Source organism: Biomphalaria glabrata, chromosome 3, assembly GCF_947242115.1.
Source record: "Biomphalaria glabrata chromosome 3, xgBioGlab47.1, whole genome shotgun sequence".
NCBI classification, from domain to species: domain Eukaryota; kingdom Metazoa; phylum Mollusca; class Gastropoda; family Planorbidae; genus Biomphalaria; species Biomphalaria glabrata.
In genome coordinates this window covers 8,245,703-8,347,500 of record NC_074713.1, presented here as the reverse complement: position 1 = coordinate 8,347,500, position 101,798 = coordinate 8,245,703, and the positions used below count along the sequence as shown (strand labels likewise).

The 101,798-nt window shown below is 34.8% G+C and overlaps 6 protein-coding genes across 7 annotated transcripts; 2 read left to right on the top strand and 4 right to left on the bottom strand.

Annotated features, from left to right (window-relative positions):
• Positions 1–8,787: 8,787 nt before the first annotated feature.
• LOC106059215 (multidrug resistance-associated protein 1-like) lies at positions 8,788–48,385 on the bottom strand. Its single transcript, XM_056023274.1, has 35 exons — positions 47,819–48,385; positions 46,445–46,708; positions 45,896–46,006; positions 44,789–44,917; positions 44,069–44,197; positions 42,802–42,863; positions 41,961–42,116; positions 41,041–41,173; positions 39,960–40,099; positions 39,658–39,838; positions 38,595–38,681; positions 36,494–36,575; positions 35,165–35,316; positions 34,085–34,222; positions 33,556–33,702; positions 33,132–33,216; positions 31,023–31,089; positions 29,686–29,812; positions 28,927–29,103; positions 27,968–28,135; positions 27,285–27,477; positions 26,210–26,324; positions 24,156–24,297; positions 23,696–23,783; positions 23,103–23,249; positions 22,029–22,173; positions 19,979–20,144; positions 18,729–18,928; positions 16,583–16,703; positions 14,862–14,963; positions 14,335–14,481; positions 12,043–12,201; positions 11,717–11,883; positions 10,684–10,878; positions 8,788–9,908 (listed from the first exon to the last, which is right to left on the bottom strand). Exons 1-35 carry the CDS (start codon positions 47,870–47,872, stop codon positions 9,800–9,802), a joined length of 4,785 nt encoding a protein of 1,594 aa, XP_055879249.1. The 5' UTR covers positions 47,873–48,385; the 3' UTR covers positions 8,788–9,799.
• A 6,166-nt stretch (positions 48,386–54,551) lies between these two features.
• On the bottom strand, positions 54,552–63,501 carry LOC106072416 (dr1-associated corepressor-like). The gene is made up of 8 exons (XM_056024127.1): positions 63,345–63,501; positions 62,623–62,695; positions 62,116–62,209; positions 61,164–61,304; positions 60,356–60,431; positions 59,736–59,871; positions 56,994–57,039; positions 54,552–55,829 (listed from the first exon to the last, which is right to left on the bottom strand). Exons 1-8 carry the CDS (start codon positions 63,402–63,404, stop codon positions 55,478–55,480), a joined length of 978 nt encoding a protein of 325 aa, XP_055880102.1. The 5' UTR covers positions 63,405–63,501; the 3' UTR covers positions 54,552–55,477.
• A 4,094-nt stretch (positions 63,502–67,595) lies between these two features.
• LOC106079197 (uncharacterized) lies at positions 67,596–75,132 on the top strand. The gene is made up of 7 exons (XM_056024120.1): positions 67,596–67,616; positions 69,536–69,612; positions 70,732–70,853; positions 72,148–72,278; positions 73,005–73,073; positions 74,374–74,548; positions 74,876–75,132. The coding sequence occupies exons 2-7, from the start codon at positions 69,553–69,555 to the stop codon at positions 75,093–75,095; spliced, it is 777 nt and encodes a 258-aa protein (XP_055880095.1). The 5' UTR covers positions 67,596–67,616; positions 69,536–69,552; the 3' UTR covers positions 75,096–75,132.
• Positions 75,133–75,492: 360 nt separating this feature from the next.
• On the bottom strand, positions 75,493–78,821 carry LOC106079204 (mediator of RNA polymerase II transcription subunit 29-like). The gene is made up of 4 exons (XM_013240344.2): positions 78,542–78,821; positions 77,996–78,054; positions 77,614–77,698; positions 75,493–76,302 (listed from the first exon to the last, which is right to left on the bottom strand). The coding sequence occupies exons 1-4, from the start codon at positions 78,782–78,784 to the stop codon at positions 76,090–76,092; spliced, it is 600 nt and encodes a 199-aa protein (XP_013095798.1). The 5' UTR covers positions 78,785–78,821; the 3' UTR covers positions 75,493–76,089.
• A 211-nt stretch (positions 78,822–79,032) lies between these two features.
• LOC106079202 (RNA polymerase II-associated factor 1 homolog) lies at positions 79,033–88,534 on the top strand. The gene is made up of 13 exons (XM_013240341.2): positions 79,033–79,246; positions 82,124–82,216; positions 82,496–82,617; positions 82,735–82,801; positions 82,953–83,054; positions 83,864–83,969; positions 84,114–84,182; positions 84,318–84,421; positions 84,870–84,986; positions 86,539–86,664; positions 86,945–87,047; positions 87,740–87,815; positions 88,037–88,534. The coding sequence occupies exons 1-13, from the start codon at positions 79,179–79,181 to the stop codon at positions 88,417–88,419; spliced, it is 1,536 nt and encodes a 511-aa protein (XP_013095795.2). The 5' UTR covers positions 79,033–79,178; the 3' UTR covers positions 88,420–88,534.
• A 1,035-nt stretch (positions 88,535–89,569) lies between these two features.
• LOC106079198 (transcriptional repressor protein YY1-like) lies at positions 89,570–99,164 on the bottom strand. 2 transcript variants are annotated; one of them, XM_056023181.1, is made up of 9 exons: positions 98,672–99,164; positions 95,457–95,600; positions 95,054–95,118; positions 94,778–94,936; positions 94,077–94,246; positions 93,923–93,988; positions 93,679–93,747; positions 92,875–92,970; positions 89,570–92,221 (listed from the first exon to the last, which is right to left on the bottom strand). In XM_056023181.1, the coding sequence occupies exons 1-8, from the start codon at positions 99,108–99,110 to the stop codon at positions 92,913–92,915; spliced, it is 1,170 nt and encodes a 389-aa protein (XP_055879156.1). In that variant the 5' UTR covers positions 99,111–99,164; the 3' UTR covers positions 89,570–92,221; positions 92,875–92,912. The 2 variants fall into 2 exon arrangements, with proteins under 2 accessions (XP_055879156.1, XP_055879155.1); XM_056023180.1 differs by having other exon boundaries at positions 95,054–95,121; positions 98,672–99,163.
• Positions 99,165–101,798: the final 2,634 nt, after the last annotated feature.

The window sequence follows — 101,798 nt, the reverse complement described above, 5'->3', positions numbered from 1 at the left end:
ATTGGAGCAATAATAGTTGAACACACAATTAGCAACAATGATAGTGAAGAAGTAATAGTTGAACACACAATTAGCGACAGTGATAGTGAAGCAATAATAGTTGAACACACAATTAGCAACAGTGATAGTGAAGAAGTAATAGTAGAACACACAATTAGCAACAGTGATATTGAATGAGTAATAGTTGAACGCACAATTAGCAACAGTGATAGTGAATGAGTAATAGTTGAACACACAATTAGCAACAGTGATAGTGAAGCAATAATAATTGAACACACAATTAGCAACAGTGATAGTGAAGCAATAATAGTTGAACACACAAATAGCGACAGTGATATTGGAACAATAATAGTTGAACACACAATTAGCAACAGTGATATTGGAGCAATAATAGTTGAACACACAATTAGCAACAGTGATATTGGAGCAATAATAGTTGAACACACAATTAGCAACAGTGATATTGGAGCAATAATAGTTGAACACACAATTAGCAACAGTGATATTGGAGCAATAATAGTTGAACACACAATTAGCAACAATGATAGTGAAGAAGTAATAGTTGAACACACAATTAGCGACAGTGATAGTGAAGCAATAATAGTTGAACACACAATTAGCAACAGTGATAGTGAAGGAGTAATAGTAGAACACACAATTAGCAACAGTGATATTGAATGAGTAATAGTTGAACGCACAATTAGCAACAGTGATAGTGAATGAGTAATAGTTGAACGCACAATTAGCAACAGTGATATTGGAGCAATAATAGTTGAACGCACAATTAGCAACAGTGATATTGGAGCGATAATAGTTGAACACACAATTAGCAACAGTGATATTGGAGCAATAATAGTTGAACACACAATTAGCAACAATGATAGTGAAGAAGTAATAGTTGAACACACAATTAGCGACAGTGATATTGGAGCAATAATAGTTGAACACACAATTAGCAACAGTGATAGTGAAGCAATAATAGTTGAACACACAATTAGCAACAGTGATATTGAATGAGTAATAGTTGAACGCACAATTAGCAACAGTGATATTGAATGAGTAATAGTTGAACGCACAATTAGCAACAGTGATATTGGAGCAATAATAGTTGAACGCACAATTAGCAACAGTGATAGTGAAGCAATAATAGTTGAACGCACAATTAGCAACAGTGATAGTGAATGAGTAATAGTTGAACGCACAATTAGCAACAGTGATGTTGGAGCAATAATAGTTGAATGCACAATTAGCAACAGTGATATTGGAGCGATAATAGTTGAACACACAATTAGCAACAGTGATATTGGAGCAATAATAGTTGAACGCACAATTAGCAACAGTGATATTGAAGCAATAATAGCTGAACGCACAATTAGCAACAGTGATATTGGAGCGATAATAGTTGAACACACAATTAGCAACAATGATATTGGAGCGATAATAGTTGAACACACAATTAGCAACAGTGATATTGAAGCAATAATAGTTGAACGCACAATTAGCAACAGTGATATTGGAGCAATAATAGTTGAACGCACAATTAGCAACAGTGATAATGAATGAGTAATAGTTGAACGCACAATTAGCAACAGTGATATTGGAGCGATAATAGTTGAACACACAATTAGCAACAATGATATTGGAGCGATAATAGTTGAACACACAATTAGCAACAGTGATATTGAAGCAATAATAGTTGAACGCACAATTAGCAACAGTGATATTGGAGCAATAATAGTTGAACGCACAATTAGCAACAGTGATATTGAATGAGTAATAGTTGAACGCACAATTAGCAACAGTGATATTGAATGAGTAATAGTTGAACACACAATTAGCAACAATGATAGTGAAGAAGTACTAGTTGAACACACAATTAGCAACAGTGATAGTGAAGCAATAATAGTTGAACACACAATTAGCAACAGTGATATTGGAGCGATAATAGTTGAACGCACAATTAGCAACAGTGATATTGGAGCGATAATAGTTGAACGCACAATTAGCAACAGTGATATTGAATGAGTAATAGTTGAACACAATTAGCAACAGTGATAGTGAAGGAGTAATAGTAGAACACACAATTAGCAACAGTGATATTGAATGAGTAATAGTTGAACACACAATTAGCAACAGTGATATTGGAGCGATAATAGTTGAACGCACAATTAGCAACAGTGATATTGAATGAGTAATAGTTGAACACAATTAGCAACAGTGATAGTGAAGGAGTAATAGTAGAACACACAATTAGCAACAGTGATATTGAATGAGTAATAGTAGAACACACAATTAGCAACAGTGATATTGAATGAGTAATAGTTGAACACACAATTAGCAACAGTGATATTGGAGCGATAATAGTTGAACACAATTAGCAACAGTGATATTGAATGAGTAATAGTTGAACACACAATTAGCAACAGTGATATTGAATGAGTAATAGTTGAACACACAATTAGCAACAGTGATATTGAATGAGTAATAGTTGAACACACAATTAGCAACAGTGATATTGAATGAGTAATAGTTGAACACAATTAGCAACAGTGATATTGAATGAGTAATAGTTGAACACAATTAGCAACAGTGATATTGAATGAGTAATAGTTGAACACAATTAGCAACAGTGATATTGGAGCGATAATAGTTGAACGCACAATTAGCAACAGTGATATTGGAGCGATAATAGTTGAACGCACAATTAGCAACAGTGATATTGGAGCGATAATAGTTGAACGCACAATTAGCAACAGTGATATTGAATGAGTAATAGTAGAACACACAATTAGCAACAGTGATATTGGAGCGATAATAGTTGAACGCACAATTAGCAACAGTGATAGTGAAGGAGTAATAGTAGAACACACAATTAGCAACAGTGATATTGAATGAGTAATAGTTGAACGCACAATTAGCAACAGTGATATTGAATGAGTAATAGTTGAACACAATTAGCAACAGTGATATTGAATGAGTAATAGTTGAACACAATTAGCAACAGTGATATTGAATGAGTAATAGTTGAACACAATTAGCAACAGTGATATTGAATGAGTAATAGTTGAACACACAATTAGCAACAGTGATATTGAATGAGTAATAGTTGAACACACAATTAGCAACAATGATAGTGAAGAAGTACTAGTTGAACACACAATTAGCAACAGTGATAGTGAAGGAGTATAGTTGAACACACATTTAATACGAATATACAGGCAACATGAACAATAGCACGTTCCATCTCCGGCCATCAGACATTTTAATATCAAGTGACAATCTTTACAATTCATACAACAAGATCTCTATATAATGTACATGTTTCTCTGTTGTTGTTGCTTTGAATACTTTTATACTTTCATGTTTATAGCATGTTCAGGGACACCCTCAAAGCTTCTCTGAAAGCTTTCAGCATTGACCAAGGAGACGTCAGCAAATGATAGAGCAGTGATGCCCAAAATACGGCCATATCCGGCCCGCGACATGGTTTCATCCGACCCGCTAAACGTTGGTACAAATTGCAAAATATCCCCCATCACATCCGAAAAAAAAAGGTTGAGAAATGTATCTTTACCTATGTTAGGGCCCTCACTTTTTTCTGTGATAGACTAGTATCGTGACATGTACGTTTATGAAATGGGAGAGCCGAAGAAACTACAAGTGGATATTAGCACTATAAAACAAATATGACGGCATTCTTGGTTTGAGCCGCGATTGTTAAACTATGTCTAGAGATTGGAGGATCGATGGGAATATTTACCAAAAAGAGACAAGAAAATGAGCCGTTGTTAAAGATAACTACAATATTTCTCACATTTTAAGTAGACAAATGAAGCCAGTTTTCTATTAATTAATGTAAATACTAGATACACAAGTTTCTAATGGAAGTGTTTCAGGGCAATGTCATTTCCTTTTTGTACATTTTTCATCATGTGGCCCGCGACACAAGTGTCGGAAATTAAAATGGCCCTCAGGTCAAATCAGGTTGGGCAACACTGTGATAGAGCATCATGGCGTCGCGCTGTGAAAACTGGCGCAAAAATTGCAGAGGACACGAGAACAGTGCTGGCAGAAGAAAAACATCAGAGAAACAAAAATTGCAGAGGACACGAGAACAGTGCTGGCAGAAGAAAAACGTCAGAGAAACAAAAAATCTTATCTTATCTTATATAATACAGACGTTACTTCAAAAAAGAAGATGATTACGTCCTACGCGTCATGCATTTAGTCATGCATATTAACCAATGACTTAAATTCTGCCAAGTCACTGGTTTTCCTGGCTAGCTCAGGCAACCCATTCCATGCTCTAATAGCACTCAAGGCCAATGACACAAGCTTCAGCTGGAATAACCTGCCCAGAGTGCAGATGAACATTCCGGGCTTACATAGGTCTCACCAGCCACACGAGGAGGCATAAAACTCCAGTGCAAGGCCCTCAGTCCCCTGGGTGACAAAAGGGGTCATCATCGAACCACGATGGACGAACTATATATATGGAAAAAAAAGTTTTTTTCGTTCCTCTATCAGTCAGGCTACTCCAGAGCCATTCTTTTTGCCTATAGTTATTGACTACATATACATAAAACATATACATAAAGCATATACATAAAAGTGTTGTCATTTTACAAAATGCTTATTTATGTTTGTATGATTGAGTAACATACAGCTGTATGGTCAACGATTGCATGCACCCTGCCGCTCGATGTGTTACTTTCATGTCACATTGGCATTGCTTGATTTCACACACAAAAACAACAACACAAGACATACAACGAATACAAAAAGTCTGCTAATGAGTCATTCTTTCATCGCAGCTTTCGGAAATATATTGTTGACTTAAGACGCTTCTTTAAAAAGATCTGATAAGGCTACCATCACCCCCCCACCACCACCACCAATCCTCCCCCCCCCCCCACCATCACCACCTCCCATATGAAACGACAAAATATATTATCAACTTCCTACACATGAGGCTTGAAGAGTTCCTTCCAAAACGTGGCATTAAGTGGTCACATTGAAGTTAGACTCCAGACTCCATTTAAGGAAGTAAGAACTAATCGATCACTTGAAAACAACACTTCTCGTGTGTTTTATCACTGACATAGATCAACTAAATGGTGTGAACTTTTTTGAGCAGAATGATTTTATAGACAACTCTTTGTCCCGGAAATACAATCCGGCTGTTTCTTTTTAAACTGTCGTTCATAAAAAGCGTTAGAAGTTTTCTACACGATGGAGAGGCATGGACAGTGAAAGCAGAGTTAAAACAAAATATAAAAAACTAGTCTACAGGCGGCATAGCATACGACGCTATTTTGCAGGGCCGGTCTTAGGCCACTGCAACCTATGTGACCGAAGGATCCGCACTTTCATGGAGCCCGCGCTAATTCAAGGTCTTTAAATTATTAAATTAAACCATTTTATAACTTATAACAGATTTCCCGCGCACTCCTGTCGATTTACCAGGAGCTCCTGGAAATCTCCCAAAATTGCAAAATATACGAAAAAGTCCTTAAAATATACGGAAATACATAGAAAAAAAAATTTCATTTTGGGGTGTCATTCAATATGGAAAACGTCAATCCTACGCGCTATTAATAAAACGGCATTATGCTTTAGCCGCAATTGTGTAATCAGGTGAAAGAAGCTTCTCGCGCCTCAAACTAATGAAGAATTACTTGAGGTCAACAATTCTCAAAGATAGATTGAAACATTTGGTAATTCTTGCTATTGAGCTGGATCCAAATGGGAAATAGAATTATTATGATATACTGTATGACTTTGCTACACGCAAGGCTCGTAAAGTAATTCTGTACGTAGTAAAGAATGAATAAATTGCATAGACGAATTTATTTTCTAATACAAACTCTTAAATTTCACTTAGTGTCCGCTTCATTAAACACACTTGGCCCCGCGAAATCCGTTTCGAATAGGGCCTCACAATGCTTTAGTCCGGCCCTGGTTTTTAGTGTTTGTAAAATGTTTTACATGTTTCGGATGTTCCTTCAGAGTTGACGATAGTTTACTTCCTAGTCCAAACCGCCCGAATGGGATGGGAGCGGGCAGGGTGTGACAGTCCATCGCGCAGCCATCCGTAGCGAGCTGTGAAAACGTGTTCTCCCCCCCCCCCCCCCTCTCTTGTTTTTTTTTCCGTGGGGTGACTATCCGCAGAAATAAGAGAGTGATCTTCCCATTTACTTGTGGTCTGACCTGATAAGGGAAGAAGAGAATTATATATAAAGATCCTTTTTAAAAAACAAAGCTTATTTACGGAAAAAACTCCGCACTTGCAACTATGTTTCCTTATTCGATATCAAACAAAAAGATTATTCCCATTAATTAATTGACTAATTGGAGACGCGGTGGCTGAGCGGTAAAGCGCTTGGCTTCTGAATCCTGGTGAAGACTGTGTTTTTTAATTTCGGGATATTTAGGGTGACTCTGAGTCCATCCAGCTCTAATGGGTACCTGACATGAGTTGTGGACAAGTAAAGGTGGTTGGTCGTTGTGCTAGCCAAACGATACCTTCGTAAACCTTGGGCCACATAAATAGCGTGTTCGACTATCTAAGGGGACAAAACCCTACATATTTAGCCATATATGGAACTCACTCCCCATTGATCTCAGACAAACAACATGCTACACCACTTTTAAGAATAACATTAAGACCTATCAGTTCAAAACTTTTTTAGATTGTCATTTTAGCTAAAATGCTAATGTCTGTAATGTTATTACAGCGCATTGAGCCTACATTTTGTTTGTTAATAGCGCGTTATAAATAAAATTATTATTATTATTATTATTATTATGGGAATACTGAAGGATCAATTTTCCTCGTTAGTATCAAAGGTAACAATTAATTACCAGTAATTAACTGAATAATTCTTGTTGGTTCTATTTTTTAATGTATTCATTTCATTTCTGTTCCAATAAAAAATTCTGTTTAGTTTCAACTTGATCCGAGAATGGGTGTGAGAGAACTAACATGTACAAACATTGTAACAAACAGACGGACCAAACATTGTAACAAACAGACGGACCAAACACTGAACGACATAAAGACAGAGGGAGTTAATATAAGCTGTAAGAAAAGGAAAGTTAAACCATGCTAAGCAAATGCTCCGGAAAGGTGTTCCTGTTTTTGTTTTGCCCCGGAAAAACAATTCTTTTTTTTTTTTTGCCCCGGAAATACAATCCTTTTTTTTTTCCCCGGAAATACAATCCTTTTTTTGCCCCGGAAATACAATCCTGTTTTTTTTTAAAACAAAGTTTATGAAAAGCGTTAGAAGTCTTTCATACTATGGAGAAATATTGACAGTGAAAGCAGATTTAATAACAAAAAGTTTAACCCTGTTAATCAAATTTTTGCTGAAAAGTGTTCCTTCTCAATGAAGTTTGTATATTGAAATAAACAAAAAGTTTATGACCTATTACCAAGATATCCTGAAAACATTTAAAATGATTTTTTTTCCCTGTTGTTACAAAATTCGAAATATATATCTGTCTAGTAATAATCTTGAACACTTTATTTCTCCCATTTCCCATAATAGGATCAAATTGAAATTTTGCACAACTAAAAAAACACGAATCAATGTTTTAAAAATTAATTAATTAGTATTAATTCATTTATTTTGTTTGATATAAAAAATTTAAATCTTACACTATGGAGATATACGACTGTGAATGTACAGTTGTTTCCTTAAAAAAAAAAGCTTTAATATTATTTTTTTTCTTTAGATTTTGTTTGTTTTAAATTGTCTTTGTGTAAAATGGCAAAAAGTTGTTTTTTTCTCTCCACGTGACCATCACAGTGTACAAAGCGGGAAGGGTCAAGGAGAACTGAATGAAGACATTCTAAGAGAGACGGGCAATGAGAACGTGGACAGAGGTGGTCAATCGAAATCTTTTAGGATCATCAACACAGAGGCGGCCTTAGAATGTGGCGAGTGGGGCAACCGCCCAGGCCCCGCGACTGATGGAAGCGCGTAAAAGGAGAAATTAATATCAAGTTTGTTGATTGTTCATGCAAAATGTTTCTGAATAATTCGTTACGTTGATTACAAGCTACTCAAATAATATTAGAGGATTGGGGAGAAGAAAACTTACAAGCAAAATCTTACCTGCAGAACAATGACAATGCACTGCGTAATGTAGTCTAACGGTTAATAGTACAGTACCCATATAAGGTATTCTGTTGTGAACAATAGGGCCCTACAGCATTAGAGGCGGGTGATACCTTAAGCGTACATTCCACGCTCACGGCTCACGGGCCTAAGTATGACATTCCCCCAGGCCCCGCGTGCTCTAGTGCCGCCTCTGATAAACATTATACAGACTAATGAATGGCAAAAAGAAAAAGAGAGAGAGAGAAAGGAGAAAGAAAAAGAGACAAAAAAGAGAGAGGGACACAGAAACACAGGGATAAAAGTGAGAGACAGAAAGAGATGGAGAGAAAGAGAAAGGAAGGAAAAATATAAAGAGATAGAGAGAGACAGACAAAAAGAGACAGTTGTGCATGACTTCATTGCAAATACAATAAACCCGCTGATATTGACATGATCCCTAAAGATTATTCTATTTTGTGAACTATTGGTTTCTATTAACATTGTATTGAATGCAGACATTGATCAACACTAGAATGGCTAGAACGAATAAAAAGAGTATTTGTTTCTAAGGGTCTACTAAATGTTCATGTGGCCCGCCATAAGGTTTTTAAAAATATTGTGTCCCGCCAAGTCAAAAAGGACTGACAACAACAAAAAAAAAAAAAAAAACTAAAACTAAAACTCAACGAAATTCAATTTATTGTAACGTATATTTCAGGACATTTATTTATTCTTTATGATCTGCACTTGTCGCATGAAAAATGAAAAAAAAAAGAAAGAGAGAGAGTGAGAGAGAGAGAGAGAGAGAGAGAGAGAGAGAGAGAGAAGGAAAGAGAGAAAGAGAGAGACTAATATAGAAGCAAGAGAAAGAATGATGCCGTTACATGGTTAAAGAAAAGAGAGAGAGAGAATGAGAGAATGAAAAAGAAGAAATACTAAAAGGAATGGAACGTGACAAAAGAAGAAAAAAGAGATAGAGAGACTGACAGTAAAAGAAAATTGAACAATAAGAAAGAAAGAGAAAAAGAGAAGAACACAAACAGAAAGAGAAAAAGAGTTTGATCATAAAAGATTTTATGAATTGAAGCAATAATTGACAACAACGTGACGAGACAACAACGTGACGAGACAACAACGTGACAAGACAACAACGTGTCAAGACAACAACGTGTCAAGACAACAACGTGACAAGACAACAACGTGACAAGACGACAACGTGACAAGACAACAACGTGACAAGACAACAACGTGACAAGACGACAACGTGACAAGACAACAACGTAACAAGACGGCAACGTGACAAGACAACAACGTGACAAGACGACAACGTGACAAGACAACAACGTGACAAGACAACAAAAAAGACATGAAGATTGCCAATGCTACAAATGGAGAAGAGAAGACTTTGATGAAACAATGAATCAATCTTTGACCAGACAACCCTTGTTAAACATCTACCAGGTTCCAGAAACCATAAAAGGAAGAACATACTTGACACAAAAGAGACCCATGAAGAAATTATTAGTTCTGGAAAAAAATATATTTGGGGTGAGACCAAATGGAAAAGCAGTGGGGCAATGTCGGAGTCCCTAATGTAGTCAGAGTAGATGAACAGCAGGCTGTTAGAAGAACGAAGAAGTATAATGAAGTCGCCTTCACTGGTCTGTAAGTTGGCAAAAGTTCTTGACTCTGATTCATACCAGGCCTGAATCTCTACACATGCTGTAGAAAATACCCCCAGCTTCTATGAGGTCTCTGGGAGATGCAAACTCTTTAATGACACCAGCATCAAGGACGATAACTCTAAGATAGTAAAAAATAAAATCTCAGAATTAGATGTAATGATGTAAAGAAGAAAAAAAAAAACATAAAAAGCGTGTTTTTAATTCTCAGACTTAAACTATATAAAAATAAATATTTAACCGTTAGATTGAAATTAGACTACTTAGAAAGTAATAGTATTTTGTTTATAGTCAAGTTAACTCCCTTTATTACAACTGCCTAAAAATAGCCCAAGAAACGTTGACAACAAGAATATCAGATATCGACAAGAGAAGGACACAAAAGAACTTACAAGTACAGAGGAGGACAAACAAGAACATACCAGTAGGCCTACAGAGGAGCAAAAAAAAAAAAACCGTACAAAGGAGGACAAAATCATACAGTAAAATTTTCAAAAAAGGTTTCCAATTTTCACAGTATTGTAAGCGAGCAAAAACCTGATAGAATCACTAATTAGGCCAGTGTCTGTTGGACCTAGGACTGGAAATTAAAAAAAGGAGAACAAGATATGACAGATTATTTTTTTCGGTTTTCCCAACATTTTCTTATCATGAACAAGAATTGTTAAGATTGTGAACTGTGAGGTTCAAGAGATCACGAAAGTCCCAAACTCTGCACGCTCTCCATGTCGTACTAGGAGGTAAAAAACTTTACTATTGAAGAAACGTCCGAAATGTGTAAAAAGAAACAAAATTCTCGTTCTATCCGTTCATTATATACAGGCCTACATAGTCCATGCACTAACCATTCATTGTTTCAGCGCTTAGCTTCACCTTTGTTTATGACCTTTCCTTACCTGTCATAGTCCATGATGGTGTTCAGCCTGTGAGCTATGGCGATGATTGTGCAGTCTTTGAAAGCGTCTCTTATTGTTGTCTGTATCAGGGCGTCTGTCTCCATATCAATGGCAGCAGTGGCTTCATCCAAGATGAGAATTTTAGTTTTACGGAGAAGTGACCTAGCCAGACAAACCAGCTGACGCTGTCCAATGCTGAAACGTAACGTACTTGTTTTATAGGCCATCTCACTTGAAACTAGTTGAAACATACAGAAGATAATCTTTAGAAGAATTCTTTGAGCTGTTATATTCTAGACAAGAAGTTTTGGCGTCAGAGGACATAGTCTGGGCCTTATGGCAGTTAGTGTAACACGAAAGTTACAAGTTTTACAATGTCATTTTCAAGAAATCAAATATTATGTACAAGTAATTAGTTTTTAAAAATTCGATATTAAGCTTGGGAATGACGAAAGAAATCAGAGCTTTTAGGTCAAGTCTATCACATAAAAATGTCAATCTCACAATGGCAATGTCACAATCGTCACTGTTAGATTGATAAATGAATATTCTCAGTTGGGGCACTTTGATTGTGAAAAAGCTTTCAGTGATAATGATTCATTCTACTCCAAATGGCACCCTAAAATACGCGTGTTTCAACTGCCCATCACACTCTACTATATCTCTGTTTCAACTCTCCATAACATTCTAAGACATGTGTGTTTCAACGTACACACTTGTTTGAACTCCTGACAACATAACACACTCGTGTTTCAACTCATCTAATTTGACTGACATTCTTACACACTTATTTGAACTCCTGACAATATAACACACTCGTGTTTCAACTCATCTAATTAGACTGACATTCTTACACACTTATTTGAACTCCTGACAACATAACACACTCGTGTTTCAACTCATCCAATTTGACTGACATCCTTACACACTTGCTTTAACTCCTGACAACATAACACACTCGTGTTTCAACCTTCCATTACATTCTAACCACCGTGTATTACACACAACTCGTAAATCGTTTGGCGACTCGTACCTCAAGTTAGACCCTTCCTCTCCACACTCGTACAGAAGCCCTTCAGGTTGGCTGGAGACAAAGTCTTTCAAGTGAGACCTGGCCAGAGCCGTCCACATCTGATCGTCACTGTACTGCTCGAACGGATCAACGTTCATACGTAAACTTCCGGAGAAGAGGACAGGGTCCTGTAAGAGAGAAGAGGACATGGTCCTGTTAGTAGGATGACGTAAATTCGTGATACATAAACATATTAAATGCCATAAAATTGCGTTCCAATAGTACGCTTAGTAACAATAACAAACAAGAGATAAACTAATGCTAATACGTTGTGCTGTTAGACCTACCTGGGGTAAGATGGTCAGTTTGCTCCGGAGATCATGAAGACCTATGTCCGCAATGTTCACTTCATCTACAAAGATAGACCCACTCACCGCTTCAATGATGCGGAATAAACACAGTGTCAAGGACGACTTTCCGGCGCCTGTTCGTCCAACTATTCCAATCTTAATGCAAATTGAAAGGAAACGAAACGAAATAATACGTAAAATACTTAAAACTTAAGACTACTACTGATTTTAAATTTGATTTTTTTAAGCTCTTTTAAGTATAAGTTTAGAAAATGGCGCATAAATGAGTAATAGATATGGGAAAATGAAAAGCGACGTGACCTAGTTAATAAAAGAGCGGAAATAGAATAGTGACAGGTTTGGCACGAGAAAGACGTTTTATTCTAGAAAGGGCCTTTCGGATGTCCTTTCAGTGACGTCGACATTGGGCAGATTCTCTGTTTCAATTAATTAAACCGTTGATTATATTTCATCCACACATTCATTGATTCATCCGGTTTCGCCGTGTGTGGTAGTTGGCTATGAAGTAATGCAAAGTTACAGAGGCGTAGTGAGCAAAAAGTGCGCCCGGGGCATGTACATTATTGCCCCCCCCCCCCACACCCATTTTCCATGAACATCACATAGAAATATAGGCTGCATGTGGCGCCCCCATGAGTGTGGCGCTTGGGGCATCATGCCCCCTTGCCCCCCTCACTACGCCTCTGCAAGGTTATAACAGATATTATAATAATAATTTATAATAATAAAACAATTCAATACGTCATAGGTAAATTTTTTTCGTCCGTAAATTCGTTTTCCAATTCAAAAAAAAAAAAAGAAATTCACAAATGTTGCTAGGCAAGTGTTACAACATACAGGACTCACTCCAGGCACAAACTATGTTGGTCTAATTAAAATTGCCAGTGACAAACCTGGCAAAAGAAAAACAACACACACACCAAAACTTTACCCACGACCCCATTAACTTTAAAAAAAAAAGTGAATTTGTAAGACAGAAACTTAAACCAGATGGAACTTCTTAGAAATGTGGCGGTGTGCTATACGTTATCTCACCCCTACCTATATATTAGACATGTGGTTAGAGAGTTTAATTAGGATGCACATGCCTAAATAAATTTAGGTGTTAGTGTGTTGTTAAGTAAACTTGCTCTGAGCACTCAAGATACTCTGGATGACTGACAGGAGTAGAAACAGGAAAAAAAATACTTTTTAAAAAACAAAGATTATATTAATGTGTATCAATTAGTTTGGATCAGAAATGTATTTAAATTTGTAATAGATCTAGACTAACAATAATAAATCTGTGTGATTAGAAATAGTTTTGTTACCAATTGTTTTTTGTTTAGCGCAATATCATGCTTTTATCGTTCTCAATACGCTATAATCATATCACTTGTCTGGGCCAATTGGAAAGGGGGAGAAAGAACGGGGTATCTGGGTGATCGCTTTTTAAATATATTTTTGTAAAAAAAAAAGGGAATTCGAACTTTTGGGCTAAAGTCTTCTCAGGCTACTCAAGCCAAACCACTCCGCTAGCGAAGAGTCTATGAACATGGAAGATTGTAAAGTTATCTATTGTCTCTATTTGATGTTTGTGTTCACTAAGCCTCAGACGGCAGCCTAATATAAACGAGACTAATGCAGCTTATACCACCACTTCAGTCAATTACTATTTCTTTCCCTTATTGGGATACCAAACAAATTAATTTATTACCAATAGTAAATTAACTAATCGGTTAAATTTTTCTATTGATTCTTGTGTTGTCAGGTAAAAGAAATAATTGTGCAAAACTTCAGCTTGATCCAAGATTGAGTGTGGGAGAAACAACGTGTAGAAACTTTTGGCCAGACAGACACACACGCACACACAGACAGACAGACAGAGTAAGTTGATATAAGCTTTGTAAAAAAAACAACATATGTGTTCAACTTAATTTAATCTAACTAAGCAGACGACCGCCAGTTGTTTCCCTTGCAGTCACAGAATGCAGGAGTAAGTAAATGATAATTTGATAATGGAACGGCTTATATGGAATATATATATATATATATATATATATATATATATATATATATATATATATATATATATATATATATATATATATGAAAGTATGCAGGCTACAAATTTCATAGAACAACAAAAATAGAAGTATGATTTCATGAAACATTTGGGCAGAACGTCTGCTCGTGTTACTCTCGTATGGTCTACATTACTTAACAGCATGAAACTGGCCATCTCTAAAAAGTTGTGAATAGCATCATTCCAACGCAGCAGTTGTTTACCTTCTCACCTCCTATGATCTGACAGTTAACACCCTTAAGTACCAGATCTAAACCAGGCCTGTATCTGGTCTGGTAGTTGACAAAAGTCACATTGCCCTTACTGGGCCATTCTGGGCTAGGTCGATTTTTGGGGTTGATAAGTGCGGCCTGAAAAAAAAACAAAAATACATAGAGGAATGTAGTTATAAATATATATTTATTTCTAAATAAATTGAATTATGTCCCTTTGATCGGCTTCATCAAAACAACATCCATGTTACATTTAGTGTATAAAATCACAATATATTAAGAGATGGGGAGAGAGGGAGTGTTGAAGCATGTTGTTTAAAAGTCGTTTAAACAGTTTAAAGTGTGGGGTATCTAATCACGTGACTTAAAGCTCACAGCAAAAAGTTGGTTTCGTTTTCTATGCACACTGGTAAATCTAATTCTCAAAACAAGATATTCTATAGGAAATATGCTTTTAGTTTCTTAGGTATAAGACTCTAGCGGGTCATAATCCAAGATTAATCGTATACTCCCCTGACCTCTTGCTCCACTTGAAAATATTCTTTCATTCTCTCCACTGACACAATGTTCGTTTCAAATTCTGAAATTTGTCTCACCATGTAGGGCAACGCACCAGCAACCTAGAGGAATACAAACAGATGTATATAAGTAAGAGAAGCAACCTAGAGGAATACAAACAGATGTCTTTAAGTATGAGAAACAACCTGGAGTAAAACAAACAGATGTCTTTAAGTATGAGAAACAACCTAGAAGAATACAAGCAGATGTCTTAAAGTATGAGAAACAACCTGGAGGAATACAAACAGATGTCTTTAAGTATGAGAAACAACCTGGAGGAATACAAACAGATGTCTTTAAGTATGAGAAACAACCTAGAAGAATACAAGCAGATGTCTTTAAGTATGAGAAACAGCCTGGAGGAATACAAGCAGATGTCTTTAAGTATGAGAAACAACCTGGAGGAATACAAACAGATGTCTTTAAGTATGAGAAACAACCTAGAGGAAAACAAACAGATGTCTTTAAGTATGAGAAACAACCTAGAAGAAAACAAACAAATGTCTTTAAGTATGAGAAACAACCTAGAGGAAAACAAACAGATGTCTTAAAGTATGAGAAACAACCTGGAGGAAATCAAACAGATGTCTTAAAGTATGAGAAACAACCTGGAGGAAATCAAACAGATGTCTTAAAGTATGAGAAACAACCTGGAGGAAATCAAACAGATGTCTTTAAGTATGAGAAACAACCTGGAGGAAATCAAACAGATGTCTTAAAGTATGAGAAGCAACCTCGAGGAAAAAACAAAAGATGTCTTTAAGTATGAGATGTTTGGTTTTAAATACTTATTTATATTAGAAATGAATTAATTCTCAGTCTCTAGCACTGTCAGGCTCGAGCTTCGTTAATGGGAAATAAAATTCATCGTGGTCTCTTGAACATTGTCTACTGAGAAATTTTCTAATCATGTGGCAGGTCTGCAGCTACACAGCCTTCTGACAGGTAAAGAGGATCTTCGACTGTGTCTGTGAGGTCAGTCGTCACTATCCCCTCGGTGGATATAAAAACAATGTATATTGTTATCTTAGATAACTTTCTCCATGTTCGTTTAATCTCTATCTAAACTTTCATAGTCTTTTTATAAGTCTAAGCTTAGGTATTTGTACTTAGTTCTTGTTTGGGCCTCTCGATAGAATATGTATCTTTGATGGATATGGTCGGCATTCGCTGGTAACACTCCACAAGGGCGAATTTCTCTAGTAACAATTTTCAACTTTCTGAAAATATGATGTCTCATTCTGTTATTCTGGAGGCGCGAAGGTTAGGCGGTAAAGCGCTTGGTTTCCGAACCGGAGTCCGTGGTTATAATCCTGGTGAAGACAAGGTTTTTGATTTCCGGATCTTCGAGATCCTCTGAGTCCAACCAGCTCTAATGGGTACCTGACATTAGTTGGGGAAACGTAAAGGTGGTTGGTCGTTGTGCTGGCTACATGACACCCACGTTAACCGTGGGCCACAGAAACAGATGACCTTCACATCATCTGCCCTATAGACCACAAGGTCTGAAAGGGGAACTTTACTCTTTACATTTTGTTATTCTAGAATATATGTTCTGAGCCAAAAAATTAAACATTGGTGACTGAGGTGAGTCTTGTCAGGATAGCTTGTAATGTGTATCGTCGTACCTGAAATTTGTGTGACAATTGAAGAATAGACTTTACAACAAAAAAAAACTTACTTGTAAGGCGTACGAGACTGAGAGACCCGCGTCACTCCCCTCACCGCCCGCAACAATCTGGAGGATGGCGGAAAAGAGGACCACTAAGTTGGCCAGTGTGTCCATGTTGAGCTGATTCCACCTGCAGAATACATTTCCATTTTAAAGAACAGAAACATCGGTATATGCTGAGCTAATAAGGGTACTCTTTAAACTCTTGCAAGTCTTATGGCCTCCTTCAGTCGTGAAGCGACTATGGATCATCTCTTAGGAGGGAGATACATTCTGGGAATTTGCTAGGGGCCAGAACAATGTTGCCCACACAGATGTTGACCCTCCTCTCTCTTTCCACGCAGCCGATGTGTCCTAAAGAACTGCAAGTGCCGATACAGTTTTGGGATCAGCGACGTCGCAAGCTCTGCCAAGGCGTTAAACTATTTGTAGCAAGCTGCCTCTGGGTAGCCGACTCTTGATATTTCCTTTATGTTCTCATTGCAGGAAGTGGTACTGGAAATAATAATTCCATTGCCATGCGTCTCAATTAGCTTCTGATAGCCAATCTAGCTCCTCCTGGCCTACATGTAGCTCCGAAATCAGGTCCGTCGAAACAGTTATCTTTGACAGGAGAGGGGCAATGGCGAGTTACTGGTACATGTTTCGTGTCTGTAAATAGACTGGTACATGTTTCGTGTCTGTAAATAGACTGGTACATGTTTCGTGTCTGTAAATAGACTGGTACATGTTTCGTGTCTGTAAATAGACTGGTACATGTTTCGTGTTTGTAAATAGACTGGTACATGTTTCGTGTCTGTAAATAGACTGGTACATGTTTCGTGTCTGTAAATAGCCCGGCAACGTCCCCTTGCACCCATTGACCAATAGAAAGACTGTAGTCCCAAGGCCAAGTATGGGGAAAGGCTTTCAACGATTTCCTCTGACATTTCTTCCTCCTACATTGAGGCCCTGTGAAGGCCCTTAAAATGTAAGCAACAAACATTTTCCTTCCAAACCTGTACCCAACTCCGAGGAGTGAAAAGCACCTTGAACTAAATTGCTTTGCATGAAAGCATTTGTTCTTCTTCTAGGTAACAGTAAACGTCATCGCATTGACATTGTTAACGCTTCCGCGCGGTGTTGATTCTTGGAAATAGATCTATATCTAGTGTAGATCTGACTGGAAGTAACGCTGAACTCAACTACTTCAATAACACCGGCGAAAGGCCGAAACAATCAAATATGTAGTCGACGCTGATGTTGTTCTATAAATATATTTAATAATCAAGAAAGGAATCGTCCGATGTCAGCTATGTCCGTAAATCCGCATATCTATTGTACTCAAGTCTACTGCTCTACAAGAAGCGTCTTCTTTTTAGCGTCGCTTAGAGCGTTCTTATTGTTTAACCCACTTTACGTCATCGTCGCTAAGTAAAACTTTACCCTATTCCCGAAACAAATAACTAATTCCTAATCATGTCATAACAACTCCTCCCCACTTTACGTCATCGTCGCTAAGTAAAACTTTACCCTATTCCCGAAACAAATAACTAATTCCTAATCATGTCATAACAACATGTATTAGTGCATAACAATTTAAAACATTATACATTGAACAAAAAATGATAAGTGCCATAACTCTAGTATTACCAATAGTAGATATCTGAACTTCGTAGATGCTCTTGAATTTATTCGTTAAGATTACTTTGTTTGTACGCAGCTGGTTGTACATTAAGGTTTTACAAATTTTGTTGATATTTTGTTATTAAAAAAATACATAAGATTCTCGGATGTAAAGAAAAATAATGAAGACGTGCTTTTTTCCGATGACAGTTCATGAATGTAAAACATTGGAAACGAAATGTATGTTTAGTACATTGTTATAGGCCTACTTGTCTTGACCGAAAAAAAAAGAAAAAAAAAACATTTAGAAACACTCAAAATAACATTCAACAAAATGTAACAGTACATTTCAAATATGAAACAGAAATTCATTTCCAACATGTTCAGACTTAAAAACACAAGTTGAGCAAAATTTCTAAATGGAAATGTCATTGATGTTTCTAAAGGTTTGACTTTTACGAATTCATGATCATTAAAAAGAAATACAGTTATACTATTAGAAGAAACTCAATGAATTTAAAAACCAAATCCAACTGTAGCAGCCACTGACCTGATGGCGGACCAGCTGGTGAAGTAAAAGACTTGATTTTTGTCCACCCTTCTCTCAGACTCGGCTTTAAACCTTTCCATGGCTCGGTACGCCCTGATGACAGGCGCCCCTGAGATGGTCTCGCTGAAGTAAGCGTAGATGGGTGACCTTGAAATGGACTCCATGCGCTTCAGCTGGCGTGAAGTCTGCACGTAATAGTTCTAGACGAAGAAGACAAGACAGCAGTAAAGTCAAGTATCACTTTCAGACCTCGCCATCTATAGGACAGATGATGTGGCCAACGGTTAACCAGGCTGCCCTGTAGCCAGCACAACCACCAACCAGCTTTACATTTCCCTTACTTGTGACTGGTACCCATTAGAGTTATGAGTACTCAGAGACGCCATAAAGATGCCGAAATTAAAAATCACAGTCTACAACAGAATTCGAACCCGGGATCTTTAGGTTCGGAAGCCAATGATTTTACCACTCAAACATTGCGCCTCCTAGATATGAAGCTAAATAAAACAAATTCAGTCACGTAATGCTGCGAAATAAATAATATCGATTCCTACTTTAGGAAGCTGGTGATCTTTATGAAATTTGAATAAAATGTGTTGTCACGCATTTTCAATTTAACTTCTCCTATAATTAAATCAAATAAAAAAAGTTTAATCGAAGGGAATCGAATCTATAGCAATCGTTATAGCAGGCCTGAACACTGAACACGTCACAACATGTGGGCAGTGGATACAAATATGTCGTCAGACCTGTGACATGGCAACGAGCTGTTGGCTTAAACTGCCTACAGGCTGCGACGTCGCGGGGCAGTGTCCAGGCCTTCTTTAACTAATGGTCTCAATCGAACCTTTTACATTCGAGCTATGAACGTGACGCTCTGACAATGGTCCTCATTCACCAATCGTAAACAAACAACATTTAGTCATGTGATAATATTGATAATAGAATGAAAAAAACTGTCACATAATAGCCATTGTGTATTAAAAATTAGATCGTAATTTGTATAGAAGAGATAGAGAATTACGTGGCTAAATGTTGTTTGTTTACGATTGGTGAATGGGGTCCATTTAACTAACCAGATCTACTTCTATATGTGAAATTTTAGACTAAAATAAATAAATGATTTATTGTTTTTTTTTATATTTATGACTCGAGGTTTAGACTATGAAAATAGTGTGAACCAATAGTAGGAATTGAGATGAACATCCAAAACAAATGTCATCCTTATGAGATGAGACTGTTGGGCTTACCTGGATGAGAAGAAAGAGAATGACTAGGGGCACTAGGACCGCAGCAAACAACGGAGTCTCGATCAGTATGACTATGATGGTGATGGCGATGATGGAGAACGTCATGAGAAAGTCACGAAGGATCAAAGGGAGTGTATTGTCCACTGTGTCCACGTCTTTAGAGAACCTGGAGGTAGAAGGAGGTGTGTAGCAAGTCCTGCATTCAATCAGCTGGATGTTAGAACTAACACCATTACTTTAACACTTAACGATCAATGTGTGTGTGTGGGGGGGTGTTCGTGTGTGTGTGTAAAGAGGAGGGGGTGATCTGATTAGAACTAACGAGAAGATACATTTAAGCTGGATGGGAAAAAAAAAGGTTTGAGCTACAATAGCTGCATCAGAAACAAAAAGCTATTGGGGATTTTCATACGTGTAGGTAAATCCATAAATAGAAAGTTTTATGGTGTATCCGGGGTACAAAGTAACGGGAGTGTTGATACGCTATGATTTTAAATATGCTCCTCCAAGGACGGACTGGCTATATGGGCATTCGGGCAAATGCCCGGTGGGCCTGTACCCAAATGGGCCGGTAGGACCACCTTAACGGCCTCATGAATGCCACTATAGAACTTATTAAATTGTTAAAGGTTTTATAATATTCTCTTGTAAACGGGGCCCTCTGAGCGTCGTGTTAAAAAAGTCTTTAACAGTCTCTACAGTGTAATGCTAATTTAAGCTTACACATTTTCCGAAATAATGTAATAGTCTACATCCGTAGACACTGCTACTAGTGACTTCATCCTTTTAGGGCCCACACTTTTAGCGCTTGAAAAGCAACATAAGACCTACTATATTTCTTAAAAAGATAAAAAGTTTATTGTATGCATGCGTTCAGTTATCGACACATTATCAAACTTAACAGAATGATTTTGAGGACAGGTAAATCTAGAATAGGATGTCCATCATATGATACACAATTTGTGGGCCAGATTGTATAGAAATGCCCGGGCCGATTTTGACACCCAGTCCGCCACTGTGCTCCTCTAAGCACTGCAGAATCGTTTATCCGTTTGTAGATTTTATTTCGATCTAGTTGGCATTACGCATACGACGTAATCATCTTCCACTTTCAAGTAACGTCTGTATTTTATAAGATTATTTTATTTTAGCGTCCTTAATCTTGTTTAATTTATAATGAATATAACCAACTGAGCGAAGAGGTGAATAAACTAGAACGAAATTAACAGGGGCGTACCTATGTATTTTCTACCGTTTTTTGGAGCCCTTGGGGGAGGGGGTGCTAGACCTCTTTGGGGGGCCCCTGCATTTTGAGTAATATTTAATTTTTAATGTAAAAAAATAATTTGTGGGCCCCACTCAAAATGAGGTCTGGGGGGAGGATCTTCAAATTCTCCCCCTTCCTCCCCCACCCTAGCTACGCCTCTGGAAATAAATACAAGCCCGAAACAGACGCTTCCGCCCAACAAGTTGACTAGACTAACGTCTTGCACAATTATCTTTTCCTTCTTAGTGCCCATCAGCCTGGAGTCCACACATTCAAACATACGACATCACACAATGGCAGTCAATGAATTAATTCCGTTTATTCTCCTCAGCCAAAAGTTCCAGATTTTACAATCTAACAACAACATAATTCCCAATATGCCCCAGACTTTGCACCAATCAGAAGGCGCTATAGATTCCTTGCCATCGTTCTATTTTTATCATAGGCAGACATGACGACATCTCCTCTTATTGTCTCATCTAATATTTGGTAATATTGAGAGGACAATGATGAAAGAGTGTGCAGCTCTCACGTCCATAGTCACGTGATGCAAATCAAAGAAAACAAAATCAAACTTGTGTGTAAGTTATTTATTTTCAACATTGTAAAAAGTCTAGATTTAGATATAGACGTCTAGTTCAAGCAGAGACTTAGCTCTAGTCTTAATTAAAATTATTTTTAGTTCAAGCAGAGACTTAGCTCTAGTTTTAAAATTATTTCTACCTGCCAGTTCTGCCAGCTACCATTTCAATGTATTCCTAGGTATCCAGAGAGTTTACCTACCTGTTCAGAATTCGACCCATGGGCGTCTGGTCAAAGAAAGACATTGGAGCATGGAATAGCCGGTCCAGTAGCAGATGGTGGAGTCGGTCAGCAGCTCGGACCAAACGGTACCAGAAGAGATAGTTGAATACATAAAAGGCAATAACTGAAATTAGAGAAAAAAAGACAACAATAGAATGAGCCGATAGAGCAAAGTTTGTTATCTCAGTTATATAGTAGACAATAGACGTGGTGATCGAACAGAAGGCATGAGAGCCGCTGGTCGACTACTTTTACGGTATACGGATGTATTCAAACGCGACTTGAAGCGCTTCAAAATCGACACTAACAGCTTTGAAAAAGTGGCACTGGATAGAACCACATGGAGAGCGAGTATAAAGGAAGGGTCCCTGATTGCAGATGCCATACACAACAGTTGTAGAAAGAAGGGTGAAAATGCAACGGCGCCTGGTGATTACAAATGACCAACCTGTGACTGCAGCTGTTTATCAAGGATTGGCTCTTTAATTACACATTGGGGATTGAATTGCTATAGAAAAATACATGGCCATTCTTATATATATATGAAATTATATATAATTAATGTTAAGTTTTAAGCACTATCACTAAAGAATAATAAATGAATAAAGAATACTCAATACTACTAATCGTTGCCTCAATTGTACCTAAGTATATCAATTCAATTGTATGATTGTTTTATATCTAGTTGAACTGTGCATAGAAAAGGTCATAGATTAGAAATCATGTTTGTTTATCGTGTATTATGCATTGTTTACGGGTCTTTAGGAACACGTCTAGTATTGAATATATGATAAAAGACAGATCATTAGATATTTGAATATTTCCAGTTCAAGTGATATTTTATCCAGTGTTGCCTTCTCAGGAAATGGCTCCGCCCATGGGCTCGTACACACAACTTACAAGGTTCTCAAATGGTTAAGAATTCTGTATTAAACCCCTGAATTTCTTATGTGGTTACCAATTTTTCTTTTTACACCACAGTTCTCTCCCTTGATTACTGCCACTATAAGTACGACTTTACATTGACGCAGGGTAAGCTAAGCTCCTCCTGACCTTGAGTTGATCCAAAGAATAGAGAATACACCAAGATGTAATAATCAGTGCGCTCCTTCCCTTCCTGCGTAATGCGTGTAGACTCGTTCAGCAGAAGTGCGTCTTGGGTCCAGCCCGTCAAAAAGAAACTTGACCAAACAAAAAATCCTAGAAGTTTCAAAAAAAAAATTGTCAAGAAATTATCAATTCCGTCATAGTACTAAGCTTGTTTTTACGTGAACACATAACGTAGTTTCCTATCACAAGATTCCCAGGACTCATCTTCCTGCAACGTACAACACCAGGAAGAAACAAAGGCGGGAGATTAGAAAGCAAAACCTTGAAAGAATGACTGGTTCTCAAACTGATAAGAAGGATCTCAAAGATAAAACAGAGGGAGGGGAGGCGATGACTAACACTTCTGGTGCCATAATGGTCCTACAGACTTTGAAATGACTTCACAGCATAAATATTAAGCAGACTAGATTTTTTTTTTAAATCTCATAATGTCTTGTTCATTATTGAATACCGAAATGCCAACTTGTAAAACTTAAACTATAGTATGCCGAAATTAATCAATAATAATATGTTTTTAAATGAAAATAAAAAGTCACCTTGATTGGCTGCATAGGCTAAGAATGCTCCAGCCATTGCCCAGAGTCCAGCCGCACGGCCGTAGTCCATATAGACTTCTCTTTTCACCTGTTCAAAATTGTCAATCAAATAGCATCAGCTAACTCAGGTCTATTTACAGTGGTCCCTTTCATTTACAGTTATTTTACTAAAGATAAGAAATTGCCAGTTTGAAGTGTATAGGTCAGTTGGTTTTCCAAAGCTAAATTTCTAAATTCACAATTTTTAAAGTAACTTTTAAGTAATATCTACTCAAGAACCAGCAAACATAACTTTCATGACTGTATCTGTTACACAGAGCTCTATCTCTCTTCAATTAATATGATACACATGATATGTATGATCTAGTCAGTTTCAAGTCTGATATCTATTCTTACAGTGAACACAGATGGCATATTTTTGAAAGGCATTAATCATTGCTATGTCATGTCATGTTTTAACCTTTCCGGTCTCCAGCTTTTCCTCCAGAATCAGTTTCCCGCCAACCGGATGTACACTCTTCTCAATGCCGGCCAAGGTCGAGGACAAATCAATGGATTCGTGAATGTGGATTGGTTGACTTATTGAAGTACTGGACCGTTGTCTGAAATTTAGTAATAATGATAATAACTGGGAAGGGGTTAAAAAATAAGTAAAGTATCCTTTTCCAGGTGATGTAAAGGGGTCATCTGTTACCGAGCGTGTCAAGTGGCCAGCATAACGACCAACTGTCTGAACTTCTCCCCAACTACCGTCAGGTACCCATTAGAGTTTGGTGGACTCAGGGGGGTTCTGAATATCTTGAAATGCAAAGGGGTACTCCAGAAATAAATACTTATTGTGGGGGGGGGGATATGCATATGAATACCATGGACCCAGGGGCGAACTTATCATATGGGTATTGACGCAAAAGCGGGGTGGACCGGCACATAATGGGCCGGTGACACAAAATTTGCAATGAAAGTAACGTTTAACAAGACGTTACGGGGCTCGTCATTAACCCTTGCCTTTCATGGACGATCTTTGACAGAAACTCTAAGTCAAAACATTTTCCGTAATACTGTAAAAGCCTAAACCCCTGGAGCGAGATTCTAGTGAACTTGAGTCTCTATCCACTAAGTGATGAATAAACAATAAAAAGCCTATATTTTTTTATAGTCTTATGGAATCCACGCTAGTGTGAGCATACTCGGATTTATTTAGAAAGAGACCCTGAACGTATAAATTTCCCTATTTTATGAAGCATAGAGTAATCTATAATTCTACAGTTACCGAAATGGACACAAGGATGACGTGTCCAGGCAAAAACTAAATGCAGAGGGTTCCATAAGCTCACGAGTTTGCTTTTGAAGCAGTATCAAAGTTGACATGTTATGAAGACAGGTAAATGGATGCCCTTCTTATGACACGTAGTTTGTCCTTCATATGACACGTAGATTGCCCTTTATATGACACGTAGTTTGTCCTTCATATGTCACGTAGTTTGTCATTCATATGACACGTAGTTTGTCCTTTATATGACACGTAGTTTGCCCTTCATATGACACGTAGTTTGACCTTCATATGACACGTAGTTTGACCTTCATATGACACGTAGATTGCCCTTCATAAGACACGTAGTTTGTCCTTTATATGACACGTAGTTTGTCCTTTATATGACACGTAGTTTGCCCTTCATATGACACGTAGTTTGACCTTCATATGACACGTAGTTTGACCTTCATATGACACGTAGATTGCCCTTCATAAGACACGTAGTTTGTCCTTTATATGACACGTAGTTTGTCCTTTATATGACACGTAGTTTGTCCTTTATATGACACCTAGTTTGTGGGGCAGGACGATTTTGACACTCAGTGCTCCCCCCTGTTTGTTAACGCTCGTTGACTTGTACCTCCAAACTGCTGGTAGACAACCGAACTGCTGTAGGCGTATTACATATTTTAACTTGTAAAACTTGAAATAAGTTGAGTAAATTCTTTGTGAACAAAACTAAATAAAACTTTAATAGTAATATAGACAAATTCAACTCGAGATGGAATTCGATAAATGTAGTAGACTTTAATAATAATATTAAATGGTATTTTAAATACAATCTAACTCACTACAAAAACACGTCTTTCACTCTGGCATTCTGGAGTCGTCTGCTCTACCCAAGACAGCTTACCACATTGCCGCTTATCTTGTATCACTCACATTGCATAGCCATCAACCAATCGCTAACGTCTTCTCGCCGACGCCGTAGAATCCCTCACCACACACACCTCCAAAAAAAAACAATCTGCAAATAGCTGATGGCTTTTTCTCTTTTCCCATGACCTAAGTTCCGTGCCCTTGACATTGACCCCCACGAGCAGCCGTGATTGGTGGGCTACTGGCATGAGCTGTAGAGATCTCTGCAACAGTTTCAGAAATTATCCCCATAATAACGAGAGACACGTGACTAGTTTTGACTTCCGCTAAGGCATTGTTGGTAACAACTATTAAGGTCTGGCCTGTCTCTTTCAATACTTTACCTGTTTAGACGCTTGTTGGGTCTATCATCGTCTGTAAAATAGTTCATTTCATCTCCTGATTTGTCTGACGTGATTCTGTCTACCACAGATTTCATGGCTTTCTTCACACCATTTACTGATGGTTGGGAAGTTTAAAAAAAAAATTATTTATATTTAGTGTCAAGTCATTATCGAGCCATTTAAATAAATGTATGTCTATACTAAATAACTGTACATAATGCTAGTTTGATAGATACGCAATTACATATAAAGAGATCTAGTCATAATAGCTTATTTGAGTTATGTAAAGTTGGTTAAGTCAATTGGTTTTCATATAATGCAAAGAAGTACATATGGATATTTCATATATCCGGTCTTAAGATAATAAGTATTTATATTTTTTAAAAAATATAGCCTTAATAGTATATTTGACGAAATGTCAAGTAAGTTAAGTCAATTGCATTTATGACGGGTATCTAGAAATTGCTAGTTAGTTGCTAAATGTGGAATACGGAAAGTTGAAAGTTTTGTTAAGCTTAGCCAGAGGCTTAAAATTATAATATAGAAGGTAATCGCTCAACATTTAGCACCGTCAATCTGACTTCTAATCTCTTTCCCTTGTAGAACTTATTCTTTAGTTGGCAGCAATATCTTCTAATATAGAATTCTGGACATTGGTTCGAATAAGAAAGCTGTCATGAAAATCCGCAATAAGGGAGCCAATAGTTCTTTACACTTGCAGTCTTAACTTGTTTCTCTCTTTTTTTTTGAAACAAAGCATATTTAAAACATTTCCTGATTACATACAAAAAGTTATTGAAGTTTAATCCTAAAAGAGAGTGAAACACAAATGAACGAAATGAATAATTCCATCGAAACATGGAAAATAATTACGGAGAGAAAGAGTTAATAGCCTATCTTCAGCACCCAGCTAAGTACAATTTAAAAAAAAAAAACCTCCCTAAAAAGTGTGAAATAAACCCAAAAGTGACCAGTTTAAAAAAAAAGAAACTTTTACACTCTTCTACATCTAGATTTATATATAAGCCTACTTAGTAAAAACTATGGAAGAAGTGTAATATATAGGTCAGTTTACGTTCAATATCATTGTCACTTTCATCCGGGCACTTCGTGTCAGCCAGATACATCTCCAGGAACTGAGCAAAAGCGCCGTTGTGGGACAGCAGCTGCTCGTAGGTGCCCTGTTCTGAGATGGTGCCTTTAGACATGACAACTATCTTGTTGACCTGGGGCAGCCAGTGGACACCATGGGTCACCAGGACACGTGTCTGTCGGGAAGAACAAGGACAATTATTTTATTGAGAGACATCAGCGAGGTGAAATAAATTGTTACGTCACGTAAGTTTTGTGAAGATCAAGACGTTGGCGAGTTTCATACATAGAGGCAAAGCCATAAATAGAAGTCTTATTGGTGTATCCGGTGTAAAGAATAAAGGAAGCTAGGATTATTTATTTTTTTTGCACTTTTTAGCCCTGCTGAATCTAAGCTCTAAGCTCTTCTGTTTGCAGCATCTATTTGGTTGACGACATTCAATTAAGCGTCCTTGACTTTGTTTAGTTTATCAATTTAAAAAAAAATCTCCTATAGGCCTAGTAATTAGTGACGAGGAACAGGAATTTAATTAATTAATTAACAATGATATTTTTATTATCCTGTGGGAAATTCGTTTAACAATATCTTTACATGAAATACAATAAAATACAATAAAAAGTCAATTTGAAAGGGCTAGAAATTGGAGCAAAAGAATGACCATTTACTTTTTTAGCTAGTAGTCCTTTCTGGCTCATGATATTTTTAAATATGGCTTTACCAACGTGAGCGTCCACTGCACTGAGTGGGTCGTCAAAGAGATAAAGGTCTGAGTCACTGTACACGGCTCTGGCCAAGTTGATCCTTTGTTTCTGACCACCACTCAAGTTTATGCCCTGCAAATACAAGCCATAGTCAGCATTTCATCGCATGCATTTCCTAAAATGCCTATCCTAGTGTGCCTATCACTGTTTGCATATCATTTTAGTCCTATCATTGCCTATCATAATATGCATTTCAGAGCAGGCATATCATAGTAATCATAGTATACCTATAATAGTGTGTCTATCAATGTATTCCTATCATAGTGTTCTTATCCTATCGGGCCTATCATCATAGAGTGTCTATTATAATATGCATTTCAGAGTAGGGCTATAATAGTATGCCTATCGTAGTATGCTTTTCATAGTATTCCTATAATTTAGTATGCTTATAACACTGTGTCGATCATAGCATGTCTATCATACTGTGCCTATCATGTTATGCTTATCGAAGTATGCATGTCGTAGCATACCTATCATAGTAAGCCTATCATAGCTCGCCTATCATTGAATGCCTAACATAGTCTGACTATCAAAGTGTCCCTCTGATTGTATGATTATCAAAGTATATCATTTATACATAGTATGCTTATCATATTGTGTCTATCATTGTATGCCTATCATACTCTGCCCATCATTGTGTTGAGAGATTGTAAGTTGTTAGCTAGTGATGTAGACAGAAAAACAAACGCAAAACTCATTTAAATCAAATATACAGACACACTCGGCTTATACACACACAGACACACTCGGCTTATACACACACAGACACACTCGGCTTATACACACACAGACACACTCGGCTTATACACACACAGACACATTCGGCTAAACGCAGACATGCACGCACGCCGACACACAGTTACCTTCTCACCAATCTCTGTTTGATCTCCAGCCTCCAGAATCTGAAAGTCTCGCTCTAACTCGCAGGCTTTCACCACCAGATCGTATCTCCGTTTGTTGTACTTCTTCCCAAACAGAATGTTGTCTCGGACTGTGGCGTTTTGGATCCAGGCCTGCTGGGAGACGTAGGCTGGGGACCCCTGGCAGGACACAGAATCACGTGATGTTGAGACTAAAACGAATCTGTCGTTCTTCCTCATCATTAGTTCATTTCACTTGCGCCGTGGAACAGTGGGAAAAAAATATGTAAGAGGGGGCGGGGGGGGGGGGAGGGCAGATCTTACGGTGCGTAGAATGTCATCCAGGGGCGTAGCTAGGAATTTTTTATCGTTTAGGGGCCCGAGGGGCTTGACCTCTTTGGGGGCCACTGCATTTTGCGTCATATTTAATTTTTAATGTAAAGCAAAGCACACTCATTTGGGCCCCACCTCAAGTGAGGGCCCGGGGGGATTTTCTGATTCCCCCCTCACCCCACCCTAGCTACGCCGCTGGTGTAACCTTCAATGTGTACATCTTTTACGTTTACAGTTTTTTTTTAAACTCCCGCCTTCCATTTTTTTTTTTTATTATTGACATACGAGGATCAACTAGTGAGTAGATACGGTCAATTAGTATGCATATGTTAAGAATAGATGTATTGTATTAAAAAAACTTGGCGTCCGAAATTTAATTAAAAAAAAAATAGCTACGTTAAATTCTCTTTGGGTTCAATCATTTCTTACCTTCACGATAACCTCTCCTTTGAGTTTTTCCATTTCGCCCAGAATCGCGAAGATAAGTGAAGATTTGCCAGCACCTACAGGGCCGACTATTGCGGTTAACTGACCAGGCGTGATCGTTAAGTTGATGCTGTTCGACATGAAAATGATGCCTCAAAGTACATAAATACGCCAATCAACAACAATAAAAAAAAAAAAAAGAGTATTGTAGTAAACTCTTTGCCAGTGGCGTAGCTAGGAATTTGCCATCATTTGGGGGCCCTGGTGAAGCTTGACCTCTTTCGGGGCCCATGCATTTTGCGTAATATTTAATAGTTAATGTAAAAAACACTCATTTTCCCCCCACCCTCAAGTGTTTAAATAAAAATAGATCATTGGTTCGAATTCAGACTCATCCACGTTTTTTAAAGCTGTTTAAAAGGCAGCATGGAAGCCTTCTCCCAGATACCCTCTTCTCCCAACTGATCCACAAAAGTGATTGGACCATAGACCACTGAGCATGCTATAAGCATAAAAGTTGCGCTAAACAAAAATAGAACAATATTTCCACTCGCACCAATTTATTATTGTTAGACTACAACTCTAGATCTATTAGTAATTAATTAAATGATTGATTCAAAATAATTGATCCATTTCACTCGTATACATTTTTTATTTATTTATTTATTTATTTTTTTAAAGCAATACATTGAGATAATGAGCACACATTAAATTTAAGTAGGACAAAGAAAGGTCAAGGGCATTGGACGAAGGGAAAGAAGAGCAGACGTGCATCTGGCGTCTCGTGCTGGGAGTGTAATCTGGGTTAATCTGGGTTTTCTAGATTTAATTTACTGTTCGTGTTTATGTCATTTGTATATATGTTTACAAGATGGTGTCCTTGATTTAAGCTTTGTTTGTTTAAGAAACAGTTAATTTGTTTTCTCAGCGAGAGTTTCTTTCGGAAGGTGAAAGTTTATGTTGACAACATCTGGTAATTGTTTACACTCAATCACTAAGTATCTGGAAGATTGTAGATAGAGATTTCTTAATGCGATGAACTGAATGACCTGAGACCTAGATCTGGCTTGCCTGGTGGAGATGCCCATCTATGGACTGTGGCAGATAGCTATTAATGCTCGGAGGATAAAATATATAGGAAGTGTTGATTTTTAAAGGGTATATGCAAATTTTTACAAAGCTTATAACAACTCACTCTGTCTATCTGTCTATCTGTTTGTCTGTCTGTCTGATAAAAATTGTGTACACGGTATGTCTCCAAAACCCACAGTAATACGTGTACAGCTTTGGATATTCATTTATAAGGAAAGTGACGCTGCATTCTGACTTGACCTACTTACTTTTTCAGAGTTATGCCGTACTCTCTGTCCCAAGTGAATCGTCCAGACCTGATCACAACAGCATTCACTAGAAAGATAGATCTGATTTTGGAATATCGCCAAGGTGATAATTATCAAATTATTAATTTAAAAAAAAACTCGATCAGAATGATTTACTCTTTCACCAGTTAATAATTTTCATTTTATTAGGAGTTTCCAAGATGGCTACCTTAAACTTGAAAACTTATGTATAATATATTTGTTTGGCTCACTATGTGCTTCTCAACGTGATTATAGATTGAAATTCCGGTAGAAATTAGTCAAAGAATGGCAAAAATACAATAGACCACAAGATTTATATGGGATTTGAGACAGAGTGACAGAAACTGTTCGACTACTTAATGGTTTACCAGACTTCTAGTATGACAGATGCCTTAACTTTTAGTATGACAGATGCCCTAACTTTTAGTATGACAGATGCCCTAACTTCTAATATGACAGACGCCCTAACTTCTAATATGACAGACGCCCAAACTTCTAATATGACAGACGCCCTAACTTCTAATATGACAGACGCCCTAACTTCTAATATGACAGACGCCCTAACTTCTAATATGACAGACGCCCTAACTTCTAATATGACAGACGCCCTAACTTCTAATATGACAGACGCCCTAACTTCTAATATGACAGACGACCTAACTTCTAATATGACAGACGCCCTAACTTCTAGTATGACAGACGACCTAACTTCTAATATGACAGACGACCTAACTTCTAATATGACAGACGCCCTAACTTCTAATATGACAGACGCCCTAACTTCTAGTATGACAGACACCCTAACTTATAATATGACAGACGCCCTAACTTCTAATATGACAGACGCCCTAACTTCTAGTATGACAGACGCCCTAACTTCTAATATGACAGACGCCCTAACTTCTAATATGACAGACGCCCTAACTTCTAATATGACAGACGCCCTAACTTCTAATATGACAGACGCCCTAACTTCTAATATGACAGACGCCCTAACTTCTAATATGACAGACGACCTAACTTCTAATATGACAGACGCCCTAACTTCTAGTATGACAGACGACCTAACTTCTAATATGACAGACGACCTAACTTCTAATATGACAGACGCCCTAACTTCTAATATGACAGACGCCCTAACTTCTAGTATGACAGACACCCTAACTTATAATATGACAAACGCCCTAACTTCTAATATGACAGACGCCCTAACTTCTAGTATGACAGACGCCCTAACTTCTAATATGACAGACGCCCTAACTTCTAATATGACAGACGCCCTAACTTCTAGTATGACAGACGCCCTAACTTCTAATATGACAGACGCCCTAACTTCTAATATGACAGACGCCCTAACTTCTAATATGACAGACGCCCTAACTTCTAATATGACAGACGCCCTAACTTCTAATATGACAGACGCCCTAACTTCTAATATGACAGACGCCCTAACTTCTAGTATGACAGACGCCCTGACTTCTAGTATGACAGACGCCCTAACTTCCAGTATGATAGACGCCCTAACCTTTAGTATATCTATTTTCAATAGTATAGCAGCTGAGGTGTCCGTTGGTTGAGCGCCTAAATGCAGCACGGAAAGATAATCACAGTTACCCCTTCCCTGCACATGTCCACAAAAGAGATATGACTCAGCCACATGAGCGCAGAGACTTGCTTCACAATAGTAATGATATTGATAATAATTTCTCAGTGGACACTGTAAAAGGGACTACAATGAATTTTGTGAGTGGTTAAAGGCTTCTTTTCCGAACCTGGGTTCCTGGGTTTGAATCTTGGTGAAGACTGGAGCTTTGAATTTCGGGATTTCTTAGGGCTCCTGAGTTCACCCAACTATAAAGAGTGCCTGACTTTAGTTGGGGAAAGTAAAGGTAATTGGTCATTAGGCTGGCCACATGACATCCTCCGTTAACAGATGACCTTAACATCATCTGCTCTATAGATGGCAAGGTCTAAAATGGGAACTTTTTGCGAAGCTCGACCATAGTAGTGTCAGAGGAATTAATATTAGTTCGTTTTTTAACATAATAATAATAATAATAATTTCGGTTTATTTATGACTAAACTTACATGCATTGGGATCCCATGTAGTGTTGGTTTCATCAAGGTCAGGTCTGGTTAAAAATTTATTAATACGTTTGATAGATACAAATATCTAGAATAAAAAAAAATAGTAGCAGTTATGACATCATCTTCTAAATTGGGAATGGCTATTTGCTCTAAGGTCATATAAGCTTCATGTAAAGTTTTAATGTTGTTACGTAAAGTTTAGTTAAATTTAGCTTGTCTAAAAATTCTTTTTTTTTTTTTTAAATTTTGTACAACATTAGAAACGAATGAGGCAGAGCCTTTGGCTTAAAATAAAATAATTATTAAAATGTGTTCAAATAAACTTTTTCAGCTGATCTAGACGACAACTTTTAAACCTGGTGTGAAGCTTTCAGTGTATCTAAATAAAGAAAGATGGTATGAACAAGTGCATTCAACGCTGTACCTGCACAGTATAAATGATGATGGTTGAGACATAATTTAAAGGTACTCTCAGCAAGTTGAAGAGTGCCAGTGACACGAATGCCTTCTGCGGGTCCAGAACATTGGTTCTGTCACTTAATACATACGTAGCAAACGTCAGCATACCAACCTGGCCAAGTAAACATATGGTGTGTGTGTGTTTTGACTCATATTTAAGTTAATTTAACAAATCAATATTTCCCACATGAATAATTAGTTCTAAGCCAGCTCAATACACATAAATAAGTCTCTTTACTATAACAAATCAATATCCCCAATATATTATAAAACAACTAATTACACATAAATAATTCTCTTTACTATAAAAAAAAATCAATATCCCCACATGAATAATTAGTTCTAAAACAACTCATTCCAGATAACTAATTCTCTTTACTATAACAAATCAAAATGCTCGTAAAAATTAATTAGGTCTTAAACAACTCAACATTCTGTGCCTCTAAAGCACATCTTTGGATATACATTGTTGTTCTAATATTATTGACATTTACCACGTAAGGGGCCACACCCCAGCACAGACCAGACAGGACATACAGCAAGGCAATTTTATACAACTGAACCACTTCTTTGTTCCGTATGGCCTCTACTTTGTTCTTAAACTGAGTCTCCCATGCATATAACTTGAGAACCTGTCGTTTAAAAAAAAGAAACATAAAAGGTATATACTTCTTTTAATACCGCAGTACGCTCTGCAGTAAAGGATGATTACTTCATTATGATATAGCAACCATTCAAAGTAAAAAAAATGGTTTGAGTATTGTTGACTAATTTCCCGAAAACCCGCGCTTAGGGTAAGCGAAGTTCTGTCTATAATTTATGGAACTATATTTTTTATAACAAACATTGTTTCTTTTTCATTTCTTTTTCATTATACTTTAATATAGTATTATAGAGTATACATTCTCCACCCCTCCCTCCCCCTCTACCAACCGAAAAAAATATTTTGACTATTTCATGTACTCATAACGCGCACTATGGATGGCTGCCTGGTCACGTGGTTTGTGCTCGGGACATGTCGCGATCGTTTTGTTCGTTTTTTACTTTCAGTTCTGCTATATTTTTTTTGTGAGATAGATTATTGTTATTGTTATTGTTATTATTATTATTTAATTCTAACAATAATAGTAGTCTAACTGGCAGTGAAACGACCACTGAAACAGGTAATTAACTAAAGTTTTGATTAAGTAAAGCAACTAACAAGCAGCTAGCAATCGCTAGTAAATATGAGTGGCAGAACTAAACTGAAACATGTGCCATAAAAACTTTGGCTTATACTTTTATTACTTCCATAAACCTAGGTCAGTGAAATATTTGTCATTTCACAAGATGTTGGTTGTGGGGCTGGGTGAGGCTGTACCCTTTCAAAGTGGATAACTGAGTGCAAGTGGATTGTATAATATAGACTAGATAACTTTAAATTCCATCAAATACGAAGATACTAAGTCCTACGGATCGATGTGTCTATCTACTCGTTAGAGACTCTACTAAGTCATTGGTTTTCCTGGTTGATTCAGGCAACCCGTTCTATGCTGGCACTAAGGGAAAAAATATATTTGTGTGTTTTTGTTTACCTTCATTCCGTTAAGGATTTCGTTGACTAGTTTTATTCGACTGTCTTTGATGGCCAACATCGATTCCTGGATCAACTTCTGTTTACTTCCAATCCAAGTGTTGACAGGTACTAGAAGTATCAGCAAGCCCACACCAACCAAGACTGAAGGACCTTTTGTCACATATTATTAGAGATTTATTAGAGAAATGAATCTTTCGTTGTAGATATTCAATAACTAATATATAACCAATCTATTGGTAAAACATTGAGAATGGGGAAAGTTTTTTTATTGGGGCATGTTGAAAAGTAGACTCAGATATTGTCAAACTAGAATGCAAATTGTTGGCTGTTAGTTTCCGGTCAAATTTGTATTTCTTACCTAGCTAATGAATTTTTAAACAAATAAAACAGATGAACTAACTTTAAATATGAGTCTACTGTAGACAAGTGTAACTTGAAACAGTGTGTACCTAAACACATAGAAGTTGATGGTCTTTTTATTATATAACAACTCCATCTGTCTGTCCGGTACGAATTGTGTACACGTTATTTCTCCTACTTCCTATCTCGGATCAAGTTGAAACTTTGCACAAGTATTCATTGTTTTTAACAAAATAGGAATCAATCAAAAGATTAACATTAACTAGTTAATTAATAAATTAGTGTTAATTATTTATTTAAGTTTGATGTTGGTAAACGGAAATGAATCTTACAGTTTTAGATACATAGATGTAGCTATAAATATACGTTATTGCCATTTAATAAGCTTTGATGAAATAAATAATTGAGAAATGATAGAATTAAAAATAAAAACTCACCTTATTTTTTTTTTAAATGAGACTAACAAGGTATGTTAAATAATCAAATATTATTGCTTTTTTAAACTTTAGACATTTAATCTAATTAGTTAAATTAGAATAAACTAAAATATTTACAAAAGTCAACATTTTCCTGTTATCCTAGAAACTATACTATTTAGTAAATTATGTCCCCTTTGGTAAGAAATGTGCATTGCACTACTTATTGGGATTTGTAGCAATGACAATTAAGACTAAGACTAAGACTAAGACTAAGACTAAGACTGCTTTTTTGATCCTTACGGAAATTTGTTGTGATTACAAGGACTCGTTTCTCAATTACACACGCCTCCAGTGTCCAGTTAGATCTACTAATTATCCCGATAAAAAAAATTATGCATATTTTACCTACTATAAAAACATGATTGTTTTTCTCTTACAAAAAATCAAACGATTGACTGTTACCATATCGAGCTAGGGGAGCACAAACAATATTACTACTGGCATTATATCTAGTGTTAGGGTTAGGGTCAGACTCACTGGTAACATACCTATTGTCAAATACAGCAGAATTACTGATAATAAAATTTGTAAAGGAGTCGTCCACATGAAGAAAAACATAGTCAGTATTTCCTGTAGAAAAACAAATCAAAGGGTCAGCACTCGTCAAAGTTAGAAGTACAAAAAAAAGTTATTTCCCTTTGAAATTAATGTTCTATTGAGCTGACGATGTAGAGCTCATTTGTTTAGAAGGCCAACGATCAAAGAGGGTGCTTTGTGGCCAACGATCAAAGAGGGAACCTTTTGGCCAACAGTCAAAGAAGGGCCTTGTGGCCAACAAAACCCCCCCATCTACCATTACTTAGCCCCATAAAATGAGGAATGAAAAATTCGTTTCAAAAACAGCAAAGCCTTCAACAAGACCCTCTGAGCGATAGAGGTAACGTTCAACTCATTGTAAAAATATTGCGTTAAGGTGAAGGTCGGAGCCTAAGGCCTAAGCATATCCTCACCCATCCTACTCCGGATTTGTTTTAGACAGCAGCAGTAATACGTAATACGTAACCTATGACTCGAAGGCCGTATCCTAGCCGAGACGTGGTGTTATCCTGCTTCCAAAAACATCTAACCACACTCCATACTGAAGGAGCAATGACTCGGTTCTACTTGAAATCTGAATTGGAGATTCGCATAAATGCGGAAAAACTATAAATAGCAAGCTTTTTTGGTACATCCGTGTACAAATTTAAAAGTAGAATATTTGTATATATATATATATATATATATATATATATATATATATATATATATATATATATATATATATATATATATATATATATATATATATATATATATATATATATCGTATATATTTGTTAGGCGCTTCCGCGGTGTCGAATCCAAACACAAATGGAGGTAACACTGAATGCAGAAACCAAATAACACCGGCGAAACGCCGATCAATCAATAGAGATAGTCGACTCTGGTGTGGAACATCAAACACGTTTAATAATCATGAAGGGAACCGTCGAATGTGACCTACTTCTACCCGTCTATAAAATGCTTCTTATTTCTACGTTGTTATTAAAGCGTTCTGCTTATGCCGACTCCTGTTTTGTTCTCGTTTTTTAAAAGATCTACCACGTCATCGTCACGAAGTAAAAACTTCCCCCTATTTGGCTGCCTGGTCGTGCGGTTTGCGCGCTGGACTGTCGTTTGGATTTATCGATAGTCAGGGGTTCAAACCCTGCCCGCTCCCATCCCCCGTCGTCCTGCGGGAGGTTTGGACTAGGATGTAAACTATCTTCAACTCTGAAGGAACATCCGAAACATGTAAAACATTTTACAAACAAAACATTTCCGAAACAAATAATTAATTCCTAATTGTATCACAACAATTTTACACCTTCTGTTTTTTTTTAGTTGGCTATTCTAAAGAACAATTTTAGAAATACGATATTGACATTATCGAGAACATCTCCAATAACAAGCGCGCTTAATTTCGTTTAATTGAAAAGGCAAGGGGGGCATCAGAAATAGAATAGACGCAAATTATTTTGATCGTAGTTTGGAGAAACAGCTAATTAAATGCTAAATGAAGAGTTTCTAGCTAATTAAATGCTAAATGAAAAGTTTCTAGCTGATTCGAAGTCCGAGCCGATGGGTCACGGGCTCGAATCCTGGTAAAGACTTGGGATTTTCCATTTTGGGATCCTCGCGGACCTCTGAGTCCACACAGCTCTGACTTTGGTTGGGGAAAAGTAAGGGCTGTAGATCGTTGTGCTGGCCACATGACGCCCTCTTTAATCGTGGGGCCACAGAAACAGATGACTTTATATCATCTGCCCCATGGATCGCAAGGTCTCAAAGGAGAACTTTAATTTTTAGCTAATTAGATGATAAATGAAGGAAAAATCTAATGAAAATATAAACGATAAACCGATGGCCAATTAGATGAAAAGAGTCTCCGTTTAACTCCATTTAATTTATCAGATGATTAATGAACAAAATCTAGCTAATTAAATACTAAAGAAGCTCTGACTAATTAAAGATACAATGACATGGCTGAGTAAACACCTTATAATCTAAAGCTTCACACACATGTTAATATAGTTACAAATTATTAATGTTTTATTAATTTATTCAAACCTGAATCCTCTGGCAATCGACTGACATCAAGTTTACAATTTCACCAACAGTGGAGCCTTTCTTTGCTGAATTTGATATAGTCAATGCCTTGTTGAGAAAGAAAGCAGACATATTTTTAGCTCGCGACATTGTACAATTCACTGGATGCCTAGAGATATAAGGGCTGGGTTAAAGAAGCTTGTAAAGAAATTGGCCTAATAGTCATTACAAAGACTGTATGGTTTGAAGGATGTTTTGACCCAGTGGATTTGCACTCAACACCCCTCCGCTCTGAAGATAAATGCATGACTACTCTGACATAGTTTGCAATTATTTGGGGGAAAATAAGATAGAATCTATTTGCTCACTATTATCGAAACCTTTTGAAAAATTATCAATTAGTCCTTTTAGTTGTGTTTCACATGATCTATATTTCCTAAAGCCATGTTGGAATGGAGTAAGGACATTACGTTTGTCTAAGTAGTTTATAGTGGCACTACATATTATGTGTTCTAGGATTTTACTTGTGATGCTGGTTAGACTGGTCTGTATTTTCCTGGGTCAGATTTTTCTCCTTTTTTAAATAGAGGGATGACATTAGCTTCTTCCCAGTCCCTTGGGACTCTGCCCTGGTTAAGAGATGCCTGAAAAAGTATTTTGAAGACTGGTGCTAGCTCATTGCTTAGTTCTTTGAGTAATCTAGCTGAAATACCATCAGGTCCAGATGCTTTATTCGGTTAAATGTTTGCTAATAGTTTTTGGATTCCCTTTTCATGTACTTCTATATCTCCTGTGTTGTCTACTTATCTATCTTTGGAAGTGATTTGCAACAGACCTTTTAGAACGATTTAAATTCCCTCCCTTCTATTTTCTGATAAACGTAAGCCCCCCCCCCCCCAAAAGTAAACAAATAGATATGAAGTTCTTGTTAGCATGAGTAGTTGATTGTAAAACTAATCTAGATCCTATCACAACCGATACCAATAGGGCCACTAGAAAAATTGACTTCCTACGTTAAGAATGTAAATATCGCTATAAAATTCAACTTAAAAGAGTATACATTCATTTCGACATTTAGATTTACCTTCTTGTAAATGGCAGAGATCAAAATAGTTTTGGCGTGTAGGCCAATGAGAATACTTCTTTGCATGGCCTGAGCGAAGAGAATGGACTTGATCACTCCACATATAAACATTCCTAAACTGATGACATACGCTTTCCAAATGAATTCTTTGATGGGACTCTGGAGTTGCTCGATCAGAAGACTGAAAGTTTTCAGAATATCGGGAAAAAATGTGTTTATTTTCTATGTTTATTTTTTGCAGACTGAGCAACGCATGCAAGCTTTCAAAAACAAAATATTTTTAAGTGTATAAAAGAACGCACCCCAGTAAGACAGGCGAGGCGAACAGAGTTATGTCCGCTACGACCTTCTGCAGCATGGCCGCCACGATATTCTTCCATATCATTTGCAGCAAGACCTTTGTCAGACTTGGAATTTTTGGTTTCTTTTCCCTGCTAGGTAGCTGCAAATCATACAAATAGAAATGTATTGGAATTATGCATCTATGGTGGGTAGCTAGCCATTTTGGTGTTTCTGGTATATAGAGTACAGAAAGTGTTGATGAGCTATGTATTTTTTAAAGCCATACCATTATTTTGTGCACTTTTAAGCACTGTAAAATCTCATTTCTAAATTATTTCGTTTCAATACAGTCACTTTTATTATTTAGTTGGCAATTGAAATCTTTCCATTTAGCGTTCTTGACATTGTTTGGTTCAAAATATCTCCCACTCTTCCTCTTTTTTATTTTGTTTCATGTTTCTATAGGTTGCTTATAGTGCCACCATATTTCTCATGATCACTTTCTCTTCTTTTCTATGTTAAAGTATTTTATTGCTTAATTAAAGAGTGAACCAGACCTTAACAGTAGAAAATTAAACAAAGGGGACATTATTGCGTTTTAAATGTATCATGCAAATTCTCAATGCGATGTAATCAATTTTTAATTGTGTTTTCCTAACAGCGCTTATTACAAAGCTTATATATCTCGGATCAGCCTGAAATTTAGCACTATTATGTCTTCACATGACAAAACAAGAATCAATTTTTAAAAACAAACAAACAATTAGTTAATTAACTATTGGTAATAAATTACTTTGTTTTGGTATCTCAAACAAGGGAAAGAAATAGTACTTGTTTGAAGTTATGGCAAAATCTGCATTAGTGCCCTTTACAGATTGTCGTTTAAGGCTTATTACTAATTTAATTACATGACTGATCCAAGCTTACCGATACACTTAATATAAGCTTTGTTGTTTTTTTTTCAGTATTTTTTTGTATTTTGTTTTATTTTACGTATTCCATTTATCGATAGCCTATAATTTAAAATTGGTTTGTTTTAAAACAATATACTTCAGCATTCTACAACTTATGCCCCCCCTCCTTTGGTAAAAACAGATTTACCTCTGTTCCAATTTTCGACTCATCAGCAAACAGCAGAGTTGTCTTTTCATTGGTGCCATCATAACTCACTAAAGAGAGCCGTTGTGACTTGCCGTGGCCACTAGCAAGGTCGTAACTTGTTCTCCTCAGTTTCCTATTGAAGACATTTCAACGGTAAGCAAGCTCACATATCTTTACATAACAAGAGTAAAGCTTAATGAGTTATAGTTATTCTCAATTCGCTTGAGCAGCTTTAGTAAAACTTTTCTGATGATTTACTTCAATATCTTTTCCCCTTGAGACATATCTATGTATGGGATAGTTGATATAAAGGTCCAGAGGTCATCTATTTACTTCCCCAACAAATAACCAGCCCCAATACGCCCCTGCGGCTTGAGAGCTCTAAATTCACCCTACCCTTCAAGAAATAAAACACCAGCTTTCAAAAGGATTTCAACCCATGGTCTATGTTATTCTTAGTTGAAAATCATTTTTAGGGGGGGGGGGGGGGGGGAGCGTGATGGCTGAGTGGTTAAACGCATGGCTTTCGAACCTAGAGTCCTGGGCTCGAATCTCAGTGGAGACTGGAATTTTGAACTTCGGGATTTTTAGGGCACCCCTGAGTCCACCCAACTCTAATGGGTACCTGACATTAGTTGGGGAGAGTTAAGGCGGTTGATCGTTGTGCTGGCTGCATAACACCCTACTCGTTACCCGTTTGCCAGAGAAACACTGCCTTAACACAATCTGGCCTAAAGATCGCAAGGTCTAAAAGGGGAACTTTACTTTACTAAATCAATGTTTTACATGTTCATTCTAATTTCTAATTTTTTTTCTATATCGAATACCGTGGGCCTAGAGATTCTAAGACTCAACTCTTATTACGATGACGAAGAAAATTATTAAATAATGTTTTCTTTAAAAAAAAGTTCTAAGTTTACTCTGGGAAGTAAGATTTGTTAAAGGCTTCAGCTTTTTTCACTTCCTTGTCCCAATAGATGTCAAACAAAGGATTCAGGCGCCGCCCCTGGTCTCTAGGGTTCAGATCGAACACGTCATCGATTTTTATCTCACGTTTGAACCCAGTTATCATCAACCTGTAAAGACAGACACACAAACCAAAATAATTGTATAGAGAAATTATGAGTCCACATTTGGACTCTCTTTGGTCTGTGGGGCATGTGAAACAATTATAAACATTCTCCGGTCAATGCTGGCATTGTGTAGCCAAAGCAAATGCGGGCCGCCTTTTAATTCACCAAGCAGACGATTATTTAATCTAAACCTGGTTGAACTCAAGAAACAATCTAGTTTTATACCAAGCTGTATACTTATAACTCATCGTCTGTCTTTCTCACGTTACCAAATAGCACATTATGCTATGTTGTACAGATGTATTTATCTGTCTGTTTGTCTGTTTATCCCTCTATTTTTTTTTTTACATTTTATTTCTTGAAAGACGATGATGTCCCCTTACTAAATTCCCTGATAAGTTGTTTTACTTACGAGGTATGAAATTTATCAAAAGATGTTTTTAATTTCAACATCATTTAACTATTTAGAAACTATGTTTTGCTTTCTGGCAAACACAAATTACAGGGAAAAAAAAACTACAAGTAGCAGACTAGTAACGATTAGCGGCATTAGTGTGTTCTACTCTGCACTAGCCTATATAAAATGTACAAAAGACTAAATTACATGTAACCTAGCACTAACCTATACATATAAAATAAATACACAAAAACCTAGATTTGAGAGCGCGGCTCACACCACAAGACTTACCCGAGCATCCAATGAAAGAAGAGCTGGGAGGGGTACGAGGCTTGAACTTCTGGACAAAGTTTCTGAGGAAAGAGTTGATTAAGATGTATGTTATTTATTAACCACCATAACAAAGCTTATATGTGTTTGTAGTCGCTGTAAGACATGACTCACGATTAAAAGTTATTCTTCAAGACACAGCGGAGAGAACACGAAGAGAAGGTCTTCCAAAGAAAAGATGGCTGGATTAATATAAAAGAATGGACCGGACTCTCTCTTCATATACGGCTAAGAACAGCTGCAGACTGGGAAAAGTGGAAGGATTTGGTCATGTGAACCCCGGCGATCCAGTACCACCTCATCGTGGTCGTCGGGTGAACACCCCGCTCTTCAAAGGGGTGGCCAAGGGTACTGGTTGCTTACCGCTGATGAATGTAAGTCGGCAAGTGTAAAAGTGCAAACAAAGGGGATTTGTCTAGCCCCCCCCCCCCTGTAGGGCCCCGGGACAACGGTGAGTAAGAGAGACTTACGGGTTCTCCGAAAAGCGGATAGCGCTGGACACCAACTCGAGGGTTGGTCGCGTTCTCCTGGAACTCGGCTGATTCGCGGGTCTCTCTAATGGGCAAAATTGGGCTGACTGGCGCGGCCTTTGCGGGCTGAGTCGTAGTAGAGGAACGCGTCGTACCCAGTGACAGTTCTGATACTGGGGATGTCAAAAAACCTTCGTCCAACCACTCCCCATTGTGGGAAACTCTAGCCAACAGTGGAAGTGATGAGCAGAGTGGACTTCCCACTCTCGAGTTTCGGACCCTCTTGCAGGCCCTCAGGTCACGTGAACTGTCCCAGCACCCCTACAACGAAAGTCAAACGACTGATGGTGATGATGATGATGATGATGGGGATGGATGAGTCATTGTTGTGAGCAGGTGATTTTTTTATTGTAAGATTTGCATGTCATATAATCAAAACTGAAATAGGAAAGTATTGAATTTAGTTGTGGTATGATTCAGTTGTATATGATTGAGGTTTAACAAAAATTATTTAAAAATCTAAATACTTTTCATCCTGGTGCCAACGTTAGTCTAAATTTGGTGTAGATCTTATGAAAGCCAGCAGGAAGTCTTCCATTGTGGGGGATAAACGTATTTGTATTCTTTACTAAGTTTCTAACATGAAACGAATGCTTAATACCAGAAAAAGGAGTATAAGGCTGTTTAGTGGGTGTGATTTTATAGAATTTTGGAGAATTATGGGACTGGAGAAAGTTTTTAAAAAATAATGCAATTACCTGCTTGGCGATTACTTTCTGATAAGTCTTTAGAACACTGTCTGGCAAAAAGGACAAAACAAAACAGAGGACATTCAGGACTTCCACAAGGACAACTAAACTGAACTCTGGGACACTTTGACCACCATCCTAAATAGAAGAAGTAAATGAGAAGCCAGTACTTAATAGACGGGAGACAACCCAGTCAAAGCTCTGGCTTAGTAGTATTGAATGGCAATAACAACTGTTACATCACTTTAGGAACAATACTTAGATTATTTTCTTTAAATGATGACAATGTTTGGCTATCTAGCTGTTTTTTACAAGAAGTACATAATTCAAAAGTATCGAAAAGCTGTGTATTTTTTAAAAGAACAGAATAAGAGTGAATTTTTAAATTTTAACTGGAAGAATGTAATTCCTAATCTCCCTACGCAACACGCTCTGCACTATATAGTCGATAACAGCGATCTTTCAATATAAATCTTTAACATTGTTTATTTTTGTCTATTAATTTTAAAAATCAATCCTAATCTTCAACTATCAATTATATCGCCCCGACATTTCTCTCTTTTTTTTTCTACTGTAATTTATTGCTTTCTTTATTAATTCAACTGGATAGAAGAAAAACTCAATTTAAAAAAAGGAGCAGATTGCAGTAATTAATTTAATTATAAAAATAGTCACTTCTATGCTAATTAGTTGTACCAATATTAATGTATTCAAAAAAAATGTTCTTACTTCCGCAAGTATCCAGGTGTATATTGGTATAATGCCGAAGAAACTGTTCAGGGTATAGAAGTAAAAGGACACAAATGTGGGGTTACGGTTCTTGTGTCTCTCGTACCTCAGTTCAATGGCTATCAGAACCTTGGGGGGAAACAAATACTATCATTCAATTCTAAAACTTAAGTTATTGTTAACTATTCTCTCCCCCCTCAAACCATTTCTTTAAAATCAATATTTATAAACATAATTATAGGTGATATATGCATTGTGGAACTATCTATCTATCTATCTTTCTTTCTGTCTGTCTGTCTGTCTATCTATCTATCTATCTATCTATCTATCTATCTATCTATCTATCTATCTCTATCTATCTATTTATCTATTTATCTATATGTCTGTCTATCTGTCTAACTTTCTTTCTATCTAATCTGATGTAAGTCATACAACGATGGCAGAAGAAGAACGCCAGAGAAGAAAAGCAAGGCCAATGACACTATCTCCAGCTGGAATAACCTGCCCAGTGTGCAGCCGAACATTCCGGGCTTACATAGGTCTCACCAGCCACATGAGGAGGCACAAAACCCCAGTGCAAAGCCCTCAACCCCCTGGATGACGAATGGGTCATCATCGAACCACGATGGACGAACTATAAAAAAAAGTCATACATAAATAAATACATACGCATACCTATAGACGGATAGACAGATCCTCGAGCCTCGAGCACCACCTAGAAACCCTTTATCACTTCCTAGAAATCCATAGCACTTCCTAGAAATCCCTAGCACTTACTAAAAACCCCTATCACTTCCTAGAAACCCCTAGCACTTACTAAAAACCCCTAGCACTTCCTAGAAACCCCTATCACTTCCTAGAAATCCCTAGCACTTCCTAGAAATCCCTAGCACTTCCTAGAAATCCCTATCACTTCCTAGAAATCCCTATCACTTCCTAGAAATCCCTATTACTTCCTAGAAACCCCTAGCACTTCCTAGAAACCCCTAGCACTTCCTAGAAATCCCTAGCACTTACTAAAAACCCCTAGCACTTCCTAGAAACCCCTAGCAGATACAGAGATTCTGGTTGATTTATAAATTTCATGACAACATTGTTAACACTCACGTAGGTAGCGGTAAAAATGGCAGAGGCAAGAATCATTGAAGCGGGACGTTCATTTCGAACATCAATAACGAAATGGATGAGAGAGAGTACTGCCATTAAAGCTGTGGATATCTGAAGATAAAAACATTCAGAGTTTAAGTCATATCTCTCTCAATCTCTCTGTCTTTATTCTCTGACCCTCACTCTTTCTGAATCTGCCTCTCTCACTCTCCCTTACTCTAGCTGTTTTCCGTTCTCTCACTGACCCTCACTCTTTCTGAATCTTCCTCTCTCACTCTCCCTTACTCTATCTGTTTTCCGTTCTCTCACTAACCCTCACTCTTTCTGAATCTCACCTATGTAAATTAGATTAATATTTTATAAGCATTTTAACATTCTTCGAAATTCTCTAAGAAATAAAGGAAATAATTGATGCATTAACTGACTTACTTCTGGTGTTGAGGTACTTTCGACTTTCTATCAAATGCTCTGTAATCATGTCGCGTTTGCATACAATATAATGTTTAAAAGGATAAAATTATAAAATCTATATTTTGAAATGTATCTCACCATTTTGACCATACACAGTACAGAGACTGGAGCAGATAACTTCTTGTGGCTCACATTAGATAGTCCGCCGTTCGCAGTGGCTGTGGGATGATTTTCATTGGTAAATAACAAATCTAAGTTGTTTGTGCTGAGTTTGTTGTTCACGTCACACATGAAGTAAGGCAGGAGTAGCCACACGTAGCCACACGGTAGCCACACCAAGACAGTGGACATGAAGCATGATGTGAACTGTGGCCACTCATTGTACCATAACGTGCTCAAGTTCTACAAGGGAAAGGAAGATAAAAAGGTAAAAGAGGGCAAATACAAGGGAAATGGAGATAAAAGGTAAAAGAGGGCAAATACAAGGGAAAGGAAGATAAAAGGTAAAAGAGGGCAAATACAAGGGAAAGGAAGATAAAAGGTAAAAGAGGGCAAATACAAGGGAAAGGAAGATAAAAGGTAAAAGAGGGCAAATACAAGGGAAAGGAAGATAAAAGGTAAAAGAGGGCAAATACAAGGGAAAGGAAGATAAAAGGTAAAAGAAGGCAAATACAAGGGAAAGGAAGATAAAAGGTAAAAGAGGGCAAATACAAGGGAAAGGAAGATAAAAGGTAAAAGAATGGGTAAAGGAAGATAAAAGGTAAAAGAGGGCAAATACAAGGGAAAGGAAGATAAAAGGTAAAAGAAGGGGTAAAGGAAGATAAAAGGTAAAAGAGGGCAAATACAAGGGAAAGGAAGATAAAAGGTAAAAGAGGGCAAATACAAGGGAAAGGAAGATAAAAGGTAAAAGAGGGCAAATACAAGGGAAAGGAAGGTAAAAGGTAAAAGAAGGCAAATACAAGGGAAAGGAAGATAAAAGGTAAAAGAAGGGGTAAAGGAAGATAAAAGGTAAAAGAAGGCAAATACAAGGTAAATTAAGAGAAATACTAGAATAGAAGTATCGCCTTATAATATGAATATATAAAATAAGAAATTGTGTCCTGTAATGACTTTAGTTGTTTTTTTACGAAGTCACATTTTTTCAGTTCAAAACGTTTTAAAGGCTAGCTAAAGCAGATATACAAAGTCTGAACCTCACTGTAGCTGGACAGTCGCATTGCCACCCCCCCCCCCTTGTATCCGCCAGTGGTTAGTCTACACATAAATATAGTAATATGTGAGACAATATATAATAGTAATAACAAAAAATCCTAAAATGATTGCTATTCAAACGAAGTGAAATATATATTCTATTTCACTCAGTGTTGAGTCCAAGAATGTTTAATTTTTACTATGATTCTCTTAAAAAGTACATTAACTAATAGACAAAGTCGTTACGATGGTCCCGAGTGTATTAAGCAGGTGTTTGTATCAGAAATATTTTAGGCTAAGCACTTCATTCAATTCACTTACAAAGAATGGTCCTCCACAAAACTCTTCAAATGTGCTGAGATTCACCTTCTGCATACTTTAAGGTGACCTGAAATTTTAATAAATCCTCTACTTATGGAGTGTCTGTATCGTCATTTGAAACGATGAACTAAATGTATTCTCTTGTTTGGATGTTAATTCTGCTAGGTTTGCTTAAACAGTCTTCAAAGCTTGAGTAGATCACTAAAACTTGCAAACCTAACATGCAGGTTAAGCCCAACTAACAATTGAGTTCTTGAAAGGCCAGTAGTGAATAGTGAATGTTACATAAGATTATGTAAGGTTAGTATATAGGTCCTACTCTGAAACAATGTGTACCAAAGTATCAATAGTTAGACATAGTTCCTTGAAAACAAAAAGTGCGAAATGGCTTTTTCCTATGACTGCACTCCGTCACGGACAAGTTTAAGTCTCAAGTCAGTGTGTGAATCAAAGTGCGTTCCATGTTACACTTTTTGAACGTTTTAGAAACTCGGTTCTTCAATACAACTGAATCACTCAGTTGGTTATAGATTTGTTATATCAACTCTGTTTGTCTGTCTGTCTGTTTGTCTGTCTGGTAAAAAGTGTGTACACGTGATATCCCCCACACCTATTCTCGGATCACGCTGAAACTTCACACAATTAGTCATGACATAGATAAGACACGTATTAATTTTTGAAAAGTAACGAATTAGACAATTAATTACTAGTAATTCATTATTTTTGTTTAATAGCAACAAGGGAAACTAATACTTCAGCATTCACATATATGGCTAAATATGTTGGGTTTAGTCCCCTTAAATAATTGTATAAACTCTATCTCCCTCACGCATTCTCTGATCAAGTTAAAACTTTAAATCATTATTTATTGTACTGTAGTGACCTAATAAAACACTACAGGAAATGTCTTGAAGCTAGGCTTTATTGAACAAGAATGACAAAACAGTTCACATAACACAGTACACACACACACACAAGCTGACCTGGACACCATGACATTTTGACACACTAGAACAGATCAGTTCACAACACACAACAGGAAACATAAATACACAACATGTACCTAATGAAACATGAATCAATAAACAAAAATACCCAATTAGTCAATTAATTATTTAGCTGGATATCAAATAATGGAAATAACTTGTACATTATTGGTAAATATAGTTTTAAGGACGAAGTTCTTCTTCTTCAGATAAGCATTGTTTTTTAGATTTTGCTTGTTACAAAGCTTATATCAACTCAATCTGTCAGGTAAAAAGTTTGTACACGTTATTTCTGCCACACTCAATCTCGGATCCAGTTGAAAGTTTGCACAATTATTTCTTGTCCCTGACGAAACAAGAATCAATTTTAAAACATTTAAACCTATTAGTTAATGAAACTATTGGTAATTAATTATTTTGTTTGCTATTTGTAATCCATTTACAAAGTCATCAGGGCAACATTCACACAGATACCTCCCCCCCCCCCCCACTTCCTTTCCCAACTGGTCCAGACAACTGATAGGACCTTAGCGTATTGAGCAAGCTACCAGCAAGAAATAGCGCTAAACAAAAACAATTGGTAAAAATATTTCTAGTCTCACAGATTTATTAGTGTTAGTCTAGATTGACTCAAGATCTATTACTTCAAAGCCAACGAATGCAGCGTTTTCTTGCAGACTTTTGACTACGTGATTGTAGGAAGTCCTTGTTTCACTTTTACTTTTGCTTTTCAATTGTGAAGGCCAAAATGGCAGAAAGAAACGATTCTTTGATTCTATACATTTTAAAGGGCAGATTGGCTTCATGACTATTTAGAGGACAGCTTGGACTTTTGTTGTGCGCTTGTATCTAAAGTTAGACCAATAAGTCGTTTTATGCTTTTTTTAAATCAAGAGTAGACCCTATTTAAGCTAGTCAATCGTTTTTAATAAATCAATTTCTATTTATTTTGTTCTTTATAAACAACTATATCTATAGGCCTAGATCAAGTTCTTTATTAATTGTAGGCCTTAAATAAAGTCTTGATAAGTTAAGTTTTTTTCAATTCCTCTTGTTAGCTTGCAAACTCTTCAAACCTTGCAAAGAATGTAAAGGTCGAAGAGGGTGTCACGTGGTCAGCACAATGACCAACCGCCTTTACTTTTCCCCTACTAATGTCAGGTATCTGGGTGTATTCAGAGGCGCCCAAAGATCCGAAATTAAAAATTCCAGGATTTGAACCCAGTCCCCGTATCAAAAGTCCAGAATTTTGACGCGCAGCCACCGCGCCTCCTTGCAAACTCTTAGTGGACTCAAAAAGTTGAGAGAAAACTGGACGGGTATTTCGAAAACGACTCTAACAATTTCCTTAGAATATATCTTTGGGAGAAAAAACAAGCAGCTGATTCGCCACCACTGTTGTGAGTGTTCATCTTTTCCAACTATAATCGTCTGAAGTTCAATCTGAACATTTAATTTGGTATTCGTCTTTGTGAATACAGCCTGGGTGGAAATGACTGCAATCGACTCACATGGTTCTTTCTATTCAGTAAAGAGTTGCAAGAATGAAGCATTAGAAGAAATACATAGAATGAGAAACTGTAGACAACTATCAGCTTCATACAAGAAGAATTGATTTAAAACAAAAACATTTTTTTTTGTTTCTGGTTTTAAAATATAAAGTAGTGCAAACACTTTTGTTGGGTATCCCTATTCCCTAGGGACGGGGCACGGTGGCCGAGTGGTTAAGCGCTTGGCTTCCGAACCTGGTGTGCTGGGTTCCAATCTCAGTGAAGACTGATTTTGAATTTCGGGATTTTTAGGGCGCCCCTGAGTCCACCCAACTCTAATGGGTACCTGTAGTTGGAGAAAGTAGTTGCGGTTGGTCGTTGTGCTGGCCACATGACACCCTGCTCGTTAACCGTTGACCAAAGAAACAGATGACCTTAACATCATCTCTCATGTTATACATTTCGCTGCTTTATTATTGTCTCTTTGTGTTGTCCCATTCCCTCATTTGTTACCTCTGTCTATTGCGCCGCCTAGTCTCTGTTGCTCTCCACCTCCTCCTTGTTGACCCGTTCCCTCCCTGTTGTTTCTTGTTTGCGGATTGGTATGTTGCCTTTAAAATAATTAATGCAAAGTCACACTCTAGATGCCGTTTCTTGGCCAGATTTCTGGTCCGTGTGCGTGTAAGTAATTAGAAATGGACGATTCTGCGCGTGTTAAAGTTGCTAATATTGCAGGTATGCCTTGGTCCCTCAAGACGTGGGAGTTATCTTCCCTCAACAAGACAACAACGAAATGAGTTATTGTTCCTAGATCACAGCGACCTGAAAATAATAAATATCATCCTAGGGCCCATCCACTTACGACGTCTAAACTAAAAAAAAAAAAAAAAAAAGCGTGTTTTTGGACTTCTCTCTAACAAAATACATCCAGATTGCTCCGACACCTCTTCACCTCTTTTATTTTCAGACACACACATATCAGCCAAATTAATATAAAAAAGGGGGTGGGAAATCTAATAAAGTTTTTTTTTTAAATGACACCATATTTGTATGTCTAATTTACGATGTGTTTTACATATTTAAACAAAGCTCGGTTGTTTTGATTAATTTAATACAATTGTATCTCAATAAATATCTTTCTTCCTATAAGTGATTGACGTTTCTTCAAAACACCGCGCGCTTTTTTACGTTGTGACCTACTAAACGCATGAGTGATGCTATAGATTAAACTTCAATGATGCCAACTAAAGAAAACAAAATTTTAGCTACAAATGGAAGAGCTTAGAAAATTGGATTCTGCAGTGCTAAAAGGGGCACACATAGTTTCTAATAACTTTAAATAAAAAAACACAGCTTATCAACACTTCTTTTTATCGGACTAATCCTTACACCAGATACACCAAAAAGCTATTTATACTTTTCCCGCCATGGATGACAATCTCTAATTCTCTCACAATATTTATGAGTGTATGCAACTCGAATGTTTATCCTCTAACCATTGATCTATTTGGTGCGCCCACGTAAAAGCTTGTTTAATATACAACAGGAAATAAATTGTTTGCGTACATATTTATAGGCCTACATAGGTATACATTAATAATGCAGAGGGAACGGTTTTAGCATTATTTAACTCTTTTTCTCCTAATTGACGATGCCAACGTTGATTTGAGCCCATTAAACTAAATTGATTTTTGGATTTATAAACTTTTAATTTTTGTTGTGTAAAAAGAGCATGCATTTTCCTATAATTCGACACCAAATATAAAATTTTCTGATAACAAACAAAGAAGTTATTGAAGTTTAATCCTAACAATATAGTGAAATACAAATGAGCCAAATGAATAATTCTATCGGAACAAGGAAAATAATTACGGAGAGAAAGAGTTAATTTAGCTAAATGAATTTAATTTAACCCAACTTCTTTCTCTTGCACTTCTTACAACAGGCATTATAATGTGAGCATTAATTTCGCGATTTGTACTTTTAGAAATATTTGTGTACCTGCCCCTTTCCCTGGCCACATGCGTCCGCTCTGTAGGTGTTAATTCCTTCGTACATGCGTCACAGTTGGACGACCCCTTACGACATTGTGTGGGTGATGTTACATAATTTGTTCTGATAGGCACTTGTAGGTCAAAGTTTACTTTCTAAATATAAACTTGTGCAACCGCAGTACTAAATTCAACTATATTTCATTATTTAGTTTCCATAGGCAAGAAGAATATTTTTTCCCAGTTCTCTTTACATTTTCTTTTCACTGTTTTTCCCCAGTTTTTCTACTTTAAAATAATTAGGCATTGTCTCTTACAAAGGTTGAAATTGTTGCATTTCACATGATTATACCATTACCTACGCAACAGAGTTGTATTCTCCCAGGGGAAAGTAGATTTAGGTTCTCTGTTCATAGCCTCGATAGCAGCTTTTTGGGGTTTCAATTGTGTACCACAAACTTTGAATGAGTTCGCCAACTTTTTTTTTTGTCTGAAGTCAGTTGGACTCATCTGCGTATACTACTTATACAAAAGAAAGCTCACGTCTGCAAAGTGTTTTCTGGGGAGTGACTTCCTATTCTTTGAGCTCTTTGAAAAAAAAAAATCACTTTTGGCATGAAGCCGTCCAAATATCAGATAGAGGCCCCACTGAGTTCAACTGTGGAACATAAGACAAGTACTTTATGCTGCCCACTTTAGCATTCATCGGCGCACCTTCTACTGGCGTGTCTGCTTTGTAAGACCCCTAAAGACGTGCAGGTGAAGTCTTCTAGTAGCCTAGTTCTAGATGATTACTTTATAGTGACACCTAGAACAGCATAAAGGCGCTGCCCAATGATGCATTGCTGTCAAGAGAAACAGAAAACAGACCGTCTAAAACAAGTCTAAGTTAAGAGTTTCATCATTAAAGCGTTTCTTAGTTTTATTCGGACGCGTAAATGTATTTTTTTTATTGTGACGTAGGCTTATAAGTAGCCCACTTCCCATGCTGTTATAGATGAGTCAGACATCTTTGTCTCAGAGGAGGAGTCAAGACATCTTTGTTTCAAATGATGAGTCAGACAAGGTGGCCAAGGTAGTTCAGGCCTCGCGGAACACCAGGGTTCCGCGTAACACAGTTTGGGAAACACTGCCGTAACCTATTAAAATGATCACCCCTCAACACCTAAGCTAATCTCAAAATTCTCAAACGTGTTCTTAATCGAAGAGTTCTTATCTAAAGGGAGAGCATCTATTAACAACAAATCATTAACCTGTGTCCAGGCTACCTAACAGATTGAACAGGTTCGTAAATTCTTATACAAAGGAAGGTCAACTAGAAACAACAATGAATGTGTATGTCCCTTAGGAAGTTTTTCTCTTTTTTTTTACTAGGCATCTATGATAATAAGTTTTTGTCTTGAGTCCAAAGATTTAGGAATATTACAGAATCGTATGTGGCAATAAGATATGATAATAAGTTTTTGTCTTTGAGTCTAAAAGATTTAGAAATATTACAGAATCGTATTAAAGATATAAAATGGTGTCTGCCAAAGTAGACAACATGAAAAAGCTGCCTAAAATTCCTCAGCTGCATTTAGTGAGGGAATGACTGCATTCCAAAAGCAATCCCTTTTGATGAGCAGGTGTTCTCTTTATAAAGATTAGCGATTAGTTTCATCATAAATAACAAACATTTACACATCAATCCATAACTGACTCCCTGGTTATTATTGTGTGTGTATGTTTGGATTGACTGGATAGATTCTGATGTAATCATGTTTTAAGACCATTGCAGAGAAGTTAACAAAAGAATGAACAGCTGATGAAAGTTAGAGACGCAAGGACGTGTGTTTATTCATGTTCTGAAGTGAGTTGTTTTGTGCTTGTATTGTTCAAGATATTAATTCACTTGTTTTTCTACATTAAATTGACAATTTTATGTCAATCAAAGTTAAGCTCATGTATGTTTTAAACAAAAGTTGTTCCAGTTTTATGTAAGTGTAGCATTAATAAAACATATGCCTGCAACGGTTTAGTTGGGACTGGTCTAATGGGACAAGCTGTCTGTTGCTACAACCTAACGATCATACAACCACACTGGTTGTGGGATTTGCATTCCAGACTGTCATCAATATGGTCTTGGGTTAATAACCTTCCCTCCACCCAAAGACGTACTAATTCTGAAGGAACATCTGAAACTTTACAAGTCAAGTGTTGTACGACATTCTCTTATAAACATAATTGCACATAAAACAAACATCTGAATAAGAAACAAAGACATAACTTAGTTCATATGGGAATCATTTTTTTTATAATTTTGGCTAATCATTTACCAATCAATTTCAAATTCCTCATGTTTCAAATCGACTCAGTGAACAAAAACAAAAGAGCACAGTCAAAACATATCAATAAATCCACAGCAAGGTATCAACAGCTTCACTGAAACTTCTGTAACAACATAATAACAACTCAAGAACAAAACTGTCAACAAATGGAGGACCAGAAACCCAACTAAAGAGAACAATAAACCCATTTTCACTCAATGAGCCCATAATAAACAAGTCTCAAAAAGACAATAACCTAAATTTAACCTAACATTATATATCTGGGTTTATCCCAGAGTTCACTGTATATATATATACATCCTGTAACATTCTTTTTTCTTACATTGTGTACAATAAGGTTTTTTAAAAGTAATAAAGAATAGTTTCAAACTTCATAAGTAATTTTAGACTTTGAGATGATGGTCCATGGAAAGATGTTGAATTTCACAATTGTTCTTACAGCACTATCACTTAACACTAAATTAGTGAAAATACTACCATCAAATCAAGTAGCTGGGTTAAAAGTTTACAACTTTTCGATTTTTAGACAATAAAAAAATTACATAATGTTCAACCATAGCCAAATACATTCACATCAGACCTTCTCTTCAAATTATTTAGCCTATTGCTAGAAATTTCTTTTTCAGTTTTGTATATTATTTCATACACCATCATGACATTACAAAAAAAAATATGTACCACAAATACTTGTGCAACTTAATGAAGAAACTTAAAATGAAATTGGCTGGGTTCACATGCATATATATAAATATATATAGAAGTCCATGAAAGAAACATGTTTATAGACAAAAGATGTTTGGGAAAGGGAGGGGCGCTGAACAAATACAAAGCCCTTTCCTCTGAAGGTAATCTTTCTATCATTAGGTCACGTATCATAGTCATCAATCTCGCAGGCAGTTGTCGCCATAGCCCGTGAAGAAAAGGAAAGGTTTATAGGTTGCTGCTGCTGTTGTTGCCCATTCGTTTGCTCCTGGAAGTGCTGCAACTGCTGATTGTGAGCTGGAGGTTGCTGCTGGTGGGGCATCAGAGGCAGAGTGTTGCTGTACTGTGGGGGTATGGGGTAGTTGGCCACTCCAAGAGGAGGGGTGCTGACATAAGGGGAATATTGGAAGGGTAATGTTGGGCCAGGAAACTGTTGGAACTGCTCATGAGGCTGAAGAAGCTGCTGTTGCTTATGTAGACTAGACAGGGCTGGGTTGGTAAAAAACGGAGCAAAGCTGGGAAAAAAAAATAGTATGGATATAGTCATGGACAATACAATTTGAAATTTCTTAAAACATTAAGATAAATGAATAATATAATAGGTTTTCAACTTTACAAATAAAATGAATAATATTTACCAGCACAAAAATAAAACTTTATTAAATATAAACTATTTCATTTTGATGGCAATCAAAATGTACATAGCCTGTAAAAGGGAATTGATAGATCACAGAGTAAATGTGTTGTTTCTAATGTGCATGCTAAAAGTTTCATTGCCATTTACTCTCACCATAAAAGGAACATGCTCTTAATGCAATGATATGGCCTGTGATCAAATTTGTAATTGTCGTGAGAATTGAGTCGAAGACTCTTAGAACGCTAAATCTTCACCAGCCTGACTGAACAATTGTTTTGTCTGAAAGGGATCCAAGCAGTTGCAAATTATTACATCCCTGTTACTGAGACTAGAGGTGAAGCCAAAGGATGAGCACACTGGCGAAACTCCCATTTTCTGTGACAAACTGGCAGTGCAGGTGTGCACCTAAGAATGGCCCCTCGAGGAATGGTGTAAGACAATTAGACAAAAACTGAATGGAATGGAAGAGAGCCCCAACTCTGTCACAATACAATTATTGTACTGTTGTGTTTCTCAAACTGGGGGCTGCAGTCTGTGAGACAACTGGAAGAGGTTGATTGAAAGATAAAAACTGTATACAATTAAAATTTAAAGACAGTTAATCTGATTGTATAACTTGAATAATACGGTAATCAACTACTGTTTAATATGTCTATTACATATTTTTCTACGACGACCTAAATCAAAGATTTCAAGATATTCTTCACTTGAATATAACCAACTGGGTGTTGGACCATTTTGCGTGTGAACTTATCAAATACATTGCATTAAGGATCATTGTAAAGAAGTTTCTGTCTTCTTGTTTGTTACAGCGTGTATCTATTGACATAATGAATGTCATCAAAAATAAAAGAAATCCATGTGACATTTGTGCTCTTTAAGCCAAACATAATACACTTATATAATCTATTGAATCTCATCCAAGTCATTTTTTTTTATTTTGCAAGAGCGGATTTGTACCTCTCAAGCCCTCACTGAAATGGAGTTTGATGATTATATTCAAAGAGTAAGATAAGTTGTGTAGTATGTCAATTGTACTCACTTGGTATTTGTGTTATGAATATTGTTCATGAAGGCATTGGGTGTGGCTGTTGAAAGAAACAAAACAAAAATTGGTAAATAATTAGAGTTAATATTTCTTTTTTCTGGATAGATATTTTTGTACATTACATAGTATAACCTAGACGTTTAGTAGATCATTCATTTATACTAAATAAAATCAACATGTTGTGAAAGGCAAAAAGTATAATCTGAAAAACTCTTTTGTTCCCCTGGCAATCAAATCATTAAATAGAAACAATCTGATATAAACTATTCACATGTAAATTATGAGTGAATCTGGTGTGAATGTACATTTTTTTTTTTTTTTTTTTTTATAATTATAATGTTTTGTTTGGTGTTATACACTAATTGTAAGATAAATTTCTTTACAGACAATAAAGATTCTTATTATTCTATAAAATATATAGTCACACAAGAAGTTGCAAAGGGAAAAGGTCGTCTCTCGAGACGTAAAATGCCACAGATATTTTACAAAGCTTATATAATCTCACTCTGTCTGCCTTGGTACAAATCTTGCACACATTATTTCTCCCACTTCCCATTCTCGGATCAAGTTCAAACTTGGCACAATTATTTATTGAAGACAATACATGAATCAATAAAAAATTCACAAATTAGTTAATTATTAAGTGGTAATTAATTTATTTTGTTTATATAGAAAATGGGAAATATATCTTGCAGTATTTGGTGGTGCTTGTGCGATTCTTTCCCTTATATAACATTTATTTTTAAAAAGTGTTTTTTACATTTTGCTTTTTTGAAGTTACATTGAATTGGCTTAAAGTTGGATGCACACTCAGTGCTATTTTTGCATACACTGATGGGTCGGCATCTATAGATTCTGGAAGAGCAGGCTATGGAGCCTACATCGACTTTCTTGGCTCTTACACAGTCAAAATCTTTGGACCATGTGGTAGTGTTTGCAGTTTTGATGCGGAGACCATGGCAGTCTGTGAAGCCTTAAAAGTCATTGACTCTCAACTCGGCGAGGGACATTTGAGGGCAACACAGATTGTTGTGGTCACTGACTCAAAATCTGTACTACAGGCTTTGCAAAGCCCCGGACCATGGCCCCCCAATATCAACACTGTCATCATGGCTTCACATAACATCAAACAACGCTATGGCACCCCTGTAATAATGCAGTGGGTACCGAGTCACATAGGTGTGACTGGCAACACAATCGCAGACTCTTTGGCCCACCAGGGAGGGCAAATTCCACCCACTGATCAGGCTGTAAGCTTTCATCAAGCCCTGGCTATAATACAAAAAACAGAAATGGAAAAGTGGTTTGAGTGCTGGGACAAGTCCCAAAAAGCCCATGGAGTCTGGGAGCGCATGAGGCGCCCTGACCGCACTTCCCCGTGGTGGAGGCTGTCCAGGCCTGAGCAAGCTATTATAGCACAGTGCAGGACAGGCCACTGTCCTGTTGGCTCATATTTCTCGCGGCTATGGCCAAATTTTGATTCACGGTGCCCCCGCTGCGGGGAAGAAGAGGAAACCGTGCCTCATATTCTGTTTGACTGCCCCAGACTTGCTGATCTCCGTCCCGACAGGTCTGGGAAACCCAAAATTCTCGACCTGTAAGGCGACATTTATGCACTACGCAAGACAGCAGGGTTTCTGTCCAGGGCTTTTGCAAGAGAGGATTTGAGCCTCTCAAGCCCTCACTCTAATGGAGTTTGATGATGATGATGCACACTCAATGTTTACACTTTCAAAAATTAAACTGATGAAAAGCAACAACCAAAGATTATTATTAATACTATGAGTATTTAATTTTATAGAAGCAGTTGTAGTACAGACAATAACTACCAGTGCTACCGAAACTTTTTAGGCCTGGTAGGCATTTAATTTCCAACATACATGCCATAGACTGCATCACTGCCAAAAATCAAAGAGATGGGCAAGACCAACCCTCTGTGGGATCCTGAAGGCAAAAGTTTTGAAGTGCCAAATAGCACAGCATCAAAGGCCCAATATGGTTATAAAATATTTACTAAATGTTTCCCCATTCATTCTGATAGTATTCAATGAAACATGATGTTATTTTACTAGTGTTTATTATTTTGACATATAAACTGTGGCTAAAAAATTACATTGAAATGGAACTAGTATTATGACATATCTTAAACTAAACTTAAATGATGCCAGTCTGGTGACAGGAAGGGCTGAAGATGCAATGATTCTCTCTTCAATCTTTTGCAAAAGTGTGAAAGGGTCTGAGATAATAATCAAAGTGTTTTCTGGACCAGGTAGAGGCATTTAAACAACTAAGTCTTATTTATTTATATTTAAACATTTTTTTTTGTTTCATAAATTATTGTCAGAACTTCTCATGCCAAAATGTCCTGCACCAAAAAATCAAGTACCACTGTCAAATATCTTAATTATAATACTAGTGACAGTTGTTGAACATTTGCCAGAGTTTAAAGTTAAGGTTATAAAACTTGAACTAGTGCTCCATAATAGAGCCTTAAAAGTTAAGCCAAACATTCCAATTTAGAAGTGACCTACTAATCATCTTAGAAGAATAAAAATGGGCCAGAAACATGAGTCTTTATATGCCTTTAAGTTAGAATGCGGAGAAGCAGTGGCTGAGTTGTAAAGCACTTAGCTTCTGAACCAGGGGTACCAGGTTAATGACGGAGCTGCTTGGCTAAACTTATCCATTGACAATTGTGAATCTTAATAAATAAACAAATCTAAAACATTTAACAACCTGTACTGTTGGGTGGCTCTGCACTTTGGCCAAGTCTGTCTGAGTTTCTTACATAAGGTGGCGTCACTGAATAACCCGCAGAGCTTTCTTCGTCTGTTTCTGTGTCTTCATCCTCCTCATCTTCATCCTCCTCTTCCTGCCATGTAATGAAATGTCAATCATCTTTTTTAATTTGAATACTGAGAATAACTCAATTCACTTTGTTGTTTTTTTTTTGGGGGGGGGGGGGGGGGGGGTTTGTATGTACATTATAACATATAATTTCGTGTCTAAATATTATAAATTAAATAAAGAACACAATTATTAAAAATAATTTTATTTCTAGGTTTGCTAGTAATGATGAGAAGAATAAACATTAACAGGAGTCAAAAAAAGTTCTAATCAACGTTAAAATCAAATATTTGTTAAAAGATAAATTGATTCAAAGATATATCACTCAACAACATGGCAACTAAGTGATAACTAAGTAATAAAGAAAATTGATATTTTAACATCAGATGGCTATGTACTATTGCACAATAAATATACAATAATGTTGCCTATCAAATGTTACAGAAAAAATAAGGATACTGAATAAATATAGTTATAGAAAATCAACAAGTGAATAAAAATCTATTTACCGAGGTATCTGATGAAGCTTTTGATGACTCTCCTTTTGGCTTTTTGCTGCTACATCCATCTTTAACTTTTTTTGGTCTAAGAGATTTAATAGAATTAATTTTATAGTTAACATTTCAAAAACTGCATTTTGAAGAAATGAAAGAATTATTAGGTATGCATTTGTTTTAGTTTCTAACTCAGCAGTTATCAAACTACTCCAGAGGTTCATATCTAATTTAAAAGCACAAAATGTCATAAGAGTTTCAAAAACCCTAAAAATCACAGAAAAAAGTTACAAATAGCACTTAATGATTAGATTATGATAAGAGAACAGAGACAGTAACAGTCAAGCAGAGCTATTATGTCCATGGTGCAGATGAGAGAAAGAGAGTTACAAGTTAGGTTTGGCAATTTTTTTTTTTCAGAAGTACTTGAAGCATTCAAACTACCAATAATGGCAGTTTTGTTTTCCCAAGGCTCTGCTGGAAACACCTTGTTTAAAAGCTAGATGCAAATCAAGTTTAATACCGGGACAGGAAAATAAATATTTACACAAATAAATTTTTGGGATGTTTGAGGTGCATACAACTCTAAAATGTGTTAAAACATATAATTTCAAAAGTAAATTCAAGACAAAAAAGTCCAAAGATTAAGAAAGAATGTAAAATGTGAATATATCCAAGAGACTAGATCTTTTCTTATTCAGCTGTCCTACTTATCTCTATACATATTATAGGTGCCGTTATGTATCTTTTCTTTTACAACACATACAGTACATAAGCCTGAGCTCATTATATAGAAGAGATTAAATATTTATAAATCAGTTACCTCCCTCGACCTTTCTTAGATGTAGGTTCTGCATCATTAACAGGGATATCTGCACTGGTGTCTTCCACTTGATGGTCTGGAACATTCGCCACTAAATCACGAAGAAAATCAAACTGCTTGTTTGTTTCAATTGTTTGTTTTCTTTAAAGCAAAAAAAAAAAAAAAAAATTAAAGAAGACAATTAGCAAATTATAATGTTAATATGTCCTATGGTTTCAAATGTTGTTTTGGTTGTTAGTGGCGGGGTGTCAGCTCATGTCCATTACATAATAACCCCAGCAAACTGCTACTGACATGTTAAGAGGTGAAGTCAGATGATGCCTCTAAATCCGAGAACTTAGGGCAGAAGGAGCTCATCATCATAGCAAAACCATTCATCAAAAAAGAGAGGCTACTCTCATTTCAAACAAATCTGCTGGGTGAATAGAATAAGAAGGACAAAAGGACAGCCCAAGATCTCTTTATCTAAAGCCCACGAATCAGCCTTTAAAAGAAGAAAGTCTGAGTGATTCTATTGTCTCTTGAGAAGCCATGCATACAGGTACATATATTGTGTCAGATAAGTCTTTATAAAGTCTTTATTTTTCTATTTTAAAAAAAGCCTCATAACATAATAATACTGAAATAATTAATGAATGAATTAAAAAAAAAATTGAAATATTAATATTATGTATTCTGATTTTGAAATGCATTTTTTTAAATATAAAATTTAAATGTAAGAAGTTTGCATGGTATTAATATGTTTTGTAAGGGGTGTTAAATATGTCTTAGAGATATTTTAACAAACCCACAAAACTAGTCCATAAAGGAGCAGTGTTAAAATGGAAATGTAAAATATTTTTTAAAAGTTTCAAAAAATATTTGTCTTTAGCAAAAAATGTTATATTTAAAAGCATAAAAGCATTTTATCAAGATTTAACAGTTTAATATAAATATATAAAAATATTCTTACATATGTGATGATGACAGAGTTTTGGCATTTCTGGCTATTGTTGTTTTAGCAGTTTCAGTTATCAGAGATTCAATAAACATCTCCAAGGCTCTAGCTAAAATGTAATTAAGGAATAATTGAACAAGAAACATTGTCATAGTATCATATGCACATTCCAGACATATATTAATGAGAGTAATGGGTTAAACTATCAATGATAGCATCTCAAATTGGAATCATGAAGGGTCAGGATTGTTTTTCTCAGATATTAAGAGGTCACTGAGTCTACCCAAAACTTTTTTCTGAATAAAGGTGGACAGTTGCTGTGAATTATGGTTAACCATCTAGGCTAGTAAATATGTGACTCTTAAATATATAAGTGGTATAAAGCACCCAGGTATTCAACAAAAGCATTTACTATTTTAGATTATATTGTTCAACAACACCTAATGATGAGTTGTTAGATCAAAAAAGATTTTGAATAAATTATTTCTTAAATCTAACATTGACCAGCACAACAAAGGATACAGATAATGACAGGAACAGCAGCAGCAACTTTTCCTACATCTTCATCTGTTTGCATAATTTTCTTTATCCTTGCCTAAAATAGGTTAAAAACAAAATTGATACATGTATAACAATTATCATTTTTAAAAATCATGCAATAATAATTTACAAATTCCTACTAAGTTTCAGTGAATGTATGTTTTGATATAATATAGATCAAGATCTTACACTTGAGCATCATTAAAAATTAAAATGAATAATTTTTATTTTATTTCAATAAACAATTATTAATTTATATTATTATAATTATCTCATTTTTAATTTCTACTAAAGTAATAGAATCAAGATAGATCTATCATCTAGTAACTACTAACTACAAACTAGTACTAAATTCTAGATCATCTACTATTCTATTCTAGGAAAAGGAAAGACAAAGAGTAAAGATGAAGCCGATGAAGGTGTCTAAACTAACTCTTAAACAAGTTGAAAAGAGAAACAAGAATAAACTCAGTATCAGTATGAGTTGAGTATGATAATTATGAAAATGATAGTAAAGAGTTAGAGTAGTAAAGACTAAAGTGAAAGTCAGTGAAACTTAAACTTTAAAGTGAAGTAACTAGACTAGAGTCTAGATCTAACTAACTGGATTAAAATAATAAAATAACTACTAAACTTAAACTAAAGTCTAGACTAGATTATAGATCTAGATATTCATTAGCCTAACATGAAAAAAGAGCAATTACAGGTGGAAATCTGGCATTGTATTTCTTTTTCTTTGAAGTCCTTGAAGGAGACTTCGGCATCTCTTTCACTTGTGAGTCTGTAAACAATAATAAAAGTATGCTAAGAAAAAGTTTTTTCTTGTAGAAAATTTCCGACACGGAAGTGAAACTTTGAAAACATGGATAGGATTTCAAATATCTATGTAAATTCTTGTGTTATTTTTTTATATACATTTTTTTTTTTAACAAATTAAAAAAAAAAAGTAACATTAGAATGACTTTTGTAAAAAAAAAAATATAACTAAACATTAATTTAAAAATTAATCTGTTCAGTTTATTGGACGTTTTGTTGCATGCATATTTAAATTATATTATATAGTGCATGGGCGTAGCCAGGATTTTTTTCGGGGGGGGGTTTTGGGGGGGGGGGGGATCCCCCCCAGGACCCCCCCCCCCTTGCGAAATTTTTTTAAAAATATGTATTTATGTGTGTGTGTGTACATAATCTTTATTGCATTCTGACCCTTCATTCTTTCGGAAGACGTTAATTGTGCCCTAGAATAGGTTTTTCCATCAGTTAGTGGAAAAATTGTAATTTCCCGCCAATACTAGCAAGGGGGTCTGGGGGAGCGCTAGGAGCTCCCCCAGCGCGGGGCGAAGCCCCGCCGCCAAGCACTATTTCCGATATTGAAAGCCAACAAAATGCATATTCTGAGGTATCTACAGTGCATTTTCCTGCTATTAAAAAGTTTTATTTCAAAAACCTAATGTGCTATTCTTACTGACTTAGACCCTCACGCGCCGTTTGGCGCATTTGCCGTCAAGCTATTTCCATAAAATTGTAGATTCCTTGCCATTACTATGAAATGGGGTCTGGGGAGCGCTAACGCGGGGCGAAGCCCCGCCCCCAAGCACTATTTCTGGTATTGAAAGCCAACAAAATGCATATTCTGAGGTATCTACACTACATTTTCCTGCTATTAAAAAGTTTTATTTCAAAAACCTAATGTGCTATTCTTACTGACTTAGACCCTACCGCGCCGTTCGGAGCATTTGACGTCAAGCTGTTTCCATATAAATCTGTCACTGGTAATGTCTGAAGCCTCTTCCCACCTGCCATGAGGACCTCAATGAATGAGTGGCGTCAAGTTGTACTAGGATATCATTGCAACTCTTCTTATGCGTAATTCATTTTGTCTGAGAACATGTCCCGCAAACCTCATGCGTCGCTCTCTCACAATCTTACTAAAGGGTCGACTCCCAGTTCGGCATAGGATTTCCTTGATTTAAACCCGATCTCTATAACTGACTGTCTGTCTTAGCCATCTTTGTTGAGCCACATTTAGTGTTTTTCAATTTCGTCAGATGACTATTCACTACAGTTTATTAAGGGAGCCCTGCCACTGGTAAAAATGTGTAACCACTCTTGAATACGCTCTTGGAATTAAGTGACTGTAGTTTGCTTTAGATTATATATCGAAAAGAGAAGTTTTATCGTCAAAATCATCTGTTGGGGGTTTTTCACCTCAAAATGCTCTGTAGGGTGATCTTAAACTCAAAACCATCTGGAGGGGTTTTAAACTTTAAACAAACGCCATCTGTAGAAGAGGGGTTTAAACTCAAACCCCCCAATTGGATTGGCTACGCTCAAATAATGTTAGTGTGTAATTTGCTTTTTTTTTTATATTGAAGAGGTATTTTTAGCATTAAACCCCTCTGAACGGGGGTTTAAACTCAAAACCCCTTTTGGCAACGCTCATAGCATTTTGAGTGCGAAATTTGCTTTTTTTCTTACACTGAAGATGTATTTTTTAGCCTCAAACCCCCTTGGCGGGGGGTTTAAACTCAAAACCCCTTTGGCTGCGTTCATAGATTTTAGTGTGAGTAATTTGCTTTTATTTATATTGAAGAGGTACTTTTTAGCTTCAAACTCCACTGGAGGGGAGTTTAAACTCAAAACCCCTTTGACTACACTCAAAACATTTTGAGTGTATAATTTGCTTTGTTTTTATTATTAAAGAGGTATTTTTTACCTTCAAACCCCGCTGAAGTGGGGTTTAAAATAAAAACTAAGTCAAAACCCATTTAACTACGCTCATAACATTTTGAGTGCGTAATTAACTTTTTTTTATATTGAAGAGGGGGTTTATCGTAAATTTTGGAGGGGGTTTTAAAATCAAAATCTCCCTTAACTGTGCTCTTGGAATTAGGGGATTTTCGTTTGCATTTTTGTTTTGTTTTGTTTTATAGAAGAGGGTGGGGGGTAACTGCAAAAACCCCAAGTAGGGGGTTTAAAACTCAAAACCCCTAGTAGGGGGTTTTAAACACAAAACCCCTGGTAGGGGTTTTTAAACTCGAACCCCCTGGTAAGGGGTTTTAAACTCAAAACCCCATTGGTTGTGCTGGGGCAATTGATGGTTTAGTATTAAAATCTGACCTAAAATAAACAAAATCAAAGCAAAAAATCATTCACTAAATTCCGATCCCCCCCCCCCAAGGGGGGGGGATTTCATTTCGGGGGGGGTTGAACCCCAAAACCCCCCCCCTGGCTACGCCCATGATATAGTGACTAGTCAATCATTCTATATAAATAATTTAGTTTTGAGTTTTAATAAATTAAATAATTACGAATTTTAAAGCTTATCCATTCTTTTCTTCTCTCTCAGGGGAAAATACTCCCGTCTTCACCAATTTTGTTCTGTTAGATCTCTTTTTTTCTACTTTCGAAATTCTAATCTAAGACTAGAATCTAAGTAGATTGTAGTAATGTAGATCTAAATAAAATTGGTAAGTCATACTAAGTCTAGTCTAGAGTAGTAGACCTACATTATTTATAGATCTAGTAACTTACTAGGATATTCTATTCTCTACGACTCTAGATGACTAAATTGTCTAAATCATCATAAATGTCATAATTTACTTTACTATCAGATAATGACAGTATTGACAGATACTATCTACTATCTAAATCTAAGTAGGTGATTTGATTACTAAATGCATGACACTCGTAGCCGTAGCCGTAGGACTGGGAGTTAGGAATACGAATAGGAGTTCAGTTTACTAAGTCTAGGTCTAGGACGTATAAAACTCTAAAAGTAAACTATAAGTTATATAGTATAAATATAATTAATAAGTAATCAATAATAAATCATCTTCGTCTTCTTTTTTGAAGTAACGTCGAACTGTATTAAAAATAAGACATAAGTATAAGTATAAGATAATGATATGATAATGATAAGAGAAAGATGATAGTATTGATAGATCTATTATTATTTATAGTATTGATCTATAGTCACTATAGTATAGTTCGGACTATACTATAGAGTCTAGACTAGTTTTTGGTCTTCTAGTCTAAACCTCTAAGTCTGCTGTCTAGTCTAGACCCCCGCTTGGGCTATTTCTAGGGTCAATAGGACTAGGGACTCTTAGTCCTTAGTCTTACACACTCATCACTTGAATCACACTGTAACACATTCATGACATTGAGATTGACATAGTCAACTTAGTCGTCTTAGTTCTCTAGAGTCACTAGAGACTATTTTCATTGTCTATTCTTAAAATTAATATTAGGAAAAGTCTAGATATATTTTATTTACTATTGTTTGTAAAGTATTGATAACCTACTTATAATATTCTAATTACTAAATCTCTGTAACTCTAGACTAGTCTAGTCTGGAGTCTATCTACTTCTAAATTCTTTGTTCTATTTCTAATTTAGAGAGTTGTCTAGTTTTAAAATTAAAGTATGCAGTGCATAAGCCTAAACCTAGATCTAATTAAAAGAAATTATCTTATCTTATCTTATATAATACAGACGTTACTTCAAAAAAGAAGATGATTACGTCCTACGCGTCATGCATTTAGTCATGCATATTAACCAATGACTTAAATTCTGCCAAGTCACTGGTTTTCCTGGCTAGCTCAGGCAACCCATTCCATGCTCTAATAGCACTAGGGAAGAAGGAGTATTTGTACAAATTTGTCCTAGCATATGGGACGAGGAATGTGCCTTTATCTTTGTGTCTTTCAGAGTATTTTATTAAATTTTGTTTTTGTATTTGAAGATTATGGTTCAGTGTTTTATGTATGATTGCTACTTTACTTTTGAGCCTTCTGTCCTGAAGGCTTTCTAAATTTAGTGATTTTACTAAAGGTGTTACTCTAGTCAAATGTGAATATTCGTTTGTTATGAATCTCACTGCTCTATTTTGTGTCTGTTCCAGTTTCTTAATGTTTTCTTGAGTTGAGGGGTCCCAAACGGAGGATGCATATTCTATTATTGGCCTAACCAAGGTTAAGTAACATTTTAGTTTTATGTTCTTATTTGATTTATAGAAATTTCTTTTAATAAATCCTAATGCTTTGTTTGATTTTTTTGTAGTTTCATCAATATGTGGATTCCATGATAGTTTTTCATTTATTATAACACCTAGATATTTTGCGTTTTTAGTCTGTGATACTGGTTTGCCATGAATAAGATAAGTGGAATTAATTTGTTTTAGTTTAAGCCAATAGGGGTTACTTTGCTTGTGTGGAGTTGCTGATCTCCCTTATGGCATATATGGTGATTATCTGATAAATAAAATATCCAAGGTTGATCTTCTTCTTCCTTGTTATCATTAATATGTTGGAGCGTTCAGATGACTAGACCAATACATGAGATGAATTGTGCATTGGTTTCCAAATCAGGAAGCTCTCCATATAGTTTTCTTTCTACAGGGGTGTTTCAGGCCAGTGTCTTGTTTGGGCCAAAATCAAACCTGCTGCCTTGCAAGAAGTGGAGGGATCAACAAAGGCTAGGGCACCTTATCTGAAAGTAAAGGCTAGGGAAAGCTGAAAGTGTCACTCAAACCAAATGGTTGGGTGCAGGGCTAAAAAACCTGTCATATAAAAAAATATTGTTATGAAAGCTTTTACACATAAGGAAAACTGGACAGTTCACAATGGAAAAGTGCATAGGCCTGGAAAAGGACATGAATTTTGTTTTTTGACATGGAACGTGCTAAGTCTGTTTAGAGCAGGTGTGCCAGATCATCTTACTGAAGTGTTTTGGAAAAAAAAATACTAGACTTCGCTGGTTAGGTTACTTTGAAAGAATTTCAGAGAATAGAGGAGCAAAAATTGTATGCCGGCAAAAAACAAAAGGCAGGTGACCCAAAGGCAGACCACAAATAAAACTGATTGATGATGTAGAGGTAAATTTAGAGTTTGTGTAAAGAGATGAAAATCTCAAGAGATCTAAATAGAAGGATGAGCTGAAGCAGGATAGAACCCTCCATGGGCTGTAGCACCACTAGGAAAATGGTATTAATTTGGTAATAAATCAATGTCAAGCACTGGGATTTATATCATGTTAACTAAAGCTATTAATTTGATATAGATCTTATTATGATCTAGATCTACTTATTTCAAGTTAGGTTTGCCATCTAAATAAATATAAATTTTTAAGAGAGGTTATAAAAAAAATACTAAATTTTGCACGCTATTTTGACAAGACTGTTTGAATTAAGGTAGTTTAATTGTAAACCACTAAAAAAAAATTTTTTCTTAATCTCAGTAACTTATATGGCTTGCGCCAAGTTGAGGAAGTGTTTGCTGTTACTGTGGTGGGCTTGGAATTCACCAAATCCAATTTCTTTATTTATCTGCCTTGTAATAGAAGCTATATTGTTGACCTCTTTCAGTCATAGAGCAACTATGGCTCATCTTGATCACTTTTTCATGTGACTGTAGAGCCCTATTTTGGAGAGACACCCATCCACTAATATTGCAAGGTTAGGAGGTTTTTGCTTTGGTGGTAGAGGAGCCGGCCATTGTTTGTATGTCATGCTTTGCTTCCAGAGCTGAGGCCCTTGTTTTTTCACTGTCCATAGCTTTCTTGGTCACCGTCTCTCTTCATCTAGTACAGTGTAGGGCAATGTCTTCCCAATGGTCAGTATCAATGTTCACTGTTTTGAGGTCCCATTTTATTACATCCACATAACAGAGGTGGGTGTGACCAGTTTTTCTTGAGCCAGGCATGAGTTGCCCTAGAGAATGACTTTCGGGATGCTATTGTCCTCCATCCGGCAAACGTGTCCAAGCCAGCGCAGGCGTCGTTGTCTGTTAATGTGTGTTAAATGGGTGAATAGTTATAAAGCTTAAATCTCAAAATTATAAATAATATTTCAGTCCATTATTCTTCCATGTTTGTTTTTTTTTCTTTCTTTCAGGTTTATACATATTATTGATGATGGACAAAACTTGTTTAGTAGACACTGAAAAAAAATTTCACGAGAAAAATAAAAGTGTAAGTTGTCTTAAAAGAAATGTTAGACTAATGCTTTTATAATTATAGTGTGTCCCTGTCATGAAGTGTGTGTGCATGTTTCTTATGTAAACAAGAATAAAACTTTTGCGGATAATTGGTTTTGGCTGAATAGATTTTGATGTAATCACAACTTAGTCCATCGCAGTTGAGGTTATATATAGAGGTAGTGAACAGGGAGAAAAACTGGAGATGAGTGAGAAAAAGATGTGTAGTTGTAAAAGTGAGTTGTATTTTGTTTTTATTGCTCGGGATAAGATTTCACTTTTGTTTCTACATACATTGGCATCAAAATCTTTATATATCATCAATAAAAGTAATGTTAATTTTTGTTTAAAAAAAAGTGTGTTCAAATTACTTTCAATTTTTATTCAAGTTCTGCATTAAGGATATAATGCTCCCATAAGGGCTTAGTTTGACCAACTGTTGGGATCTACAACCAAATAACTGTTTATCAACAAGCCCCTTCATTCGTGACAGACCATGAAGGCTCCTAAAACAAATCTACTGATTAAAAAAAAATAAAATATTTTTAAAGAATTATTCAGGTTCTTATCTAAAATTAGGTCTAAGTTTAGATTAGAAAAAGAGTGCTCTTATAATATGTGTATATGTATATATTCATACATACTGTCACAAAAAAGCCATGTATATATATATATGTGTGTATGTGTGTGTATACAGTGCTTTTTTTTTTTTTTTTTTTTTGTTAAATAATAGGTGCCCGTACTCAGTGATGGATTGTCTAACTTTTAACTACTAATAAATTAATATTAAACGTTAAAATACAAGAAAAGAAATAATTTTTCCCCACATTGAAAAAGGAACCAGTACGCCGTATTGGTGCGTACCGTCATAAAAAAAGCACTATATATATAGAGATTTTTTTTTTGTTAAGTAGTTTTTATTTGTAGGAGCAACAGATACTTATAGTCATCCAAAAGCATACATTTTATCTTAAATAAGTATGCATATTCTATATGCATATATATATATAAACAATTAAGAAGTAGTTCCTCTTAATCTGCAACAGTTGTGCAATGTAATGTAAAAGTACAATTTACTCACTGGGGGCTACCATTGTCTTTTTTTTTCTTCTAGTTAGATGATGAATTAAAACAGCATGGCCATATTTTATATGAGTTATTGCAAGAAAAAAATAAGTACTTGAAGTACCATGAAGTTGAAGCTGATGTACCAGAAGATAGCCAATCATTATTCCAGTAAGCATAATGATTTATGTTTTTTAAATGTCTTCCATTTGTCAAACATAAACACCACTACTTAATTAATTACACTCCTGGTAGTGATAGTTGATAGTATAATGCAGAGGCCAATGGGCATTTGAAAGTAGAGAGAATTTTATAGAGGTATTGAAAGTACCGTACTCTACATAAAAAGTTTATTTGCCTGCTGGCTCACCTAAAGAGTATGTGGTCTATTGTTAGGGCAATGTTTCCTGGCTGCATTGTTAACAAAGAAGTGGGCAAAGAGTCATTCCTAGCCTTTGTTCAAGAATCTGTCTGGTTTCTTTATGGTGCATTTCCCTTATGATCTGTGATCTTTTTTTTTTTTTACATCAAGGGAGATCATTTACTAAATCATAACAACTATACTAATGAAGCGTTACGGTTTATAGCTTTACTTATGTTGAGGGCATCCCATCTTCTATATAAGCCAGAAAATTTTAGATATCTGCTCTGATGGTTTGCTTGTTTTAAATCTTTATCTCCGTAATTATTTTTCCACATTCTGACAGAATTGTTCATTTTTCACATTTGTACATTCTACCCTGTTATGATTAAACTTCAATAACATTATCGTTTGTAATCAGAAAGCGTTACTTTTTGTGTAGAATTATAGGGGAATGCATGCTCTTTTTATAAAATACAAATTAAAGTTTATAAAATCAGAAATTAATTTATTTAAAAGAGGTCAAATCAACGATGGTATCGTTAATTAGGAGAGAAAGAGTTAAATAAATTATACCTACTGATTTTGCTGTTTGTGCAGTATTTTGCTTAAAGAATGCAAGTTTGTATACACATTACAAGGGCTTGAACCACACATGTTCCCAAATCTACTTTGAATTGTTAAATATTCAGTTAAATTTTGGATATTTTTTTGTGTGTATTATGTCAACAAAAATATTTCACTATCACTAAAATGCTTTTTTTTTTATATTTTGCTCTTTGTTCAAAATGAGAATTAAAAAAAATCAATCTTATCTTATTAAATTTCAGACTTTGTTTCCATGGAGAAGATAATTACATCCTATCTATTAATCTAGTCATTTAGTATTATTGCTACTTTACTTCCTAGTCCCAAATGGTCTCTAAAGTTAGTGATTTTACTAATGGTGTTACTTTAGCCAAATGGGATTTAAATAGATGTGAATATTTGTTCATTATAATATTCTTAGGTCAAACTTTATTAATACATTTGTCTTCTTTTATTTCTGTAACTAAATATTTTAGTACATAAAAGTAATGAACTGGCTGGATCAAATTATTTCAGCTACAAGTATATTTTACCACTTGTTCAAGAAATTCACCTGCTAGAGTTACAAGTCAAAGAGAGACAACAAAATTTGGAGGACAAAAAACTAAAACATGAAGCCAACAAACTTGGTCAAAAAATACTGACAGGTATAATTTAAACAATAAACAAAGAAAATATATATTGTGAGAAGACTAACTAATGTCTTTCAATGAAAAATGTTCTCAACAGTTATTTAATAATTTAGTACTACGTAAGCATGATTAATTTACTACTAGACTACCCTATGAATATTCCCCTGTAAGGACAATGTCAGTCTCTCATCCATAGTAACACTCACTGGACTCCAAAGTTGTCATAAATCTCTTTGTCTTCATTTTGTGTTGTTTGTATTCAGAAAAGGGAATAGCAGATATTTGATATTTTTGGCACAATTTAGCCCATGTCATGCCCATAATCCTTCAATGGTTACTTCCCCTATCTAGTTCAAGTGAGGTATTAAAAATAAGGTCCATTCACAGCTCAAATAGCAAACATTTTAGTAATCTAATAAAAATATATTGGGAATAGCATAACCTCGTCCCTTGGGTGTACCAGTAAGTGTTCACAGGCAATCATGCTTTAACATTAACATTTTGAAATGGAAGAAGGTAGGATTGTGGTTATTGTTAGCTTGTAGTTCCTAGCTTCTAATATTCTTGGTGAAAATGTTGAAACCTGTCAATCTACCTGCATTGCGGACTCAAGGACAGATCCACCTTTTTGTAATCTTGTTACTGCTGTGGTTTGAAAAATGTCTCCTTTTATTTTACAATGGTTTTTTCTCACTTAGCTTTTAATAATGATTTAAGATTAAATCAGTCATGTATTTTCAGGTTCTCTTGACCCAGAGGACTGTGTGCTAAAGCAATGTGCAAGTGATCTTATACATTTGTCCCAAAAAGGTATGGTATGTTTCTGATTATTGATGTTATCTATTTTTATAGTACTATATCATCTAATGTTATAATGCGAACCCTCACTTGGAACCAGGGGTGGACTGGGTGTCAAAATCGGCCCGGGCTTTTGTATACAATCAGGCCCGTAAATTGTATATCATATGATGGGGAGTCAATTATAGGCCTACCTATCCCAAAATCTGTATGTTGTGTTTGAGCATCGATAACTGTACACATGCAGTGAGCTATATATTTTTTTATAATAAATATACGCCTTATATTGATTTTTATCGCTAATTGTGTAGGCCATAAAAGGACATTATTTTGGAAAATTTGTTTTAGTATAACAATGTAAAGAGATTTCTTTTAACACGATGCTCAGACGGCCGCTTTTATAAGAGAATATTATACAACCTTTGACAAATCAGTACAAAGTGACATCCATGCTGCCCTTTTGATGGCCCTACTTGGAACCCACAAGAAAAGAGGAGTGAGGCGTGCCACGATCTAAAAGCAGATTGGCAATATGTGTGGACAAGTGGAGAGACTTGACCAGAACCGAGATGCCTGGAGGAAGCTGGTTAATTACCTAAGCCCCTAACAGGAGATATCATATAATCCCTCACTTATCACCAATGTATAGGAAAAAAAGATTTAAAAAAAAAAAGACTTCAAAAAGATATTGATATCAAAGAATTTGTTTTTGTTTGTTTTTATTATAATAACATGCTTGAGTTAAAATACTAAAGATTGCAAAATTAGATGTGGTACACTACACACACACACAAACTTTGCTGCCGAGGGTCAAATTTTCTCTTTGTAGTCTGTACCTTTCTAATGTCTCTTGCCTTTCAAAAGCCACAGACTATGCTTTATTCTGACAACAAAATAGAAATGTAAAATTAAGTTGTATATTAACTAACTCAATTTTGTATTATAATATGTAGTAAGACTGTATTTCCACCTCTCTAGTATTAATTGTGATGTGTGTAAAAAAAAAATACATTTGTATTTCAAATGGTAGCTGACAATGTTTTGTAGTAATTACTGGTGGAAATAAAAAATGGGCATGCAGAATTGAATGGGAGGAGGGGGAAGAATGGAGTAAAGACTACTACTTGGGCTTTACTTTTTTTTTAAATTAGTTTGTATCACATAGGATCAATTGTTCCCCTTTAGACAGGTGATTGTAATCTGGATGGGTGCTCTATCATCTAGTAAATCAGGTTTCATACATTTAGGATAATCACTTGATAGGTCTAGTCCTTTGCACATTGAGACTTATTCTTAATTTTTTTTTTTTCAGCTGCCAACCAATCACAAGATGTGGTATCAGATTCATGGAGTATTGGCAACATGGTCTACAACCCTTGCTTGACAGATGAAAACATTTTAAAGGAAAGCTTAGCATTTACTGTACTAAATAAAGGTGTTCATGTACGAGTGAGAATTCAATCAAAAACAGCTTTCACCAACAAACAGTAAGATCTTTTTAAGCTTAAACTATCACTAATAATGAAGAGTATTTTCTTTTAGTTTTAACCAATTACTCTGTCTGGTAAAAAGACAAAGAGTTTTTTTAGATTTTACTTAATCTGAGTGGTGTTTACTGAGGGCTTATATGCAATACAAAAACCATCTCCCAGACAGCCCCTCTCCTGCATGTCCACAAAATAGATTGAAGTAAAGTCCATTGGGCATGATTTAGCATACAAGATGCACTATTGTTGTATAGTCTATATATAAAAGCATTTTTTTTAAGTCAATTGATTTTGTTAATTATTATGATTTTTCTGTATTCTCCCCAGTTTCTTGTTGCCAACTGAGGCTAGCTTTTGTGTTGACAGTGATACATTTATTGAAGGTTTACAAGACATAGTGTGCTCTGTTTTCTGTGGAGATAGATCTATACTTGATGTTGTCCAGTTTGTTTCAGAGTATATTGAAAATGACATGGCCCCTTATGTTATCATTGTGCCCATGAGAAAAAAGAAAAAGGTTAAAAAAGAAAGCATTAACAAAACTTAAAATCTCAGCTCATTGAGTTTTAAGTTTACAATGAGAATGTTAGAAATTGTTCAAAATGTTTATGAATTCTGTACATTTTTTGTTTTATATTTATTGTTATCCAATAGTTATTGAACTGTTATCAAATGTATTAAACATTTCTGCTAAAAAAGTTTTTGTTTTACTAATTTTAACAACTTTTGTTTGATGTTGTCATGATTATTTTGATTTATTGCTGGATTAGATTAATTAAATTTTAAAAAATTTCTTTTAGAAACATTATCAGTTTGGGTTGAATTATTTTCTTAATGTGCTGATAATAAATTGGTTAAAATCCGGATAAAAGCACAAAACAAAAACAACTTTACACATAGGTCAATGAAAATGCAGTTTTGCTGAGAATATAAAAAAGCAGCAGTAATAACATACTTTGATTTATTTCTAGATTTATGCTTTAAATGACAAAATATGAAGGTCGCAAATGAACTTGCTTAATCATATGAAATACTGTACCATTACTTAATCTTTGGACTTAAGAGACAAGGCCTTATTATTATTGAACAAAAAGATCAAACCAAATAGTTATTAAAATAGCTTTAACAATACAAAAATATATTTTTTTCCATTTTAGACATTTTTATTGCCTTTCAACATTCTAAGTTAAAACTGAAAATGTTTTTGTATCACATACAAGACACAATAGCTTTAAGAAGATCTAAATGTTGGAAATGATATTTAAAAAAATGTACATTATTTATATATTCTTTAACACAGTATATATTTTTTGTATAATTTGTCAGATCATCTGCACAAATTTTAACATTGATACTCTTCAGAAGAAGAATAGAACTATTTCAAGAATGCACATTTTTTATAGCTGATAATGTATCAACTTCAACAGGTGCAATCTTATTGAAGCAAAAGCATCATTGCCTTTTGCAGCATTTTCATCTTGCTGAAGCTAACTGTTGTTATAAGTGGAAACAAATTTATAGTTGCCATTTAGATTTCATCATTAAGGATGAGAATGTTCCGGAAGGTTCTTTAAACAGTCATGTAATAAGTCTCTAATGTCTTTAGCACAATTGATCTGAGCTCTGATAGTTGATAAATACTGTGAATACAGTTGACCCTCAGGCTGAGGAGCATCTGTTTTTTGTGGCAATATTAAATTGGGAGTATTCCGAGTACTGTCTTTATCTTGTTGAATTACTTCATAAGCCAATTTCTGAAATATAAAATTAGAAATTTTTTTGCAAAAGTTACAAAATGTATAAATTTGGACATGTACTAAGATATAGATATATATATAACAAGATGGCTGCATGGTCATGTTAAATGTATGTGCTCTGGACTGTTGTCTGAATGGTCTTGGGTTTGAACCCTGCCCACTGCCATCCTGTAGCATGTAATAATCTTTAATTCTGAAGGAACAATTGCTACATGTTAAACCACAAAAAAAAAATGCTATAAAAAGTATTACCACAGGAGCTAAAAAAATTGCTTCTCAAAATTTAAAAGTATGATTTTTTATTCATCCTGAATTTGACAGAAATTTAACATTACAAATTTGGGAGATGTTTATACTCTGATGTCTTCACACTGAAGTCTCTGGAGATAGCTTAACATCCTGAGCATATAGTAAAAAGAAAGATGAGGTGATAGATAACCTGAGCTAAAAATATCACAATACTGGTATTGTGATTTTTTAAAATTGATAAATGCCCCGTTAAAAAAAGTTATTAGTATATCAATATTGCAGCAGCTAAATTTTTTTTTATTTACCAGAGAAGAGGAAAGCAGATGAAGATTTTGCATTAGAAATTAAAATCAATGCCAAAAAGTTTTTTTTTTGGTAATTTAAAGGTACTTCTAGTAGCTTGCTTGACACAGAGCTTTGTACATAGCAAAATATTGTACTATGACCTGTGTCTTTCATTAGCTGCCATTGCAAGGAAAAGGAGCTACTATGTTTGTGTTGTCTATGTTTATTATTTTTGTCTTTCATGTTAATATTTTAAAAACTGAAAATCCCATTTCATCATCGCCTTCATTGTGCATAACTTCTGGTCTTTTGATATAGTTCTTTAAGTCTGTAAAAATTAGTAATTGTTTGCACATGTATGTATAAGCTCTATTACACTCTAGAACAGTCTAAACTACAAGGATGCACCTCTTGTACAATGTAAAATGTATGTCTATTGTCAAAAACAAAATACCAAGAACTTTTTTTACAAATGCAAATTATGATTTAGGTTAATGTATGTATAATCATGCATGTATCAACTTTTTTGTTTAAATCCTGTTAAAACTAATAAAACACAATTGTAAGAGAAAGGATTCACAATAAGTATAATGATGTCAATTATTATGTCAAAATGATCCAACATACAAAACTTTTTTTTCCCTTTGACATGCACCATACAAATTACTGTGCACAAACAATATTTCAACTCAAATATAAATTAGCAAAAAAAAACAACAAAAAAAGTTCAATGTTAACTTCAGTGTTTTACTTTATCTAATGCACTTTACTCACCAAATATATTTCTACTAGATCACAAATCGCATAAAATTCTTCCAGACATTTTTCAAACCTTCCACTAGCATTATCCATCTGGGCGCTGTTAAGAAAATAAAATTCATTTGAACAAGGAATATTAATTTAAACTCTTGTACAAAAACAAATTTTTCAAATATACACATTCTTACTTCTGCTAAGATGTCTTGCTTTTATTCAATGACTGATAATCACAGCTATCCAAAGGTTAAAAATTCAGTCATAGTAACTGTTATTAGTGTTATATAATATTTCAAATTGAAGATAAAAGGCCATCTAAGCCTTCTTCATATACATTTTTTTAGATTTAATATTTATAAATATAATAAAATTATACAATAAATATAATTTTATAACTAACCCTGTTTCATCCTGACTAGCATTTTGATAAAACAAATGACCTCCAGTTTTAAAAAGATTCTGAAAAAAAATGTCAATTATAAAAATATAAAATGAAAATTATGAGATCCTACAACAGCAACATATCCTAACGTCAGTAACGACTAACCCCAAAGACCCTCAGAAACTCAATTTATATCAACATCTCTTCATAACTTCATACTATCTAATAAAAAGAAAAAAGTATTAATTGGACATTATGGATCTATTTAAGACAAAGAAACGATGCCATGACATAGATCTAAATAACCCAGTTTTACAGTCATTCAGAGTCCAGACTGTAAAACTACTGAGTTTACTCCACAGTCTTGAGAGTCTTGACATTCTAACAGAAACTAAGAAACTAAAACTCAACTAGTCTAGCTAAATCTAGAATTTATATCTAGATCCATCTATATAGTAGCCTATATTTTAATATAAATCTATAAATAGTATATGCTGTATATATAGATAATAGACTATCTAAATCTAGATTTCTAGATCTAGACTGTCTATAATTCTGACTTACAACTAATGATTCTTTGAGTCTTGGTAAAAGAATTTTGAATTTTGCAATTGGATCTGTTTCTGGGGGTACAGGATTCTGAACCATAGGTACTTGTGGGTTTGGTGGCATAGGTGGACCAACACCTACACCAATACCAGGTCCCATACCCACCATAACGGGACCCATACCAACTTGATGATGCATAACAGATGAAACTGGTATCTGATTATTCATTGGGACTAGTCCTTGTCCTGAAGCAGCCATTTTCTTGTTTCTATTTCGCGTATCCGCTTTTCTTGAATGCCAGAAAAGCAATTGTATTATCTAGATCGGAATCTAGATCTAGATTTTGATCTGAATTAGAAATCGATACAATCAACTTTTAACACTATTCTATTTTTAATTTTAAAAATAGAATTGATTAAACTTTTTTTTCATTTAGATCTAAATATTATAACGACAAGTTTTTTAAATGTTAAATTCTAATTTATTCTTTACATTAGCAAGGAAAAAAGTCTGGATAGTTTTAATGGCGAGTAATATTTACATATAATAAATCTACACTACAATTACAATACATGTAACTAAACATTCGTACATAGACTAAATTAAAGAGATCTAGACCTAGAGATCTAGATCTAAACCAATTCTCAGCATTATGCCTCCAACGGTACAGACTGGAAGGCGAGATGAGAGGGAGAAAAGATCGCGTCCTGGTGAAAAAAGGTAGATAGTGAGTCTATTTATAATTTAAAGTTTAAAGGGAAACTCCGATGGTTTTGTTAATTTTTGATATGCCTGGGCCTATGGCCTATGGGGATGTGTTTTAATTTACAGATAATGAATATATTCTTCTTTTTTTTTAAATTTGCAATAATAACTTAGTAATTGATATTTTTCCGACGTAATTTTCCTGCGCATCCAAAACAGACTTTCACCGGGTTTCTATGTGACGTCACAAAGGTGTTTTAATCTGTGCAGTAAGTTATTTATTGTATAACAGGAGACCATATAGCAAAGTTTACATTCTCGTAAAAGAAATATATCTTTGTCTATGCAGTTAAATCTAGGATCTTGTAAAGAAAAATGAAAAAAGAAAGAAAGAAAAAGAAAGAAAAAATGCGTATTAAAAGTAGATTAACATGCTTGACTAATCACGGCAGTGTGTATTTTCTCACCAGACCACTCAACACACAACAAACACTATCGCTTGGTTTTCTTGTCATGACCGACTACACGTAGTCTCGACTAGCCTTACACTGACCATCTTGTTCGAATCATTCAGATACACGATCTATTTACTTCTTGGGATAGGTAGAGGCTTAGATGAAAATGTTACTTTTTTTTCTCGAGTTGGTTATCCTAATGCTTTTGGATCTATCTATACATGTTTATATATATAACTGTATCATAGCTCTGGACTAGGCCGTCACTAAGCCTAACAGCTACTGTAAGAATGAAGCGATACGATTTGTTAAATCAAGTTTCTCTTTCAGTATTGTTTAGGGAAGTGACGCATGAAATAACTTAAAACAAAATCTCAAGGAATCCCGTTTTTTTGAGATGTCAAGAATTTAATGACTAATTTATTAAATATAAAATTTTCTAAGCATTTAAATAAAAAATGATATAATGTTTACTATTACAACTTTTTACACAGAATTTAAATATGTCAATAACTCAAATTTGAAAAACTATCGGAGTTTCCCTTTAATTTAGTGTTTTAGTACTCTTAACTTAGTCTTACTTAGTCGCCTTAGTTTAGAGTTTAAGTTTAGACAGTTTAGTAACTCACTCAGTTACCAGTAAGTTGAGTAAGACTGTAAGAGTCTCAGTTTAGTATTACATTTTTAACTTAAATGCTAGAGATTACTTATTTATATAGTCTATCTAGATCTATATTAAATCTAAAGTCAGTAGTATATTTTATATTTATAGGATTAGGGATTAGTGATTAGATCTACATTATTTCTAGATCTATAAAATATAGATCTACATAGACGAATTGATCTAGTTTAGTAATCTATTATAATAAAGATCTAGATCCAGTCAATACTGACTAATTTACTATTTAGTAACTTAGTACTAGTTAGTCAACATAGTCTAGTGACCTAGTGTCTAAGTCTAGTCACCAACTTAGTATTGGCTACTATTGGCACTGGTTAGTCAACTTAGTCTAGTCAGTCTAGAGTTTTAGAGTAATTAATAGGTCAGTGAGTCTAAAGCTTAAGTGCTGTGTTGCCTTCGGAGTTGTCTGAGTAGAGTAAAGAGTAAGACAGGCATGAGACAGTAAACTAGCAAGAGACCATTGAGATTGGTATGTTTTTACAGAAGCCCTATGAATATGATACTGCCTATATAGATGTTCCATGAGTATCACAAAAGAAAGATGATGATATTAGCAAGAGCTATCAAAAGCTGAAATCTAATGAATGTTTAACGATAGTTCATATTCAATTAAGTCTACCTCCTAAAGTCTAAAGATCATGCATCATTACTCATTAGCATTTATCAATAAAAGGAAGATGTCAGCTGGACATCGGATAACATATATATTGGAGTCTAATGGACTATCAATTCACAGAGGAGGCCATCCAGGGGAAAATGATTATAATAATAGTAGACAATCTTTCAAGATGTATTTAATTACAGATATTTTACCATTTTATATGTTTTATTCTATTATATTGCTAAACAACCAACATGTAATTGTTACTGTTACACTGTAAATAAATGTTCAAATAAAAATAAAAAGAGTAGATGTGTTGAGAATTATAATTATAAATTTATAGTTATTTATAAAGTTTTAGTTATTATATTTTCTGTTTTCCAGTGTTTTCATTTACCAGCATACACATTTAATTGAAACACACATCAGCATTGTAATACATACCAAAAAAAAGAATAATTTGTTCAGCTCAATTTAAACATTTATTTAGCAGTAATCATTGAAAATAACTTGCTTTCTAATGGTGTTACCAATTTACTAGACTAGTTAGAGCAGGGGTTCTCAACCTGTGGGTCGCGACCCCCTTGGGGGTCGATTGACGATTTGCCAGGGGACACCAAAGACCATCGAAAAACTGGATTGTTTTGTCTATTCTTATATTCCTGTGTGTGTGGAGGGGGGGGGGGCAATTGTAAAAAGGGGTCGCCGAGCTGAAAAGGTTGAGAACCGCTGAGTTAGAGTAACAAGTTGTACTTGCTCCTCAGTATTTATCTTTAAGTACTCCTTCATAGTCTCATCTAGTATTTATCTATAACTCCTTAGTTAACTAGTTGTACTTTCTCCTTAGTATTTATCTATAAGTAGTCTTTCATATGCTCATCTAGTATTGATATTAATAAGTTCTTCTTCATAGTCTCATCTAGTAACAAGTAGGTACTTTCACCTCAGTATTACTATAAGTACTCCTTCATGTCCTCATCTAATATTGATCTATAATATAAGTATTCTCATCTAGTTATCGGCAAAGAACTTGCAAGTTTTCTCCCTATATGGGGTATATTATTCAAACATTTTTCCATCTTATAGATTTGTTTATTTTTGTAGTCAACTGAATACTTAAGATGATATTAAAGTAAAGACATTCACATTTTCAGATCAGAGCTTGTATGCAGAGTGAAATATAACAATACTCTACCAGATATTCCATTTGATCCAAAATTTATCACTTATCCTTTTGAATCTAACAGGTAGGTTAATTTTTTTTTCATTTCTGTATTTGTCATCTTAAAAATCCACAATTAATTGCAAGTAAAAATTACATGCATTTGTAAAGTCATTATTTTTTTATTCTAATAGTTTTGTGCTGTGTAAATATTTTTGATATTCATGCTAATGGCTGCATTCTGTAGTTAAAAAGATCAAATCTTATTCAGCTTTTGTGAATTTCATGTCAGCCACGAAAAAAAACATTCACAATGACAGGTTTGTAAATTATTTTGATATTTTACCAATTGTTTTATTCTTAGATTTTACACATACAAGCCAACTTCACTTGAACGGTCATTTAAATATGATCTGCTTACAGAACATGACCTGGGTGTCAATATTGACCTCATTAATCCAGACACATACAAAATTGATCTCAATGGTAAAAGAAACTTTGAAACATTGATTATTAAATGATTTCTTTTATTATCATGTACACTTCAAAATCCTAAAAGTTTTCTTTAGGCACACATAATTAAAAATGTTTCTGTCTGAATAGCGGACCCGGAATCAGAAGATGAAAGATTGTTGGAAGAAGACTTGAATGCTCCCGGTGATACAAAAAGGTATCCCAGTTTTACTTGGATAGTTACATTTTTCTTTTTTTTTTTTTTCTTTTAATATTTGTTCAATTTTGTCTTCGTTTGTATACATTTGAAGTTGAAGACAAAAAAAAATGTGTTCCCTAACTAAAAAAGAAATCTTTCTGTTTTCCAGATCTCGACATCACAATACAAATGTCTCTTGGTTGAGGAAAACTGAGTATATTTCAACAGAGTACAACAGATTTATTCAAAAGGCAGATAAATCTGAGGCCAAGTTAGTAAATTACCTGCATCAAACATTTTGAAAACCATTTTTATTTTTGGTCTTGCACTTAGTTGTTGTTGCTGTTTTTTTCAGTTAGCATCAATAAGTGGTAGTCAAACCTTGTCACTCTATTCTTAATGACAATCAGACCTTTATAAACTCTCAGCCTATGTAAGAATTCTGAGTATACTTTAAACAGTCATCTAATAAGTCTCTAATATCTTTGGTACAATTGATACACACAGTTGATTTGTTTCCAGGCTTTTATATTGTTTATTATAGCCACAACACCATCCTTTCTATTTTTGAATGTAATGAACGGGTCAGATTTTAATGATCCCCATGGCAAGCTTTTAGCCTGTTAAGTTGTGCATCTGTTACAATGGCCAGCTCTCTCTTTCCTCTCTCTCCCTCTTTTTTGCTCTCTGGAACTCTCATTATGTTTGTTTTTACCTGTGCATCATAATTTATCGACATATACACACACATAGTATTCTTTTACTTATCCGCTCACCCCCAACCCACAACAAAAAAGTTAGTCCTTTCATACTTTCTATGGCTTTTCTTTGGCTTATGCAATCTCTATTATGTTTTAACAGTGATACACAAACAACCTTTATGGATGGCTTTAGCTAAGATGTCAGAATGTTTCCCACATGGGTCATTTGCATAAGTCTGTGTAGAAAACAAAGATGTTTGAAACCTCTTTCTTTGTTCTTTGTGCTATCAGTAAACTGTTGCTGGAGAATTCCTTTCCTTTCTAGCCACAGATGGTCACATTCACAGAGTGACAAAATCATATTTTTGTATTTCTGCAGAGTGGGTTTTAAAATCAAAAGAATAATGAAAGAAGAAGATTTATACAAAGACAGAGAAAGCCAGATTAATGCCATCAACAATACTTTTGAAAAAGCCAAACAACCAGTGAGTCCATTAGTGCTATTCAGAAAATAACCCATTTAATATTAATTTTTATCACTGTGAATTCAGTAAATGAAATTTCAGACAAAAATACTGTATTATTGATTAATACTTTTCTAAATATTTTTTACTACTTTTAATTTAAAGATTCAGAAACATTACAGTAAACCTGGTGTTACTCCAGTTCAAGTAATGGAAGTGTTTCCAGATTTCAAGGTATAAATTAGTGTCAAGACAAATGTTATCATAAAATGTCTTTCATGGTTTAGTCACAAAAACTTAATGTACATTTTGTCATTCATTACTTTTACATTTGTCCAATTGTTGACTTTCTTTGCTAATGTTGTCTAGTTATGGAAGCATCCTTTTGCCCAAGTTCTCTTTGATTCTGACCCAGCACCAAAAGGTTATTCTGCTCCAGTACAGATGGAAGAAATGTCTCAAGCCATGATCAGGTACAAACTATTTTGTCAATTTTGTAATTACTTATGTAGTCCTGAGTTACTTACAAAATATGTAAGTTTGTAATTTCTACAACCATTTTCTATACTTTCCTAGTACAACATTCAATATTAATAACTAGACATTTAATTTTTTGTTAATCTTATTTCATGATGGTATTCTGGACTATTTTTGTTTCCAAAATTATTTTTTTGTTCAAGTTTTAACTGAAAAAAGTTTAATTATATAGTTATTTTCGTTGAGGCGATAGACTTTCTTAACCTTTTGTCACATGTTTTCCATAACATAATTATAAGAAGCACTAAAGACAATGGAAAGTAAATAAAATAGATATATTGATAGTTTTGTAGCTGTTTAATGTTCCCAATTTTTATTGTGCTCATAAGAGTAGCATTAATCATACCCCTCTTTCCCTTTTTAATGTAATGAATATTATCACAGAGGTGCAGTAGATGAGAGTGGAGAACAGTTTGTGGCTTACTTCCTGCCAACTGATGAGACTTTGCGTAAGAGAAAACGGGATGCTGAAAACAATAAAGAATATGAGGAAGGAGATATGTAAGTCTTCAAAATCATATCTACAGATTTTTTTAACTAATTAAAAATGTAATCTAAAATACTAATCTAAATTAAAAGCTAACTAATTAATCTCTTTAATAAAAAGATATGCAAAATTGTCTTAAGTTTTCAATAAGAGCAGTAAGTTGTAATTTATGTAAGTCTTCAAAATCATATCTACAGATTTTTTTAACTAATTAAAAATGTAATCTAAAATACTAATCTAAATTAAAAGCTAACTAATTAATCTCTTTAATAAAAAGATATGCAAAATTGTCTTAAGTTTTCAATAAGAGCAGTAAGTTGTAATTTATTAATGGCATTGTCTAAGTTTGTAGGGCATAATTTAATAATGACATTGTCTTGGTTTGTAGGGTATAATTCAGAATTTGTCTAGGTTTGTAGGGTATAATTCTTTAAATCCATGGACCAATTTTATTGTAATATTTATGGGTAACTTTGACCTGATCTTATTTACCAAATTTTGTATGTAATTGTTAAAAAATAAAAAGGAGTCAGTTGTATAATATGTTAATGCGTCACAGCCCATGCATTACAAGATTTTCCCACCATTTACTCTGAAAGAATCATAATTAGTAGAAATAAATAAACAAAGTGTTAATAAACTGTGACGCATTAACATATTATACAACTGACTCCTTTTTATTTTATTTCACTTAGAGGGGTGGTGCAAAGCTGGTGGGGAAAATAGCACAGGTTACTTATTAGTTAGGTACTGAGGACTGATCTCATACAAAAAAATGAATAAAAATTTGTAGAGTTGAGATAAGCCTTGGATGTGGTCTGCCACTTGCTTTATTAAGTCTTGTACTCTATGTTAGCTACATTTAAAAAAAAAAAATTATTAGCTCTGAGTATTTAAGTTCAAATGACTTATAAAGTCTTCTCATGGGAAGTTAGAGCTTACATGTACATCACTTTTTATCATAGCTAGTGCTAGTTATCCTTATTAGGCTTATTACATTGTTAAGGCATTTTGGCTATAAGCTTTACTTAACAAGAAAAATATTTAAAATACTTTTCTAAAGACGATACCTCTTTTATACAACTTATAGAGTGATTTTTTTGTTCGTAATAACTAATGAATGTTAGATTTTAAAAATGGTTCATTCTTTAGTATAGTATAGTATGTTGAAGATATTTTCTAGTCCTCTACCAAAATTTAAATTAATTTATTTTTATACTATTAAAATTATAACAGTCAAACTAGAGACTGTGTGGCCAATGAGCTAGTAATTCTTTGCCCAACTATATACTTCAAGTGTCAAATTTTTAGGAAAATCATTAGAGACGTTTTCCAAAACCAATCTACCCATGAAGGTTTTGCCCACTTGAAATATGTGACATGAATAGAAGCATTGTAAAAAGATGCAGTTGTTGAAGAATTGAATTGCTTATAATTTATTTCATCCTTTAAAAAAATGAACAAATCCTGAGGTAAAAATGCAATCATTTATTGTCATTTTATTGCCCTCAGTATGCTATTTTTTAAATAACATTTTTAAATGTATATTTATCGTTATTACTGTAGATATGAATACCTCTTGGCAAGAGAATACAACTGGAATGTTAAGAACAAGTTATCAAAAGGTTATGAAGAGACATACTTTTTTATCATGCGAGAGGATGGTGTTTACTACAATGAGCTGGAAACAAGGTTAATATTTATTTTTTTTTTGTAATTTAGTAAAAGATTTAATGATCTATTCAGCTTGTGTTTTAATCTTTGTTTTTTATTTTTAAACAATAATTAAGATTAGTTAAAAACATTTAATTGATGCAAATGCTTTCAAAAAATAGTTACAACTGGTACTAGTCTAACAAACTAATATGGATCTTTTTTTTTTATTAGGAATGTAAATTTTTAAATTTCATGAATGTATTTTTTTTTTGTTTCAAAAATAAAATAATATAAATAATTTTACTGTATTTTTTAGAGTACGTTTAAGTAAGCGCAGAAAAACAGTTGCTAATGCTCAGCTGAGATCACGTCTCATTGTCAAGCACAGAGAATTACAGGAGAAAGAAATAGATACTCAGGTAGGGATAATTTATTATATACCTTTAAAAGCCATAGTATTTTAAATGGTTTGGAAGTTGTTGTTTTACATTATGATACCTTTAAAAGCCATAATATTTTAAATGGTTTGGAAGTTGTTTATTATTATTGAGAAAATATATGGCTTAATGTTTCTTATATTTTGAAAACAATTAAAAATTAATACAAATCTAAACCCTAACAAAATTTTTCATTATTAAAATAAAGCTTCTTCATTTCTACAAGATTTTCAAGAACACGTTTTCACACATTGTTTATGATTAATATAGAACTGGGGTGTTTTGTACTAGAAATAGTGTGTATTTGTTTAATTAAGTTTTTCTTTGACTTAAATTGTGTTTCCCTATTCGATTTTTAGTTAAAGATTGTCATTTGTGCTAAGTAAACCAGTTGTTTCCTCATTTTTTGACCTTATTCACTAGGATGCATAACATCTTTATAACAACCATTACATCACCACTAACTCTGTTTAGCTGTAACCTCTAATAGAAGTGGGAAATGGGTTAAAGCATTATGCCCTCTGCTTTTTTTCCCCCTTTGATTCTTAGTTGTTGTGCAAAGAGAGATTGTTTAATATTTGTCTGTTATTATGATCTACAATATGTTCTTTCCAAAGCTCTATGCTTGAACTGTTCCAGGCTTTAATCTATTTGTTGTTGTTTTTTTCTCTTAGGAGGGTCGTATGCAGATGTTGGAGCCACCAGGTGAAGATGAAGAGGAAGATGCAATGCCAAGCCTAATGCCAGAAGGTACAAATGCTTATTTTTTCTTTCAAATGCTATTTTTACAAATGTTTCCGTCAATAGCATAAGAATGTCTTCTTACTATCACTACGGTATTCATTTTACTCAGCACTGCTTAATTTCAATGTGATGAAGTCCTACATGTTTTCTTTTAAATTTTCTGCTGTTTCTTTGTTGTTTTGTTGTTTCTATATGCCATCAATGAATGTTTTTGTTTGTTTATCTAGTCACTTCAGGTGAACAAAAAGAAGGTTCTGACCACCAGAGTGGTAGTGAGGATGGCAACAACTCAGAGGCTGACGACAAAATCAGTGTCACATCCGACAGAAGCAGAAGCAAAAGTAGGAGTCGCAGCCGAAGTGTCAGCCGAAGTAGAAGCAGCAGTAAAAGTGGGAGCAGAAGTCGAAGTGTCAGTCGAAGCAAGAGCAGGAGCCGAAGCAAGTCTGGTAGCAGGTCAAGGAGTGCTAGCAGGAGTCCCAGCGGAAGTAGAAGTCGTAGCAAAAGTCCGAGCGAGCAAGGAAGTGAGAGTGAAGCTGAAGATAAAGACAAAGGAAAGAAAGATGAAGAAGAAATTTTCGGTTCCGCTAGCAGTTCTGAAGACAGTGATTAGGCTTAGAATACATACAATGTTTGTTGTTTCATATTTTTTTTATCGTATTTTCTGGAAATGTCAATAAATTTATGAAAGTTTTTACCATTCAATAAAATGTGTCAAATAAAATGAGGCATTCATATATCATAGTAAAATAATATGAGACATCCATGTGCTGGTAGTTTGAGACATCCGTGTATCATAGTCAAATTTGTATGAGACATCCATATATCATAGTGAACTATTTTCTAAGTTTTGGTTGTTATCCCCATCCCAACCCTATTAAATTAACTTTAATTTTAGGGATTAAACATAATGCAGTTCTTACACAATCCGGATAGGGTTGGTTATATTGAATATATTATAATAATTGTGGCTAGTCTAATAATAAAGAAATATTTTGAGGAAAGCTTATTGGTTACATGTCTAAACTTTCAAACCATAAGTCATACTTTATGGAGCAGAGACCTGGAGAACCACCATGAAAAAAATGCAGGAAGATTTTCATGATATGCTGGTCAGACAAGATCTTGAATGAGGAACTGTGGCAAAGAACAAAGCAGCAGTCCATTGAAGGAGATATCCTTAAGAGGAGGTGGACAGGTTGCACCTTTGCAAGCCTGCACCCAACATAACAAGGCAAGCCCTCACCTGGATCTCCCCCAAGGAAAGTGAAAGAGGGGATGGCCCAGGAGTACAAGGCACTGCAATTTGGAAGCAGATGGGCAAAACGTGGGAACAATTATAAAGACTTGGAAGCTGGTTGGTGGCCAGATGGGACCACAGGCATACTTTTAAGCATGGAATTTGACTGCAGTCTACACCATTTGAACTTGGTACACTTTCAAAAAAAAATTCAACCCAATCAATAGTTTTAGAAAAGCATTTAGGACCATGGAATGTAAAGTATTGGCAGCTAACTTAATTACATTTGTATGAAGTCAGAATTACAGTGGAGGCATAAAGATATATTTATTAAATAACAGGTTCTCTAAGTGCAACAATGTAATGGGAGAAAAATGTATTCATTTCACTTTCATGTCCTGATCACAAAAAAGTGACAGGATCAGTGATTGTCATTAAAGTTGAGATAATTTAGGGCCCATTTATTTTTCACCTGTGAAATCATAACAAGCAAACATGCATGTTCAAGACTTCATAATTTGATATTATTTAACAAAGTAAAATACAATTTTAAAACAAGCAAATTTGAATCAGAAATAATTTTTATTTACAAGGTATGCAGATGAAATAATTGTATTACACAGTAATTATAAACGCAATGACAAAATGAAAACTCTTGAAACATTATTTACAATAAGTGCTAATGTATTAACAAACAATATTGGCTCAGAAGAACAGATCAGGTTGACCTTAACCTGACTAAAAAAAAAAAATGAAGCCCCACCAGATATAAATATTGTACACATCTTTTCTGCCTTATTTGTTGTATGGCATTAACATATTTCCAACTGTAATAAGAAACAAACAAATGCACCATTTACCTGTGCAAACTTAACTAACAATGTTTAGATAATATCCTTCATATGTTCAATTATTTGCAAGCAAATAATAGTATAAATAAATATATCAACACATTGTATGTCTCAGGATTAATGCAGAAAGCATACACTGGTTTGATTCATTTTACAAAATTAAGAATTGTGCAAGTCATTTGACTAATTATGTTGTTTTTTGTAAGTATATTTAGCATATACAATACAATTTCTGAAAGAAGACTATCTGGTAATAAAAAAAAATTGACAAAAAAACAATTCAACTGTTGAGTCTTCAGCAGTTATATAATTATTACTATTTTAACCATTTGAGCTATGAATGTTCCTTATTTTTAATAGTTTATATAACATTTAGCTCTTGAGCTATAAAGGGGGAATAACCCTTGAGAGATTTTGGGCACAACATGGCCTAAACTGCCAAAAAAAAATGTGTCAAAAACCCAAAATATCATATCAAAATGTAAATGAAGGCTATATAGTCTAGCATTCAGGAGCTTAATAAGGACATTCATTGCTGCTGTGTTATATATTTATTTATTTTTTTTACAATATACCTGGTTGCAGATAATTAACATTTTATATTACTATTATCCAACACATAAGCAAAATAGATTATGGTAAATAAAGTATTATAGCAATGATCTCAGACCCTAAACGTATACCAATGTAAGACAATGACATGACATTGATGCTCAATAGTAAGATCTGCATTTATCTGACATGCTATACTCTTCACTTAAGCACAAACAACTAATTTATAATTGATTAACACTAATGCAACTTTTTTTTTATTTCTAGAGAAATGACAATACATAGTCAACACTTTGGAAAGAACAGAATACAAACTTACTGATGACTTAATATTACAAACTTGAAAGTAAATATATTGAAACTCAACCAACCTGACCCAATGTTCCTACCTTTACAAAACTTTTCATTTACTTTGAGTTACCAAATGAATCCATCTCAGATCCTCATCAGCTAAGTAGTAGTGCTAAACAGATGAGGAAGAAAGCTGCTTTGTAGAGCTCAGCAGAAAAAAAAAAAAAGCTTTCTGGAATAACAAACTTTTTTTTCCATTCATAGCCTATTAATTTTTAAAAATTGTAATCAAGATGATTGGTTTCCATTTTGCATAAAGCCCAGAATGAGCTGACACCATAAGGTGAACAATCAATTTTATTTTTTAATAAAAGTAATTGTGACTCAAAAAAAAAAAAAACCAACAAAGCCGTCTTTGCACTAAGCTTGAAGAAAAACAAACAAAGACTGTACTTAATAATGTGCACTTAGATCCATGTCTTGTGTCAACAAAAATATTACATATTAATATCAGCAACTTACAAAAATGAACCTCACAAAATAGACTAACATTTGAACTGCGTAAAAAAAAAAGTTGATCAAGGCAGTGTGGGGAAGTATATTCTCCAGTCTAGCCAGTGGATTTCTGTAGTTTATTGTTCTATAGGATTCATGCATCTTCTAATAAATAAGTTTTTCAGGAGGAAAAATGTTTAGAAGAACTTTTCCAAAGTATCTAGATATTCAATAAGAAATTGGGTACATTACATTTTAATCATTTATTTCAATAGAGCCTTAAGTGAAAAATGATGAAAAGAATTTACAGTTTATATACAACACTACTCCCAAGCCCTATCAATAAAACTGTAATAAAATAGCTAATAGGCTTTTTTTTTTCTTTTGAGGCAACTGGCTGATAAATTTAAAATAGTATGGTTGTGGACCTTAATTAAGATAGTTGTCATTATGGAGATGCTCAATATTAACTTTCAATAAATTGTTTTCTTCACATTTGTAATTTTTTTTTATCATCATTATATTATTAACATTGTTTCTTCCCACAAGACCTATATGAAAGTTCAGAACATTTGCATTTATTTCAGATGTTAGGACATTTTCTTAACAATTACAAATATACTGAACTTTTTATGGAAAGTTCCAGACTTTTAATTTGATTTAAGGAAATAAGGGGAATCTTTTAAATGTTTGGAGTGTGCATGAACCCAAAGTCTAGAGAAATAAAATCTTTAGTCCAACTTGAGTGATAGAAAAAAATTAAAAGAAAGCGATACACATAGCACAGCTTCCATAACTGACCACTGATACATTTGAGCATAGCTATCATTGCTGTCCATGTTTGAAATGACTGCTTTAAAGTAAAGATACACACTCTATGTGTAGCTGATGAGTTTATACATTGATAAAACAAACAAGGCGAGACTAGCAGGGAACAACCTGATGCTGTACATTTGGTGTCTTCAATGCCACACACTCAGTTCTATCTTAAAAAAAAAAAAAAAAAAAAAAAAAAAGTGTCTCAATAAATGATAAGATCATTCTTACTAACCAGCTACTAGCATTATTTAAATCTTTAAACCCATATGAAAATAGGAATATTCCTGTTGAAAAACAGAACTTTGTACCCTAACCTAGAATATTTGTGAGGTGAAAAAAATCAAACACACACATCTTATTTTAGCATTATTTAACCATTTCATGCTTGATTATTAAAAAGGAAGCTCTAACGTGGGTTGCAAATTTAATAAGATGCAGTGTTGACAGATTGTCAGGTCTTTTCTAGGTTAAATTGTTTGATTTTAAAAACTATGCTCAGAAATAAAACTGCATGCCCATTAAAAAAGAAAATGGAAAAACGTTTGATGTAAATTGCATGGACAATTTTTATTTTGCATTATAAATAAATGATGAAAATAGTCAACAAAATTATTTTTAGTTGGGGGCCTACCAAACAGTACTATTGTGTTACGGATACCCACTAAAGTTGACAAAAATCTAATAATGTTTTAAACAATGTCTGTACTACACAATGAATAATGTCAACTATTCCTTGACAAAAATCACCAGTTAAACCTTTTTTTTCATAGGACAAAAATCATTAGATCAAAATCCAACAATTAAATTTTCTATATATTACCTGCCAAAGTTACAAGATGCATTGCTGTGGATACAAGCTCAGCCCCATCCTGGTGATTCTGGAGGAATGGTAACATATGCCAGAGCCTGACCAGCCCTACAAATAAAAATTAAAATATGCTTTTGTAATAAGTTACAAAAATTACCTCATAATTATTAAATGGTGAAATGTTTCAAATGACATTTTTTTCTAATTAATTAGATGTGTCAACGATGTTCTTTTACTACATATGATATAATATGATATGGTGGGAAGCGTGGTCGAGAGGCTAAGTGTGCTTGAACTTGGCTTGGCTACCTATGAAGGGGGCTTGAGGTTCAAAACCCGACTCGAGCAGAGTTGTGTTTACTGAGCGCCTGAAGGCAGCACGGAAAAACCTTCTCCTAGATACCCCCTCCCCACAACTGAGATTAGACCAAAGTGCTCTGAGCATGCTATAAACATGAAAGTAGCACTATATAAAAGCCATAATTTATTTATTTATATTTATAATACAGTCATAATTTATTTATTTATATTCATAATACATCTTATCTCTGAAGCTACATAATACAGTGATTTAATTTAAGTATTATGTAATACCCTCACGTTACATAGTAGGATGAGTGATTCAATTTATATAACTGATATAACACCCAAATGATAATAGTAGAATGTATTATTCAAATTCAGGTAAGAAAACTATAGAATTTGTAAAAATACAATGAAGTCCAATGAATAACAACTCATAACAATATTCTCCATAATTGTAACTTTTAAAATAACTAGATAATAAAAGTTATTTAACACAGAAATTTAACCTACTGTGCACCAGGGATTTGGTAAGCTGACTGTCCTCTTGAATCAAAGACCAATAAGCCATCATCTGATAAACTGGATACAAAGGTATGCAAAATGTTAACAACTATTTTTATGACAATCTGACTTCCAATAATTAGTTTCAATGTGTCCACCAAGTAACATTGGAAGTAGTATTTTTTACTAGTAATAGTCTACTTATTGCTAGCCCATTAGTAATAACAAAGGTCGAAAATATCTACAAACTCACCACTGATCACCATCCACTGAGCCTTGATCTGAGAATACTAACATGGTTTTTGAAGATCTGTCAACTCTAAAATAATATACAACAAAAGAATTTCTTAGCACAATACATTAATTATACATAAGTAAAAGCTCTAGCATTACAAGTGCCCACTTACTTTGCTTTAGCATGTGTAAGAATATGTGACTTCAGATTCGTCGACTGTGCAAACTTTTTATTGCATCCGTCAAAGGGGCAAACATAGGGTCTGTCACCAGTGTGGATTCTGACATGTGTGCGAAGATTAAAGTCCAAAGAAAACCTTTTACCACATCCCTCAAATGTGCACTGAAAAATTTAATTTAAAAGTATGTTTTTTTATAAACATTGTTATTATTCTCTCTATAACCAGCACAACAACATTTAAGCAAGCCTATAAAAACAGCTAAGCGCACATTATGTAGTCAAACTAAACTAAATTAAGAAAAAATATATTGAATGACACCATAAAGTGACAATTTTACCTATTTTTTCAGGAGATTTTCATTTGCCTTGAATCAGGAGGCCGCTATATTTCTGCTATAAGTTATAATGGTTTAATTTAATAATTTACACCTAGAATTAGAACAGGGCATATGAAAGTGCAAGGCCCGCTGTGTCCGCATAAGTTGCAGTGGCCTAAGACCAGTCCTCGTCCTTGTGCTGGTCACATTACACCCTCAATGACCATGAGCCACAGAAACAGATGACCTTTACATCATCTACTCTATAGATCACAAGGTCTGAAAGAGGAACTTTATTACTTTTCTTTTTTTTTTCATAGGGCAAAAACATTAGTTTAGCACACAAATTTCACATGTTTAATCTAATCAATTTTACCTGAAAAGGTTTTTCTCCTGTGTGTACAAGCTGATGTCTTTTTAATTTGGAACTCTCAACAAAGGCTTTCCCACATTCTGCACACACGTGAACCCTTGGACCGTGTGTATGCAAGTGTTTGCGCATCGCTGAATTGTCCCGAAACATCTTATTACAGCCCTTGTTAAATAAAATAATAATAAATGTTAGGGGAAAAAAAAGCATTAATAATACTAAGTAAATTATTTTGACAAATACACACCTTGCTAAAAAACATTTCAAAAACAGTTTAAGTACCTTGTGTGGACATGGGACTGTTCGTGGTACATCATCAGTAGGTTTCCTAGGCTTTATCCTGTCCCAACAAGAGAAAGAAAACAAAAAAAAACGACAAAACACCCAACCAAAGCAAATATCTAATGAAATATACTAAAATTGAAAAAAAATATATACATAAATCATAATGCCTTTTGCTGTAAGCCTATATTTAAAATTTACACATTTTGTTGTTTTAGGCATACTAACCAAATAAAACTTTTTTAAAAAATATGTACAAAATAAGGGACAAGTCAGTGAGCTAAAATATTATCATTAGTGAATGTTTGTGGGCAGCAATAAACTATACACTAAGCAGTAGTTTTAAGAGTGTTTATACAAGTACATAATTACAGCAAATACAGCCTTTCAGAGAATATCTACCTTGCAAACTCTGCTAGCTGTTTAGGATCACTTAAATCAAGGCCAGGTATTCCACCAGGTGGTAATTTCTTTCCTGTCATATACTCTGTGAAGTCTGCATCTGAATCACCAGCCACTGAGTCTTCATCGAGTTTAGATTGATCTTCTGTAAAATGTTACTAGTTTATTAGAAAATATTTTCTTTCAGTTATAAAATATAATTTTTCTTTTTTCTTAATTGTATTACTCTTTGTTCATTCTTTCATTCAACTAATTTCGCTGTGATAAAACAAATTAAAAAGCTTGTTTTGATCCAAATATTTTTTACCGTTCTAAAATTTATTTAAACATTTATTTTCATAAAAAGTGGAAAAGAAATGCTGATTAACTAGTTAATGTATCTAATACAGAAATAGGATTGTAAATGTTAAAAAAGAAAAATTAAAGTATTAAAAAAATCTATTTAAAGTGTTAACATTTTTTAAAACTCTGCAAGCCCTTCAGAAATCAAAGGGAAAACAAGAATTTGAAAAATGCTTTTTCAACTATTAGGGTTTTTATACATGATTAATCTAAGACTTACATCTAGTTGACAAGTGACTTTTAACATACAGTTTCAATTGAAAAGAAATCTCCCACATCATAATTATATGTTATGGCAAAAGTATGAAATACGACATATTCAATTCTATGAATGACTAGAACAACTTGAAATGGTAATCTAATCCAGAAATATAGATTCTAGTTCAATGATTTAATTATTTTACTAATATCAATAGTTTCTTAGAAATCTGAATAATTTTGTCTTGTTTTTATGCTAGGTAAATAAATTAAATTGATCCTCAGAAGATGTTTCATATTGTGTTTTATTAAAGATGCAAGAAAAGAATGATATGTTATTAAGGTTAATATGACTAATAATAAAAACCCAATAATAAGCTGCTAAAATGCTTTTCATTTTTATGATTGTAAAAAAAAAAGTTTAATTAAATTATCAATTTTATGTCCAAACTATTTGACACCATTAATGATGCTCATAAGGCCATTGAGGAAAAGACAGAATGTTGAAGCAGCTTAAATATAAAAAAAAATAGAACTTGTAATGACATTAAACTTTATAATAAACTGTGTGTGTGAGCTTTAATGGAAGAAACAAAATCTGTTTGTGACAATCGGGTCTTTTAGGTTTAAATTCTTGCAGTCAGGTGGATTTAATCAGCTTTATGTCCCATCCTGAGAAAAAAAGATTACAAATGGATTCTCCACTGAAAAGCATTTTTTTTTCACTAACATTTGAAGAAAATTAAAGTTGTGGAGTTCCTCTTTGTAATCTTTGCTTATGTAAATGATACAAAAATTTATAAAGTCACATCGTCCCTTAATATTGTTGTTTTAAAGCCTATAATTTACTATTTTTTTACATTAAATAAATTAGTTTTATAGATTGAATTGTCATTTTATATAACTATAGTTTTGTAATGCTTTGTCCTATTATTTATGTGCAGTTGTTAGGTGAACTTAAGTTTTAACTACCCAAAACAAATATTTTGTTAAAAAATGAAGACAGAAAAAGGAAGAAAAAGTATATGTGAATAGTAAATACTCTTTTTTTTTTCTATAGACAGTTTCTTTATTGCCCCTTCATAATATAAATTAATGAAACTAATTAGAACATTATTATCTTGATTTTTATATAATGTTTTCTTTTTAGGAGAAATATATAAAAAATAATGAGTAGGCATATACTTATTGTACTTCCCTATCTGTAGGCAGTTTGACCTGCTTAGTATGCAAAATATTTCTGCAAATGTAATTGCTCAGATGACTAGTTAGAAACAGAATAAACAAAATGATTTTTTTTTTTACTATTTTAAAATAAAATTAGTTTTTATAGGGAATCATTTGATAATCTGAAAAATGGACTTAGACTATAGACATACACATATATATTTTATCTAAAGAAATGCTGTTTTTCATTTTGTATTTTACTTATCTATATTTTTCAATATAATATTATAATAATTATAGATCTACATCTAGCATCTACACTGCCTGACGTTGAACTAGTTATTTATTCATATTATAGATCTAGAATGATTAAGAATGCATTAGCATTAGAAATTGTGGTCATTTCATACTTTTGCCTGAAAGTGCCAGGCATTCTTTATCTATAGAAAGCCTGGATGAATGTCACGATAAATTTAAAATCTATAATCTATACTATTATCTATAGTTATAGATCTATGACGATGTCCGTCTATGTACAGAACAATGAATGAAAGAAAATTTTCACAGTTGAGTTGTTGAAGCATGCTAAAAATCTAGATCTAGTCGTGATGGACTAGAATCCTAGATCTATTAACACCGGACTAGAAGACAAGCATTATTATTATTTTCTAGAAAGATCAAATCTCATCTAAATAAGGTCCACATATACTAGTCTAGATCTATAGTATATACTGAAGAAAAACAAATGTTAATAGATAAGACAAAGTGAAAGCGAAAGTAAACCAATGCATGTTAACTGCGCATGCCAGTGGCCTCGTTTTTCATTAGCCTTATTTTTTTTTTTTTACTTCACTTCCGCCCTATGTGCCGTTACGAATGGCTCCAAGGTTGTTCAAGGTCAAGACAAATACCACTTATATCATTAAAATAATACATCTATATGAGTGGCGAATTCCAAACATAATATAACATAAACCATACTATTGCAAAACTAATAATAACTATCCAGTTTTTCCATCAGAAATGAAATACCATTGCAGTACAAACAAATAAAATATATAGAATCATGACTACCACCATGTCAAAATGGCGGTCGGTAGCCATCTTCAATTTTCCCTCCGCCATTTTCACGAAGAATATGGCGGCGCCCATAGAATCATAATGGCCGACTTAGTTTCAAAACAAACCCAAATATGTTACAAAATTGTATAAAAATGATAAAATGTGTTAATAAAAGTACATGGCAAATATTATACATCAATATGGCACGATCAAACACGCTGTAATCACCGGTGGTAGCATTCTAAAATTGTCTCAAGGATGACAAAGAATGATACATCAGGCTAGACGCTAGACTGGACCTAGACGGCTACGTTTGTAGCATTGTAGTCTGCATCTTATTCTAAATTAGATCTAAATCTAGCTAAAATAAAGAGTATTTATCAAATAAGTAACGCCTATGAACAGTTTGATTTTAATATGAAAATACTTTGTTAAAAAAAATCTTACCTGACGCCCACATTGTGACTGAAAATTCTCCTTCGAGTGTTTTTATCTGAACTTGTTTTTGTTCCCATTTCTTAACAGAAGTATCACCGAGCCCTAAATCATTTACACCAAGATTGCCTCCTTGAACAATATTTCTTGATTTTCCTTTTCTTTTTCCTTTTCCTTTTCTCATTGGAATTACTTCCTCTGTGGAAATTTCTATTTCAGGTGCTGGCACTGGTATTGAGTCCGAATAAACAAGATGAGGATCACCAACAACTTCTTCTCGAGTTTGTAAAACTATTTCTTCTCCTCCTGATTCAGGTAAAGGTTGTAAAGCAATCATTGGCTGTACAGAAACTTCATCTGACGTTTCGACTGTCTCTATCGGCATTTCTACTGGAATAGCATCAACTTCAACTTCTTGTATCTCCACTTCGGAACCTATGACGGACGCCATTTTCTTTATTTAGTGAAGAGTTGTGCTGGTATCAAGGGTGTGGGTGGAGGGAAAAGGAAAAATTCGGCTCTTGTCGTCAATCTGTGTACTACGTAATTTTATTTGTTATTAGAATTCGGCTGCCAATATAGGTATTTTTTCTTGGTTTTATTCTTATTGAGAAATATACTGACATTTTTGTGAGAAGCCATATTGTTCTGAATTATATTATATTGAGGCTGTAGCAGTTATAGTAAAATAGTGTAACTTTTATTTCTATTGGTTCAAATGATTATCTTTTGTTATTAATGTTGACTGTTGTTGTAAAGGCACAGGATACCTCATCAAATTAATATTAAAAAAAAAAAAGTCGAGAAAAAATAATTCAAAATTTTGAAATGCAGGCTATTTTACTAATGGGTAAAATGTTTACAAACAGTTTAAATGTCGTATTGAAACAGTTTGAAACGATAATTAAACATGAATATGTCTCTTCCAAACATATTTGAAGTAATCATACCAAAGCAATTGAGGTTATTCAAAAAGTGTTTGAAACCACATTTGTTATAGAATTACATCTAGATCTATCTATTTTTAAGCATATGTAATGATATGGGATGGTAAAATGACTTGGGTTTTTGGAAATCAAATTCCCACCTGATTATTTTTTATGACTTATAAATTCCCACAATTTAAATCATTGTACCACTATTTAATCACTTAATTGATAACAATGTAACTAGAGTCTACAAGAAATGCAAGATTTTGTAGTTGAAGCATATGGAGAAAGTCAATGCATGGTCTTTACCAGTGGGCTTAACACTCAGGGAAAAAATGACTTGTATACAATCTTTACTTTATTTACATTATATTTAACATGAGAATCAAATTTGTTAAAAATAGAATCATAAAGAAAATTTTGAGATATATCAAAGGTCTGAAAATGGCAAAAAGAGCTTTGTTCAAATAAAATTTTGAGATGAACGACTAAAGCAGGCAACTTTTTACCCCCCTATTTTATTTTTACTACATGATTCTTAGATTTCATACTCTAAACACCTAAACGAATCCTACCTGCACTACACAATGAATTTTAAAATGAGAAGTAAATGGCGACACTGTATAATTTTGTTTTAAAAACATCATTAAATAAATGTAAAGTAGCATATGTTATTTATATTAATAACTACTTATTTGCACAAATTATGTAAATAGTCCAGACTAAAGAAAACGCCTGCCCATATGACATTCCCTCGGGGCAGCTAGTAGTCATGACGTTTTTTGTTTTTGTTGTTGTTTTCTATATTAAAGAATACGGATAACAAGATCCTATAGGGGTTTAAAGCAAAATAAAATAATTTCAAACTCAAAAATAAGATAACAACGGGCCAGTTATTTGTTTGTAATGCAGGCCAGAGGGCAGATTGTAGTATTGAGTACGACGAACATATGGGTTGAACGAGATTTTTTTAGTGCTTTTCAACTCTTTTAAGATATGAATACCGGTACATCATTTTTTTAATGCGCAATTATAGTAGTAAAAAAAAAGTAAAGTTCCCCTTTCAGACCTTGCGATCTATAGGGCAAATGATACAAAAGTCATCTGTTTCAGTGGCCTACATTAAAGGGTTTTATGTGGCTAGCACAACAACCAGCCGCGTTTACTTTTTCCCAAATGATATTGCTGCAGCTACCTATTAGAGTTGGGTGGACTCAGAGGCGCCCTAAAGATCCCGAAATTAAAAATCCCAGGATTCGAAAACTGGTTGTGAAGGTTATTATAGTAGTAGGCCTATATATTAACAAATAGGTACCTATTTGTGACTGGCAACATTATTGCAGATTCCTTGGCCTACCAGGGAGGGCAAACATCACCCACCAAACAGACTGCGAGTCTTCATCATGCTCTGGCTATAATTAAAAAACAAATGGAAAAGTGCTGTGACAAGTCCCAAAAAGCCCTTGGAGTCTGGGAGCGCATGAGGCGCCCTGACCGCACTTCCACGTGGTGGAGGCTGTCCAGGCCTGAGCAAGCTATTATGGCACAGTGCAGGACTGTCCTGTTTGATTATATTTCTCATGGCTATGACCAAATTTTGATTCACGTTGCCCCCGCTGCGGGGAAGAAGAGGAAACCGTGTCTCATATTCTGTTAGACTGCCCCAGACTTGCTGATCTCCATCTCGACAGGTCTGGACAGGGGCGGACTGGCTGTCAAAATCGGCCCCGGCATTTCTATACCATTCGGCCCCAAACTTGAATATCATATAATAGGCATCCAATTCTAGTTTTTCTTGTCCTAAAAATCAATTTGTTAAGTTTGATAATGGATTGATAACTTAACGCATGCACACAGTAAACTCTATATCTTTATAAGAAATATAAGCGTTATGTTGCTTTTTAATGGCTAAGTATGTAGGGGCCCTTCAAGTATGAAGCCTACTACGGCTGTTGGCTATTAGCCTACATTATTTCGGAAAATGTGATTAGAGAAAAGTAGCATTATACTGTAAGAGTCTGTTAAAGTTGTGTTTTAAACACGACGCTCAGAGGGTCCCTTTAGCAACAAAATGCTATAAAACCTTTCAAAAATTTAATACTTTCTATGGTGACATTCGTGAGGCCCTTTAGGTTGCCTTACCGGCCCATTTAGGTACTGGCCCACCGGGCATTTGCCCGAATGCCCATATAGCCAGTCCGCCTCTGGGT

What these genes read in the sequence shown, in the direction of transcription:
- LOC106059215 (XM_056023274.1), bottom strand. Translation starts at nt 47,872, where the DNA reads ATGCAGAAGGTGAATCTCAGCACATTTGAAGAGTTTTGTGGAGGACCA. An exon ending in AGAAAGTAATCGCCAAGCAG is followed by an intron (nt 42,864 to 44,068) that starts GTAATTGCATTA and finishes CTCTTTCCTCAG; the next exon opens with AAACTTTGTCCAGAAGTTCA. An exon ending in CCCAACAAGCGTCTAAACAG is followed by an intron (nt 24,298 to 26,209) that starts GTAAAGTATTGA and finishes ACTAAATTTCAG; the next exon opens with ACAACGGTCCAGTACTTCAA.
- LOC106072416 (XM_056024127.1), bottom strand. Translation starts at nt 63,404, where the DNA reads ATGCCGAAGTCTCCTTCAAGGACTTCAAAGAAAAAGAAATACAATGCC. An exon ending in ACTCTGTCATCATCACATAT is followed by an intron (nt 61,305 to 62,115) that starts GTAAGAATATTT and finishes TTTGCTTTAAAG; the next exon opens with AAAACAAACAATTGAAACAA. An exon ending in AGAGCCACCCAACAGTACAG is followed by an intron (nt 57,040 to 59,735) that starts GTTGTTAAATGT and finishes TTCTTTCAACAG; the next exon opens with CCACACCCAATGCCTTCATG.
- LOC106079197 (XM_056024120.1), top strand. Translation starts at nt 69,553, where the DNA reads ATGATGGACAAAACTTGTTTAGTAGACACTGAAAAAAAATTTCACGAG. An exon ending in TTCACGAGAAAAATAAAAGT is followed by an intron (nt 69,613 to 70,731) that starts GTAAGTTGTCTT and finishes TTTTTCTTCTAG; the next exon opens with TTAGATGATGAATTAAAACA. An exon ending in TGGTCAAAAAATACTGACAG is followed by an intron (nt 72,279 to 73,004) that starts GTATAATTTAAA and finishes ATGTATTTTCAG; the next exon opens with GTTCTCTTGACCCAGAGGAC.
- LOC106079204 (XM_013240344.2), bottom strand. Translation starts at nt 78,784, where the DNA reads ATGGCTGCTTCAGGACAAGGACTAGTCCCAATGAATAATCAGATACCA. An exon ending in GACTCAAAGAATCATTAGTT is followed by an intron (nt 78,055 to 78,541) that starts GTAAGTCAGAAT and finishes ATTTTTTTTCAG; the next exon opens with AATCTTTTTAAAACTGGAGG. An exon ending in ATCTAGTAGAAATATATTTG is followed by an intron (nt 76,303 to 77,613) that starts GTGAGTAAAGTG and finishes TTTATATTTCAG; the next exon opens with AAATTGGCTTATGAAGTAAT.
- LOC106079202 (XM_013240341.2), top strand. Translation starts at nt 79,179, where the DNA reads ATGCCTCCAACGGTACAGACTGGAAGGCGAGATGAGAGGGAGAAAAGA. An exon ending in ATACAAAATTGATCTCAATG is followed by an intron (nt 82,618 to 82,734) that starts GTAAAAGAAACT and finishes CTGTCTGAATAG; the next exon opens with CGGACCCGGAATCAGAAGAT. An exon ending in GCAGATAAATCTGAGGCCAA is followed by an intron (nt 83,055 to 83,863) that starts GTTAGTAAATTA and finishes GTATTTCTGCAG; the next exon opens with AGTGGGTTTTAAAATCAAAA.
- LOC106079198 (XM_056023180.1), bottom strand. Translation starts at nt 99,110, where the DNA reads ATGGCGTCCGTCATAGGTTCCGAAGTGGAGATACAAGAAGTTGAAGTT. An exon ending in CAGTCCCATGTCCACACAAG is followed by an intron (nt 94,937 to 95,053) that starts GTACTTAAACTG and finishes TTATTTAACAAG; the next exon opens with GGCTGTAATAAGATGTTTCG. An exon ending in TACCAAATCCCTGGTGCACA is followed by an intron (nt 92,971 to 93,678) that starts GTAGGTTAAATT and finishes TTTTATTTGTAG; the next exon opens with GGCTGGTCAGGCTCTGGCAT.